The 140,067-nt window shown below is 47.4% G+C and overlaps 6 protein-coding genes and 1 long non-coding RNA gene across 17 annotated transcripts; 3 read left to right on the plus strand and 4 right to left on the minus strand.

Annotated features, from left to right (window-relative positions):
- Positions 1-5,299: 5,299 nt before the first annotated feature.
- Positions 5,300-50,159, plus strand: Naa35 (N-alpha-acetyltransferase 35, NatC auxiliary subunit). Of its 5 annotated transcripts, none has more exons than XM_048447654.3 (23): positions 5,300-5,320; positions 6,162-6,290; positions 10,945-10,978; positions 14,443-14,557; positions 15,944-16,018; positions 17,952-18,119; positions 23,567-23,633; positions 23,723-23,766; positions 24,462-24,512; positions 25,240-25,323; positions 25,937-26,051; positions 29,380-29,558; positions 34,119-34,178; positions 35,285-35,391; positions 39,505-39,571; positions 39,776-39,874; positions 40,862-41,040; positions 43,677-43,813; positions 44,502-44,569; positions 45,602-45,742; positions 46,468-46,590; positions 49,101-49,181; positions 49,797-50,159. In XM_048447654.3, exons 2-23 carry the CDS (start codon positions 6,167-6,169, stop codon positions 49,854-49,856), a joined length of 2,178 nt encoding a protein of 725 aa, XP_048303611.2. In that variant the 5' UTR covers positions 5,300-5,320; positions 6,162-6,166; the 3' UTR covers positions 49,857-50,159. The 5 variants fall into 5 exon arrangements, with proteins under 5 accessions (XP_048303611.2, XP_048303612.1, XP_048303613.1 ...); XM_048447655.3 differs by lacking the exon at positions 5,300-5,320 and adding an exon at positions 5,424-5,486; XM_048447656.3 differs by lacking the exon at positions 5,300-5,320 and adding an exon at positions 5,509-5,826.
- Golm1 (golgi membrane protein 1) lies at positions 49,300-93,230 on the minus strand. 2 transcript variants are annotated; one of them, XM_085699640.2, is made up of 10 exons: positions 93,109-93,230; positions 84,169-84,318; positions 82,992-83,171; positions 69,621-69,675; positions 68,472-68,574; positions 61,892-62,021; positions 58,576-58,720; positions 56,979-57,209; positions 55,566-55,673; positions 49,300-49,943 (listed from the first exon to the last, which is right to left on the minus strand). In XM_085699640.2, the coding sequence occupies exons 2-10, from the start codon at positions 84,295-84,297 to the stop codon at positions 49,876-49,878; spliced, it is 1,149 nt and encodes a 382-aa protein (XP_085555766.2). In that variant the 5' UTR covers positions 84,298-84,318; positions 93,109-93,230; the 3' UTR covers positions 49,300-49,875. The 2 variants fall into 2 exon arrangements, with proteins under 2 accessions (XP_085555766.2, XP_085555767.2); XM_085699641.2 differs by lacking the exon at positions 49,300-49,943 and adding an exon at positions 50,378-52,867.
- On the plus strand, positions 73,350-75,930 carry LOC148119918 (uncharacterized). Its single transcript, XR_015734912.1, has 2 exons — positions 73,350-73,517; positions 75,539-75,930. It is a non-coding gene; the product is annotated as an uncharacterized LOC148119918 (long non-coding RNA).
- A 7,745-nt stretch (positions 93,231-100,975) lies between the features above and the next one.
- On the minus strand, positions 100,976-107,589 carry C14H9orf153 (chromosome 14 C9orf153 homolog). The gene is made up of 5 exons (XM_048447653.3): positions 107,351-107,589; positions 106,873-107,015; positions 105,065-105,157; positions 104,044-104,512; positions 100,976-102,362 (listed from the first exon to the last, which is right to left on the minus strand). The coding sequence occupies exons 3-5, from the start codon at positions 105,128-105,130 to the stop codon at positions 102,121-102,123; spliced, it is 777 nt and encodes a 258-aa protein (XP_048303610.1). The 5' UTR covers positions 105,131-105,157; positions 106,873-107,015; positions 107,351-107,589; the 3' UTR covers positions 100,976-102,120.
- A 1,644-nt stretch (positions 107,590-109,233) lies between these two features.
- Positions 109,234-116,231, minus strand: LOC148119919 (spermatogenesis-associated protein 31D3-like). 5 transcript variants are annotated; one of them, XM_087896643.1, is made up of 9 exons: positions 115,981-116,231; positions 114,604-114,646; positions 113,746-113,806; positions 113,556-113,643; positions 113,426-113,454; positions 113,186-113,227; positions 112,044-112,178; positions 111,065-111,264; positions 110,265-110,374 (listed from the first exon to the last, which is right to left on the minus strand). In XM_087896643.1, the coding sequence occupies exons 1-8, from the start codon at positions 116,164-116,166 to the stop codon at positions 111,210-111,212; spliced, it is 639 nt and encodes a 212-aa protein (XP_087752769.1). In that variant the 5' UTR covers positions 116,167-116,231; the 3' UTR covers positions 110,265-110,374; positions 111,065-111,209. The 5 variants fall into 5 exon arrangements, with proteins under 5 accessions (XP_087752767.1, XP_087752766.1, XP_087752768.1 ...); XM_087896641.1 differs by lacking the exon at positions 111,065-111,264 and having other exon boundaries at positions 109,234-110,374; positions 114,604-114,643; XM_087896640.1 differs by lacking the exon at positions 111,065-111,264 and having other exon boundaries at positions 109,237-110,374.
- A 3,157-nt stretch (positions 116,232-119,388) lies between these two features.
- Spata31d1 (SPATA31 subfamily D member 1) lies at positions 119,389-125,812 on the plus strand. Of its 2 annotated transcripts, none has more exons than XM_087896646.1 (4): positions 119,389-119,670; positions 121,008-121,047; positions 121,598-121,655; positions 121,907-125,812. In XM_087896646.1, the coding sequence occupies exons 1-4, from the start codon at positions 119,485-119,487 to the stop codon at positions 125,631-125,633; spliced, it is 4,011 nt and encodes a 1,336-aa protein (XP_087752772.1). In that variant the 5' UTR covers positions 119,389-119,484; the 3' UTR covers positions 125,634-125,812. The 2 variants fall into 2 exon arrangements, with proteins under 2 accessions (XP_087752772.1, XP_087752771.1); XM_087896645.1 differs by having other exon boundaries at positions 119,391-119,670; positions 121,005-121,047.
- Positions 125,813-130,659: 4,847 nt separating this feature from the next.
- On the minus strand, positions 130,660-138,187 carry LOC125408972 (spermatogenesis-associated protein 31D4-like). The gene is made up of 7 exons (XM_048447651.3): positions 137,712-138,187; positions 137,543-137,610; positions 136,736-136,846; positions 136,326-136,585; positions 135,364-135,406; positions 134,751-134,811; positions 130,660-134,154 (listed from the first exon to the last, which is right to left on the minus strand). The coding sequence occupies exons 4-7, from the start codon at positions 136,515-136,517 to the stop codon at positions 130,713-130,715; spliced, it is 3,738 nt and encodes a 1,245-aa protein (XP_048303608.3). The 5' UTR covers positions 136,518-136,585; positions 136,736-136,846; positions 137,543-137,610; positions 137,712-138,187; the 3' UTR covers positions 130,660-130,712.
- Between the last annotated feature and the right edge of the window lie 1,880 nt (positions 138,188-140,067).

Raw genomic sequence — 140,067 nt, forward strand, 5'->3', positions numbered from 1 at the left:
TGGTTCAGTGGTTAAGAGCACTTGCTGTTGCTCTTCCTTTCAGAGGACGCAGGTTCAGTTCCCAGCACTGACATGGCAGTTCACAACCTGATGTAGGATGTCCTTCTGTTGCAGGGAAGGACCTGCTTGTTCATCCTGGTCACCCGGCTAGCTTAGCCCCCAAATAACCACACAGAAACTGTGTTCATTAAATCACTGCTTGGACCATTAGCTCTAACATTCTATAAATATAAAAATTCTCTTCCTGATTGACTACACTTTTAAAATTTGGACAGAGTTCTCCAAAGACTCAGTCAGATAGAAAAGGATTGCACAGCTTAGAGTGACCTTTCATATTTAACTTTAAAACAGTAAAATGACCCATTTATAGCTTTTAAAAGTCCTACGAAAGAACACAAAGAGGAATTTATGAGATGAGGTATTGGAGATAGAGGAAGTGAATGAAATGTTGAGTAAGCATGTGTTATAGACATGGACACAGTCATGTAGAGAACTTCAAGATCTCCAACTCATACGACCTTGTTGCAAAGATGGTCCCCTATACTGGCCAGAATAAAGAGGGTGACAAAGCTGTCCTCAGAAGTCCAGGGGTGATTGGTCAGTATGTGCAAGCACTAGCAGCTGCAACTTTCCCACTCCTGATGTTTACAGCTGGGGACTGCTGGAAGGGACTCTCGCAGGCCCAAGCAGGGCAAACACACTCTGGCAGGCCTTGCCCTTCCCCCAATCCCTCTGTCTTCCTAAAGCCTAGTCCCTCATTTGCCCACTTCCTGAGGCTGACCACCAAGGTCCACCTGTAAAAGTATTGAAGCCCAGCAATCAAAGCCCCCTTCTGGATGCCCTAATTAAGCTGCCCAAACAAAATTAAACAGCTCACCCTCACACGGGGCTTCCCCTTTCCTTTATAAACTGCCATTACCTATGGGCCACCCCTGTCTCCTCTGTCCCTCTGTGGCAAATAAATGTCCTTGGTACTGAGTACTTGGTCATGGAGTGTCTTGTGCCTTGTCCCATTCCTGTCCGCCTACAGAGCCCTCCTACCATGACTAGCTAACCTGCCCCACTGTGCTGTACCCAATAAATGCACCAAGGATTCAGGTTGCAGCACAATGAAAAACTTCCAACTTGATCCAAGCTTTAAGGTCTGTGTGTCTGTGCATCTGTTCCTGATTCATTCCCTCACAGCCTAGACAGGATTCCAGGATCCAAGCAAGTGGGTTCTCATCTGTACTGGCAATCGCTAGAAGGGTGTCCCAAGTCCTTAAGCACTAGAAGGACTCTCCTTTAGGCAACTGGAACATCTTTTTCCTCCTCTTTGCTGAATACTTGCAAAATGCAGGTGCTAAAGCACGATAATAGCTTGAAAACCTCAAGTCACTGAGTGACAGCAGCATAGTCTTCTCCTCCATACATATTTAAAGTGGGTCCCACAGCTGTCAAATATGCCCTGAATGTGACAGAGTAAAGTACTAAACCCCACTGTTGTATGGGGCCAAGTAACCCAGATAAGAAGCACTTAACAATGAAGATATCAAAACATCGGAGAGAGTGACGCCTTATGTAATTTTGCAGTTCATTAAATGCTGATTCCTACAACCCTACAGGTGACACAGTCTGTCACTTGCTAGACTTGGTGGCACAGGTCTGTGATCTTGGTTTCAGGAGAGACCAAAGCAGGAGACTCATAAGTTCAGGGCTAAGCTGGCCTACATAGCATGATCCCATCTGAAAATAAAAGACAGCTGGAGAAGTGAGTGACAGACCACTTGTCCCGCACAAGGAAGGCTGTGTGTCCCATTCACAGTATATCAAAAACATAAGCTTCTTTAAGTAAGGACATTGGGATGTAGTGTGTTCAGTCACAATCACAAAAACATTCAATGTAGGGGAGTGGAAATGTATCAATCTCCATTTTAAAAAAATCAAACAAACAAAACACACAAGGGCAAAGGGAAAGGGAATGGTTGATGAAAACGTAGAAAATAAAATTTGTTCAGTTGGAGCATCCAGTTCTCCCCACATAGTTCTGCAAACACCATTCTCTCTCTCTCTTTCTCAAATCCCCACCCACTCAGAGAATCTCCCAGCAAAGGAAAGGTGTCAAAAAGCCCAGTTCTCACTCTTGCCAGCCATTGCAGCTCCGCCCCCCGCCCCCACCCGAAGCTGCCAGAAGTCCAAGTCCCCACCTAAGCGCTCAGCTTTGGACCATACTTGGGCACAAACCCAACTTGTGGTGGACATGTCATCACCCCTTGCCTACAATCAGTAAAACCTCCCTGCTTTCGTTCTGGTGTGCAACTTCTCTGGCCTCGATCTCTGGGACGGGAGAACCGGCCTGGAAGTTGCTTTACTTAATATAAAGTCAAAGAGACAGGAAGATGGAGGGAGGCACAAATGGTTGCTCCAAAAGGACCCGGCCATTTGCAAGCAAAACCGCATTGCTGCGCATTTAGGGACTGGCAGGAGCAGCTCTCTCGAGATGAGGGTTAGGCAGAGGCTAAGACAAGGATGTATGCTCAAGCACAAGCCCTGACTGCTCCTTCCTGGTTGCATACAGTTAGTTCCCCTTCACTCCTGTTCAATCCACTTAGAAGACTTAGAAACAGAGAAACAAGCAGGGAGTGTTGTTAGCAAGAAGGAGCCGGCATGGGATGACAAAAGGGTAATCCAACAGACACAGAGGACCTCAGGCAAAAGAGGATTCAGCAAAATGTCATAATGGATGCTGAGATTTGTCCTTTCTCATGTCCTGGCTTTCTTCCTCCACTCCCAATGGCTAGTGGCTGGCAGATTTTGAGAGCAGGGATGGGTGTGATGCTCTGGGGAGCTTTTAAAGCACATATTAGAGCTGTGCAGTAGCTAGTTTGCACAGTCACATATGACGGCCCTGGATTATAAGTACTCCCTCTCTGAAACTGAACAAGCTCATGATAGATGGCCCAGACAAATCCAGTGATGTCAGCATTTGACAAGTCCCTGTGAGAAAGACGGCACTTTGATCTATCAATTGGAAGCCAGTGGTCAGGACTAGAGAAACCTGTACTATGAAAGAGTGAAACATGATTAATAAAAACCCAGAGACAGATATTGGGGTTCAACCTGAAGGTCAGAAAAGCAAAACAAGGCTGGAGAGATGGCTCAGAGATTAAGAACACTGGCAGGTCTTCCACAGGTCCTGAGTTCAATTCCCAGCAACCACATGGTGGTTCATAACCATCTATAATAAGATATGGTGTCTCTTCTGACCTGCAGGGATAAATGCAGACAGAAAACTGTATACAAATGCCCAGCTTTAGCTTGGCTTGTTTCTAGCCAGCTTTAAAAAAAGAAAAAGTAAAGCAAAACAGAGGGCTACTAGATCTTACCTCTACTTTAGTCTGAAATGGCGATCCAGCCTCCAGGAATCCTCAGAATGAGACTGACTAACAGATTATAAGACTATAATCCTCTCTAGGACTGGAATTAAAGGCATACACCACCAGCAGCGGGTTTTCTAGGGCAAACTAGTGTGGCTACTGGGATTAAAGGTGTATGTCACCACTGCCTGATCTATGTGATCAGGCTGATGATCAGTGTGCCTGTTTTTCAGGCAAGCTTTATTTACTAAAATACAAAAGAAATACCACCACAAAAGAGACAAAAACAGTCAGCACAGCATATACAGGGACTCCACAGCTATAGATCCAGCTAAAATTTTTTTTTAAGATAGTGTGTAGCTCTGGCTATCCTTGAACTTGCTCTATAGTTGGCCTTGAACTCACAAAGGCCTGTCTCTGTTTCCCGAATGCTGGAATTAAAGGCATAGGCATCACTGCCCAGCCAGAAAAAAATATTCTTAACATGCACAGAATATTGGGGTGGTTATTCCTAAACAATACAACGAATGTTCGCAAAACATTTACATTGTATTACTTAATAAATGATCTAGAGATGACAAACTACATAGCTGGGCTCTTCGGGAGCTGAATTCACAGGTGCTTGTGTGGCCTGAAGTGGGTGCTGGCAACTGAACACAAGTTCCTTGGAAGAACAAGAAGCACTCTTAACTGATGACTCATCTTTCCAGCCCCCAATGAGTCTTTATAAATTTAGTTTTGGTCACACCCTTACATACATTACTGAACAATTCAGTGGCACCCTCTTCACATTTTTCTAGATTTCTTTTGGTGTCTCAAATGACCATTAATCAGTTTCTGTAATTTATTTTCTACATTCTCATCTTCCATGTACTTTGTGAGAACTAACTACATGCCTTCAGTGCTAAGGCAGTTTTAATAAAAAGAAAGTTCCTGTCCTCGGGAAACACATTCTATGTGAGAAACAATTTTTTTAAGTTTAAATAATCTGCTGGATGCGGGGTACACGCATCCTAGCACTCAGGAGGCAGAGGCAGGTGGGTGTCTGTGAGTTCGAGGCCAGCCTGGTCTACAGAGCTAGTTCTAGGACAGCCAACGTTACACAAAGAAACCGTGTCTTGAAAACAAACAAAAATTTAAACAATCCCCACGACGACTGAAGATGTAGCTCGACAGACTGTTTGAGTGCTCTCTTACTCAGGTCTCAACCCCAGGACAAATGGCTGAGGTGCCTATTCAAGCAGACCTGGCTGCCAGGTTCTTCTAACGTCCCTCAGTCTCTGCCTATTACAAGGTATGGTGGGCCTGGGCTGCCCTTACCTATATAATGCAGATATTTTGGTTACCCGGTCCTTTTTTAACTCTCTAACCTCCCGGTCTCTTCTCTTTCTCCCCACGCTCCTCACACAGGGTTATGTTAACTCTGGACTCTGGCTATGCTCTCCCTCATATCTACAACAAACCTCCTCCATCATACTAGAAGTCATGTCTTTCTTTTTGTATTTCTTTAAAATTAATTCAAGACCTGGGTTTTTTCCAGCTACACCCACACAAAATCTACTTGACTGAGGTCTGACTTAATAAGAAAAACTTAAAACATCTGAGTTGGGAAAAAATCGCAGCTCGATACAGAAGTTCTGTTTTTCTTTCTCTTATGAAGTCCTTCCGCACTACAAAAAGACGTACATCCAATCAGTTTGCACAACCACCGGAGAGCAGCATGGCCGGTCGCTTCCTACCGGAAGCTCCGGCAAGCTCCTCCCCTTCCCCTTAGAGTCACCTTTCAGAGTCTTCCAGGATTGGATGAGGCGGGCTGCCAGTCCTCAGGCTCCGCCCCTCCCGGGTCCCTTCCACTATCAGTACGCTACCGGAGGGGAGGAATTTGGAAGGGGCTTCCGGTTTCGCGATGCGCTTTCATCCCGCGAGAAGAGAGGACGCCCGTCTATCCGGGTTCGGTGGCCTAGGTGAGGGAGGGGGCGTGGCCGGAGCGCGGAGTCCCGAGAGTATGGGGGCGGGATCGCGCGCCCGGGGTGTACGCATGCGCGCAGGCGGCCGGCCGGGCGGGGCGGGGCTGAGAGGGGAGGGGGCGGCGGCTGTGGTGGAGGTGTCGTTAGCTTCGTGGCGCGGACGGTGCGTGGTGGCGCGGGCGGTGGTGGGAAAAGCACCTGGGGTGGCGTGCGTGGGGCCGGCACGACCCCGCGACTCGCGTGGGGCCGACCCCGGGAGCCGGCGCTGGCCGGTTCCTCGCCGCGCCTCCGGCCGGAGCCGGGGGCGCGCGCCGCCAGGGAGGCCGGGCTGTGCCCGTGTCGCCCGGGCGACGAGGGCCGCGCGGAGCCGCTTCTTCCCAGCTAGGCGCCGCGTGGACGCGCGTCCTCGCCTCGGCCGCCCGCGTTTCTCCTCCACGGACCGGGGTCTGAAGGGACGCGCCTGCAAGGGCGAGGCGAGGCCCGGGTCTGGTGAAGCCCGCGCGGTAAGCGCTGCTCGGCTGCTGTCGAGCCGAGAGGGCGGTTCTGGTTTCCGGAGGCCGGTGTGGAAAGCCGGCGGTCCCTGGACTTGTTTCTTGGGCTGGGAAGGTGGAAGATCTCTGAACTAGTTAGATGAAGCTGAGTCCTGGCAGGTGGGCATGTCTGCGCGTGAGCAGCTGCAGATTTAAAGTGAGGTCTGATTGCACAGAGGATTTTTGCATTCCAGCCAATGGATCGAAGGAGCTGTGCCTACGGAGTTTAGGAAGACTTTACCCGGTACTTAGGATACTGTTTCTGCCCAAACGCTGCCCTCCGACTCACACCAGTGTTCATTTTACAGGCATAATGGTTATGAAAGCTGCGGTGGATGAGGACGATTCAGGGTGGGAGCTAAGTGTCCCTGAAAAGATGGAAAAAAGCAGCACAAGTTGGGTGGACATAACCCAGGACTTTGAAGATGCTTGTCGAGGTAAGTTTGAATTTTTGGACTATTGCTTCAAAGTCTGGGACAGGATAAAGTAAAATCATATTTGTGTTTTCTCAACTTTACCTTTTTTTGTAGAAAAAAAAAAGCGAAACAACCCTGTGGTTTTTAATTTGTGGTCGTTTTGTTTGTTTTTGAGAAAGTCCTGTAGCCCAGGCTGACAAGGAAGTCTCTGCTGTGGAGGATGACCTTGAACTTCTGCTCGTCCTGTCCTCGCTGAGATTGCACACATCTCAGGCTCAATCTTGTTGAGCTCTTTGCTCTCTGATTTTAAGTTTGGTTTAAAGCCTTTGTGTATTTGGTAAAACATTAAATACAGATGTCGAGGCATGTTTTAAAGAGATCTTGGTTTATGTGTTTGTATGTACACGTGTGTGAGGGTGCAAACACCTGTGTGCACGTGGATGCCAGGAAAAGGTATTGTTGGATCCCTTGGAGATGTGGTTACAAGTCTTTTCTGGAATCCTGGCTTATGCTGGAATTCCAAACTCTCTGATCCTCGTAATTAGCACCAAATGCTCTTAACTGCTGAGCCATCTTTCCAGCTCCAAGGAACTTTTCCCCCCTCTAAATCCTTCTAACTTTAACAGGCTAGATAATGGCCAGGTGTGGAAATGCACTCTCTCAATCCCAGCAATCCAGAGGCAGTGCAAGGCCAGCCTGGTCTGTACAGTAAGTTCCAGGCAAGCCAGGGCCACACAGTGAGAGTGAGACCCTGTCTAACCAGAGAGAAGAAGAAAAGAAAGACACCGATGTAACCATTATGTCTGGCTGTGCGAGCACTTGCTGTATTGGGCTAAAGAATTATTGCTTATGGAGGTCTAAACATGATCCCATCCTGCCACTCTCAAGATCCTCAGCTGGCTTCCTCTTGGAGTAAAGTTCAGACTCCTTTCCAGGGTTCCCTTACTTCGTGCCCAGGTTTTATTTTCTGCCTTTTCTCTATCCTTTCCCGCCACCCTCCTGTCACTCAGCGCCAGGCTGCCTTGTCAGAGCTTGGTGAGTCTTGTTTACTCCACCTTAGCTTACTTTTATCAGACCCTCACGTGTTGAGTCACTTCTGTGTTGTTTGTTACCTTATCCATGAAGAGTTCAGAAGGACAGCTGTAAGCCATTCAGCTAAGTGTATCTCAGCGGATCACCATGTTTTACTTCCTTCAGTGTTTAATCTGTCAGAAGCCATGATTGTAGTTATTTGTTGCTTATTGTCAGCCTTACCTACCATGAGGAATTTTGATAAGGGCAGAGATAATGTATAACCCTAGACTATAGAGCTGTGTATGGCATGTAGTAGCGCCTGTGTTTGGGAATAACTGGGTTTAGTGGACACACGTGTAGTCCAAGCTACTCCGATGTTCTTATCAGGAGGATCACTTGAAGCCCAGAAGCTCCCTCGGAGAAACGTAACTTCCTTCTATAACAAATAAGCACCCCTCTCAGCAGTGTCTAGAAGTAAGTGATTGTAGATATGAGCGGGTCTGTTGTTGAAGGGAGAGACTGAAGAATGAGAGGAAGGAACAAGCACCAGGGAAAGCTTGAATTTCAGGAGAAGGATGGGTTCAAGATCTTGGTAGTGAGGGAAAACGTAGGATATACTGGTGCTGGGGTAAGAAAAAGACAAAAATCTGGTTAAGGGGAAGATAAAGGAAAAGTGGTAAGCTCAGATATTAAGGAGTTCATTCCTGATCCCTCTGCTTTCTAGGGCCAGGTCTTTGGTAATAATAAGGTGTCTTTGAATACTGCTTTGAAGGAGAGGTGTGAGACTGGTGTGGCACTAGCTGTGAAGGAGACCAGCTGAGCATAGCCATCCCATTACGGTTTGAACTGCATGTCCAGTTGAAGTGTGTCTCAGGTCGTGGAGGGACCTATGTGTGCTGCTGTATGTCTACCAGGAAACCTGTATGTATGTGGTAGTCTTTATGCTCAGAGATCTGGGTGATCACATGGCTCACATGTGTCATTGGGTGCTGGTTTTGTTTTGTCTTTTAAAATAATTTGTATTAGAGAGCTGTTTTTATGAACCTAAGTAGGGAAGTTGTATCTTAAAGGAAAGGCCACATATCTGTCAGTGAAGATGAGGAAATTACCCTAGATTGAGGTAAACCATTTGAGCCAGAGTTCATTGAGAATTTTGTGTTTTGGTGATACCCAATAATTCCGCTTGGCTAGAGAACAATTTTTAGGTGAGACTCTTGAGTGCCATTCTTTTTGTTTTGTTGGTGTGAGATGGTTTTCTGGGCAGTACGGAGGGTTTTGAGCCTGAGACTGAGAAAGTAGTCTTCTTGATGTATTTTTAAATGTTTAATGCACTAACTTAACATTTAGCATTCAGAATAGCAAGTTACTTTATCACACTTGTATACATGCTTAGTTAACCTCACTACCTACCTCTCCTCCTTTCTTGTCTCTTCTGTTCTGTTGCCCCCCACACCTCCTTTTTTTAATGCCTGCTTCTGCCCTTCTGTGGCTCCGTTTCTAGTTCCATGACCTCCACGCACTTCCTCAGAAACACATTAAAATTGGAAGCTGGGATCCCCATGTGAGACAATACATGTTGTTGTTTCTGCGGAATACGAAAGAGACCACGAGGTACAAACAAACCCACGTGTAACTTTATTACAGGGAAGGGGCGTGGGGACAGTGCAGACTGGAAGCAGGAAGGGGAAAGGAGGAGGGGGGTACCACGGCTCTGCCTTTTAAAGACCAATCCAGCGTACACGTGCATCTGCATCTGTGTTGGATTGTGGGTGCATGTGTTTTTGGGAAATGAAGTCTTTTGAGTCAGGCTGACCACACTTGACTCTGCGCCTGCACATAGGGGTCTCCTGGGAAATGCAGTTCCCCAGGAGAATAACCATACATGTGGCATTTGTCTTTCTAAACCTGAATTTCCTTATATAGTTTATTTTTTGCTTTCATCCATTTTCATATAAATTTCATTTTTTCCTTCTAGAATTAACCCATCTCCATTATTTTGTATTTTACCACCAGACTTGTGGCCTACCAGCAAGGTTTCAACATCTATCTCTTGCAGCGCCATGGCTTCTCCCTGATTCCACCCTTCTTTCTCCCAGCATTCAGTTTTCCCCGCCTAGCTAGGATCTGCGCTGCTATAGGTCCAGAGCAGTTTCTTTATTCATTAATGGTAATCACAGCATACAGAGGGAAATCACACATCACCAGAAGGTTGTTGTTTAAGGGTTCTGAGAGAAAGGACCAGGGGATCAGAAAATGGAGATAGAAAAGTTGGTCTCTGAAGGTCTTGCACAAGGTAGGTCTTATGTCAAGCAAGTTTATTACAAAGTACAGCATCTTATATACAGTTTGCTGGGGGGAAATGAGACAGTCAACAGGAAAGTAACTGAGCAGTGTTACTCAGAGGAACACAGGATAGCTCAGGTGCGCCTCAGCTCCAAGGTTCCTTGAGATTGATGACCACAGCCCTTCAAAGAGTGGGAAAATGGAGTTCCCAGGATCCAAAACCATAGCTCTCCAATGGCCCTGGTCCCAGGCCATTACTGACCTTGCTTAAGCGTGTTCCCGGTTTTAGACAAGGAACTACGTTCCTTCTCATATTAGGGCTTCAGGAAAAGTCCTGGGACTGAACTCACCCTCAACATACATGGCAGGAATAGAGATAAAGTAATAGAGAATAAATAAGAAATCAAAAGGGTAATTATGGAATGGGTTTGCTGGAACAGCTGTGCTGATCTGAAAGGTGAAGTTCTTGGATCCCTCCAGCCCTAGCAGGCTCCACTTGGTGCCGTGTGAAGGAACTCTTACAGTTTCTACTGTGTTCCCTCTGGCAGCGTCCACTTCAGCCCCCCACCTCATCCCCACCCAGCATTCTTCATTGTTCACCTGTGATTTGCCAGAGCAAATAACCCAAAGTCAACCTTTAAACTTATTAACATGTTTTATCAGTAGTTCCTGTCCTATATCCAAGCATTGGCATCACTTAGGCTGCTTTAGAAGCATTGTTGGAGTCCCACTTTGGGGTTTGACTGATTTGGAGTGATAGATGAAGGTCAGGTTTAGGACGATCTCTGATTCATTTTAAAACTCAAATTTGAAGACTGCCGCCCCCCCCCCCCCCCACATACACGTCTCTGCTGCCTTCTCTCACTCCCTTCCTCTGTGCTGGGATGGAGTACTAGGTGGGAACACTGGGTGACTGCTCTACCACTCACCTTCATCTTCATCTCATGAACACCGTGTGGATTAGCAGTTTACTCAAAGTGTTTTGTACAATTAAGTAAATTTGAATCTTTAAATGTGATTTTAACATTGTTCCTCTCACAACAAAGACTAGATGATGACGTGGTCTTAAAACAACCAGAGAGGCAGCAGTTGTTTCTGTGAAAAAGTTTAGAACATGGTAAACTATATTAGTAACTTTAAAAATAATTTTTAAATTTATAATTCTTATTGGAATATTAAGAGGGTTCTTGGCTTGTTAATTTTCAGTCTTTTTTTCTTCTAGTCATCTACTTTATAATGTTCTTGAAAGCACCATTTTAACAGAGCGGACAACAGTCCTTAAAGAATGCATTTTAGTAATCAAGCTGGTTTGCTCTTAGTCTTGAAACTTGAACCTAATTGTGGTATTATTACTCAGTAATTTTTCACTTTCTTTCAGAGCTGAAGTTGGGAGAACTGCTTCATGATAAGCTGTGAGTGTCGTGTCCTTTGAAAGAGTGTAATACTTTAATTTTCTTACATAGACTAGTTCTTGAAGTCCAAGTAAAGTTATGCTTCAAAGCTGTTAAAATGAGTTATAAATACAATTTCCACTTGGGTGAGCTATCTTAAGTGGCTGACCTGGTTAAGACAGGAAACATGAGACTGTGGGATCCTTTTTATGAAGTTGAATATATTCAACATGGGATTTCTTGAAGAAAACTATCAGGTATATGTCTAGTGTGGTAGATTTATTAATGACTAAATGCTTGTGCAGAAGAAAATTGAAGATTTCCAAGTGAAACAAGAAAAGGAAGTACTGGCTTATTTATTTTTTCTGTTTATTCCCCCACTGTGCTAGAAACATGCTGTGGCCAGACTGCTTCGGGGTGAGGACTATAAAATCTTGAATTAGCAAGTAGATAAAATTAGACAGTTTTTGCTGGAGGAACAAGAAGAGACTTATTTTGTTCTTAAAACCTTAGCATGCAAAGAATCATCTAGAATCTTTACAAATACCTGCTAGATCCAAGTTGCATGTCCTAAGTCTGCTTGAGAACAGAGTATGCATTTGCAGCAGCTTCTCTTAGGTGAGATAACTTGCCAATCCACATTGAGAGCTATCCTAGTTAGGGTTTTTCTTGCTGTGAAGAGACCATCATGACCATGGCAACTCCTAGAAGGAAACCATTTAATTGGGGCTGGCTTACAGTTTCAGAGGTTCAGTCCATTATCATCATGGTGAGGAGCATGGTGGTAGGCAGACGTGGCGCTGCCTGCATCTTGCCTTACAGGCAGCAGGAAGTCGACTGAGACCTTGGGCAGTATCCTGAGCATAGGAAATCTTAAAGTCCGGTCCCACAGTGACACGCTTCCTCCAACAAGGCCGTATCCACTGCAGCTAAGCCACACGTCCTAGTAGTGCCGCTCCCTGTGAGATTATGGTGGCCAATTGCATTAAAACCACCACAAGAATTTAGAATATTCTGCAGTTGCTTTTCCTTTATAGCTTGTAGATTATCAGGGAAGAGGTTTTGTTTGCTTGTTTTGCAGGTTTAGAACTTATATCTGATTTGTTTTTCTCAAATTATATAAACATACATTTGCATTTTCCCATGTGATGATTTTTCTCAACAGTGTTGACTGGTGTTTTCACTAGTGTGAAATTCCTTCTTTTTGGTAATTTCCATAGAATGAATCTGTTATAGATACCTAGAATGTGTTCTAGATATTTTTATTTATTCTTAGTTTATAGCATTCTTCAGTAGTTGATGAAGCTAAATTGTGCTATATTGTTTTTGTTGACAAAATTCTCTTGCATTCTTGGGTGCTTTCCTTTTTAACTTCCAGTACTCTTTGAAAAGGTACTGTTTTGGCCAGTCCTTTTGGGCTTTGGTCAGCAGTCATCTAATGTGTGTGAGAGAGTTGTCTTTGCTGTACTATGAGCAAATGCCAGAGCATCTTAACCTAAGCATCACATTAAGGTCATGGCAGGACGTTTGTGCCCATGGAGTTTAATTTGTTCTTTTAGAACTGGGAATTGAACACAGGCTTTTGCCTCTGAGTTACATTACTAGTCCTTAAAAGCTCTTTTTTATGTCTTTCTGATGGGTTTCGTATATGTGTGCTGCCAAAACAAGCCCTCTATTGATTTTATTTAAGAGAAATCATTTAGAGTGATGGGGTGTTCCAAGGAGAGTCTGCTTGTTTGTCCTAACCTCTTTTAGTTTAAAAAAAATGAACTATGGATGTTCTTGGGTTTTTTTGTTGCTGTTGTTGTTGGTTTTTTTGTTTGTTTGTTTTGTTTTTTTTAAGAGGGGGAAGTAGTGTGGGACCATAGTCTGTATTCTGTCAGTTATATTTTAAATAAATGCGGACTGGCCAGTAGCCAGGCAGGAAGTAGAGGCGGGTCAAAGAGAACAGGAGAATTCTGGGAAGAGGAAAGCCCATTCCTCCACACTCCTAGCCCAGCCACAGAAGAAGCAAGATGTGACTGCCTCACTGAAAAAGGTACTGAGCCATGTGGCTGACATAGATAAGAATAATGGGCTAATATAAGTTATAAGAGTTAATAAGAAGCCTGAGCTAATGGACCAATCAGTTTATAGTTAATGTAGACCTCTGTGTGTTTTCTTTGGGACTTAACAACTGCGGGAACCGGGCAGGACAGAAACCCTGACTACAAATGACGCCCACGTGGACAACTGCATCCACAAGAAGCCTGAGAGCTTGGGAAGTTATTATAGACAGAAAAGAATAGAGTTTAAGCGTGACTTATTGGTAGTAGCATTTTCTCAAATGGGCCCACAAGGCTCCAGATGAAGGTGAAGTTACAAAACAATCCCACACCAGTTTGGAATTATAATTAATAAAAGGGTTATTTATTTAAGGGGAAAACTTACAAATCACTGTCCTAGACAACAGCCCTCTGAGCAAACAAGAACAGAGTCTAGCAGCCGGAAGCAAGAGAGTGAGAGCAGGGCTACTGCTGCTTTTTAAAGCAAAAGAGACCACGCCCAAATGGACTGGTATCTTAAAGGCCATTGACTGAAGGAGCAGAACGAACTCCCGCAGCAGTGGGGTAGTTGTCAGTAGTTTGGTCAAGTCAAGGTTTTAGTTAAGCCTCATCTTTTCCTGTCATCTTTTGAGGCATGCCTCAAATCTTTATAATCAGTTTTCAATGTATAGTTACTATTTTCCATGGTGAGCAATCGGAATTTCTGAATTGTTTTGCATTACATAAACCAAAATTTTGAACTTTGAAAATCAATTAGGTATGAAGAAAATGGAGCTACAGTTGGGGAGATGGCTCAGTTGGTAAAGTGTTTGCCTTGTAAATATGAAGAGCTGGGTTTAATCTCTAGAACCCTGTAAAAAAATCCCTTCATGAGTTTGTAATCCTAGAAATGATAAGCCAGAGACAATGGAAACACTAAGGGATTGGTGAGCTCCAGGCCAAGGAGAGCTGTCTCAAAGGATGATGATCCCTGAGCCTGTCCTCCAACTTACACACACACACACACACACACACACACACACACACACACACACACACACACATATATACGCAAACACCCACGCAAACAAAAAAGATAACTTGGAAAATAAAAAAAATCACATAATATTATTTTGAAATGAAAGGAAGTTTTTTAAGGAATGTAAAGCCATTTGACAGGAGTAGATCTCTTTCTTCCAAAAGCTGCTGGTCCGTATCCTGATGAGGGAAATGTAAAGATGCTTTTGTTCTTTCCTCCACGGAACATGTAAGATTATTCTATGGTGAATACATGAATTTTTTTCACTAAATGATGATTAATTGAAATAGAAATTTTAGCAAATTATACAGTAATACAAATAAATACATGGAATACTGTAGTCTTCAAAAGTACCATGATAATTTTTGTACTGTTTTGGAAATCTGGGTTTAAAAACAGCTTGTGGGTTCATTTGTTTGTAGATTTGGCCTTTTTGAAGCCATGTCTGCTATTGAAATGATGGATCCCAAGATGGATGCTGGTATGATTGGAAACCAAGTAAATCGGAAGGTTCTCAATTTTGAACAAGCTATCAAGGTAGTTATTGTATTTTTGTATTTCTCTGGCTTTTAAAACATACCTTTTTTTGTTAAAATGTGCTCGTTCAGGCAGTGGTAGTGCGTGCCTTTAATCCCACCACTTAAGGCAGAGGCCAGCCTGGTCTACAGAGCGATTTCCAGGACAGCCAGAGCTACTCAGAGAAATCCTGTCTTGAAAAATCAAACCAAAATAAAAAGCATGCTTAATACTGAAATCATACAAACTGTTCAACTGTATTCTTAAAAGCCTCTCAGACACAAGATTAGCAGTGCTCCAAAGCAGGCATGATGGTACTGTCCTACAGTTGTAGCACTTGGGGAGGTAGAGGCAGGAGGATCGGAAGTTTGATTGTCCTCAGCTATATAGTGGTTTCGAGATCCATCTGGGCTTAATTAAACTTTGTCTAAATATAAATATATATTAGTTATCAGTCTCAATTAAAACCTAGAAATTGATGCCCTGAGGTTCACATGAACTTGCTCTAGATTGTCCACTTGTGTATTCTTTGAATTAATCTAGAAGGCATTTGAGTATATATTCAGGATATTTGACTCACGTTACATTTCATGTTGTGATATACTGAGATGCTGGGGTAGAATTGCTGTGAGGTCCAAGCTACAGAGTACAGAGTGAGGCTTTATTTGAGAAAGAGAGAGAGAGAGAGAGAGAGAGAGAGAGAGAGAGAGAGAGAATGAGAATATGTGGGAGGAGAAACAGAAACGGGGAGGGGGAAGTAAATGAGATAAACTAATTTTGAGCCAGTAGGTAGCATATGCCTGTCATCCCAACCTGGGCTGTGTAATTTTGACTGTGCTTTAGAAATACTTAATGATTTGGCCTCTCTTCCCTCTCCTGCCTTTCCTTCCTTCCTGGAGGCACAGTCTCATCTAGTCTCATTGGCATTGAGCTCCTGTTCCTCCTGACTTCACAAGTGCTGGACTTACAGACCTGAGACACTGTGTGTAGAAAGACTTGACTTTTTATTATAAGGACCTTTATTGTTTCAAATTAGGCTTTGATTTTTATTACTCAAGATTTAAGATAAATTAATAAAGACTTATTTAAGATACGTGGTTTCTTCAATAGTGTGTTAAAGTTTGACAAAGTGCTTATGTCTCACTGGGCGTGGTCAGTCAGTTCAGCTCTTCAGAGGTTGAGGCAGGGGGATCAGGAGTCCCAGGTCTTCCATGTGTATCATAGACAGAACAAGAAGCAAAATTTTGTTCCTAAGGAAAAAAAAAATGAAGTTGGTTTCTTGCTTTTATCAGATATTAGTGTTTTCTTTGGATTATTTTTTTAATAAATACCTAATTTTAAAATTTAAAATATAAGTGTACATAATAATTTTCCTAACTTTCTGTTTATATGCTCCCTCCTTTTTAGGATGGCACCATTAAAATTAAAGATCTCACCTTGCCTGAATTGATAGGAATAATGGATACCTGTTTTTGCTGTTTGGTAAGAATTAAAACAGGATTGTTGGTTAATTAAACTGTGGTTACCTGAATCTTTGAATGTAAAGTGTGTGCACTATGTTGAATATGAAATTAAACACTGTCAGGCCTCAGAAAGTCAACTCAAGATTCACAGACTAAGTTAAACCATGGAAGCCATGGTTCATCTAACAGCTGGCACTGCTCTGGTCATGTGTGCTGTTAAACAGGTGCTTTGTTTTGGTAAAGATAAAATTACCGCCATTATCCACAGTGCTCTCTCTTCAAGTTATCAGGGAAATGTGTAATTGAGGTTCTGTGAGATGAGTCCAGTTGAAGCAGAAGGAGGTGTGGACTGGCTTTGGAGATCTGCTTTGCTGCCGAATAGATTGTCATGAGCTGGCTGTCCTATGCCACAGACATGCTCTAGGGACTTGTCTGTGCTGCGTGCATGTCTTCTGGCAGGGTGATCCAATTGTAGTAAGGCCCTGTGTTTTTGTAGCATCTGTTGATTTGTCTGTTAGGCAGTGTTGGTAATGGAATGTCTCAGAAGCACATGCACATGAGTTGTTGACATGTACTGTTTCTCACCTACATCTTGCCAATTTCAACATTTTATTATGATGCCTGAGGCTGCATTACTGAAGGGTACAGCCAGAATTCTGTCTGTCTCAAAAAGATTTCTTTATTACCTTATAGCAACACTATTCCTAAAGGAATATGGAAGCCCAGGGAGGATTGCTGGGAGTAGATGTGCAAAGACACATACTGATAACTAGTCAGTAGTTTTAGGGTGGTGGTGTAGGACAGAGGACGTCTGAGAACCCAGTAGGGACTAAGGAGTAGACAAAGAAGTCATACTGATACGGGGTTGACCAGAATGTTCACAGGCAGAGCAGAGTTGGCAGGGAGCCGAGAGTGAAGGCTGTGGCTAACTCCAGCAAGATGGAACGGGAAGCAGTGGGAGAATTGTCAGAGTTGAGCGGCACCTGTATGAGACTCTTTGGGCTATAACGAGGAATGGGTTTTCATCTGGAAAATCTTCTGCACAATCATTCTAAATTCACACCCTAATCAGAACATTTCCCATCCATTTCTTACTGTGTCTTCTAGTAACATGTTTTCAGTCACATAGTTCTTGGGTTTTAGAATAAACTTGGGGAAATTTATTTACATGTGTTGACTTTGTTCACTTACATGTAGAAGGAGGAAAATAACCTCTTCTAAAAGGACTAGAGAAACTTGAGATGAAATATATGAAAACATCTAGCATAATTTTGGGGAGAGGGCAGTTAGTACTGATTATTGTTGGCGGTCCAGCCTGTAGATTATGGAGAAATAGTGTTGGATGTTTATCTTTATTGAAGAAAGATCCTTCTTGCTGGAGTAGCAAGCCCTATATGGGAGGCAAGGATGTTTTATTTAATAATCTAAAGGAGACAGTTCTGTTGTTGAGTTAGTGTTGGATGGAGAAGCTTAAAACCTGGTCAGTTCTAAGACCGAATTCCCTAACCCATGCATTCTATTGATTGCATTGTAGAATTGTTTGCTTTTCAATGCTGTGTAGTTTCTCTACTTTGATTAGACACTAAGGTGTCACAGATTGGAATATTAGACTTAAGAATGCTTCTCATTGATGACTAGGCACTTACAGTGCAGAGGGAGTACTGTGGTTTGAAAATTGGAAATATAGACCCCTTTGAGTACTAGCTTCATGCGCAAAGCAGTTTTGTGTTCCAGAGCGTTTGGAGACCCAGTTTATGTAGACTTTGTGAAATCTCGCTGGTGAAAGCTTGTTCTCAGTCCTCTCTTCTGTGACATTCTCTTTAATTGATTATCTTTTCAATCTTATAATTAATTGTAGTGATATGTGTCTAGGACTCTCTGGCTCAGTTTAGACTTTGCAAACCCTGTGTAGCACTTGAAATGATTTATTCATCATTCTCTCTCCTTAACAGATCACATGGTTAGAAGGCCATTCCCTGGCACAGACAGTGTTTACGTGCCTTTACATTCATAATCCAGACTTCATAGAAGATCCTGCCATGAAAGCGTTTGCTCTGGGAATCTTGAAGATCTGTGACATTGCAAGGGAAAAAGTAAATAAAGCTGCTGTTTTTGAAGAGGTAAAGAAATCCAGAAGCTCATTGGCTGTCTTACCTTGCTGTAGAGGAGTGATTCTGTGACTCGTGTCTATGTCCATGTCTGTAACTAAGAGTAGTTATTAAAAAGCATTGCTGTTGCCATGTGTGAAACATGTCTGCAATGCAGACATGCAGAACACAGAGGCAGAGAAGAGTAATGAATTCAAGGCTAGCCTGGTCTATACAGTAAGATCCTGTAGGGTGAACATTGCTGCCTGTGGTGGCACATGGGAAGCTAAGGCAAGGGAATCTCAAAGCCACTCTTGTGAGTACTGATTGTGTTTCAGCTACATAGTAGAGCTTCAGTCCTGCTCACTGAGTGTCCTGTGAACAGAGCAACGTTCCCAGTATCGAGACATTCAGACAGACAGTCACTACCTTCTGGCCTTATAACATAAAAATGTAGGCAGGATTTTTTCCATTGGGATTTTTTCATCAGGATTGCTAGTTCCCCAATAAACAAGACAGAGACTTATTATTAATTTTAAATGCTCGGCCAATAGCTTAGGCTTGCTATTAACTGACTCTTACAACTTAAATTAACCCATATTTTTAAATTTACATGCTGCTGTATGGCTCATGTCTTGTTACCTCATTTCCTACAAATCCTACTCTCTCTCTGTCTGGCAACGCCACACTTCTTCCCCACCTAACTTCTCCCTGCCTAGCTATTGGCCAGTTGGATCTTTATTAAACCAATGAGAGCAACACATCTTCACAGTGTACAAAAGGATTGTTCTACAGCAAATCTCCCTTTTTTGTCTAATTTAAAAGGAAGGTTTTAACTTAACACAGTAAAATTATATGCAACAAAGACAGTTATCAAGTAAGAATTACAGTTAGAATATCTAGTCTGTTTGTATTTGGCAGATTTGGATAAAATATTCTATTATCTTTGTGAATTTGAAGTTTTATACCTAGTAATATTTTTCATAACTAACTAACTATTTTGTCTTTAACTCTTTGAAAGACTCCAGAAAGATGTAATATTACACAATGACAGGGGCATCTGGCTCCTTTGCAATGTTGGAGCATCTGTTTTCGGCTTTTAGGCCTAGTATATCTGACAGATACTTCTCAGAAGCAGGGAATTTTGAAAAACCTTATCTAGGCAAAGTTTGAGAGCCGCTTACTTTTGCATCCTGCTGGTCCATTTTGGATAGTATACTCTCAGCAGTCAGAGCAAGGGCAGTTTCTTGCCCAAATGGTTAGCTGTTGTTATAAAGTAAGAAAACTTCATGTGGAGGTTCTTTGATGCCCATCATCATCTTTTGAAGTAAATTGGTGCTGCCAGGAAGAGACATTTCTCACTGTCATGAAAATCCTCAAGTTATTAAAAACTTAAATCCATATTCTCTAGGTCTCTAAAGTGTTTGAAGACCATTTATCTATCTAACTATATCTGTTTAACTTTGAAAACATGCCTAATATGACTACACATGTGATTATTGTAGATAACTAATTACTATCCTGTATTTTGTAATTTTAGGTTACATTTTTAAATAAGCTGCATAAGCACAATACCCCAAACAAGTAAAAACGTATATACAATATAACAAAAGTAATTTTAAATTTGTATCAGTAAACCAGAATCCGTGCCAATGTAAAATATCTGAGGTTAATACTTTTTATTCTATGTTCCTATATTCCCCTAAATGATAACAAACATCCATAACCAACAAATAATCAAAGACCGTTTATCCCATCTCTTAGAAATGTGGGCATTGTTTTCTCTAGACTGCTTCCTCTTGTCTTGGGGCAAAGGGACCTTAAGGGGTCCCTGAGAAAATTGAGGTACTGGAAAGACCAGCTGTAGCCTTTGTTGATACAATCTTCTGCCAAGATTCAGGAGGTCTTCCATGATGAAACGTGATCCATATTAACCTGGAACATCCATGACCTCTTGTTTCCAAAGCGCTTTTGACTTCCGTTTGACAAAAGTAAAGTTCAGTCTTAAAATTGCTAGGCTGTTTGTTTCAGCGGTCTTCCTTTCAACTCCAGGTCTCTCAGCAGCTGTCTTGCTTATCAGCAATCAGAAAATTCAAAGTCAACACAATAATATACAGGATCCAGACTCCCTAATATTTTTCAAGCTGCATGACTAATTCCTTTCTTACAATTCCAAAATTTTATTATCTTTAGGAAATTTAAATTGCACTTCATAGATAAAGTATGGATTTTGTTTTATTTGCATATATTGAAAATTTAAAAAACCATTCCTTGCTCCTCATTATTTATATATCTATATATTACTTCATTTCTCTCTTTAAAGACTTTATTTTTAAACTACATATTTTTTAAATGACTGTCTATACACTTTCTCTTTTCTTTAAGCCTAAGCAGATTTTTAAACACACTGTACCCTGTTTAGAGGTTTTTGTTCTCTCTGAACCTGCTTTACTGCGTATCTATAATCTTTTCTGTGCTCATGAGCAAAACCTTAAATAGCCGTGCAGATTAGCCCATGGTGCACTGGCTACTCAAGTAGGCAGGCAGCTGCCAGGAGACGTGTCTGTACCGTGGCCAGCATGAGGCTAGGAAACAGTGTTTGACTCTGTTTCTGTCTGTTTTAACCCTTTTTTTTAAATGTTGTTTTATTTAAAAGATTGATTGATTGATTGTGGATGCAGCATTCTGCCTGCACGTATGCCTGCAGGCCAGAAGAGGGCGCCAGATCTCATTACAGATGGTTGTGAGCCACCATGTGGTTGCTGGGAATTGAACTCAGGACCTCTGGAAGGGCGGTCAATGCTCTTAACGTCTGAACCATCTCTCCAGCCCCACGTTTAGAACCTTTTTAAAAGCTTTCTTAGGCCTTATGTGGATGTAAGTGCCAGACCTTGGGCACCATATGGTGGCAGACTTTTCTGTCCCACCAGCCAGCTCCAAAATAACTACATAGACTTATTATTAATTATAAATGGTTGGTTTATAGCTTAGACTTGTTACTAACTAGCTGTTACAACTAAAGTTAACACATTTCTATTTATGTGCTGTCACGTGGCTTCCTACATGTCCTCACTCTGCGTCTGGCTGGGGGCTCTGCCCTTTTCCCAGCGTTCTTTCAGTCTAGCTCTCCCGTCTAACCTTTCTCTGCCTAGCTATTAGCCAGTTGGCTCTTTATTAAACTAATGAGGGTACACATCTTCACAGTGTACAGAAGGATGATTCCACATCTCCTTGTTCTATAGTTACATTGTCACAGCAATGTAAAACTGCCCTGTGAAATAGATCCCATTTCTTCTGTCATAGCCCTGGCTCAGGCTGCCTTCGGTCGCTGCCTATACAGTGGGTATAGTCAGTATCTGGCCTTCCTGGGTTGGCAGTGAGTTTTGTCCGTAGTTCCACAAAGCTTTCAGAGCAAACATTTTAGTGGCAGCAGTTTGTCTTTGTGTCTCCCCTGGAGTGGTGCTCCACTGACCCAGATCAGTTCTTGTTAGATAGCCTGACACACACGCCTAGACAAATACCTTTCCTTAGGTCTTTTGGTTAAAACTTAATAGGTTGGTTGATTGTCTTCTCACAGTTGACCTACATACTTTTTAAAGGAAGATTTGATATATAGTAAACTTAAAAACTCAGACTTTTATTTTGAAAAGATAGGAGATCTGCCCACAGGGCTCTGTACTCATTCATGGCCACCATGGAGTAAGCAGTCCCTAGCTCATTCTAAATGAAGCAGATGTTCTCTGATTTTGGACAGTTCTTGCTATTTCCCAGTGTATTTAGTAATTTGCCTTTTACATTTTGACCCCTGCTGTCCCGTAAGTCAGACTTAGTTAGGGTTTCTATGGTGATTTAAAAAAACAAAAACAAAAACCCACAGACCTGAAGAAAAGCTCCTTGGGAGGACAGGGTTTGTTTCAGTACAGTCCTCAGGCCCCACTTGGTCCTGAGAGCAGCCAGGGCAGGAAGCTGGAGGCAGCAGCTGATGCAGAATTCTTGGTGTATGCCACTTACTGGTTTGCTTCTGGCATGTTCAGCCTGCTGATGCCTTATACCCTAGGACAACCACCTGCCCTAGGTGGCAGCACCCACAGTGAGCTGGGCCTTCCCACATCAATCACTAATTAAGAAAGTATACTACAGATTTGCATATAGGCAAATCTTATGGAGGCGTTTTCTTAATTGAGGGTCCCTCTTCCCAAGTAAGTTAGTCTACTGTGTTGAGTTGACAATAAACTAGCCAACACTTAGGGAATTCAAGGACGGCAGGAACCTGGGAACAGGAAGTAAAGCAGAAGACAGGGAGAAGTGCTGCTGCTGACTCACGCAGCCTGCTTGTGCAGCCTGGGACCTCCTGCGTTGTTCACTAACCAAGACATTAAGATTCCCTCTTCCCACCCAATCCTTCTAGCTTTGTGTCAAGTTGACAAAAACCACCCAGCACAAAATCATTTATATCAGGAACAATCGTAGCAAGTGGTGGAAGTGTCTGGTATACAGAAATGAACTAGAGAGAGACGAGAAGTAATTAGGTTAACTTACAGGTCAGATCCTCAGGCTCCTCACGTGTATGAGGAGGTGGAGGCAGAGTGCCCATCTGGTAAGTGCTAGAAAGTGGACATTGGGCTCCTCTTGGGTATGTAAGACTTGAGAAGTAGAGGTCCAAGGAAATAAAGGGGGTCCACTGACCCTCTAGGGCGAGCTGACTCTGAAACCGCACCTGGGGTCTTTAGAAGACCCAGTCATGTGCATCTCACTACCTGGATCCGTGGTTTGTGCTTTGTCTCTTTCCTTACATGATACTCGGTTCTTTCTCCGAGACAGACTAACGTAAATCCAATGCTCATTGTAAGCATCCCAGAATTGTATGTATTTGTAAAAATTGTAATTCAGGGGAAATACCATACCAGATAATGTTAAATTCATTCTTCAGAGTAAACCCAGCGAATCCCATCTTAGCAGTGAAATTTGCGAGGGGAAGGGGGTGGCTGAAGAACCATGCTTTGGTTTGATTTTTATTTTTTGTTTTGTTTTGTCTTTTTGAGACAGGGTTTCTTTTTGTAGCCTTGGCTGTCTTGGAACTATGTCTGTAGGCCAGGCTGGCCTCGAACTCACATTCTCCTGTCTCTGCGTCCCAGGTTCTGGGATTAAAGGTGTGTGCCACCACTGCCCGACTTGTTTTTTATTTGTTGTTTTTATTTTTTAAAACCAAGGCCTATAAAATGTACGTTTGCTGTTTTGTTTGAGTAATGCTACTTGAGAATGCTTAACCTCTAGACCACTAACAAGCAGGTAAAGCCCAGGACAGATAACAGCATTAATGTCAAGATGTCTAGTTGTAGGCCTGCAAAGAAGGCTAGCTGTATAATGGCAATATTGAGACATGCTGAATAGCATGCGGTTTCTTTCTAAGTAACTGATCATTTTGTTAGAAAAATATGGTTGCTGCTATCCTAGAGCTTAATTAATCCTTTTTTATGTAGGAAGATTTCCAGTCAATGACATATGGATTTAAAATGGCCAACAGTGTGACAGATCTTCGAGTTACAGGTATAAACCATTTACAGAGATAATTCACAACAATAATTTGTGTGTTTTGCATTCTGATTTGTTTTAAAACTTTCTGTTTCTCATTCTAGGAATGCTGAAAGATGTGGAAGATGATATGCAAAGGAGGGTGAAAGTATGTTTTTCTTGCTTTGTTTTGGACTTGTTCTGTTTTGTTTTTGTTTTTTTGTTTTTTGGGGGTTTTTTTGGAGACAAAGTTTAACTCTAGCCTCGCCTGGAAGTCAGTATGTAGACCAGGCTGGGTTTGAACTCACTTCACCCTGCTTGCCTTTGCCTCCTTGGTGTTAGGGTTAAAGGTATGCACCATCAGGATCGGCCAGGCTCTTTTTTAAAATGATAGGATTTTTAATGGTGATAGTGATTTTTGTTGTGAATTGGTTTTGAAATCTTCAGGATTTTCTCTGTGTGTGTGTGTGTATATATGTGGGGTTTTTTGGGGTGTGTTTTTTTTTTTTTTTTTGAGTCAGGGTTTCAAATCTTACTCTATAGACCAGGCTGCCCTCGAACTCAGAGTCAGTCACTCTGCTTCTGCCTCCCACTTTAAAAAAGGTGGTCGCATTGTGGCCATGTACTTTGCTTCTGCTATATGTATTGTTTTAATACCTGCTTCTTTTCACAATCTTAATAATCTATATACAAATACCTGCATAAAACATCCATAGGAAAAAGGGAAGTACTGGACACAGCCTTTTTTCTTTCTTTCAGATATTTTTTTTGTGAGCATAGATTTTTGTGTATTCTCAGTAGATTAACTTTTTCTTGACTTCTCTAGGGTTGTATTTGTCTTAATTTATTTTTTTTTAATTTTAGAGTACTCGAAGTCGACAAGGAGAAGAGAGAGACCCGGAAGTGGAACTCGAAGTAACTGCCTTATTTTCTGTAGAGAGTGTCAGAGAGACCTGTCCTTAATGCTGCAGTTCTCTGAACTCGAAGTAACTGCCCTATTTTCTGTAGAGAGTCAGAGAGACCTGTCCTTAATGCTGCAGTTCTCTGAACTAGAAGTAACTGCCTTATTTTCTGTAGAGAGTGTCAGACAGACCTGTCCTTAAATGCTGCAGTTCTCTGAACTGCATTGGCATTGATGGAAGCCTCTTTACAGTATTTCTTTAACTGGACACCGCAGGGGACTTAATTCCTCTTACGTTTTTATGTATAGATTGGTAATACAGCTCTTTTGAATATGTTATTTCAAAACTTCAGAATTTCTGGGAAGTAGGAACTAGAATAAAAGATTACTTTTAGATGTTTCAAAACTTAGCAAAATCAAAAATTTCCATATCAAAAGTTGCTGAAACTTTCAACCCTTTTATAACTGCTAAGTTCATGTTTTTGAGATAATAGCCTCGTTCTGACTTCAGATTAAAGTCAGTCCTGTTGCTGATGAGTACAATGTAGTTTCCTGTTTCAGAGGAGGCGGCTTTGTTTATTAGTTTTTGGTGTCTTGTTTTGTATGCATTTAAAAAGCCAAGGAGAGGCCCTTTTCCTGTAATGCGGTACTGACACGGGTTAAGAGTTGGAGTGCTAAAATGCAGCCTCTGCAGCTGGGCCTTTGCAGGCCCCGCTCCTCACCATGCTTCTGTCTTCGCAGCACCAGCAGTGCTTGGCAGCGTTCAGCAGAGTGAAGTTCACGCGTGTGCTGCTGACAGTGCTCATAGCCTTTACTAAGAAAGAGGTAAGAGAATACCGTGATTGGTCAGTTTTGAACAGTGTCCTCCCTGTTCTCACAGTTCTCTGCCCTTGGTGTGTTTACACCACAGTCATAGTTTTCTTTGTTAGAAGTTATTATTACTTTACAGTTCTGTCTATCACACACTGAAATGTCTTATGGATAGATAAATATCGATTCAGGTCAGTCTTTTTTTCCTGGATTCCCTCCACCCCATATTTGTAAATGGCTGTATAATGTTGGGATTTTTTTTTCCTTTTTTTACAGTTGACTGTATCTCTGATCATAAGCCAGAAATATTTACCATTTCATTTTTAACATATCAAATAAGATACAGATTTGAGGGGAAAATGCTTTGTATCCTGTCAGAATTTGGGCATCATGCATTAAGTGAATAATTTCTGAGGATCCGTGTTCTGCAGTATGCACAGATCTCAGCACTATTGTAGGACCTCGCCTTCTGTGAGGATCCGTGTACTTCAGTGTGCACGGATCCAGCACTGTTGTAGGACCTCGCCTTCTGTGAGGATCCGTGTACTTCAGTGTGCACGGATCCAGCACTGTTGTAGGACCTCTCCTTCTCTGTGTTAAAGTGTGTTTTTGGCGATTTGTTTGCCAGACCAGTGCTGTTGCAGAGGCTCAGAAACTAATGGTCCAAGCAGCAGACCTTCTTTCTGCCATCCACACCTCACTGCATCATGGCATCCAGGCTCAGAATGGCACTACCAAAGGAGGTAATTCTCCATGTTTACTCTTGTATTTTCTTACTGCATAGCAAAACATGCAATACAGTTTGTTCTGACTTTCATTTAAGTCAGTTTGCTTCAACTTTGGGGTGTTTCCTCTGAATACTTAAAAGTGCTTTAGGTTGCTTTGTTTATTTAGTCTATATTGAAAACAGTTGGTAGAACTTGGGCCCTATCTTGTATCTTCATGTTGGACTCTATATGTACCATCTTTTGTTTGTACTATGGATGCCAGCAGTAACTTGGTTTTTCATCATCTCCTTTCTTTATTTCTTTGAGAAACCCATTACAGTTGTTACATAGTCTACCTCACCCCACATGGCAGGCCTCGTGTTCCTGAGGTTCATGGTACTCATGGGTGCCTGTCTTCACACTACACTGTACTTGTGCGTGAGACTCTGAAGAGTTTTAGGAATAGAGTGCTTGACACGTTGGTAGCATTCATATTTTGTGTGTTAAATGAGCTTTAACAAGAACAATATCTCTGCTGTAAAATTCTCTAGTGGGTCAACATTTTAGAGTATACAGCAACACTGATTATCACGGTTTTTGTATTCGTGAGATTGAGGTGTAAAATATCCGCAACTCTGAAATACCTTATGATCTAATTCTGGAAATGTTTATAAAATGACTAACATGTTAAGGTAGCTTACTTGTGTTAACAGAAATTCTGTGTTCAAATTTTCTTCATTGTTTCGAGGTGGATATATTCACTACCACAGTGGGTAGCACCCTTCCCTAGGCTGAGTCCTGAATCATGTAAGGGTGGAGGAAGGGGCCTGAGAACAAACTTGAATGCATTTTATTCTCTCTGCTCTCCGCTGTGGATATTACAGCTGCATCAGGTTTCTGCTGCCTTGAGTTCCCTGCAGTGGTGGACTGTGGCCTGCGGTTGTCAGCCAAATGAGCCTTTCTCACCTCCTCGGGTGTTGCTCTCTGTGTAGGGTCGGCCGACACTGGGACAGTATGTGTTACTCATTGAGTTGCCTGCTTGTATGAGGCCTAAACGTCTGTGTATAAAGAACTTAAGAACATTTCTTGATAATTTCAGACTTAGTTTAATGTTGTGAGAGCGATTCAGGGTACTCTCAGATTCTCCTGCCTCAGCCTTGCCAGTGCTGGGGTTGCAGGTGTCTCACCAAGTCCCAGGTTCAGTTTGGTGTGTGTTTATACTTAAGCTAAGATTGGACTCAGCACCTCATGCATGCTAGTCAAGCACTCTGCCACAGAGCTCTCTCTCTCCCTCAGTTCTTAGCTTAACTTTTTATTGTTGTTTTCTGTTTTCTCAAGATACGGTTTCTTGGTGTAGTCCTGGCTATCCTGGAACTCACTGTTTAGACCAGGCTGACCTTGAACTCATAGAGATCCACCTGCCTCTGCCTCCTGAGTGCTGGGATTAAAGGCATGCACCACCACCACCCAGAAAAATGTATATGGAATAATGACATGCCTAAGTTAATTATAAATGGGAGCAAAGCTCTTTTTTTTTCCCCACTTAAAATGATAAAGACAGTGAATGTAGTTGGGAATGGGATTTATGTATGTAATCTCCGTACATACGATGGATTTGTGGAACAGCTGTCCTAGACTGGAGAGATGGCTCAGCAGTTAGAGCACTAGTGGCTCTTCCAGGGGCTGGGTTTGACTGCTAGCACCTACATAGCAGCTCCCAGCTCCCTGTAACTCTGGTCCTGGGGATCTGATGCCCCTCTTCTGAACTCCATGGGCAATGCACACATGTAGCACACAGGCATATATGTAAACAAAACACTGATACATACTGAAACAAACAAAAAACGGCTTTCATAGAGCCAAAGAGTTATCTTTATTTTTCTGTTGAGTCTCAGGAAACCATCGAACTCTTTCCAGTGATCCCTTAGGATACTACATTGTACAGAAGGGGGAATGAGCAAAACTTGGGACAGATGGGAGATTGGAGAGATCTCAGAGGTTGAGAATGCTGACTGCTTTTGCAGAGGATCTGGGTTTGATTCCCAGCACCTATATGGTGGCTCACAACTGCCTGTAACTCCAGTTCCAGGGGTCAGTCTTTAGACTCCATGAATGCACATGATTCACATAAATTTTTGCAGGCACACATCCATCCATCCATCCATCCATACATACATACATATATACACATACACACACATACATCCTTATATTTTTTAGGCTTTTGTGATAGGAAAAGACTGTATTGCACATAGAAAATTGAGATAGCAGTGCATAGGATTAATTTAGTGAAGGAGCAGTCGTACATAGTGTCAGAGTGAAGCAAGAGAAGCAGCAGTAGGCAGTAGGAATTAGGATCCTTAAGAGTTAACTGATTAAGTGAAAACTAGGTGAAGTACTAAAGACGAAGTTCCTGCTGTCTGAGAAAGGGTATGATTTGGAGAAACACAGTGCATGAAATTGTCTTTTGAGATGTGGGATGCCAAGTAGAAATGCCCACTGAACATCTCAGAAGAAAGCTTATGGGCTAAGGTTTTCATCTGATAGTCTGCTCTTTTCTTGGTCTCATATAAGGATGATTCATGTAAGTTACTGCCAAGAAAGAGACGTTATTGTGGAGAGACAGAAAGCCCAGGCCTGAGAGCATCTGCAAAGATGAGGTAGATGTGAGGGTGGTGGACTGCTCCCTAGGTGTACAGTCAGTCTTCTTTCTCATCCTTTCAGATTCCAGCAGTGATGTCACAGGGTTCCACTCTGGAATCCTCCAGTCTGAATTCAGATGAGAGTCCCATGGTGTAGTGTGTCTTAGCACTATGAAGGTGCTAAGAGTGCACAGTGGCCAAAGTGAGGTTCGCTACTGTCTTGTATCCTTAGGCTCTTGGCTTTTCTGTGATCTCCAGAGCGGGCAACTTTCTCTTACAGGCTCTTTGTCCGGTGCAGCCATGTTTGTCAGGATGCACATCATACAGTGTTTTATTCTGGAAAGTCTCTTGTTGTTTAGAACTGGTTAGCTAGTCACTTATTGGTGGCCCTCCAGGCAGCTCTAGATGTTAGGTCTGCTCTCAGACTGGAGATCAGACTTAGCTGTCATCCCTGGCCTTTGTTGAATGCCTGCTGCTATAGTCTTTGGCTCTAACATCTATCACCTTCATGTAGCTAGGAAGTACAATTTGATGTTACTAAATCTCATACAAATTTATATATGGATACATAAATTAGTTGTAAATTATAAAATTTATTAGACTTTTGTGATTAGAATTTGGAAATGGCTTTAAAATTTGGGCTTTTTTGTTTTATGTTTAATAGTGTTCATTTTAAACTACATAAGGATACTGGAAATATTACTCTCCTCTTTCTTCTTTAGACCATCCCATTATGATGGGTTTTGAGCCCCTTGTTAACCAGAGACTACTTCCACCCACCTTCCCTCGCTATGCAAAGATAATTAAAAGAGAAGAAATGGTCAACTATTTCTCAAGATTAATAGACAGGATAAAAACAGTCTGTGAAGTTGTGACCTTACCAAATTTACATTGTATTCTGGTAAGTATAAAACTATATTCTGGAGCTTTGGTGAAGTAAGAGGATAGTTTGCCACTCTAGAGACTGACTGACAGAGCAGTAAATAGCTTTGGGGTGGAGTGTGTTTGCACTCACATAACACAATTTTCGTAAGGATTTGATACATTTTTAGAAATTAAGAAGCTAAACTTAAGACAAGACAATAGGTAAATCACCCAAATTGTAGGAATAGGATTTGGTAACTAGATTCTGCCTTCAAAATACTTTTTCTGTGTGTGTGTGTGTGTGTGTGTGTGTTGTGTGAGAGAGAGAGAGAGGGAGAGAGAGAGAGAGAGAGAGAGAGAGAGAGAGAGAGAGAGAGAATATATATAAAAGATATAAAAGAAAGTTGTTCTTAAACGTCATACATGCTAGGCTAGTCTTCCACCTCTGAGCTATGTCCCCAGCCCTTTTTAAATTCTTTACTTTGAGATAGGCTCTCACTAAATTGTTCAGGCTGACATTGACTGGCTCTGGTCCAGCCAAGCCTTGAACGTGGGACTTCAGCCCCAGTCTCCTGAATAGTGGAGACCTAGGACTTGTGTTGCCAGACCTGGAGTTTTTAGTGTTCTTGCATATGAATATGAGATCATGGTGCTTGGTAACCTGTTTGTTGTTTTGTTCTATTGAAAACTTTTGTGTTACTGATGCTTTCTTTTCTCTTTTTTTTAAATTTTGTTTGTTTGTTTTGTTTTTTGGGTTTTTTTTTTTTGTTTTTTGGGTTTTTTTTGGTTTGTTCGAGACAGGGTTTCTCTGTAGCTTTTTAGCCTGTCCTGGAACTAGCTCTTGTAGACCAGGCTGGCCTTGAACTCACAGAGATCTGCCTGCCTCTGCCTCCTGAATGCTGGGATTAAAGGTGTGCGCTACCGCCGCCTGGCTTGATGCTTCTTTTTATATCAGCAAATATGCATATTTCTACATTATTCTGAAGACATATCCCGCTGTAAGCTTATATAACATAACTAGTTTTTAGTCCATTCATAACAAATTACATTTAGGTCATTTTTATTATTTTGCTTTTATAACAGACAGTACGAAGATGAAACCTTTTTATGTAAACCTGTACAGCATGTACTGTCTTTGCTGAGTGAGAACGTCTTTCTAATTGGAAGCCCAATAAAGCTAAAATCTCGGTGGTGAGTGGCTGTAATCCCAGCACCAGAGACACCGAAGCAGAAGCAGCTTGGTTTTTGGGCTAGCCTGGGCTATGTAATAAGACCTTTGCTCAAGGCAAAACAATAAGCAAATGAAAGGTTTGTTTTGAGACTATTACATAGCAAATGCTTCCCATACATTTCTTAATACTTAGACCTAATACTCACAATTTCCTAGTTTTGCAGGTTTCCCAGTAGTTATTTATTGATCTTTTTCATACACATTAAAATAGTTACCATTAATTTAACTTTCAACCATCATTATACTGTCTGTTCTTGTATCAAGTGTGACTCATCCCTTGTGACATACTAGCACAGTAGGGTAATTCCTTAGTTTTCTTCCATCCTTAGGGACTCTGATTTGCCTTGTCAGTAGAGGGAGCTGGGGGACCCAGGCCTGGGCTGCTGGGGCTGTGTTAAGAGAGCGTAGTAAGGGAGGGCAGATGCCTCTCTGAAAGGCGTCTGGCAGTGCAGTGGTGGGCAGTGTGGAAAGGGAGAGAGGGAGGGAAAGGGCTCACAGCCTGTGTCTGACAATCTGCCATTGTCGGGTTCAGGTGAGTGTCAGGTGGCAAGGCGTAGTTACGTATAAGGAAAACAAGCCAGATTGACAGGTATAGCTCCAGGCTCAGTGAGAGACCGTATATTTCAATAAGACAGGAAGCTGTAGTGGCATTTCATTTTTATTTTAGTAAATAAAGCCTGCCTGAAGTTAGAGAGTAAAACAGCCACACTGGCCAGCCTTACAGACCAGGCCTTACTAACACACACCTTTATCCCAGTACCCATACTAGTTTGCCATAGAAACTGGGTGGTGCATACCTTTAATCCCACTGGTGCACACATTTAATCCCAGCACTAGAGAGGATTATAAAATGGGAGGAGACAGCTCTCAGTCTGAGATTCCTGGAGGCAGGATTGCCATTTTTGGACTGAATTAGAGGTAAGAGTCAGTAACTGGCTGTTTGCTTTTTGGATCTTCAGGTTGAACTGCGATTTCTCTGTCTTGAGTTTTTATTAGCTGTGCTTCAGGGAACTATCAATGAGGAAACCAGATATTGACCTCTGTCCTTCACATGCATTCACAGCTGTGTACTCACATGCACACACCTACACAGATGTGTGCTTGCATGCGCGCACACACACACAAGAGTATATTTGTTGCACTATTTATGACTTGAGAAACATGAAATATTAAATTTTTAGTGGTGACTGTCCATTCTATGAGATGAGTAAAATAAATGCCATTCAGCCACTAAACAGTTGAGACTGATTTTTTGTCCTGCCTTCCAGCTCCCAGATATCCACACAGAGACTTCTTATTAATGATGAACACTTAGACAATAGCCTAGACTTGTTTCTAACTAGTTCTTACAACTTAAATTAGCCCATTTCTATTAAATTTATTTTCTGCTTTTCTTTATTATCTCTGTATTGCCCATCCTGCTCGCTCTGCATCTCACGGCTTCTCCACCCTTCTTCCCAGCATTCTCTCTGCCCTAAAAATCCCTCCTACCTACTGACTGTTAAGGTTTTTATTAAACCAATCACAGTGACATATCTTCACATAGTGTAAAGGGATATTCCACAACAAAACAGTGTGTCTAGTGAATGTCAGTTTTACGTTTAAGGATATTTGTCCACTGTGTGCCCTCACAGACACAGATGTTAGGCTTTGGTAGCATACTCAGTGCAGCATGCAGAAATACATATGCTCACTGTGTCTGCTCGACACAAGCTGACGTCATCTGAGAAAAAGAACCTTAGCTGAGAAAATGCCTCCACAAGATCCAGCTGTAGGACACTTTAATTAGTGATTGATGGAGGAGAATCTAGCCCATTCTTCGTTGTGCCTTCCCTAAACTGGTGGTCCTGGGTTCTATAAGAAAGCAGGCTGAATAAGCCATGAGGAGCAAGCCAATAAACAGCACCCTTACATGGCCTCAGTATCAGCTCCTGCCTCCAGGTTCCTGCCCCATTTGTGTTCCTGTCCTGACTTCCTTCAGTGATGCAGAGTGAAGTGAAAGCATATGATGCCAAGTAAACCCTTTCCTACCCAAGTTGCTTTTGGTCCTGGTGTTTCATCACAAAAGTAGAAACCTAGCTAAGATGCCTGGGATATAAGTAGCTGAAGAAAAGCAAAGAGTGTCCATACTTAAAATTTAGGTTGAAGAAGCAGCCAGTAAAGGAGCTAGAGTGATTGTGAAGACAGCAGGTGTAACTGGAGAGTGCAGGTTTGGTTTTTCCTCTAAAAGGAGTTAAGGCACTGCATGAATGTTATAGCAAGGGGTCATAACCAGGGAAAATAACAGTTAAAGGAGAAAAAGAAAACTGATTAAGTAGGCAGGAGTTAGGTAAGTACGCTCCCTCCCTTTGCTGTCATGTGTTTTAGACACTTCACAGCGATCAGGGATGTCAGTCCCTGAGTACCACAGCTTTGCTCTGATGGTTTGGGCTATGATTGGCTTTTCTAATGCCATCTCTGATATAGTTGAGTGCTGTCCTTGGAAGATTCATACTCTGCTTTGGAAGCTGAATGGAGCCACAGGCTGTCTGTGATACCTGCTTTCTATGGTGACATCTTCTGGGAACACGTCTCTTCTTTTGTCCTCACCGCCAGTCTGCAGCAGTTCACAGGCGTTCCAAAGTCCACATGCCTGTCTTTAATCATTCCAGATATTAAAATTTATACATAGTAAAAATGGAAAGGTTCAGAAAATAGGATAAACTAGCCACTGTCTCTCAATTTTTGAATATTAATGTTTTGTGTATTATCTTGTCTTTTCTTTCTTCTTATGTAAACCTATATTTCTTGGTCTTCACCCTAAGTAATACCAGTTATCCGGTTACTGATAGTTCTTTTTAAGATTTATTTTTATTACTTTAAATTATGTGTATGTGTTTTCTTTGTGTGGGTATGTACACATGAATGCATGTGTCCTTGAAGGCTAGAGGTGTCAGATCCCCCTGGAATTGGAGTTGTAAGCAGTTGTGATTGTGAGCTGCCAAATGTACTGAGAACCACAGTTGGGCCCTCACAGAGACTGTGCTGTCTTGACCACTGAACCCCTCACCCCCAATACTTACTTCTTTTAAATAATAGCTAAAGTTTTATTATCACCTAGTTACTGTTGATACTGTTTTCTTGGTGTACAAATTTAATGAGGCTGTACACACAATTCTGTTTTGGTCAGACCTTGAAAAAGGGTTTGTAGACTCTGTCGTTAGCCCTTTGGTGTAATTAGACATTTTCTATAAAACTGACTTTTAATTCTTTATCTTATTTTAACACTAATAGGATATTATTTCTGAACAAAATTATATTTTATATGCAAACATCCCCAGCTTTTGTTTAATCTGTTAACAATACTGCTTTTTCTATATCTATTAGGATTTTTTCTGTGAATTTAGTGAACAGTCACCATGTGTTCTTTCAAGATCTCTGTTGCAAGTAAGTTTCACTCTTTTATTGATGAAAAAACAAATGTAGCTGCTGTTAAAGGTCCCCTAGGTGATGCTGCCTTGTTTTGTTTGTCTCGGCCTGCACTTGCTCTGTGAGTGCTGCACTGCTGTGTCCCTCCACTCACTGAAACACTGACTCAGGGCTTAGGCTGTGCTAGAAGACAAGTGAGATCACGCAAGATCACTTGCTTTCTGACCAAGTAGAGTCAAGGTAGTATTCAAGAAAAGGAAGGTGACCCGGGGAAAGTGTTCTAAATATTGTGAAACTAGAAAGGGCATCAGTAACTCACAGATCACATTTTGAGGGAGACTGGAAACATTTTGAATTGAATAAACTTGGCTAGACATGTAGCTTCTTGTTAAAGTGCTTGCTGCACAAGCTTAAAGCAGAGCATGTATCCCTGAGCCCAGAGGATTATTGGGTGGGTATGGTGGCTGCCTCTAATTCCAGCCTTGGAAGGTAGTCCCCAGAGCAAGCTGTCTGGTAACACTAGCCATAGTCAGGAACTCTGGGCTTGAATAGAGCCCCTGCCTCAGTGAGCCAGGTAGAAGAGCAACTGATCCAGGTTATCCCTGGTATCAACCTTGGGCCTCCAGTTGTATGTTCAGACATGTTCATATGTCTATTGTAATTCGATCTGTTGACTCTTTCAGCTCAACATTATTGTTCTTGACTTGAGGAATTTATACTTTTATGTGTTATTTAATCTGTTTCAAAGTACACATTAAATAAGGATTAATTTAGGGGGCCAGAGAGATGACTTGGTGGCTAAGAGGTGATTGCTTTTCCAGAGGACCTGATTTGGATTCCCAGCACCCATGAGGCAGCTCTCAACTGTCTATAACTCTTATCCTAGATCTGATGCCCTCTCTGATCTCTAGGCATGCATGCATGTGGTGCACAGACATATCCAGACACATAAAATAAAAAAAATTTTAAAGGATTTATAAACCGATTTTATAAAGTATCTACCTGTTTTTGAAATTTAATCCCCTTGTATCCTGCAGTATTGCAGGTAGTCTTTGTGTGTCTCAGTGGTGACAGCTGCGTATGGCAGCAGTAGTGACACTAATCTGTCTCATACTTGTTTCAAGACCACTTTCCTCGTGGATAACAAAAAGGTCTTTGGAACTCACCTCATGCAAGACATGGTGAAAGATGCCCTTCGGTCCTTTGTCAGTCCTCCGGTGCTCTCCCCCAAGTAAGTGTTACTAGAGGTGCTGTACTGTGTGCTTGTGAACACCAGCTTCTCTGTACTCCTTACAGCTGAGGCCTTACCTCTTAGTGCCGGTCTACCATATAGGCAGTCAGACTGCCCTCCTGTCATAGAGCCCGGGATGCGGGCATGCAGCCGTTTGAGCTGGTGCTTTGAGAGATGATAGGGCTTTCTTATTATTTTCAGCAGAAAGGGAAGAACTGAGTCATTATTTCTTACAGAGAACTCAGCATTTGTAAAAGCATGAGAATATGACTTGTATTTTCATGCATGAAATATTAATGCTTCAGCATTCTCACCATAACTTGTTAAAATAAATCAAGCCACATGCCATGTAAAACTGGTAGCTTCCTGTGTTTGGGTTTCCTGGAAGCAGACCTTGAGATCAGTGTTCAAGTAAATATATTTAGCGATATTGCCAGGATAAGCCAGCAGTGTTGTAGGCAAGAAGGACATGAAAAGGAAGTCGGGTGGTGTGCGTGCCACTGTATGTGAGTTTGTTCAGTCCCGTAGGAAGCTCTGCAGACAGTGTTGGTTACAACCTCAGCCTTTTCTCCTGGGTGACTGCAGATAACAACTATTATTCCACCTCATGGTCACCTACAGGACCTGTGTGCTCTGCAGTAGATCCATGTCCTGTCTCCTGCTCTACAGCCTCATCTTCCTGTTCTTGCTGTTCACTCTGCCCCAGACGTACTGACTTTCTTGCTGTTTGGGAGTGTGTAGGTTTTCTCTTGCTGGGATTTATAAAGGGTGAAGGGTGGGGACCCAGTGCTCTACACCTGCTCCCCTCAGTCTGTTGAGTGTCTCATTGGTGAGTGCTGTCTCAAAGCCCACCTCATTCCCCATTCCCTGTTCTCTCCTACAATGCCCTGCTGTGCTGTGCTGCTCTCTCCCTTGCCCCAGTGAGGACATAAACTGCACTCTCCGGGACAGAGGTTGTGACTGTTGTCACGGCATGCTGTGACGGATGCTAGCTGCGACACCGGAGACTAGCATGCAGTAGACACCCAGTAAATATTTGTAGACTGAGTGAAGAAATGAAGGGGAGGATAGATGGAATAGCATGACATTCGTGTGTCGTGAGTGCTTTTGTAAAGTGTGTGGTAAGTGGGAGGGAGATGGAGTGATTGGGTGTCTAGTTTAAAAGGAAGAAAACTGGTTGTATACGCAACTCAGAAAGTTGTTGATGCAGTGATTGAATAGGCTACAGAAAATCTCTTTTGGGTTGCTTTTTGGGACTCTCTTATTCTTCCCAGGTGTGGCACATGCTCTTGATCCCAGCATGGGGAAGGCTATGCAGGGTATTGAGTTTAAAGCAAGCCTGTGCCACTGAGCAAGTTTGAGGTCAGCCTGAGCTATCATACTGAGTCTATCTCAAAAGACTGAAGAAACAAAACATTTTTTCATGACTGTACCAAGTTACTCTATCTACTTTTTTAGTAGCTGCCAAACATTTCATAATTAGGAATATGCTCTAAGGAATAGAGGTGCTAAAATCCTTGTTTTTGTGTTTGTGTGTGTGCAAGCACATGTGGGTGTATGTGTGTACACTTGCATGTGTTGTATATATGTCTGCAGGTGTACAAGCCTGTGTGTGTAGAGGTAGAATGTTTTCCATTCTCTTCTGTTGTCTTGTACGCTATCCTCGTGAGATAGTTTCCCACTGAACCTGGAGCGCTCCATTTTTGTCTAGGCTAGTGGACAGCAAGCCCAGAGAGCTTCCTGTCTATTTCTCCAAACTTCAGCCCCGACACTGGGAAAGTGCCTGACTCTTTTTATATGGTGCTCTGAATCAGAACACCATGGTTCTCATGCCTGCATAGTAAGCTCTCTTACCTGCTGATCCATCTCTCCAGCCCCTCGTATAGCTTGTTTGTTTGTTTGTTTTGTTTTGTTCTGTTTTTTAAGATTTATTTATTACATATACAGTGTTCTGTTTGCATGTATACTTGCAGGCCAGAAGAAGGAACCAGATCTCATTACAGATGGTTGTGAGCCACCATGTGGTTGCTGGGAATTGAACTCTAGAAGAGCAGTCAGTGCTCTTAACTTCTGAGCCATCTCTCCAGCCACCCCCCCACCCCCCCGTATAGTTTTAAGAGTGAGATTGCATTCTAAAAACTGTTAGATTTATGTCCTACATTGCAGTACTGTGATGTAGGAAGTAATGAGAGTTCACATTGGGACATTATGACTAATAGTAGTTGTTGAATGCCCTCTTTGACAAATGATAAACCTCACATGAACCTGAGAGGATATTTATTGGCCAGATTTCCTCAGAATTGCCCATTATGTCCTTTGCTCACTGACCCTTATCAAAGTGGTTCTCCTCCACATTTAAACCACTGTGGAGTTTTGTAAATCAATCGTGCAGTGCACACTGAGGTACTTCCTCCTGAAACCGCTCTGCCACATTAAACCTGCCTTTGAGAGGAGACAGCTTGCTTTCTGCTTGTCTTTCTGGTGGTAAACAAGTCTGGCCGTCTAGAGGTTGTCTCTCCTCTCTGCTAAAACTTCTTCCACAAGTTTACACTTTGCTAAAGATTACAATGTTTCACCCCTAGGCTATTAAATCCTGTCATTGAGGGACGCCCAGCATTGCCTATTCTCCCTTCCCTCCATGGGCTCCTGTGTGTCCCTGGGACCTCCTGCTGCCACCTGTTTCCAAGTATTCATGTCAGTGATTTCATTTCATCTCTGCCTTCTGGACTTCGAAAGTTGAACAGGGACTTTTAGTATTGTATGATTAAGAGCATGACTGATTTTCATATTTATAACATACAAAAGAAATCCCTTTTTTAATGCAGTTCGTATCCATCATTTTGATTAAATTTGAATTGTTTGGTTTCTCTCTCACTTTATGTACCTGATTCGAAAGAGTATGTAAATACAAATTTATGGATGTGTCTGTATGTGTGTATGTAATAGTTTTCAGTGAGTTTCATCTACCAAATGCTTTTTACTAGATTCCCTTTGCATTGTTAATCACGCCTGCTTTATCCCATGTAACTGCTGCACTACTGAGCCATGTCAAACTAGGACAGTGATCTGTCCCACACTGTGTGTAATGCTTGTAGCTTAAGTGCCACTATTTCATTAGGGTTTCTGTAAAGCCCCATGACCAAAAGTTACCTGGGCACTAAAAGGTTTATTTCTGCTTGCAATTGTCAGGTGGCACTGCATCCTTTGAGGGAACCCTGGGCAGGAACTACTGCACAGGACAGGAGAACACTGTTTACTGGTTGCTGCGCCTGCTTTCTTAGAGCGCACAGGACCATCAGCCAACCTGGTATCGGTCATCAGCCAGTAAAGACCCACAGGCCAGCCTGGCAGGGGCGTTTTCCCAGTCAAAGTTTCCTCTTACAAAGTGACTCCAGCTTGTGCCAAGTTGACATAAACCAGCAGCAAACGCAGCTGATGCTTGGGGTCTTCCGATCACCTGTGGACACTCTGTGACCTTCATGTCCTCATCATTCTGCTCTGCTGTCAGGCAGTGCTGTCTGTCTGTCTTAAAGCTTATTTGTGAGCATCTTCCTCTCAGCTACTTAGATTTAAGCTTGATGATTATTTGTAGAACCGGAAAGGTTTTTAAATTTACTTGATAATTAAAAACACAAAAAGTCTTCTAGTCTTTCTTTTATTATCATTATTTTTTTTTTTAAATTTGAATGACCCCTTGCCTCATCCCTGATGTTCTGTTCTGCTATGCTCCCTCCTGACTGCAAGGCAGGGACAGTTAGATGAGGAGCAAGGACAGCACTTCACAAAGACAGTAAACAGGGTCAGGGAGCACAGGTGGTGTTCACAACCCCTAGTTGCAAGTGAGGTTGCAACTTGGAAATTAAGACTCTGGTTCCTAAGAGGAAGTGATGAAAGGCCAAGGAAGTATAGGACTTGACAGTACCTGTTCTCACTAGTGGATCACATCCACAATATGGAAAGCATGGTAATATGAGATTTTTAACATAGTGCTAGTTTTCTTAACTTCGTAATGTATTGGGTTGTGTTTTCTCCTCCAGTAGCATCTACAGTAATCACTGCTTCTTTTGTCTAAGATACACAGTTTGATGTTAGTATGTGACTGTTATCTTACAGGTGTTGCCTCTACAATAACCACCAGGCTAAGGACTGTATCGACTCCTTTGTTACCCACTGTGTTCGGGTAAGAACTATAGCTTGGGTTGTTTTGATATTGAATTCATTAAAAATGGACACCTGTTATGTAAGAAGTGTAAGCATTGTGATTGTGTGTATATGTCTCCACATGTGCATACCCGTTTAAACAAGATTTTAGATTTGGACATATTATTTCTTTGAAATGAAGAAATTTCACGTTGACCGTTAACAAGTTGTCTGTGTCTTACAGCCATTTTGTAGTCTTGTTCAAATCCATGGCCATAACAGGGCTCGGCAGAGAGACAAACTGGGTCACATTCTTGAGGAGTTTGCTACATTACAAGATGAGGTAAGAGCCAGAAGTCTTTTTCTGAACCACAGCAAGTCATAGACTGCATGAGTAGCATGCGTAAGAGTGCACACTTAACAGTCGCTGAACGGGGGAGTGCTTGCAGCGTGACAGAAGGGTCAAGTTCAAGGCCATCCTAGGTCACATGGAGACATACTTTTAACTTTTGAAAAGCAATTCTTCAAAAGCAATTCGAGGATTGTTTTTTCAGTATGATGTCTATTTTCCACATAAAATTTGAGTGTTATACTTCAGAGGGAAAATGTCCATGAGGAAATGGAAAATACAGTTTATAGACAGCTTGTTTGGTTTTAATTTTGGCTTGGTTTTGGGGGGATTGTTTTTTTGTTTGGTTGGTTTGGTTTTTCAAGACAGGTTTCTCTGTGTTACCCTGGCTGTCCTAGAACTCGCTCTGTAGATCAGGTTGGCCTGGAACTCAAAGATCCACCTGCCTCTGCCTTCCTAGTGCTGGGATTAAAGGAGTGCACCACCACCGCCTGGCCAGTTATAGACATCTTAAATCATGTCTTTAGTCGTGAGAATAAATTGTGGCATTTGTAGAGAACTGTGGTTTCATGGCTGGTTTACCCCACAATGGAACAGTTTAAAGCGACTTGTGGGCAACAGTGTTCCCATTACTAATACCACAAGACCTGAAATCACAAGTTGAGGCTTGTTTTCAGGCAGGGCCTGGTTGTTTTGTCAGGCTTATTTTTTAGCCATTGGGTTCATAAGATCCTCCTGTCTAGTCTCTGGCATAGGTTGATGGTACTATAGGTTTACAAGTTTACCACTTTGTCTGGATAGAATAACTTGCATGAAACTGGATGATTATTTTGGGAGTAATTTGGATAAATGTTTATTATTGTATTGTAGGATAAAAACTGTAAGCCTAACCAGAAGCATTTGAAAGCAAAGCTCTAATGGGTTGTGAGATTTGCATTTATATGTTTATATTTTCAAGTTCTCTATCTAAATAACTGACAGGCAGAGAAGGTCGATGCAGCACTTCACACTATGCTGTTGAAGCAGGAGCCCCAGAGACAGCACCTGGCGTGTTTGGGAACCTGGGTCCTCTACCATAACCTTCGAATTATGATCCAGTATCTGCTCAGTGGCTTTGAGCTGGAGCTGTACAGCATGCATGAGTACTACTATATCTACTGGTGAGGATTGTTGCAGCTAGCAGGAATGGGAGAGCCGAGGTCTAAGCATGCATCTGCAGAGTGCGGTTTGGGGTGCTCTGTGTGTTATGGCTTCCGGGAGTTGGTGCTGTACTTCCCCTTGTTGAGGCGGTGTCTCCGTGCTATGTGCATACAAGTTCTAGGTTATGCTGCTGTCTGCCATCTCACGCTGAGAAGGGCGGGCTTACAGATGGGTGGGACTACACTTGACTTTTTTAACATAGGCTGGGGATTGAAGTCAGGCTGGCAGTCTTTCTGGCCGTCTCGGACCCGCTGGGTCATCTCACTGCCCCTGCAGCATTTTCTTCCTTCAGTGAATTTTTATTGTAGTTGTGGCACAGTTGGTAAACTATTTTGAAAATAGGTCAAAGAACACATCTTTACTGTTTACAAATGTTCTTCCCCCTTTTCATATTTCTGTAGAAGGTACTAGTAAAGGTAAAAGGGCTAATTCAACATCTTCTGTTTGCAACTGTGGAGAAACGTAAGCACAGTTTGCTGTACCTTCTGCAGCAGCAGTCCATGCCATGCTGTGGACGTACTCAGTAGAAGGAGCTTTCTTGTGGGATGCCATAGCTGCACACCCATTGAGCATAATCCGTGAGGAATCGTCTGTAGAGTAGCTCTTCCCCTTCACTAGAAGGAAGATAAAGATTCCTAGGAAGGGGCTGTCTGAGGATCTTAGCCATGGAAAAGCTGTAGAAAACAGTGAAGTCAGCATAGTGAGAATTCTGAGTATCTTTATCTGTCAAAGGACTGAGGCATTTTAAACAGTTTTCTGTTCCTCAAATGCTTACGTTTGTTACACAGTGTATTTGATTTTTAATCTCATGGTTAAATTTGTTTAACTTAATCCCTACCCTGAGAAGGGAAAGATCTCCCTTCCCCACATTTGGCTGTGTTAAGAACTGCTGAGGTTCTGAGAGGCCATTCTGAGCTGTGCGAGCTGAATGTGAGAACTGACTATCCACCCCACATGGCCCTGACTGTAATTCTAATTGTGTATCCAGAAACTCCAATGGGCTGCTTGCTAAGTTCTACATGGATCGTTGGCTTTGGAATTGCAGATCAAACTCCTAACATTTTGCAGAATCATCATGCTTTGCTTATAAATGTAGTTCCTATGTCTTATAGGCCTTTATAAAATGAACAGCAGAAACAAGTGAGAATCTGTCATGGCTGTCTACTCCCTTGTCTAGGAGTCAGCCCTGAGTTTAGTAGATCTACAGAGGGAGGGAGCCAGGCATTTCCATTTCTAGCTACTTCCCAGGCAGTACTGCTGCTGGCTCTTCCAAAGTATAACTGTAGCTGCTGGTAAAGCTCTTAATAAAGATGAGAAGTACCTAGTGTTTGAAAGTCATGTCATCCCTTCCCTTCACCATCTGTCCTCAGATAATTACAGTTAAGCATCACCTGTTACTTACTGTGCAGCTTTACAGTAGACATTGCAGACCCTAAGTGTACTCTGTGCTCTGAGGAGTCATTTGTACTTTGTAAAGTGTACGTTAATATCTACTCTTTGATGAGATGTGTGTATCCCTCACCTGTGGGGACCATAGTGCTAAAGCTTGAGAATGTAAGACCTATGTAATTCCAGTCTGGACTTTCATTAGTTTCTGTTGGCTGAAAGTATTCTGTTTTGGACAACAAGGTGGCTCAGCAGGTAAAATAAATTTCCATACAGCCTGATGACCTAAGTTCAACTCAAGAACCCACATGAAATGAGGAAGGGGAGAACTGGCTGCACAGAGCTGTCCCCTAGTCTCCATGCGTGCTGTCACCGCACACACATGCACATCATCATAATGATGACATTAAAATGTTCTGCTTTGTATGTGCTTTAATATTGTAGCCTGCCTTGCATCTTTCAGTGCAGTTTTGGGAATAGGCATCCTAAAATATATATCATAAAAGACCATAAACATTTTATCGATCTTTGGTTTTTATTCATTATGAGTCCTTAATGTTTCATGTTGCTGGTTAAACTGGAAACAGTATGCAATCTCCTAGATTTGAACTGCTTTTCTGACTTAGATGCCTTGTTAGGTTAAACTTGAAAAAGGTTTTAGTAAAATAGCCAGCTTTACATTTGTTTATTGAATAAAAAGGTAAACAAACATAGATGTTTTTAAATTCTAGAGTGAGATTTAATTAGTGCCAATAATTTTGACACTTTCTGAATTTTTTTCATTTGCTTTGCACAGAAAATATTTAATTAATAGACTAGGGTGACTTGTGTCCTGATAATGAAAAAAATAAGGGTATTCTAACTTGCATGTATACAGATAATTATCCAGAAATCTTTTGAAAATTTGTAAAATGTGGAAAGGGAGAGATCACTTTCAATGCTCCCTTGTTAGATCTATGCTTATCAAACTCTCTCCCCCGTCCCCCCCCCAAAAAAAACTTGTGTTTTACAAACTTTAAAGCATTACAGAAGTTGTCTACATGGGGCTGAAGGCGTATTAGAATATGTGCTTGTGTTAGTCTCTAAGGCTGTGGCTTCAGTTCCTCTCATCAGTGTGAAATAATAAACCTTTTCATTATTATTAATAATGTATTGGTAAGGCTGTGTCATTTAGATATCTGCCATTAACTGATACTTTGTAACCCTTAAGGTACCTCTCTGAATTCCTGTATGCATGGCTGATGTCAACCCTGAGCCGTGCTGATGGCTCTCAGATGGCAGAGGAGAGGATAATGGAAGAGCAGCAGAAAGGCCGTAGCAGCAAAAAAACAAAGAAGAAAAAGAAAGGTGCAGTAGATGGTCTCATTCCTTATTCAGCGAGGGTCTCACTGTTAGCCAGGCTGACCTGAGTAAACAGCCTACTTGCTAGTCTGCCCCGTCACACCTGGCTTTGTGAACTATTTTTAAACTTGAAATAGAATGACCACCTTACCTTTGACTGACAAGTGGCTAAAGATGTCTTTGTGAGCCGAAGTAGCTGCACGTGTCTGCCGTCCTCTTTCCCCACCGTGCACAGACTAGAGGGGAGGCTGAGTCCCAGTGTCAGTGATGGCAGTGTTCAGGTCCTTTCCAGTTCCGTACACCGGAGGTCTTGGAGCAGGAGGCAGCACACAGGTTGTGCCAGCAGAATAGACGAGAGAGCAGGCAGGGGTCCACCCTGAGTTGTGCTGCTTTGTTGGTGTGGACAGGTGATCACAGAGTTAAGAACCCCAGGAATCGGATGTTTCAATGGGACTACCATTATGTCTTGCCAAAATTCTATAGTGCTAGCTAGTAAGAGAACACAGTTGTTTAACTTCAGCTCAGCTCATTATTTATAGATTTAATTTAGAGATTTATTTATATATAAAATTTAGAGAAGCAAAATGCAGTTTACATTCAGTAAATAAGTGAGGTATTTCTTACTTAGTTTTTCTTCTACAGTAATTTAGGAGAGGGGAAAAGAGTACAGAAGATTTTTTGTTTCTGATTACAGTTCGCCCATTGAGCCGAGAGATCACAATGAGCCAGGCCTATCAGAACATGTGTGCTGGGATGTTCAAAGTAAGTGGTGAAATCAAGACCTTGATGTTTCGCTCTCGTTCCTTTTTCTTTCTCGAGACAGGGTTTCTCTGTGTAGCCCTGACTGTCCTGGAACTCACTCTGTAGAACAGGCTGGCCTTGAACTCACAGAAATCTGCCCGCCTTTCTCCTAAGTGCTGGGATTAAAGACAGTGCTCCCACCGCCCGGCTTTCCCACCCCTGTTGTGTTTCCACCTGTGAGGCTCCCTCGCTCCGTTCTAGTTGTGGACTCACACAGTTGGCCCTGGCTCGTGGCCAGGTAGCGTTCCTGCAGTATGGCTGCTGTACGCAATAGCAGATAGTTTTACAAGGCTGTGGACATTAATTCTTAGATTGTACTGGCAATTCAGAAAGATCTGGGGTAACTCACCTGAGGTTCACAAAGCTAAGAGGGGACCTGGAAAAGACACTGGTCTGTGTGATTATAAGGGACTTGTTCTTCAACATTTTACTTCAGGTCTCAAGGCAACTACAGAAGCATGAGATGCGGAAGAGTGGTGTCGGGGAGGCGGGGTGGGAATGGGAGGGGAAGTGTGTGTGTTCCCACAGGGACTGGAAAAATTACTATTTTTAAATTAATGTATCATTTTCCCCTCTTCTCCCTCCAACTCCTCCCATGTATTATCACCTTTCTCTTGAAGTCATAGCCTCTTCAATTTATACACACACAAGATGTGTGTGTGTGTATTACGATATATATATATATATATATATATCCTAATATATATTCTTAAATAATTACAATCTCCCCAGTCCATATAACATTCCTTGTATGTATATGATTTCAGGGCTGACTGCTTGGTATTCGATAAACAATCAGAGGCTGGAAATTTTTTATATAAAGCATGGCATATAAATTTAAAATGGATGAGAAATCTGTTTTACTCTTCCTTTCTCTGATTTCTGAGATGACATTTTAACTATTTAAGTTGTGGCTTCTTTTTCCTGTCTAATGTAGATATTCACCTTTCACATGGACTTCTTTTTTATGTTTTCTCATTCCCTTCTCCTTAGACGATGGTAGCGTTTGACATGGATGGCAAAGTGCGCAAGCCCAAGTTTGAGCTTGATAGTGAACAGGTTCGGTATGAGCACAGGTTTGCTCCGTTCAACAGCGTGATGACCCCACCCCCAGTGCACTACCTGCAGTTCAAGGTGAGCCTGCTGGGGGGCACAGCAAGCCCTTCCGCTGGATGCCATGCTAGAGAGGTTGTGTTTACAACCAACCCATCTTGCTGGGCCAGTGGGACAAGTGCTAAAATAGCAGTCTTAATGGTGTCGGAAGTGTTTGGACTTGTTGATCACATGAGCAGTTTATGTTTACATCATTAGGATAATTGAGATCAGGTGTGTGCAGGTGAAGATCTGCATATCACTGGTGTGGGAGAATTGTCTGTATTCTGTCAATCATATTTTAATAAAACGCTGATTGGCCAGGCAGGCAGTATAGGCGGGAAAGCCAGACAGGAAGTAGGGGTGGAGCAAAGAGACTGGGAGTATTCTGGGACGCAGGAAGCTCCCTCCGCATTCCTGCGCAGACCACCGAAGAGGCAGCATGTAACTTGCCCAGCTGAGAAAGGTACGGAGCCATGTGGCTAATGTAGATAAGGATAATGGGGTAATATAAGTTATAAGAGCTAATAAGTAGCCTGACCTAATGGGCCAGTCAGCTTATTGATTTTCTTTGGGACTTGCTGGTTGTGGGGTACTGCGCGGGACAGATACCCCAAGCTAGCTGGCCCATCATGTTACATATCACGTGGGTTCAGTCTGAGATGTGCTAAGCAATTGCTTCAGAATCTGGATGGCTGGGTAGTCAATTAGTAATAACTTTAAAAGGTTTATATTAAGTATATTATGATAGTCTCTCTTCTGTTTAGGAAATGTCTGACCTCAATAAATACAACCCTCCTCCTCAGTCTCCAGAGCTGTATGTGGCAGCTAGTAAGCACTTTCAGCAAGCGAAGATGATCCTTGAAAACATCCCCAACCCAGACCGGGAGGTAAGAGTGGGTTCACTGTACTTCCAGGGGACACGCCTGCTACTAGGTGAACGTTAACTATAGTGAGTCAGCTGACAGCAAGAATTTCAGGTAAGTTTGCCAACTTAACCATTGTAAGTCTCTTCACTCCACCCGATAGGGTCTCACGCTGTAGTCCAGGCTGATCTCTGAATTCCCGGTAATCCTCTTGCCTCTGTCTTTCTAGTGTTAGGATTATTAAGTCATGATCTACCATGCCCAGCTTCTATTATAAGTCTTAAATATGAAAAATCATGTAGCCAGTTACCATAGAATATTTTACCATACTTGACCATATGAAGTAAAGGCTGTTGCATTAAAAGACAGATATACCAGAATAAACTTTGAAAGCAAACATGGTTTAGACATTTGATGATCTAATAGTTTGTACTGTCCCCAGCGTAACTGAGATCCATTTACTCTGTTAGCGCAGGAGTTACATGGTGACATGTGTTAGTCACCAGGGGAGCCCTTGATGCAACTCAGTGCAGGTGATTCAGCATTGTCTATCAGAAACAACCAGTGCTGGGCTCAGGGATGGAGTGTGCTTCCCTGTCACACGAGGCCCGGGGTCTACCCCTAGCACTGCAAATAAATTCACAGGGGGGAAATCACCTTTCAGATACATGTGACATACAGAAAGAGTGATGAGTATAGGTGAGTAATCACATAGCAGGTTTTAATTAATTGCAAATAATATAACTGCAATCCAGTCACTCACGGGGTCAAGGAGATTAAGCTAACAAGGATCTAATAGTGTGAGTGGCACACTACCATTTCATTGAAAGTTGGCAGAGGAAACTGTATTATGAAAGCAAGTCACTTCTGTTCTGCGTTAGCCTCTGAGAAACATTGAATGCCTTGGAGAAGAAAGCAGGAAGGGAGATGTAAAAATTGTATTTTAGTTAGGTATGATGCCAGAGGCAGAAGGATCTCTCTTGAGTTCAAGGCCAGCTATAGCTACATACTGAGACCCTATCTCAAAAACAAACAAAAAAGTATATACTCCAGCTAATAAAAATGGTAATTACAAAAATTTGAGGAAGGTTTGGTAATGGAAGACATTTCACTTAGTGGGAATTTCATTGTTTTACTCAAAGATTTGTCAAGTATCTCTATATTCCCAGCAGAGAACAGCTGTGATGGTGAGGGAGGGGTCATGGTGTGCACTGTACAGAGAGCTGAAGAAACACTGCCATCATGGGCAGAGAGGCAGCCCTGCTTCCCTACTGCTTGGTGTTAAACCCAGGGTCTTGAGCACTCGGTACAAACACTTCTACCACTGAGATGCTTTAAGCATTTTAAATAACTCAATTTAGTAAATTTTAGAAGGGGAAGCAAGTCACATGTCAGGGATGGACCCTTCTAGACAGGGGACCCAGATGCAGAACACTGCGCCTGAAGTGTTTGAACAGCAGTCCGGGATCCTGGGGTGGAGTTGGGAGAAGTGAGCAAAGGACAGCCAGGTCTGCCTGTGGTAGAGGAGCACTCCGATGCTCTGCTGACAGTGGTGACAGTCACAGCACAGGAGCAGTGATCCAGGTGAGGGGGGTGTGGTCAGCCTTCCCCCAGGTTTGCAGTCTTCTGGGCTGACTCACGGATATGGGAAAATCAGGGAGGACTTGAAAGGGCCTGGGCAACTGAGTTCATTGGTTTGCACGGTGGCAATATTGTTGTGGTGTGGACCAGTGTAGTTTTGGATATGTCAAATTATTATTATCGATTTATTTTTATTTTTTGAGACAAGGTCTCATCCTGTAGTTCAGGCCTGGAACTACCTGGGCTTACCTCAGACCCTGGCAGGCCTCTTATTCAGCTTCAGGTGCTGAGATTACAGCTCTGAACTTCTGTGTGCACCTTTTCCAGGAGATGTGGAAATGAAGCTGCTTCCTCAAGGCGGGTGGATATCTGTTGTGGGATTGAAGAACCCATCCTGCCCTTTGGTACTTCCAGAGGTCAATAATGCAGAAGTGGGAACTTGTGGGTTACCTGGGAGGAATCTAGCATCACTGTTACGATTCATGTGTTTCAGTGAAACTGTGTAGACTAGTAGTTGTCAGAAATAAGTTAGTGTTCCAAGAACACTCACTCCTTGTCGGGATTGTTTCTGAGCTTTAAACACAGCCATGTGCTCCAAGTGCAGAGCTAGGCTGTGCTGGTCAGTGTCTGCATCCACAGTTGGATGTGCAGCAGGAGACTGTCCGTTAACTCGGTTCTCAGCAGTTTTCATGGGGGTGAGAATCTTCACCTTCATTTCTTTGATGAAAGTGGGGAACTCACGGATGAGAGGACTTTGGGGTCCATGGTGAAGCTGCGGTATTGCTGCATGTTCTGAACACAACTGTGGTCTCTGCAGGACGTGCAGTGACTGGAGGTTCATGACTGGTAGATGGGAGGTGTGTTCAGAGAAGTGCAGTGTGCGAGTGCATGCAGCACAGCACTGGCTCCTGCAGCCCTGCCCTGCCGTGCTACTGACGTTCCTCTTGTTTCAGGTCAGTAGGATCCTCAAGGTTGCCAAGCCCAACTTCGTGGTCATGAAGCTTTTAGCAGGAGGGCACAAAAAAGAGTCAAAGGTGAGCCAACGTCCCCTTGTGCTGTTAGAGCAGAGGTCACGTCACTGTGTCAGTCATCCTAGAAGAGGTGGGCTCAGCTGCTCAGAAGCTCACCATTTTTCTTTGACACATTTTGAGATTTAGAACTTATACTCTTTTTTACTCTGGCTCTCATATAAATCATTGGCTAACTTCGGGCAGTTAAAGTATGGGCCGGAGTGTCAAGAGCTTAGAAATAGAGGCTGGCAAAATGATCGGTGTGTTAAGGTGCCTGCCATCCAGGCTGACCTTAGTGTAATAACTGGAACCTATGCTGCAGAAGGAAAGATCCAAATCCCACCCCACCCCCTACCCCTTAGTTAAGCTGTGCTGTCAGCCTGATCTAGGTGCCTTGTCTCGAAGGAACATCCATCTTCCTTTAACTTTCTCCGAAGATTAAACAGATAGCCCGGATGTTTTTCTCATGTCCTTCATGAAAGAGAAGCAGCTTCCACATTTCTCTCCATTTGACTGTTGCCCTTAGGCCAGTCTCTTTTCTGCTGCCGCATTTCTGAAACACATGATGTGCAAAGTAGGCACTGTCCACTGCCTGAACACTCGCAGATGTATTCATTGGCTTTCTGGCTTTCTTCATAGGTTCCTCCTGAATTTGATTTCTCAGTTCACAAGTACTTTCCTGTTGTGAAACTGGTGTGAAAGAGACTGCAGAGATGGACTATATCCGTGCTGGGGACATCATTCTGCCACACACAGTGACGTAAAGTGGATTTCTTGGATGACAGCCTGTTATAAGGAAGATTTTCAGTTTAATACTCTTACCTGACGGGAATGAAAACTGCTGTTTTAAAGTGGTTTATAATACTCCACGGGTGTAACTGGGCTGGAATGCATTGGTGAACGTTACATGGTTTTATTACAGACTTAATTGTAAAACTTTTTTTAATGAATGAGTGAGTGAAATAGTGTTTGTAAAGTTAATAAATTTCTTCACAAAAAGTACACTGGTGCTTCGCTAAGAACTGCGGTCTGAACATCACCACCGAGCAGTGCAGGTCACCCAAGCTGGCCATGGCGCTGTAAGCCTTACATCCCAGCACTTAGGCAGAGGCAGCAGGATCAGGCTTCACTTACCCTCAGCTGTGTACTATGTTTGAGGCCAGCCTGGGCTATGTGAGATCCTGTCTTAAACACCAAACAGCCCCAAAAACTGATCAAAAGAAGTTTCAAAACATGAATTTATTAAGCATTTAGATTCTGTTGAAATTTGAAATGGATTTTGAGGGGGTACACAGATTCGCAAGGAGCTACAATCATAAAGTTTAAGAAACCACATCCCACTGCAGTGTCTGCTGCTGGCAGCAGCAGGCGAGGTGTGTACACTGCTGAGCTTTAGGTCTGTTTGAATGCGGTACACGCCTTTGTTCCAGCTGAGCCCTCAGACTGTATTGAGATGCGGGTTCTGTTCTCAGTCCACCAGCCAGAGGCCCCATCCTTGTTTTTCTGCCCATCCCTCTGCACTAGTGTATGTTATGTGACAGCTGTCTAAGCCTGTAGGGTTTCCCTTTTGTCCTCTGTAGGAGCAGTGGTTTTAGCACAGTGAGCTACCCTGAAGTTTAGCCTTTTTGTGTGGGCCAACGCCCAAGACCATCAGCAGTTCATTTGGCTTATGGTAAAAATGGTCCTGAGATTTCAGTGTCCTAGTTCTAATTTGACACTTTTTGGTGGTGCTGAGGATACAACCAGGGCCTCGTACATACTAGGCAGATGCTCTCAGGGAGCTGTGCCCCAACCCCATGACACCTTCCTTTTATCAAAACATTTCCTAGAAATACTTGGAAACATGCCTGAGTGAACTTGCTTGCAGTGCTAGCAGAGATGGAGGTAAGGATGTTGCTGACTTCCTCGTCAGTACTGAGATGGTCTGGCTCAAGTGTCAAGCAGAGACATTAGGCAGCTTGCAGTTTTAGAGCTCAGAGACCAAAGTGGTCTCCTCACCTGTTTTACTTGTTGAAAGAAAATCAGCATACTATGTCAGCAATGTCTACACTTTAAACCACAACCAAAGCTAAAGCAGGAAATGGGCACTAGAAAATACAAAGTCCCCTTGAACACGGAACCTTGGAGTAGAATGTAGTATGCTAACAGTGCGTCCGAGGACCTTGCAGGTAACAAGTGTCCATCTAAACACAGGGTTGTATGTCAGATCGGGTGGGGTGAGCACCAAATCTGGTTATTTGGGCAGTGAGACACAACCTACATCTGCCACGGGTGACTGTATATGTTTTAAAGAGCGGAATGGCTTGACGGGAAGACTGGACCACCTGGGCATCCATTTACACTGCAGGAATTTTTCAGCCAGCCCCAAAGGCACTAGAGGTTTTCCAGTGGCCTCTAGTGGTGGTGCTTCCCAGTTAACCAGCACTGTCCACTTGAGTCAGACCCTGTGGACTGTCTCACTCTTCAGATAGCACTGGAAAGCAGTTCTGTTCTCAGGATGGCTGCTGTCAAGTTACAGTTGGTTAGAACCCAGTGATCAGAACCAAGGACCAACTAAAGTCAGGCCTAACACCATTATCATCAGGGAACTACATGAACCTTGTGGGTTTTTCAAACAATACATAACTACAGAAAAGCTGCTGCTGTTTCTCCTGCCTCTGTAGGTGTCCCAGCTGTAACCTGGGTGTCCCCAGCAGCCAGCCCTTCTTCCTGGATCGTCACAGCAGCACAGCTGTGAGTCTCTGGGCCTCTGTCCTTGCGGTGCTCTACATCCTGTCTGCTCTGACTGCCCCTGCAGCTTCTGTCCAGAGCCCAGTCCAGCCAGTGCCTTAGCACCAGAGACTTCCCTTTGCCCACTCAAACAAAAAACAAGGTAGAGACCATCGGTGCTCACATCGACTAAGTTAATAGTGTTCTGCACATCAAAAGAATAACAAAGGTTACTTGAACAAGTAGTCTTTTTTTTAAAAAGAAAAAAAAAAATCTTACCCCACAATTGGTGTTTTAAGATAGGGTCTTACTTTCTTGCCCAGTCTGACTTGGAATTCACTATGTAGCTATGGCTGGCCCAAACCTATAGCAATCTTCCTGCCTTAGTCTTCTGAGTCCTAGGGTTAGCCTGGTGTAGTGGCTGTCTTTTAATTTACTTTTGCACAGAACAACATTGTATTGAGACTTTTACACCGACGAGTGGCGTTTATGCTAACAGTAAGCTCTAGGCCATCGGTGGTGGAAATCAAGTATGTGCAGGAGAGATGAGCCACTCTCGGGTCCAGTGAACACAAACTGGCAAGCAGCGCACAGGAGGGGGCGCGGCTGTTCAGCTGTTTGCCAGCAGTTGGCCTCCTGCGGCTGCTCTGTCCTGCGGACACCGCCCTACAGGACAACTTCATTTCTCTTTTTGGTGTTACCTGACTTGCTCAAGAAATACCTATTAAGAAAGCTTGACCAATTTTGACATCCTCTGTAGATGCTTTAAAGGTCCCCAAACTGTCTTTGCTACAATGTACTGATTAAACCCCGGAATCATCTGCCGATGCGCATTTATTTTGTACATTTCAGGTTCGTACTCGGTCGCTGGAGCCTTTGCTGGATCTCTGTTCAGGCCTCCTGAGGATTCTGGACCCCTGCTTGATTTAGGATGGGCCTCTGCTTTTCACTCCCATTGGGTGCATTCAGTGGGCCTCTCTTCTGATCTTCATCATTAAAAACTGAAAACAGAAAGCAGTATTCCAATATTTGGGGAAACAGCCTGGTCAGGTCTCACTTCCTGTCAGTTCCTAGGATTTTCATAAAGAGAATCCACTTTCCACAGCACCACTGCAGCTTAGAATTGTGTTCCCATCAAGAGCAAAAGAAACCATGTGTGCAGCATGCCGCAAACAATGCCGAAAGCCCTGAAAAGACTGCAGCTATTGAGCTAATAATAGTAATACAGCCCCCAGTGCTGTACGACCTCCATAGGGTGGCGATCATAGCGCTCACTCCTTCCCAGAGCCACCTGCCTGCAGCTTCCCTCTAGGCCACCCGGGGTAGTGACTTTAGTCACAAGACTTAAAGCCAACGTAATTCATGTTTAATCCTGGTAGTGTTGAGACTACAGAGTCCCCGGGACAAGCCAGGTCTTAAGCTGTCCGTTTTATCCTTTTGTTTTGCCCTCACTCCGCTGACAGCGTTGCACAGATCAGAGTGCCCCACAGGCCTCGCATAACCGACTAAGACCACAGCTTTTCACCGCAAAGCCAGACATCTAGCAGGATAGTCAGCTGCAGGGGTGCTGCGCTGGAGCCAGAGGGCAATTCAGTAGTCATGTACACGGAAGAAAGATGGGATGTCTTGTATTTGCTTGGCATTCTTCCTGCTAATAAGTTATTTATCCCTGTGCCTCAGAAATCATTACCTCTATAGTACGTGATATAATCAAACGGAGGCTTCTGTAGAACCTCTGCAAGTGAGTTGCTGGATAAATACAGAATTGTAAGAATATACTGCTGAATCAGATACCCACATTGAAGGACTCTGTCTCCCAGATTAGGCCAGTACACTTGAAACAGGAGTATCTGAGTAAGTTGGGCCTGGTGGCATACACCATTAATCCCAGCACTCGCTTGGGAGGCAGAGGCAGGCAGTCTCGGAGTTTGAGGCCAGCCTGGTCTACAGAGTGAATTCCATATGCCCAGGACAACACACAGAAACCGTTGTCTTGAAAAACAAAACAGTGATAAATAAGGTACAGACACAGAGCAGGCAGGATAGGAAGTGTGGGGCGTGTGTGTGTCTAGATGACAGAGAGGACATCAGTTGGACAGGCATTCGCTATATTAGTGTACTATATCAACACTTCTTGTGGATGGTTGGACTGTGGTTACTTAAGGTGAGAACATTTGGGGAATGTGGAGAGAGGATGCATGGGAACCCTTTTGCTACTGTTTAAGATTTAGAAAGGATTTTATTTGTAGTTACCTGTCTGTAGATAGATACATATAACTACAGGGCCCATGGAAGCCAGAGGATCCCCTGGAACTGGAGTTCAGATGGTTATGAGCCATCTGATACTTATGTGGATACTGGGAATTGAATTTGGGTCTTTAACTACTAAACCATCTCTCCAGTCCTGAAGTTTTTTAAAAAATCCATCAAACATCAAGAATTACTCATGTGATAAGAGAAGGAGTTCTGAGTCCAAAGGTGAGGTGGGGTAATAACCAGGCAATAATTAAGATGCAAGCAGGCCAAAGGATTTCTGATGGAGCCTAAAGAGCCCGGACTTCTCCCTCTGCTTCTAAAGGTGTGAACGAAGCCTGAAACCTAAATCTGATCTCCAGATCCCGCATGATGGAAGAAGAGAACTGACTCTCACAGGTTGTCCTTTGACCTCTAGACATGCACAGTGGCACCCATGTGCCTACACATGTGTAATTTAAAAGGCCAAAACAATTCCAAAAAACACCTCAGGTTCTGAGGTAGGGAATCAAGCACAAAACTGAAACCCAGAGCCCCTGTTCCTGGTTTAGAGGTCAGCAGGAATAAACTTGCAGAGCAAGTGGGAGCAAAACGGTACAGAGCGCCAGCCACAGGACGCCGCACCCTTGCAATCCACAGTCCTTTGTGTCAGCAGAAGGACTTGCGCCTTGTGCGGCGGCGCCAGCGTGTCCCCTGGAGGACTACTTACTCATGGAGTGGCCTGTACTCCCTTACATGCCCCGTGACTCAGGTTCACGAAAACTAGTGCTCAGGGCTGCAGCATCGTCGACTGCACGGAAGCGGGAAACCACAGAGAACTGGGACAAAGAGCAGATGGCACAGAATCTGCAAATGAACGTGTGAGCTGGGTGAACACTGCACATGCTGTTTGAGTCCAGAAAGGCAGAGACAAAGGACTTAGTAGGGCAGAGCAGAGTGCTGCTGATCAGCACTCGGAGTCAGAAGGGACAAGAGCCTTGTCAGAGACGCGTTTCGTCAGCTTCTCTAGAGGGCTAGCCACAGCGGAACACTGGTTAAGAGGCAGTCAGCAGAGAATCTAATGATTGGGCCCAAACCAGGTGTGGAGTGACTCTGGGGTGCCCTGGTCATTGTTGGGAAAGCCCTAAATCTCTAACGGCACGCCCTCTGATTTCTGGGGCATCTCTGCTCTCACCCTGCCCCACTACCTCACTTGCCAGGACTTCTAAAGAAAACAGCCTCTCCAGATGGGGTGGCACTCAGGAGGCAGAGGCCGGTGGAACTCTGTGAGTGTGAGGCCAGCCTGGTGTAAAGAGCGAGTTTCAGGACTGACAAGGTTGTTATACAGAGAAACCCTGTCTTGAGAAACCAAAAAGACAAAGAGTCTCCCTGAATGACCACCACTTATCAACAGTTAAAAGAAAAGGAAGAAAACAGAAGGTGAGCCCTCCCACACACTGTTCCTACCGTTTCTATCGCCGTCGTTCCCCGCAAGGACGGCCTGCTTGTCTCTCTCAGACTCGGCTTCGTTTTCGTCTGTGTCATAGTCGTCTTTCAGCTGCTGCTGGTTCCTCTCTGTAAAACCAGCACACAGGACGTCACCACGTCACCACATGTCATTGTTGACATCACTGCAATACCAGACCCGTACCTCAGAAAACTGCCCGACTTGTGAGCTTCTGCCCAGTACAAACACCACGGAGACTACTGGAAAACATGCCCCTTCAACACTGAGTCTAGAAAATTCAGCCCTGGTGATGGAAACGCTAGTGCACAAAGGCTGTGGGCTTCATTCCTAACAAAACAAATGAACGAAAAAAAAAATCCTAGGTAAGAAGCCATGATTCAGTCAGGAAACTGAGAAACTATACACGTTTTTTGAGAAAGGCAATCAACGGATTAAGGAAAAGCAACCTGTTTCAGGAAATAATAGGTTAATGATGGGAAATGACAGTGGCTTCTCAAAATGACTCCAAGAAAGGGTACGTGTGAATACCATGGGCTTCCACATACAGGATTGGACTGTCCACAACCATGCTCTCCCCTGGATAAAGCACAGAATGCAGACTAGAGACAACAGGAGTCTCCCTGGCAGTGTGTGTACATGGGGAGGCCCAGCAGACCTTCCTTAAAAGGAACGCCTAGAAAATCTCTACTCCGCTTTTATTCTCTGATATAGAAGCAGCAAGAGCAATTCTCGATCCATGTATCCGCCAAATGAGATCGTTACCGCTGCCCGCGGAAGCCGGTGCACCACACAGGCCTGGTCACGCGTGTCTGCCTTTAGCTGTTCCACTTCAAGTCCTGTAGCTCAGCTGAGTGCCACCAGAGTGGGGTCCCTCCCTCCCCTCGTGAGCACCACGGGACTAGGTTCTGACAGTGACACTCAGCAGCAGGCTGACAAAATGCACCCTTAAGCAGAACAACAGAGGAACATGTTCTGAAGGAAAGACTGACAGAATTAGACGCATCCCTCAGGTCTGGCATTTGTTCCACTCAGGGGCACAGGTGTCATCATGAGTGCACCTGGGGCCACAGAATGGGAAGTTTCCACACCTTTAAGGCAGCAGAATACTCCTGAGATACTTGGCTGAACGAAGACTCCACTCTCTAAGGAGGGGAGGAAGGTGGGATTCAGCTGTCACGGCTCCTCAGATGCGGGGATCCCACATCCCTCCCTTCAGGCACTCTCAGTACATAACCCATAGCAGGTAGAGACAGACAGGTGGCCTACCTGCCCGGTTTCCCTCTCGATAATGGACATCAAATAAACACAAGCCATGAAGGCCAGTTGGTGAAATTCAAGACGTGTCCAGTGCTGAGAAAATGGAGAGAGCGGAGTACCTGGCAGGACGTCTGGGAACCCTCAGGGCCACCCACCTTCCTCAGCAGCACGTGGCTTCTCCTGCTCATCTTGGACGACAAGCTGGTACCGCTCGGGGTACTGAGAATCCTCAGGCTTGGCCAACAGGGCAGCTGGCCCTTGTGCGAGCTGCGGAGGTCTCCCAGCTCCTACAGGTGTGTCATTCACGGGGGCCTGGTTTTGGACTGATGCCTTCGGTGGTCCCTGGCCATGCTCCTCACTGACAATCTGAATCTTGTTGCTTTCCTCTGCACAGAACATAGTTAGATATGATAGCAAGAGCATCCTTTGTTTTGGTTTTGTTGTTGTTTTGAGACAGGGTTTCTCCGCGTAGCCCTGGCTGTCTGAAAGCTTTGTACACCAGGGTGACCTTGAACTCAAAGATCCTCCTGACCCTGAGAAACTTGAGAGTGAGTGCTAGGACTAAAGATGTGCACCACCATGCCTAGCCTTTCTGGGCGTGGAGCTGACACCTATCATCCTGTCACTCCGGAGGCAGGGGCAGGAAGATCCGGCCATCGAAAGCCAGATTTGGCTACATCAGCAGTTCTCGGGCTTGTGGGTTGCAGCCCTTTTAGCAAACCTCTGTCTCCAAAACTATTTTCATTACGATCCATAACAGCCACAAAATTACAGTTATGAAAATACTTTATGGCTGGGTCATCACAACGTGAACTATATTAAAGGGTCACAGCATTAGGAATGTAGGCTACACAGTCAATGTGGGGCCAGCCAGCCTGGGATACTCTGCCTCAGACAAAACAGAAGGAAGAAATGGTAACGTTAACTACAAAAAATGCATGCAGCACACCCATCATCCCAGGACTTGGGGAGGCGAAGGCAGCAAAGTCAGTTCCAGGCATGGCTGCCCAGTGAGTTTGTGCCCAGCCTGGGCTGCACAAGAACTTATCTCAGAAAAACAAAGAAGGATCGCCGCTTCATTCCTAGGGTGTCATCAGAAAGCATGGCTGCAGGCGAGCTGCACACTTCGGAGTAGCTGGCTAGGAGCTGGGCCTCCGACATCCTCTCCTGACCACAGGCTTCTGTCCTTCCTCATCTTCTGATTAAACAGCTAGAAGTTCAGGGCATGAGGGCCCACACCTTTAATCCTAGCACTCAACAGAGGCAAGTGGATTTCTATGAGTTCGAGACCAGGTTGGTCTATATAGCGAATTTCAGATCAGCCAGATCTACATAAATGAGATCTATCTCTAAACAAAAACAAAACAAAACCCAATGAACAAACAAAATCAGAAAATAATATGGATTCAGGTACCCCGACACCCTGAGGGCTAGGCTCTCATGGTCATTTGTTTAGGACAAGTCTGGGGGCCCAGTGTCTGCCCCTAAGTCCCACAATTCTCCAGTACCCTGAATTAAAGTGCTGTCTGTACCTGTACATAGCTGCCAAGGAACTGAGCACTCAGCTTACAAGGACGAGGTGTTAGTAAGGCAGTGTGGAAGCCTGCATCCCCCATCCAGGGACTCAAGAGAAAGGACCACCAGCTGGCTATACTGCCCAGTCTCGGCTACCTCAAGGCCCACTCTGCCCTCAGCGTCCACACCACCCTCCCAAACCATACACTGATGCTTGGATTTGCAGGACATGCTTACCATTCTGCTCGTGTGGTTTCAAATCCCGCACCTGTGAACTGGGGACTGGTGTCTGGGACTGGTTCCTGGGCACAACCCTTTCCCCTTGTGGCAGCTGACCCTTTGCCAGGACAACATCCTGAAGCTTGACTTGAGGCTTGAGGGGCTGGAATTGAAATAAGCACAGGTCTCTGAAAGTAGGTCACGGGATCCTCACTGCGTCCACCAGCAGGTAAAAACCCCTAAACTAAAACACCACCGTCTACCGTGTCACACGGCATAGAACAGTAGACTGCGGTTAAGTCCAGGTCCTCCAGAAAACACACTCAACAATGAAAGAAATAAGGGGAAATGTAACCATTTCAATACACCAAGTTACCTGACCAAATATCTATAACGCGCAGCCCACTACTAGGACATGCTCACCCTGTCCAGGGCACGTGGGCCTAACATGACTGACTCACACAGAATACATTCTCCCATCTTATGACATGGAACTCAAGAAAGTCACAGATACGTGGAATTTAGCATTCCCAGATGACCAAGAAGCTGTCCGTTTCCTTTAGTTACTCTCAGACACTAAAGGAGCTGAGGGAAGGGGACCGTCCAACGTCAGTCCCTTTCTGCCACTTGTTGGGTATACTGAGAAGCAGGACATAATCCAAAGCACAGGCTCATTCCTATATCTAGCCCTAAAGAATGTATGTCTCTGCTCCATCATCTTACAACGGGTGGTAGACAACCTATTTACAGTAGACCCCTTTACCCAGCATATCCTGTCCCATGGCCAAGTACAAGACTAGAAGGCACCCTGTAAAACAAGACCAATTTGGAGACAGGAAACATTGGAAGCACACAGTGGTACCTGACATACCAGGTCATGGATTTAGAGCAAACGTGGCTAACATACAGAGAGCCCCAGCGAATAAAGTAAACAATGAGGTGGAGACAGAAACGTTAAGGGAAGAAAAGAAATAATGAAATAAAAATGCTGTCATGTGAATGAAGTTTTGGTGGCTCATATGTACACTAGCTACAGCCAAGGGACAGTTTCCCAAGTTTAGAGAAAAAATAGAAACCTACTGAAAATGAAAAACAGCGAGAACATAGTCTGAAAACATGAAACCAATCCCAAAGACAGTAAGACAACTACAGATAGGATCCCTCTAACTCAGGGTGGGAGGCAGACGTGCATGGTCACTGTAGATCCCTCTTACTCGGGGTGGGAGGCAGACATGCATGGTCACTGTAGATCCCTAACACTCAGGGTAGGACGGCAGAAATGCATGGTCACTGTAGATCCCTCTTACTCAGGGTGGGAAGCAGACATGCATGGTCACTGTAGATCCCTCTTACTCGGGGTGGGAGGCAGACATGCATGGTCACTGTAGATCCCTCTTACTCAGGGTGGGAGGCAGACATGCATGGTCACTGTAGATCCCTAACACTCAGGGTAGGACGGCAGACATGCATGGTCACTGTAGATCCCTCTTACTCAGGGTGGGAGGCAGACATGCATGGTCACTGTAGATCCCTAACACTCAGGGTAGGACGGCAGACATGCATGGTCACTGTAGATCCCTCTTACTCGGGGTGGGAGGCAGACATGCATGGTCACTGTAGATCCCTCTTACTCAGGGTGGGAGGCAGACACGCATGGTCACTGTAGATCCCTAACACTCAGGGTAGAAGTGCGGAGACAACTTCTGAATGTCACACATACATAATGATCAGACCTGGCTAAGACAAAGAAACATCTAGAAAATCAAGATTTAAGAATTCCTCCAAATTCATGTCAAACACCAAACTAAAGATGGAAGAAGTCCAGAGAACACCAAGCAGAATAAAAACTAAGAAGGTGTGTCATGTCAAACTACAGGGTGCTGTGGGATGATGCTCTTGTACCCTGTAGAGATTTGTCACTAGTATTGGTTTAATAAAATGCTTATTGGCCAGTAGCCAGGCAGGAAGTACAGGCGAGGCAACCAGACTAGGAGAATTCTGGGAAGAGGAAAACTCAATCTGCAGTCAGCCCCCAGACACAGAGGAAGCAGCATGAGAAAGCCTCACTGAGTAAGGTACCAAGCCACATGGCTAAGATAAGAATTATGGGTTAATTTAAGTTGTAAGAGCTAATTAATGGTAAGCCTGAGCTACTGGGCTAACCAGTTTATAGTTAATATAAGCCTCTGTGTTTTGTTGGGACTGAATGGCTGAGGGACCAGGTAGAACAGAAACTTCCATTTACAGCAGGGAAATTAAAAGTTCTGAGAAGCCAAAGGAAAAGCATCCACCTCACTCACAGGGGACACTAACCAAAACAGACTACATTCTAGGCTAAAACTCCATCATAGCAAATTTAAACTTGGAACCACATCATGTCTCCCCTTCTACTACAGAAGAATTAATAAGGAATTAGAAATAGAAAGGTATCTGAAAAATGCCTAAATGTGTGGAGATTAAGGCACAGCTTTTAAATACTGCACAGATTAAAGTAAAAGTCTCAAATTTAAAAATATTTTGGTCACATCTTTAATCTCAGCACTTTGGTAGGCAGAGGCAGGTGGATCTCTCTGAGTCAGAGGCCAGCCTGGACTACAGAGTGAGTTCCAGGACAGCCTGAGCTATATAGTGAGACCCTGTCTTGAAGAAAAAGATAGATAGATAGATAGATAGATAGATAGATAGATAGATAGATAGATAGATAGATAGATAGATAGATAGATAAAATATTTTGGTCTAAATGAGAACAATTTACTAGAATTCACAGGCTGCAATAAAAACAATGCTTTTTCAAAAAAAAATATTTGTAGCACTGAATGCATACATGAGAAAGGAATCTTCAGATCTGTATCCAGGAATCAAGATTGTACCTTAAGAAGCCATGAAACAAATTAGTAAATTAAATCAAAAGTAAGTAGAATAAAAGATACACGAATTAGCTCATAAATTAATTAAAATGAAAAAAATCAGTGAAAGCAAGTTCATCCTGTGAAAAGATAAATGCTCTGCTATCAGAACTCACGAGAGAATGCTACTCTGGGCCCTGCCACGGGGCCACACTGACCCTGGCCACAGCATTTCACATCTCCACCTCAGCAGCCTCAAACAGCCAAATAGCATCGGCTTCTCCCACATGGGGTGGAGACGGTAAAGGCTAGCTCTATCTCAAGGGCCAGCATCCACAGTTGGGTCTGGGTATCCTGGTACCAGGATTTGCTCCACTGTATCACAGAGAACCACACCCATGGGGAGAACAGAGACACAGGTCAGAATAAAATGCTGAGGAGAGGAGGTGCAGCTCCTGGGCACCCAGGTCAGAACAGACCCAAATTACCTGCTGACGCTGGCTGTTTTTGTCACCTGCATCTCTGGAAACGATGGCCTCGTTTCTCTTTCTGGTGACCTCTTCTATCCGTTCTTCACACTGTTCCTTCACCTCTTTCATCTGTTTGATACACTGGTTCCTGGGGAAGGCAAACGGAAGGATGTGTGGGTGTCCCAAGCACTCCCTGCTGGACCCCGCACCCACATGCACGCACACACATGCACACACATGTACCCACATGCACGCGCGTGCGTGCGCACACACACACACACACACACACACACACACAAACACTGCCAATACAGATTCCTAAAACCCCTGTGATTTCCTAGTGTTGGGAACATCTTGCAATGACTGTCTCAGAGAGAAGCAGAATTGCTACATCCTTCAGGGAGACCATCCCCCACTGCACCCCAGCTTCAGACAGAGACTGACTTCCCAAAAAGTCAGGATACCTTTCCCTCCAGAGTTGTAACACTTGCATGCCTAGCAGAGGTGAGAGGGACTGGAAGGTTCAACCATATGGATGATGATTTCATCGATCACGCCTACATAACAAACCCCGTTACCACCTCTAGACCTTGAGGTTTCATAGCTTCTGTGCTGGTAACGACACAGATGAACCGGAAGGCTGGGCCCTGAGTCCACGGGAGGCCTAAGTCCCCTATTCCCAGACCTTGCCCTATAACTCTGCCATCTGTGGCTGCTCACCTACCGCAGCCTTTGTAATGAAGCCCTAGTGAGTAAAGCTGTCCTCAGTTCTGGGAGCTGGCTGGCAGATTACCAAGGAGTATGGCAGGTATCCCTGAATTTGTAAACCGACCCGCAGAGGGCCGGGGGACACCCAGTTCTGGTGACTGGCCTGTGGAGCAGTCTGAGGAGCTTGACTCCTTTAGCCTTGGGGGGTGGGGATGGACTCTGGGCAGCATCAGGACCGACAGCTGGTCCAGCTGTCAGCGAGCTGCACCTGACATCCACTGGAGGGAGCCTGAGTCAGCTAAAGCTAAGAGAAAGACTCAAGTCTCCAGAAGACTGCAGTGCTCTCTGTGCAGCCTTCCCTGGGCTGGAAACATTTCGGGCCTCAGACCCTAACTTGGAACACACCCTTTGGCAGATCAAAAAGCATCAATGGATCAAAACATTCCACACACAGCAGGAAACTGGGCAACAACAGGAACCTCAGACGTGAGAAAGAAGCAGAGACTTCATTGAAAAACTTCCCACAGTCAGTCCCGCTGCAAGTGGCTGACTAGCAGAAGGGGCTAGCACACAGTGATTAAGGAATGTGTAGGCAGGCCTTCTTCTACTCCTGAACTTCACCTGCCCGGACTGTGCTGAAGTAAGCAGGAAGGGCCTCCCTCCATCTCTAGCCATGCAAATGCTATCCACACCCCCACATTCCAGCTCAGAACCAGCAGGGGAAATGGGCAGACCTCTCGGGGTGAAGCTCAGATCCTGAGACACAACATAGACTGGGTAGTGTTTCTTCTCTGAGGCCTCAGGCAGGCTATTTCATACATGTGTGCTGTGGAATAATCTTTGTGTACACTGTGAAGAAACCTGAATGGCCAATCGCTAAGCAGGATTTGCGGGGCAGAGAGGACGCTGGGAAGACAAAGGGCAGCGATGGAGACAGTCGCCAACCAGGCATGGAGGAGGCAGAACAGCAACATGGGCTCTGTACAGAGTAAAAGTAATAAAGTCACAAAGCAAATTAATAGAACTGGATTAATTCAAGTTATAAGGCCTAGCTAAAAACAAGCCTAATGTTGGGACTAATTGAGTCCTGGCCTTCAGCTGCTCTTCCCTGCTAGACCCTTCTAATTGAAGTTACCAGAAGCTGTGCCTAGAGGATCAGAGGATGGGCTTTTCACCTGTTGGCCATGGACTGCAGGGTATTTAAGCCTCCATGGTGCTATTAAAGAAGGGCTTTGTACCAGCGATTGGTGGTCTGTGTGTCGGTTTGTCTCTGCATGTGTTTCCTCAACCTCCAGCCCCTTGCCCGAAGCTTGCGAATTGGATTCTAGAGCATAGAGTGCAGCCGCGGGTGCGCAGTAATTGGAGGTCCCACCCAGATATCGGGAACTAGGGAACACTGAGAGGTCGCCCTTGGAAGGTGAGGGTGGATTGGGGTATGTGTTAATCCTGACGTCCTTCGCTCGGGTTTCGGTTCCAGGCCGTGCAGGCAAGGCAATTTCAGCCAAGATAAATTGTAAGCGAACAGGGTCATTCCAGGCCAACGGAGACATATTGAGGAGTTAAGATGGGAGCTGTTGGCAGTATCTTTCCTGCCTTGTTCAGAAAAGAGTCAGTAGCTAGGGAGGAGTTTGATTTCAAGATTGTAGAAGATAGTGAGGATGCATCAGAAGAAGAGGAGGAAATCATATGTAGGGAAATAAGAAATCTCTTTAGAAAACTGAAAAAGCATAAAGTAAAAAAAGATTTACACCAAACTCCTTCGGCCCCACCGGTTTATAATGATGAAGGTTGGTGGTCTCAGTTGAGTAGGGGCTCTGGCACTGAACAAAACAAGGGAGTTTGTTTCCGTCCTGCACACATGGTTGCACCGGTAATGGAGGTGCCAGACCCCAACAACCCAGGGCAAATAATTCGCCAACATTTTGCAATACAATTTAAAGAAATGAAACAATTAAAGGAAGCTGTAGCTGTATATGGGGCTCAAGCACCCTTCACGTTATCCATGGTAGAATCTTTCTCTGCTCTGAATTTAACACCAAGTGATTGGCAGCAACTATGTCATGCTGTCTTATCTGGGGGAGATTATCTCCTATGGCGAGGGGAATATCAAGAAAATTGTAAGCAAACGGCCCAGTTAAATGCACTAGCGGGTCAAGCTCAACGTAATTTAGATATGTTAACTGGGGCTGGGACTTATGATGATTTGCAGCAACAAATTCTGTATGATCTAGAAGTATTTGCCCAAATAGCTGCAGCTGCCACTAAAGCTTGGAAGGCCCTACCTAACAAAGCAGCTGGGGATCAATTATCAAAAGTTTCACAAGGACCATCTGAACCATTCCAAGATTATGTAGATAGACTGTTACAATTAGCAGGTAGATTGTTTGGAGATGAAACAACAGCCATGCCCATAATAAAGCAACTTGTATTTGAAAATGCCAATAGATATTGTAAGGGAGCATTACGCCCTCACAAAACAGAGTTTAAATGAATATATCAGGTTATGCAGAGATACAGATGGGAGATGAGAATTTCATTCAAGCCCAGGTTATAGTGGCAGCTATTCAACCTCGGAGAAACATAAGAGGACTGGGAGAGAGGGCAGAGGCCGTAATTGTTTGAACTGCAGAACTCCTGGTCTGTGGAATGCCCACAGCTGATAATGAAGGGAAGGAGGAAACCTGGCTTGTGCCCTAGATGCAGAAGGGGAGCACATTAGGCTAAAGATTGTTTCTCTAAAACAGATATAGATGGGAAAGCTCTGCCACGTACCATTAATTAACAGCAGGGAAACTGGCAGAGGGCCCTGCTCCAGGGTCCCAAAACCTCAGTGTATGGAGCAATGACCGCGGGACCACAGGGACGGTACCCCAGCAGAGGCCATGTCCAGTTCCTTCCGCAGAGAAATCCTTTCGCATTGCAGACCTTGTTGGAGCCACATCAGGGAATGCAGGATAGGACCTCTGTGCCCTCAGCCAGAGCAGTCTTAACTCCACAAATGGGAGTGCAAGCACTCCCTACAGGAGCATATGGGCCGTTACCACCAGGTACCATGGGACTTATATTAGGCAGAAGCAGTACCCTTTTAAAGGGGATCCAGATACATCCTGGGATAGTAGATGCAGACTATAAAGATACACGAGCCCGTGGCAAGCAAGGGTTTGGATCCCCTGGAACGGCTGCCTTCTGGGTTGCACAGTTAAGTGAACGGCCCCAATTTAGAATAACTATAGAGGGAAAGGGCTTTGATGGTGTATTAGATTCTGGGGCAGATGTATCAGCTTTGTCCTTAAAATATTGGCCAAAGGGGCTGGAGAGAGGGCTCAGTGGTTGAGAGCATTGCCTGCTCTTCCAAAGGTCCGGAGTTCAGTTCCCAGCAACCACATGGTGGCTCACAACCATCTGTAATGAGGTTTAGTGCCCTCTTCTGGCCTGCAGACATACACACAGACAGACTATTGTATACATAATAAGTAAATAAATAAATAAATATTTTTTAAAAAAATTGGCCAAAGGCATGGCCCTTGGAAGAAGGTACTGTACGGCTGCAGGGAATAGGTCAAACAACTCCTCAAAAAAGTTCAAAAATATTGAAATGACATGATGAAGAAGGATATGAGGGTTTTTTCCAGCCATATGTTCTTCCTGGCCTGCCTGTCAATCTATGGGCACGTGATCTCTTAGCAGAGATGGGGGCAGTCTTAACAACACAACCTACAAAGGTGTCCCCTCCCCTCCGGAAAGCCACCTCAATGATGAAAGCTATGGATGGCTAGCCTGTGGCTAGGGTGAGACGGATAGCCAGAAAGACCGACCATCAAGGCTGCTCACCTCTTAGTACAAGTGTCTCCATGCACACACAACCCAGGATAGCACAACAGCCACTGCCCGACCTAGGACCCACATGTCTCCCTCTGGCCCATAGCTGACTTCTGATAGGCTGAAATCTTGGGTCATAACTTATCAAGCAAAACCACTGGTTTGGAGGAAATATTAGCTTCGAGGATGCAGTGCTCGGCACCTGCCCTGCCTACTGAGGATGCAGTGCTCGGCACCTGCCCTGCCTACTGAGGATGCAGTGTTCGGCACCTGCCCTGCCTACTGAGGATGCAGTGCTCGGCACCTGCCCTGGTATTTAGCAATGAATTAATGTGCTCCAGACTTCATGCTGTTTGCAGGATTGGGTTTTGAAATAATTAGGAAATCAGGCAAGTTGTTGGTATTTCCAAAGGACATGGGCATTCTGTGAGCCTGGTATATGTAAGGCAGCGATTACTCCGGGCTTCTGGGGTCTGCATACCCAGCTTACTTTTAGGAAGCAACGAGGAAGTACTGTGTAGTGATCCCAGCACTTGGGTGGGAGATGATGAGTCCCAGGCCAATCTGACCTATACAAAATTTAGGGTCACTGGGGCTACACAGGAAGACCCATTCCAAAATAAAACAAGAAAGAATGCAAGTAATTTGGCAATGTACAGCTGGTGACAAGATAAACCTATACTGAGTGTCTTGTGGAAGAATAAAATCCCAAATACCTTTAAATGATGAAATACTCTGAAGCTTGTTGGAGTCACAAACATTATATAGTAAATGTACAGTTGACGGATTCTTAGATCCACGAGTGTACAACTTACGGGGAACACATTTTGCAGGACTCCGGGAGCACCTGTCCTTTGGACAGTCACTGTCAATTCTGTAGAAACCTTGTGAAGCCGTGACCCTTCTCCCCTTCAAAAAGATAGGAAGACAGCATGCCCGCCCTTACTGACAAAAGGTCTGGGTGTCCCCAAAGCTGGTTATCACAACAGAGATTGGGGTGAGGGGAGTGGGTGAGTCCAGGGTTCAGGGACATCTAGTGATCTTGTCTAATGGTTTGGAATGTCAGGTATTTCCCCTCGGATGCTGGCCCTTCCTGGGTGGCGTCACCTTCTCCAGGTCCTACCTGTTTCCTATGACGTCTGACATGCATGTTAATGTCTGTGTGGGTTAAATAGACTGGTAAAAGATCAACGGGAGGTACAGACGCTTGTGAGCTGCCTCGTGGGTGCTGGGAACTGAACCCAGGTCCTCTGGAAGAGCAGCCAGTGCTCTTAACCACCGAGCCAACTCTCCAGTTCCACGCCTGACATTTTTTAAGTGTTGGGACTGCCAAGGTAACAGTCCTACTGTGCTTTCTATTACTGAGCTTCTGAGGTGTAAATGTGATGGTACAGTGCTAGTTCATTTCCTGCTGAGCACTACTTGCATGCGTGTGTGCACGCACGTAGGTACACACAATGCACCTGTGTGCTGTGATTTTGTGATCTAACAAATAAAGCTTGCCTGAAGATCAGAGGGTGGAGCTAAGCCACTAGCTAGCCACAGAGAACAGGCAGTGGTGGCACACACCTTTAATCCCAGCACTCGGGATCTCATGCCTTTGATCCTAGTACTTGGGAGGCACACGTCTTTAATCCCAGCACTAGACAGGTAGCGACAGGATCTCGCCTTTCTGTTTAAGAATTTTGTAGAGGTCAAAACTTTAGTGGCTGGCTGCTTTACTTCTCCAATCTTTCAGTTTTCACCCCCTAATATCGGACTCTGGGGCTTTATTGTTAAAACCAATTAGATTCATGCTCCACACCCAAGTGCACACACACGCAAGCATGCATACAAACACACCTTTCTTACTTTGTCTAATGATCCCTGCTGGTTGATACTTACCAGACAGAATGCTGATTTCTAGAGGGCATGACCCCAGAAGCCTAAGTCCCTTCTCACATGCTCCATACGACAACTCCCAGCTCTGTGCCAGGCTGAGTGAGCGGACTGGACTCTGTCCTTGGCCTCTGATGCTCAGAACCCAGACCCTCCTCCCCAGGGGGTGCGGTTCATCCCAAGCCACACTCACAGGTCATAGGAGAACCTCTTCTCCAGGCTAGTCTGGTTCCTCTGGGACTGGAAGATGTCCTCCTGCAGTCTGCCATAACTGCTCTGCAGAGCCTTCAGCTGGGCTAAGGCAAGGGGGCAAATCACTCCACTGGTCTCTGTGTGGCTGTCCTGCCACTCAGACACACAAGACACAACAGCAACACACTCAGCACAAATGACGCAGAGGGGAGCAGAATGGGAGAGAGAGAGAAGAGCCCCTCCCCTGCCATCACGATGCCAACCACCAGAAATCTCTCCCACAGAAACCTGCTCCTCGATCCTATTTGAAATCTCTATTAAAGTTTTTAATTATTAGACTTTTTACTTGTGTGTGCACCACTGCGCATGTGTGGAGGTCAAAGGTCAACTTGTGAGAATCAGTCCTCTCCTTGGGCTATGTGGCCTTGGGATCAAACTCGGGTCATCAGGCTGGGCAGCAAGTGTCTTTCCTGCTGTGCCCCCTCACCGGCCCTCATACGTGCTTTATATACGCAGCTCAAAAATAAGTTTGCATGGGCTGGAGAGACGGTTCAGAGGCTAAGAGCATTGCTTGTTCTTCCAAGGGTCCTGAGTTCAATTCCCAGCAACCACAAGGTGGCTCACAACCATCTGTAATGAGATCTGGTGCCCTCTTCTGGCCTGCAGGCATACATGCAGACAGAATATTATATACATAATAAATTTAAAAAATAATAAAAAAAATAGTAAAAACAAAACTTAAAAAAAATAACTTTGCACAAGAATTTTGTGCAGTCTGACCTTGGCCTGAGGTCAGATGTGGATCTTCCACATGGTGGTGGAGGCTCTTACATCAGGGATGCTCACATTGAGCCTTCATTACTTGTTTGGTGGTGGGGACTGAACCTAAGGACTTGTGAACACCAGGCAAGTGCCCCAAACTCAGCACACACTCCCAGTATTTCCTAAAGAGTCATAAACCAAGGGCTGAATTACATCCATCATAACTTGCAACGTCACCATAATATTTTATAAGGACAGATAAGACTACATTAGGGATGGCTCAGTTACTCCTAACATAAGATCATAGTGACAGGGCCACGGGAGGCCATTGTGAGGCATTGGGACAGGGCCAGGCAGGCAGCTGCTGGGCTGGCGGAAGGGGGCTTACCTTGCAGGTCTCTGATGAGCTTCTCGCCTGTGGTGATGTTACTCACTAAAATCGCCTGCAAGGAAGACAAACGCCAAATCAGACAGCTGATAAATGTGTGCCAAGAGATGAACACAGACAGGAACACGTGCCGGGAGAGGAATACGTGCCGGGAGAGGAACACGTGCCGAGAGATGCTTGCTTTGGGAGTAATTTGGCAATGGTAGAGGAGTCCCCAGAAGGGTACTGGTAAAACTCCTCTACCACGCAGACACTATTCTAGAGAGGGTCTCTTTTACACGGGTATGGAGGGGTGGAAAATGAGGGACTAAGAAGGCCCACTCTAGGAACAGGACTTCCCCAGCCAAACTTCCTGCTGCTCTGGACAAAAAAGTATGCATTTGCTAAACTGCATGGATGACTCTGTCCCAAACTCCACAATCTCTCTGAATATAAGTGCAAATAAAGGATTCTCAATTGCCCACATTCACTGCAATCTGCCTCACAGCCAGGAGGTGAAGTGATCTTAGAGCCCACGAGTAGACAGACAGACACATGGTGTATTACAGGTGTACTGCATAGCCTTTTAAAGGGAGATTCCAGTGCCAAGTGGTGGTGGCACATACCTTTAATCCCAGCATTTAAGAGGTAGAGGTAGGTGGATCTCAGTGAGTTTGAGGCCAGCCTGGTCTACAAAGAGAGTTCCAAAACAACCAGGACTGTTACAGAGAAACCCTGTCTCGAAAAAACAAAAAGAAAAAAAGAGAAGATTCCAACACACAACACAAATGAACCTCTAAGACTTGGGGTTAGATGAAAGAAGAGGCCAGTCACAAAAGGAAATTTTTTGTTTGTCTGTTTTTGTTTTTCAAAACTGAGTCTCTCTGTGTAGCCCTGGCTGTCCTAGAACTAACCAGGTCTATAGACCAAGCTGGCCTCGAACTCACCGAGATCTATCGCCTCTTCTTCCCCAGTGCTGGGATTAAAGGTGTGCACCACCACCACCTGGCTATAAAAAGAACTCCACTCACATGAGGAACCTCAAGTAGTGAAGCCCAGGTCAGCCAAAGGAAGGTAGCTTCCATTGCTGAGAGGGGAGGGGTCGGCCGTGTGGGAAGTGTGGCCTCTGCGGCACAGCAGTCCAAAAAAGTAAAAACAGAGCCAGCTGCTTCTGCAGGTTTTACGACCTGTATGGACTGCATGTGTTTCTCTCTCTCAGAGCTGGCGGTGAGCGGACTGTGGTACCTGCTCCTCGCAAACACAGGAGAATATGCCAGAACAGCTGAGGCAACTGCAATTTTCTTCCTCATATGGTCTTACGGACTGCAGTTAACTCAGGCCTTCAAGGAGTGAAACAGCCCCAGACACCGCGTGCAGAGACACGCTGCGGGCAGAGAGATGTGTTGCGTGTTGCGTGTAGAGAGACAGCTGACAATACTGAAGTCTGATATAAGGAACATAGCATCAATGAACCCAATCTGCCTGTGCTTTCCTGTTTACATTTTCCCACAATTTACACACACACACACGACACACACACACGACACACACCCCTGCCACCTTTATAAAAATTAAATCTTAAAAGTAGGATGTTGTGGTACATGACTTTAATCCCAGCACGGAAGGCAGAGGCAGGAAAATGTCTATGAGTTTGAGACCAGCTTGGGCTACACAGAGGTCTAGGGCAGCCAGGGCTACATAGTGAGACCCTGCTCACCTCCCATGGTTGTTTCCCAAACCTACAAACAAAGCCCCTCCCACAGCATGTCTTCCCATGTGTCTCCAGGAAATGTCAGGGGCTATCAACAGGGCTCAGCAGCTGTGGATGGGGCTCAGCAGGAAAGCAGGCACAGGAAAGGGAGAGGAAGGCCTTAGCAGCAGAGTTCTCTCCCCTCCCCCTCCTCCCTCAGGATTCAGCAGAGATGGGGATTCCTCTTTCCAGGGCACAGACACAGGAACCAGACTCATTTTCCTCAACAACAGTCACTGAACCTAATAATATCTCCCTAGCTTCCCTTGTCTGCCACGTCAGAGCTGGCCACAAACACTCTGGGCCCTATTAGCTCGCACTGCAGAGGGGCCCGGCCTCAGAACAGCAGCCGCCCAGGTGACTGGCCCACAACCTGAGTGTTTCCCTTGGCGGCTGCCAAGCATGTTCTGCCTCCCCACATGTCCACACAGTGAACATCCCACCAAGCTCACACATGAAGAGGGCCATTCACCTGGGTCTTTAGACTTCACTTCTGAAGTCCTCTTGGACTTCACGTGTTTCTTGGTGTGTTTCAGTCTCGTCAGTCTGTCTTTTATGAGAAGGATATCATGACATTCCATTTGTATTTTAATAAAGAAAGCTTGCCTGAAGTTCAGAGAGTAAAACAGCCGCACCAATCAGTTTACAGACCAGGCAGTGGTGACACACACCTCTAATCCCAGTAGCCACACTGGTTTGCCATAGAAACCAGGCGGTAGTGGTGCACATCTTTAGAACCAGCACTAGAGAGGAATATAAGACAGGAGGAGACAGCTCTCACACAGTCTCATTTTGAGATTCCTGGAGGCAGGATCGCCATTTTCGGACTGAGGTAGAGGGAAGAGCCAGTGACCGGCTGTTTTGATTTCCTGACCTTCAGGTTGAACCCCAATATCTATCTTTGGGTTTTCATTAATCGTGCTACATAGGGGACTTGATCTTTCATGGTGAGTTGTGTAGGGCTCTCTGTCACTGTGACAGAGGATCAGGGTTTCAGAGGTCGCTGGCAGGTCACTGTGGTAAGGAACATGGAGAAGGAGCTCACGCCACGGTGACCAGTACAGACACAGGAGGCAGGGACAAGGTAGTCCCAGGAACCTCTCCTTGGGGAGTCGTTAACAAACCACACACTTCCAACATAACATAAGCCTAGCAGGGCGAACTGTGGGGTTTTACTGGGTGTGGGGGGGTCATAGCATTGGGGGTGAGGGGCTACTACAGGAGCATGGCTGACTCCGAGGATCCTCACTGAAAACTCACCTTGGCACTCAGGAAATCTGCCCCTCGGAGCTCCCCGCTCAAGTTGTGGGCAGCTCTGTTAAAGACTCCCCCACAATTCCTTCTTGCTTGGGTAACCTCTGGAGGGAAAGTTTCGTGATGGTTCGAGCCTCCTTGGTGAGCTTCCTTAGTGTCTGAACACTCCGGCTCCCTCCAGGAAGGAGTGGTTCAATTGGAAAGAAACAGGCTCGTCAGATGCCCCCAGTGACCTGTTTCTACAGCCTCCCAAAATAGCACTGCCAGCTGGGGCCAACTCCATAGTGCAGGTGCCTATGCAAGGCAATCCACAGCCAAACCACCGAAGGCTGCCCTCCTTTTCCACAGCTGCAGTCCAGAGAAGTTCCTCAGGAGGCCTGTAGACCTAAGGCAGCTCTGCCTGCAAATCCACCCTCCCCATATGAAAGCCTCTGGCCTTCACGACTACCCCGATTCCTGCACTTCTATACAGTCACTGTTCTGAATAGCAAGGAGCTGAACGGTGTCTCCCTCTGGACTCTGGCCATTTTGTGAGGTGGGGGTGGGGGACAAAGTACAGGAAAAACATGGCTGCTCTCTGACAAACGGTGTATCCCCAGGCCAAGTGCACACAGGCTGGCCGCATCACACAACCAAAGCAACTCCTGCCAGGATATCCTGTGCCTTTAAGGAGAGCAACATCCTCCCACCTTCACAACTAGACTGAACAGCAAGGCCCAGCCCACAACTCAAGTGGAGGACCAGGGCATGCCACACCCAGACCTATTCTGGGATCTATTCTGCAAACTAAGGACTGTAAGGAGTCCCCTTCCCTGAGGTATAGATGGGGGGGGGGGGGCTGTGGAAAGTGAGCTCTGGCTAAAACTGGCTACTTGAAACCAAGAATCCTCAGGAAAGGGACTCTACAGATTCTGGTGAGAAGAGGGAGGGAGGAAGGAGGGGAGGGGGGAAAAGAGAGGGAGGGAGGGAGGGAGGGAGGGGGGAGAAGGGAGGGAGGGAGGGAGGAAGGGAGGGAGGGCGGGCAGGCAATGGGGTGATGGCTGTTGTCTGGGGTGGCAGAAGAGCTGAAAGGCTGAGGAAGACAGACTAAGTCTCAGAGAAAGGGAAAATGACGACTGCTTCATACGTTTAGGACAAGAGAGCCCTCAAAGTCTGCTGGACAGCTACATGGCTGGCTTGGGTGTTTTATAGGGCCCCTAGGGCCTTCCCTGTCCCTTACTGATCCTGCTCAAACACCTGCCCTGGTGCCCTCCTGATGTTTCTCTTCACAAACAAGAGGTTGGCATCTCAGGGAACCTGCCTTGGCTCTCCTGGTCCACAGTGGACCTCTAAGGCCCCTTCTCTAAGGAAGAGAGCAGGGGACCAGCTGTCATAAATGCCTCCCAGGCTCTTGGCCCACTTACATGCCACTACAGGCAACTTGGATCAAAGAGAACACCCAGGAGGCCTCAAACACGCCAGACATGGAGAACCCCAGAACCTTCACTGATGTTCCATTAGTAAGTAAACTGAAGTTAGAAGCACAGCCTCCTCTGCCTTAGCATGGAGAACCCCAGAACCTTCGCTGATGCTCCATTAGTAAGTAAACCGAGGTTAGAAGCAGAGAGAGCCTCCTCTGCCTTCGCTCTAGCTCTCTGCAGCCAGAGGACGTGGGTTGAGCCCTGAGGCAGTGCACGCCCCTCTGCACACACTCAGCTTCTCTCCAAGTTCTCACACCGGGCCCTGCTCAAGGCAGTGGCTGTGGAGGTGAAGTCGGTTCTAGAACAGTGGTTTCATCCAGCACAGTAAAGAAGAGGCTAAGACAGAGGAGCATGTGCGCCCCGGGACTGAAGCAGGGGTACCTCTGGCTCTGAAGGCGGGCATGCTAGCACCAACAGTCCTGGATTCTTCCTAGCTCGCGTTAACCGCCCAGAAGACAAACATGTGTGGGCTGGAGGCCTGCGGCTGCAGGTTTGCAGCCTCACGGGGCTTCAGAACAAGGGCACGTATGACTGGGGAAGGCCTGCATGGATCCCCTGTGGTGGCCACATTGTGTTGTTCCCAAACAGGGGTCATTCCACACTCTTCTCTCCTGTAGACGGTAACGTGTACTCATCGCAAACCGATGTACACAGACATCTGGGGGCCAAAGTGAGTCTGCCTCTTAGCCAATTACAGATGTGCTGGTGAGCTTTCCCTGTGGGCATGTGCACCAAAGCCTGCTCATCCCAGGCAGCCCAAGGACAGGCTGACTCATTTCCATCCAGGTCATGAGCCAGGGATTTTAACCAGGGTTCCTTAGGGGAACAGGGATGAGGGCTGCCTACAAGAGCACAGACAACACAAGGCAGGTATACCACTCTAGAACCCCACCCCACCCCAGTAGCTAGTAACCACCTACACAGACTCAGGGAGGGGCCAGGAGCCACCTGGGAGCTGCCAGTGGACCCTTTCCTTCTGCCCATAAGTCAATGGTGGTCAGTCCAGTGTTAAGAAGGTGTGGGTTTCAAGATGGCAGTGATCACGTCCTGCTGGAGGTCAGAGTTTCACGCCAGTGATGAACGTTCCTGATGTCTCCACTTGTGATGGTTAATACTGACCGCCATCACCTGGAGACCAACCTCCAGGCATGTCTGAGAGGGAGCTTCCCGGTGGGGCAAGGAGAGGTGGCAAAGGGAACGAGCATTTTAGGGCGAGTAGTCATTTCAGTCCCCTCAAGAACAGTGTCACACACAGGGAGAACCAGGACACTGACAGCACCTCAGGGCACCCTAGCATCTCTACCTCCCCGGTGCTCCTGTTTTGATGAGGCTGGGCTCACACCCGGGCCTCACCAGCAGCTGTGCCTCTGAGCAGCTTTCTCTGAGCACAAAGCAATGCACAGGCCTCTGTGGCTTCCTTTCCCTCCGGCTCAGATCTTTTCTTCCAGTCCTTTCTTTCCCTTGTTTCCCCTCAGGATCTCTATTTCCATCACAAAGGAAACGCACTCTAAGAATTTTCTTTGTGCCCTGCTGCGGCCGGCTAATTAGCAAGCCTGGCAAGAACACAGCAAGTATGAATGTCAAGGCGGACACACAGCGCCAGGATGCCACAGACAGACACTGACGGGGAAGCTATGTCTGACTAAGGTTTGGCAATCCACACGAGCGAATGGCGGGAAGGTCCACATTTGTCCGACAGTTCTACTCAGTAGACCGGGATCTCCGCCTCTTGCCCTGCCCCAGACTGCACCCAATACTGCAGAAGATCACCAGACCCCAAATCAGCCTTCTGACAGGAACGGAACAGAACGGACTCAGCTAGCCTTGGGAGACAACGCAGAGCCTCACACATGAATGTTACAGGTTTCTGTCAATTAAAATCTCAAGCCCGGCTGCCTCTTAAATCTTCAGAAACATGTTTCAAGCTGGGAATCTGAGGCAGGAAGATTGCTGTGAGTTTGAGACCAGCCTGGGCCATACAGTAAGTTTCAGGCCAGACTGCCTCCAGAAAATGGGACTAGAAAGATCGTTAGCAGGTGAGAGGACTTCTGTGCTATCTCAGGGACCAGAGTAGCGGTCCCAGCAGCTATGCGACAAACCCAGGCTCCCATGTGCTCTCAGCTCCAAGGTAGACAGACAGGAGGACTCCAGCCTAACTGAGGAAACACAAGCCCAGGACACAAGAGACCCTGCCTCAAAGGTATAATCAGAGGACAGCAACAGAAGACACCCCAAGGCCTCTAGTGGCATCTACTCTGCACACACATGTACACATACCCTCATACAGACAAACATATACATGCAATCTTAAAAAGAAAAAAAGAAGAAGATAAGCTCAAACTAACAAAGAAGGACCTTCGGGAAGCAGGCAAGCATTTCGGCCAAGCTCAGGCATGAAAAGCGCACTGCGGCACAGACCTGTAATCCCAGCTCCTGGGAGACAAACCGGAGGGCACCCGGGGTCTGCTGACCAGCTAGGCTAGCCAAGGTCAAGAGCCCCAAGTTCAGTGAGAGACCCTGTTTCAAAGCATAAGGTGGGGAAGGGGGGAGGGAGGCTGACATTAGCCTCCGTTCTCCACGTGAACACAAGTGTACGTGAACTCACATGTGCACACACACACAGGAACGTGCACGTGCAGAAGGAAGGACAGCATTTCCCTGGACAGCTGGAGGCCTCCCCAGTCTGCTTACAATGGGTACAGAGGGAGTGACAGTTGGCACAGCCACATCTGTAAACTTCCTATCACCTGGAAGATTCCTAAACGCGGGGTACCCACAGAACTCCTGCGGCTAATGAATGCCCCTCTCCCATGTTCCTGGTATTCACAAGAGAGAGGCAAAGACGTGGAAAGCCAGAAGGAAGAAGGCTGCATTTCGGGGGGGGAGGCGGGTAAGCTGCAGAAATGTGTCCACAGGGATCTCTGGAAGCTTGAGGACAGGGGCAAGGCTGTCCCTGGCATCTACAGGGACAGGACCCTGGTGACTTTAAGACTTTAAGACTTCTGACCTTGACAAACCTGAAAGGGTAAACTCCACATGGGCTTAAACCACCCACTCTGTGGTCATTTGTTATGGCAGGACTAGCAGGTAAGGACAAATCGGTCTTCTTGGCTGGATGTGAGCTCCTGGCACCTGGCCAGCAGGAGGTCAAACAGGTGTGTGGGGATGGGGGAAGGAGGTGATATAAAGAGGCAAGCAGAGGAGCAGAGAGAGAGAGAGAGAGAGAGAGAGAGGGAGAGGGAGAGGGAGAGGGAGAGGCAGAGGCAGAGGCAGAGGCAGAGGGAGAGGGAGAGGGGGAGGGGGAGGAAGGGAGAGGGAGGGAGAGAGGGGAGGTGGGCAAGGCCCACCTTTTGAAAGGGAGCTTAGCAAAGGTGCACAGCTGGTGTTCTTAGTGGCTGCAGCTGAGGAAGCACCTGTGAGGACCCCAAGGGCAGGCCAGCACAGATGCCTGAACACTAACACTGCCATCATGCCAAATGTAAAACTGTAATGTTCAAAAAATTAAGAGTTTTGGAGGGCTTCAGATTTTCAGTGTTCAACCAGGAAATAATGTTTTGTATATATATGTGTATTTATATAAAAATATATAATATATAAACATATATGTTCGGCTGGAGCCTCTAGCTCACTCCTGCATGATCTAAGAAAGCTCCATTCCTCTCTCTCTCCAAATCCTGCCTCTCAGAGAATCTTCAACAAAGAAAAGGCACCAAAAATCCCAGCTCCTCCCATGAAGTTTCCAGCAGTCCAAGATCCCGCCTAAAGCGGTCAGTTTTGACCATACTTGGGCACAACCCCAGCTTGTGGGGGACACGTCATCACCCCTCACCTACAGGGTATATAACCTCCCTTCCTGTTTTAGTTTGCCTGCGTGACTTCTCTGCCCCCATCTCTGGGGCTGGAAAACTCACCTGGGAGTTGTTTTACTCAAATAAACCTGTTCTTTTCCTTTTTCAGTTTGCCTTAATCTGGTTTACTATGTCAGCTGAGAAACCTATTATATCATTACAGAAAATCTATTAGTGTATGAGAGAGAGTGTGTGTGTGTGTGTGTGTGTGTGTGTGTGTGTGCGCGCGCGCGCGTGTGAAAACCGTTATCTGATTTTTTTTTATGGGGCAAAATAATTCTGGCCCTAGAACCTGCTAGGACTGGGGATTTGCTGGTTTTAAGGAAATATGTGAATGTTTGTAACACGTAGAACAAGAGAGAAGAGAGAAGGGAAAACAAGGATTGAAAGAGGAAAGAATAAAGAAACATGGACAGACGGATCCCATTGTGAGCAGACTTCTTTACCGCAGATTTTAGCTCCCCTTTAGCTTCTCATGGTGTCTTTAACTGAATCCTGAAAGGAGGTGTGAAAGGCGGGAACTTTAAGGCTCCCTTTACCCCTTTAGCCATAACTTACAAGGACAAAGTTCCCCTTGGGAGCCAGCACAAACATTTACACACGCACCCGTTTCTTTCATAAACTAAACAATAGTTTCAAAAAACCAATTTAACACGTATAACGACACTCAATTACTTTTCACTTTCTGAGTGTGGGCAGAATGTACTAAATTCCTGTCGCAGCTCGATAATGAGACCCAGACTGTACCTGGGAAAGCACTACAAGGTTCAAACTCCGAGAGCCCAGGGAGCAGGGCAGGGCAGCTCACTGCAGCCACCGATCACAGAGACAACTAAAAGCAAGGAAGGCTACTTTACTGAGGAGGTTAAGGAGGGTGTGGCCACTTTAAGGAACGAACTAGCTATGAACTCAACAAGGACCTCAAAGGAAAACTAACTCCAAGGACCTGAGCAAATACCTGAAAAACAAACATAAAAAAGCGTTACTTTTGGGTGTGAGAAAGTTCAGCAATATGAGCTAGAAGGCTAACAGTTAAAGTTCACAGAGGCAGGGGAGAATGCAGAGACGAAGAAGGGGCAGGCACACCCCAATTTTATAATTTATTATGATCCTCAAATAGTATCTGGGTGCCTTCTGAAGGCTACAGGTATGTTTTAAGTTTAAATTCCTGTGCTTAAGAGAACTAGAAAATAAAAACGCCTCTAACCTGTAAGCCCCACTTGCCCAAGGACAGATACGGGAACAACAGGGCTGTTGTTCGTGAAGGGAACAAGCCACATGTTTCCACTTTGGCAAACAAGGTTGATTGCTCCAACTGCACAGGAGGGGCTTGATCACACGCAGGCAGGAGGTACATCAGGATGTATGCTTGCCCCCAACTGGACAAAGGGAGGAAGTGTAGAGCCTTGTGGGTTCTGCCTTTATAAGCAAGGGACACAAGTAATTCACAGCCATTCAGTGGGAATCCCTGGTATGGACCTGGCCAGTGCCCATCATCATGATCAGTAGTTAATAAAGCTTGATTCAAATTTGGCTCAAAAATTGTGTGGATGATCTCATCCTTACCGGGGGGTGGGCAGTTAAAACCTGCAATCCCACCACTTGGGAAGCAGAGGCAGGAAGACAGGGAGGTCTCAGGTGGCCTGGGATACAAAGATCCTGTCTCTAAACGTATAAAATATGGGTGGAGATTACTGTTGGGTCCTGTTAAGCTTCTGGGGTAGTTGGCACCTCACACTTGCTCAACACTCCGGCCCATGTGAAGGGCTCTCGAGTAAGCTGATTTCAGTGCTAAGGACCCCAAGACCCACCCTTATTGAATTCTAGGCAAGGCAGCAACCTTGGTGAGAGATGTAATGATGAGCAGTAAGGTTCTAGTCTGGTGCAGCTTCCACCAATGCCAGCAAGTCTGAATAAACAGAGCTTAGTTCAGGGGCTAACAGAAGGCTCAGCGGTGAAGAACAGAGGAAAGGGCCTGGGTCCAGCGTCCAGCAAACACACAGTATCTCACAACCATCTGGAACTCCAGCTCCAGGGGATCTAGGGTCCTCTTTTGGTTTCTGTAGATACCAGACACATACCTGTAGCATTCACATGTAGGAAAAACACTCACACACATATAGTAAGCAAATCTTTTAAAAATGGTTTAGCTCAGCCTTGTTGTCAACTTGTTTAAGGAATCATTTGCTCATGACCCTGGCCTTTATGAACAGGGCATGGTAGTGCGCGCACCTTTGATCCCAGCACTCAGGAGGCAGAAGCAGGCAGATCTCTGAGTTCAAGTCTAGCCGGGTCTACCCAGCGAGTTCCAGGACAGTCAGGGCTACCCAGAGAAACCCTGTCTCAAAAACTAAAAGACAAACAAACAAACAAAACCATTCACTTAGGAAAATACAAAAGGCTAAAAGGAGAGTGTCTGATTATCTCCTTTTTAGCTTTGATGCCACAAAACACACGGTCTCAGACTGCAGGCTCTGGACCAGCAGCTGCGTCACAGTGACTTGGGGACCAGACAAAATGTGGGGACACAGGAACGTGTGGGCAATCCTCTAACAATGATATAGTCTTTGAGTCCTAGGCAGTCTGAGGCAGCACACACTGCTTTAAGTCTTTTCCCATGAGCTCTCAGGCTAAGGTCAAACCCCACGGAGAGGCGTAAACAGCAGCCAGCCTAATGAACCGACCAAGACCCCAGCAGCTGGACAGCAAGCAGGGAGACTCTCAGGGGAGCAGGCACCAGTCAAGGGAGATCTCACCTTCCAGGACCCTCTCCTGCAGGGGAGATGCTTGGGCCACTTGTATGTCAGAACCAGAGCTTCTCAGATTTTAGTGTCTACATCTACACAAACTTGACTTGTCCGGCACACCTCATCTGAAACAAGGCATTGGAAAAGTGCCCGAGTCCACACCTGTTTGAGTCAGGCGCTGAAAACGTCTCATAGCGTGGCACACTTCGGATATTACATAGTTAGAATTGGGTTGCCCAGTCCTGTGCATGTGTGCAACCCTCAAAGAGCAAGGACGGAAAGCTAAGAACCTCCTGAGACCTTGTGAGTCTGCTTGTCTATGGAACGTGATTCCCAAAGCCTAAGCCCAAATCAGCTTCCTTACCAATCACCCACACTTATGCCAGCCAGGACAGCCCCTGACCGTATTTGACAATGTTATTTCTGTTACTTACAATCAAATCCCACCTGTTAGTCCCTTTAGCCTCCCTTCAGGCATTCGATAGCCTCACGTGGCTAGTGGCTACCGTGCTGTAGAGAAGGGACAGACAACATTACCACCATTGAGAAAACCCCACCGCTGGGCATTGCTCCTTAGCAAGACTCCCACGAAGAGACACTGAGGAACTGGACTGGGAGCTGGGCCCGGTCACCTCAGAAGGAGAAGGCCTTTGGCCATGGAGGAAGGACTTCAATCCTGTCACACAGCCAGCTGGTCTGTCACAGTCTCCAGAAGCACAGACATGAAAGGGTGTGCTGCGAGTGTCTGTGGAGGGGGGGAACAGGCAGACAGAGCCACACCACCTACAGGTCTCCACTATCCAGTCACATAGGTGACCTTCTCACCCTGCCAGTAAAGGAAGAAGGCAGCTAGAAGCCAAGGGGAAGCTGGCCCTTGGAGCCATCCAGGGTCTAGATCTCACCCTGGGTGAGTCTGCAACAAAAGCAGGAACGCTAAGATGTTGAGGCAAAAGCACTGAGTTCAAGGCCAGCCAGAGCTACATAGTCATGTCAAGGTCATCCTGGGCTACGTAGTCAGGAGAAGGCCAGCCTGGACTACATAGTCAGGTCAAGGCCAGCCTGGATTACATAGTCAGGTCAAAGCCAGCCTGGATTACATAGTCAGCTCAAGGCCAGCCTGGGAAACTTACTGGTACCCTATTCCAAACCTTAAAAACATTTTTTTTTTTTTAAATTGGAGCAGGGAGCAGATGAGAGGGCCTAGATTCAATCTCCGCTACTATGAGGGGAACAGAAGAAGCCTGTGGAACCTGACTCTAGACGAGATTAGACTGAGGGATGCCTAGACTGGTCTGGGGTTTTAGAGTGTAGCTGGGGGCAAGGTTTGTTTCTATGGAGACTGACTAAGAGGGGGATGAACATACTGAACGGCACTGTGCCACAGGCTGGGGCTGGGGTGGAATTAATCAGAAAGGAGGCAATGCCTGATTCCTGCTACTGAGGGAGCTGCTATCCCACCTTCAGCACCAGCAGGGGAGCAGCAGAGCCCTCCCTGAACAGAGCCCCCCCAGAGACCACAGCCCTCACACTCGCCTCCTTCCAACCAAGCAGCCACGGCCAAGGAGGGAGAGAACCCCAGTGGCCATGGCTTTGATGTACTTTGGTTTGGAAGACACTAATGACTTCCACTGCCTTAGATGTGAATAAAGAGAGTTTAGTCACATAACCCTCAGAAAAACCAAGCGGGCGAAGGAAGGCCAATGAACAGGAGGCCTTTGTTCAGCTGACAGCCCATCTGTCGGTTCCCTCTTTGCATTTTTTTGGCGGGGATTAGAGAGCAATGCTTTCCCCTATGTGACATTCTTGGTTTTGTTTTGTTTGCCTAAAAGTATATTTCATATTTAATTTGCATTAGTCTCTCCCTGTAGAGCTTTTTACTTTCTCTTCTTCCAATTTTGCATTTATACCTTCCATTCAGAAATCTCTGAGGGCACTGGGTTTTTGTGTTCTGGGTTGATGGTATTTTTTAGATCTTATGGAGACTGGTTCTTGACTGGTTCAATATCCTCCTTGGTTTCTAGGCTGCCTCTAATCTGTGTATGAGATGCCTGAAGACACAAAAAATGTCTGTCTATGACAAGTATTTGGCACGGCCTGGAGAGAAGAAAGAGGGAGAACACCAGCAGGAGGAGATTCCACCCCACCTCGCTCCGCTCAGCGCCCCCCACTGCTGACGCCGCAGACATTTCAGCCGGGAACAGCAGAGCTTAGGGGCCAAAGCTGCACCAGCGAGCTCACTCCTCCATGCAATAACATAAACCTCCACCCGGAACACGGCCACATGACCAGGTGAGTGTCATTCGGAAGAGGGCGGTGGGGACAGTGGGCCTTGCCTTCTCGTCCTGGTGCAGCCTGTTGACGTTCTCCATCTGGAAGCTGTGGCTGGACTGGATCCTGTCGAGCTGCTCCCGCTGCTTCTGCAGTTCACCCTGGAACTCGTTCTTCTTCATCTCCACAGCACCTCTCTCTGCGGCAGCCCGGCGCACCCGGCCTTCCAGCTCCACGATGCGTGTCTACGAAGAAACCACAGGCCCAAAGGTCCATGTCACCGAGACACTGCCAGCTCCTCACAGTACAAAAGCTTGGAGCCCAGCAACGACCAGGGCAAGGGAAGGGGTGGTGTGTGGACGCTCACCCAGAGGACACAAGGTGGGGGGCGAGGGGACGGACTTGCTAAAATACTTTAATTAGACACTTGCCAGAGGCAGCCAATCATCAGTACATCTAGGGGAAGGTTGAGCATACCCTCTGCAGGACTAGATTGGGCAGAGCAAAAGTAACACATGTGAACTACGGAGCAGGAGGCCTCAGAGGAGCTCATCCATCAAGGAGACACGTTGTCATTGCTTAATATGTGTCTTAGGTAGGTTTCTGCTGCTATGACAAACACCATGACTACAGGCCCCTGGGGAGGACATGGTCTACTGGCTAACACGTCCCAATCACAGGCCATCACTAAGGAAGTCAGGGCAGGAGCCTGGAGGCAGGAACTGAAGCAAAGACCACAGGAGTGTTGCTTACTGGTTTGCTCCTCTTGGCTTGTCTGGCTGCTTTCTTTCTGCACAACTTTGGTCTACCTGCCCCGGGACTCCTCTCTCCTACCAGCATGTGTATCACCCCACACTGGCACGGCTCATCCGCATGAACCACTAATTAAGAAATGCCCACAGGCTTGCCTACGGACCCATCTTACAGAATGAGGTGTGAACTGTAACTCAACAGTCACAGAGTTCAGAATGCGGTGTGAACTGCAACTCAACAGTCACAAGAGTACTAATAAGGTGTGAACTGTAACTCAACAATTACAGAGTACAGAATGTGGTGTGAACTGTAACTCAACAGTCACAGAGTAAGCAGACTGGGGCTGGGGAGGGGGTTGGGACCTAAAATACCATTAGTGTGAGCTACGGGAACCCAAGGAATTGACTGACAATGAACAGGGAGCCCGTGGTGCTGTCTAGCGACTTTAAACATTACACAGCATCCATACATTCTAAATACACAAGATACCTGGAGTTCCACGCTTCTGGAGCTTGCAAGCCAGTAGTTGAAGCCCAGCACAATGACGCAGGCCACCAGGGCAGCCATGATAAGGGGCGGAGACTTCATGCTGCGACGCCCATTTCCCAATCCCATCATCTTAAAATCAGGGCTAAGGATCTGCCAAATAAAAACACATTAAGTTTCCACACTAAGATTACCATCCCCAAAGCAGACCACAGGGAGGCCACTAGCAGGGAACGCTGACTCACGTACTCTGTGACATGCGGGCCCTTTACATGCAGAACATGTACCAGTGCCCATAGTCGCGGGTCTACATGCCTGAATGGTGAGGCCAGGGCTCCGGGCTGAAGATTGGCACCATTCAGGGACCCAGGCAAAACAAGCTGGAGTCCTCAGCATGGCACCATACCTCTTGAACCCCGAATTGCTCATCTGTATAATGGGTGCAGCGCAGCCCTCAATATCTGGTATGACCTGAGATTGCTCATGTTTGTGAACAAGAATAACAAATCCTATGTCCACATCTGTGAGAAATCTGGCGTTTTCAGGCTATCCAGAGGGTGGAGGAAGCCTTGGTCATGTACCCCCACATCATATCTGCCACCCCAATAAAGCCTCCAGAAGCAAAGCAGGAACACCATGCTGGAAGTGAGTGTGAACTGTTCCGAGTTACACCATGAGCAGTGTCGCCGCTCAACAGGAAGCAGAGAGGACTTGTCCCTCCCAGGAGCAGGGATGGGAGTCATATGTGCAGTCGGACTGAGACAGGGTGGGAACCATGAGAGCCTGAAATCCCTATGAAACTGGGAGCCAAGATACACCTTTCCTTAAACGGATCCATGGCATCCATCCAGAGCTTTGGTTACGGCGACACAGATGGTTACGGCGACACAGATGTGGCTCGTCCAAAGGGGACAGCCAGCGACAGACCCCAAGTCTGCTCTCTCCTGGACCCGTCCCTCCTGCTGGCTGTCCTCCTTTGGCTCCACTGTCCACTGAGGCGGAGCTGACAAACACCACCAGTGGGCGGCCTAGTGAGTGTGATCACAGCAGACTATCTAGCCAACAACTCCAAGAGAAAGGAACGCCTCACTGTGGTCTAAGCATGACTGCCCGGGAAGACACGCCAACTGCAAAGCCAGGACGACCCAGCATGCTGCTGGGAACAAGGGTCTCAGGTGGGGAAGCAGCTGGAGAGGCAAGGCTGACCTGCAAGACCAGCACCGAGCTGAGCGACTGAGCGACCGGCAGGGCCAGCGAGCTGAGCGACTGAGGACGAGGACTGCAGGCAGGATTCCCACTTTTCCTTGACCCACTTTAGACTATAAAATCTAAACTGTCTAAACTCTGCAAACCTCCTCCTCCAGACCTCCCTGCAGTGAACATAAGAACTGTTTGTTTCTGTGTTAAGTCTACATCTTTGGTGGTGGGGTTGGGAGAACAGCTCTGCGGTGTAGACCAGGCTGGCTTTAAACTATCTGTCCTTCAGTCCCAGTTTCCCACCTGCTGGGAGGACAGACGTGTGCCACCACAGGGGGTAAACGGCTCCATGAATCAGGAAAGCCATGGAAAAAGCTGTGGATTTTCACGGCTTTACTGTGTTTTAAAGTTTTAACCAACTGGTTAAGTTAATATTTGCTTAAAAGGTAATTTTGTCTAAGACGGGGTCTCACTCTGTAGCTCAGGCTGACTTCGAGCCATTGGTGATCCTCCTGCTTCAGCCTCCCGAGTACTGGGATTGCAGGGATCAGCAGCCACTATTCTATGCCTTATTTTTCCCTTGCTTTAGAAAATAGAAAGGATCCCGAGGATGTAGCTTAATGGCAGCCTGTGTTTAGCACAAACAAGGCCCTGGGTTAGAATCTCAGCACCAAGTGGACGATGGGAATAGAGACCCTCGTTTAAAGGTGTGTGTTTGGATAGGGTCTCTGTATGTAGTGCTAGCTGTGTTGGAGCTCACTATGTAGACCAGGCTTGAACTCAAAAAGATACAATTGCCTTTCTCTTGCAAGTGCTGGGATTAAAAGTGTATGACACCACACCTGACTAAGAAAGGGAGGGAGGGAGGAAGAGAGGGAGGGAGGGAGGAAGAGAGGGAGGGAGGGACGGACGGACGGACACTGGCGCGTCCAACACTTTAAGTATTTCCCATTTTAAAAACTTTTCATTTTTAGGTCAGGTGGTGGCGCACATCTTTAATCCCAGCACTAAGGAGGCAGAGGCAGGGGGATCTCTGTGTTCTAGGCCAGTCTGGTCTACAGAGCAAGTTCCAGGACAGCCAGAGCTACACAAAGAAACCGAGTCTGAAAAAAATTTTTTTGCACAGATTGTTAATAATATAGCCAAATACATTTGAACAACTAGATGAGCAGAATCTGGATAGCCATGCTTGCCTGACAGTCAGGTTTTTTGTTTGTTTGCTGCTGTTGTTTTGTTTGTTTGTTTGTTTTTGTCAGCTTGACACAGTTCTAGTCAACTAAGAGAACCACATCCTCCAGACTGGCCTGTGGGCAAGGCTGAGGTGCATTTTCTTGGTTAGGAATTGATGTGGGAAGGCCCAGCTCTCTGTGAACAGTACCACCTCTGGGCAAGTGGTCCTGAATTGTATCAAAAAGCAAACTGACCAAGTCATGGAAAGAAAGCCAGTAAAGGGAATCCCAACATGGTCTCTGCCTCAGTTCCTGCGCCTGTGGCTTCTTCCAAGGATGAACTGGAACCCGGAAATCAAATAATCCCTTTCCTCCCCAGGATGCTTTCGGCCACAGTGTTCTCACATGAACAGAAACCTGCCTGGGGCACGAAGTCACCGAAGCAGAAATAACACAGCTTCTGCAAATAGGGCTGGGGCCACGCCTCTGTCCCTAACCACAGGCTGGGCTCCACCTAAACCCAGACAGCAAGCTGCAGAGCAGCCAGTTCAAAAATCACCTTGATGAGTACGCCACGCCCTGTACGGCAGCAGCAAGGTCTTGGAAGGCTGGGACCACCACGCTGCTTCTGAGTTTAAAAACAGTCTTGTCTCAAAACTGTTTCTGAGGCAGAGAGCAGCAAACACAGTCCCTGGCCCACAGCTGGCATTGCCTGTAAACACGGCTTGACTGACAGGGCCATCCTTTATAGCTGCTTTCCATCCAAGACGGAAGTGAGCGGTTAAATCAAGACCTCTGAATAGGACCATTGTGGGGGTTTAAACATTAACAATCTTTAAACAGCGACAAACTTCCTCTAATAGAGAAGGAAGGTCAAGTCCACCAAGTCTGGCTAACTTCCTTCATGAAGTCACCAGGAAGTCCAAAGGCTGCGTTCCTCTCACTTCTCACACCCAGCGATAAACCGCGACAGTAAACCGCGGTCCCTCCGATTCCGGACATCTACATCGTTTCTAGAAAGTGAAATGTGAAAAAAAGGACTAGGTGGGTGGGTCACACCTGGTACCCCAGCTCTCAGGAGGATGAGGCAGGAGGGCGAACTCCAGGCTAGCCTCAGCTACACAGCAAGACTCCAACGAAGCAGCCCCACCCGGTGCACATAGCAAAGTTTCAGTCGGCACAGTAATGACTTCCCTGCCCTGTGTTTGCGAGGGCTGTACCGCAAGGTAGATAACACGACCAGCAAGGAAGTTAACACTACTGTGCCATGCAGTCATCCTTAGTGCCAGCATCCTGACAGTGCTAACACTAAGTCCCCCAGGGAGCAGACTGCTCACAACATCCGCAGTGCTAACACTAAGTCCCCCAGGAGCTGCACTGCTTAGGGAAGGCCCAGAAAAGCCTGTCCTTATGAGTGCCTGGTACCCTCAGAGGTCAGAAGAGGACTTCAGGGCCCCTGGAACTGGAGTTAAGAATGGTTGTGAGCCAACATGCAGTGACGGAAACCAAACCCAGGTCCTCTGTGAAAGCAATAAGTACTCTTGACCACTGAGGCACCTCTCCCGACCCAGGTTAACAGCTGTGAAGTGTGGTCACTGGGCCAGCATTAGCAATGTTGAAAATGCAAATTTTCTGACTCACAGCAAACCCACGAGGTTTCAAGACTCTGGCCACCAGGAGCAGACATGGAGGACAGCAATACTAAGGGAGGCTGGAGGCCACACCTGTTCCCTTTAGTTGCTTCCAGACAGGACCAACATGGATCTGGTGAGTCACCAGAGAAAGTGACCCATTTATTTCTGGAGAAGAGTTTGCATTTCTCTGCCATCTGGAGATGAAGATTTTGTTCATTGCCCTTGCTCTTTGGTGGCCTCCTGGCTTTCTCCCAGTGTCTCACCCTCAACGTCCTCTACACAGAACAGCCTTTCCCCACACCCGGACCTATGAATGTCTGCCCCGTGTACGCAGCCTTCCCATTCACTTCTTGCAGAAGGGTAACATGCCATGGCTGTCTAAAGCAGCTTCCTTGTCTAAAGCTGGTCTCCGCAGTGATCAGATTCCCTGCGCAAGCGTAGGCAAGGCTAACATGTCCATCAGAATGTGCCCAGAGCAGCCCTGTCTCTGCAGGACCTGGCAAAAGTGAAGCAGGGGGTGGGGAGGGGGGGAGCACAGGTGAGTGGGTGTAGGGGCGTGGTAAGGAATAACCTGTCTGCTGCCTCAATACCAGCAACAGAGGGAAGCAGAAAACACCAGGTCTGCAGTTCTGCTGCCAGGAACATCAGACCAATCAATTATTTGACTAGAGAAATAAAACCCTGTCCCTGCTAAGCAGTCAGCAAGACAACAATGTTTTAAAACTGGTAACAGCCAACGACCCGTCTTGAAGTCTCAGCCACCCCAACTGAGTTTCCCAAGGACTACAGCCCTGGCCAAGTACTGTGCAGAGAAGAATCACCAACAAGGGGAAAATCATAGTGTTAACCTAGAAAACAAAACCACAGCATACAAACTGTAGAGTGCAAAGGTTACAGAACAGGCAGTAGAGTATGTTTCTGGTTTTGCTGGAAAATGAAAACAACTTAAGGACATCCAGGGCCTGAATATGGTTTCCTGTCCTCTGCGTGGGAAATGCATAAAAGTCAGGACACCGGTACGCTGAATGCTGCAGGACTGCTCCCCCACTGTTCTGATTTTGTTTTTCTACAAAAGCAAAATGGTGAAAAGAAGCACAATGTAAGAAAGAGATAGGACTCTGGCCAGTCTGCGAGCAGCATCTTGGGGCATGCTACACCTTCCCTGCGACTCTGGCCAGCCTGAGAGCTGCATCTCGGGGCATGCCACACCTTCCCTGTTTAAAGCCACTGTGATGCATGTCACATGGGCACCAGGAAGTGGAAACACCAGTCCCCTCCACAACAAGGGTGCCTTGGGCTGGGCACCACCACCCGAAGAACAAGGTAGTAGGGGAAGGCCTCCAAAGAGACACAGGGAAGAGTCTGCCATCTGAGTCAGGTAACTGAGAGAGCCTATTTCTAATTGGAACTTGCAGGCCACTCTGTAGGGATGACCCTGGTGCCCTGGTTTGGTTTCTACCACAACCAAAAACAGCTTGGGGAGGAAAAGGTTTGACTTATACACTTTCCACATCACGGAGGGAAGTCAGGGCAAGAACTGCTGCAGAGACCATGAGAGAACACTGCTCTCTGTCGGCTCTCCGTGGTTTGCTCGGCCTGCTTTCTAATACCATAGGGACCAGCTGCCCAAGGATGACCCATCCACAGTGGGCGTGGCCTTCCTACAGCAATCTTTAATCAAGAAAATGCACCATGGACATGCCCACAAGCCAGTCTGATGGAGGCAAATCTTCAGTTGAGGTTCCCTCTTCCCAGATGACCCTAGCTTGTACCAAACTGATTAAAAACAAAAACAAACAAACAACCCAAACTAGCTAGCTCACCTGGTGACTGCTGCCTGAGGCGGTTAAGAAACCTAAAGAGAATATCAAGGAAACCAGTCACCTTCGAGAAAATGTTTAACCACAGAACTACAGAAAGGGGAGAGTCCTCGCTCAGCCTCGTGGGGCTCAGATGTGAGAACTGTCTAGCAGAAGACCAGCTGTCTCCTTTGGGACACTGCATCCCAGAGGCTGTGGGAGGTGTAGAGAGGAAAAACACTCCTTTTCATCCAGTTGTAGCGGAACGTGGCAGTGGAGCGTGGCAGTGGAGCGTGGCAGTGGAGCGTGGCAGTGGAGCGCCGCATTTCACGAGCATGGCATACAGTGGACACGAAGAAGTCGTACTTCATTGATTCTCACCAGCTGTGTTACGAGACCATAAAACACCGACAGTATTGTACACGTGGGAGCATAAATCTACGTTCTCCCACAGGTCCCTGTCACCTTTCCCACTATCTAGCTGGCCTGTACACAGTGGGGTACAAGGGCGGACTTTAGCTACAGGAAACCTTCCGAGGAATAACACACACTTAGGATGGGCGTGAGAGGCACACGTGAAACACAAGCAATACAAAGAGGTCAGGCAAGGCACAGGCTCTGCACGTGAACCACATGCAAAGTCAAAGCCCTCAGGACAGAAGCAGACCGGACAGGAAATGGATCCTGAATTAAGTGAAAGAACTGAAGCACGGCTCTCCACCGACATTACAGCAATGGCAGCTAAAAGTGAAACCTGAGTCTTCAGAAATAACGTGAAGACAATTAGCACATGCATATTTATTTATATAGAAGTAGAAACACATACAGGGGGAGCAGGCTGTGACATAAGCTGCCAGCTCGTGTAACTGTCTTCAGGTGTGCATTTGTGTCAGGTGCTCAGATCTCAGTCAGGCAACGTCCTGTTAAAGCAACACCTGGTGAAGCATGAGAAAATCGCTCTGGGGAATTGGGAACACCTGAAAACTTCAGGCCAAGTCTCTCCCCAAATAATTACTCTTCAAAAGCCTGGAAAGCAAACTGGCCTGGGGCGCTAAGAGAAGGTTTTCAGGTATGAAACTGTCAAAGAAGTTTTAAAGTGTTTAATACCTCTTGAAGTTTCTAAGATTGAAGCTAAAGCCTGTGTATGGGCACGCGCGCTATGCATATTTATATGTCGATGTGCACGCATGTTTATGTCAATGTGCGCACATGCTCATATGTTGATGTGCACGTGGGTTTATGTGTTGGTGTGCATGCGTGTTTATATGTTGATGTGCACGCATGTTTATATGTTGGTGTGCACACACATGAGGGAGGATTCCCTTCCACATCCAGCATCTTCCTCTACGGATATCTCCTGCGTTGTTTGAGCCAGGGCCTTTCACAGATTCCCCTGGGCCCTGGTCGACCACACCAGGGCCTCTGTCCATCTACCCAGCTGGGGAATTCAGTCCTGTACTGACACTTTTTTTTACACACACCCCTAGCCATTTCCCCAGCAGGGGAGTAAAGGCATCTGAAGGCCACACCTCCTACCTTTATTTTTTTTATTCCTTTTTCCAAACAAGAAATGCTTTATTTAAAAAAAGAAATTATGGATGTTATTTTTCATGTTAGGTCCTAAAGTAAAGGAATCTTTAATTTTTTAAAAAAGAAAAAACAATGACAACCATGTAAAGAAATGCGAGGGAAAAACATAGGGCTCACGGGCTTCCTTTCCCCTCAGCACCTCAGGATTCCCAGGGGCAAGGCTGCTCCTCAGGCCCCTGCTTCCAGCAAACTCCCTTTCCCCGCCCCCCAACTGCCCCTCACAGCTCGTTCCCAGTTCTGGTCTTTACTACTTGGGCCCTTTCACAGGGCACTGGCAGGCCTTCCCTGCTGAGGTGGCCATGGGAACACACCAAAAGAGCTCACATTCCTTGTGCCCTAGGCCTAAAAACAAACAAATGTAAACCCTTCCCATCCCCCACCAATAACCAACCGAAAGTCACCAGTAATTACAAAGCAGATGGACTTCAAGGCCTAACAGCCAGAACAGGTCAAAGGGTCTCATCACCCCCCAACACACACATAGGCTCCCTGCAAGCAACATTTCTGTTATTTTTGTACAAAACTCACTCATTATATAAATGTGCAAAATGTAAAAATCATCCCCCAAGAGGGAGAATTAGGCCTAAAAACCAAAATAATTTCTTTCCGTGTTTTAAGAATTCAACTTATCATTCACTAACACTTTCAGGCGTGTCCACCCTGACAAGATCTTCTACAGCCAACAGGCTATGTTTGCGAGGGAAAATGATTCCTGCCATAGTGAGCCCACCCGCTCTCTAAGTCAGGAGCTGCACTGTGCTCAGACCCAACAGTACCGCTGGTGGCTTCCCAAGCCCCCAGCCCTCACCTTCGGAAACACAACTGTCAAATCTGACCCAAACTGACCGCCATTCATTCAGTCACGGTCACTCATTACATTACTGCTGAACAAACAGTTCATCAAACGCGTGCGTTTTACTCCGCTTCTAAAGAACCTTCCTCAGTATGGAAAGGGGGGGGGGGAGCTGAGACCCCTAACCAGACAAAGAAAGCCTCAAACCTTGAAAGTTTAACACACACACACACTTCGAATGCGACACCTGGAAATGGCTAGCCTGTAGTGACTTCCCCAACCTCACCACTTTTAAAAATGCTAGAAAGAACTCATCAAAACTGGCATTGTTTCCCAATCTTGTCTTACATCTTTAAAGTAATTGCCAACATTTTTAAATACAGCGTAGAAGGCGCATCAAAACCCCAGCGAGCGCTTCTAGAACAGAGCAGAAGTAGTTCGGTAGTTCCACCCCGGCAAAGAGCATCCCAGGCAGCCGGCTGCAGCTGCATGTGCCTGGCGACCCAGGGGCCTCGGGGGCCACTAGGGTTTGCTGGGGAGGAAGAAGAAGGGGAAAACTAAGAGAGGAGAGGAAAGACAGAGAGAGAGGAGGACAGAGAGAGAGAGAGAGAGAGAGAAGAGAAGGAGGAGGGAGAGACAGAAGAGAGGGAGGCGAAGGGGGAGGTGACCCAGAGCCGAGGAGGATGGGGCGGGGTGAGGGGCGAAGGAGATGCAAGCAGGGCGGCCCATGTTGCATCCCACGGGAGAGGCGCGGCGCTCACCTGCGGAGCTGCGGGGCTGCGGGGCTGCGAGGCTGCGGGGCGCCCGGTCCGGGCGCCGTGCGAACGAGCGAGGAAACGAGGGAGCTAGCTCGTTCTCCGCCGAGGCGCCCCCGGCGGGCGGGCACTTCCGGCCGAGGTGCAGCCCAGGCCCCAGCCCTGCGGCGCCGCCCTCCTCCGCCTGCTCCCCGCCCTGTGCGTGCGCCGGTGCGCTCAGTCCTACAGGACAAAACCATCGCCTCCCGCCCCCTACACCGCAAACGGGTGACCTCCGAGGAAGCCGCGAAGCAGTATTTTGTCTTTCAGGAGAGGTCTCACTGTGCAGTCCAGGCTGACCTGGAGCTCACTGGTGGACCATGCTGGCCTCGAACTCCTGGAGCCCCTCCTACCTCTGTCTCCTAATTCTTAACTCTGGCAGCATTTACCAGTTATTGGGGTGCACGGTTCTGAGTTCTGACTTTGAACTCTGGTATTATTCGCATGGGTTTTTTGTTGTTGTTGTTGTTGTTGTTGTTATTGTTGTCGTCATCATTTTGTTTGGGTTGTTTTGTTGTTGTTTTCTTTCTTTTCTTTTTGTGTCTCCCCGCTCCCCCCTCCACACACACACACCGGGGTTTCTCTGTGTAGTCCTGGATGTCCTGGAACTTGATTTGTAGACCAGGCTGGCCTCGAACTCACAGAGATCTGCCTACCTCTGCTTCCGGAGTGCTGGGATTCTTTTGCACGTTTTTTTGAGCCTTCGTTTCTTAATACATGAGTAGGGCTGAGAACAGTTGAAGAAGATCCCCTTTCAAGGCTTCCCAATATCCCTGTCTGGGTAAAGAAGCTGGTTCATTAAGAGCTTGTCCTTGAAACCCAACAATAATAAACAATTGAGCATTGTCCAATAACCTCACCAGTAACCCCAACCCTGACTTCGTATTTTTCCAAGAGACTGCTTGTGGTTGTTTGAATGAGAATGGCCCTCATATTTGAATGTTTATTTCCCAGCTGATGAACTGTTTAGGAACGATTAGGAGGTGTGACCTTGTTGGGGTAGGTGCATCACTGCCAATAGGTTTTGAGATTTTACAAACCCACGCCAGTTTTCCCAACCCTCTGCCTCCTCTTTGTGGGTAAGACATCAGATCTCAGCTACTGCTCCACCGCCATGGCCCCCACCTTGATGGTCATGGACTCACCCTCTGAAACAGTCAGCAAGTCCCTAGTTAAATCCTTTCTGTCATAGGTTGCCATGGTCACGGTGTCTCTTCACAGCAATGGAACAGTGACTAAGACACTAGACAGGACTCTCTACGAGCATAGGGACATGGTTCAGGACGCTCCTGCCAGAGATTCATAATTAGAAAACCAAGTCCTGTGTGGATGGAGGAGCTTTCTCTCTGAAACCATAAGGTTATTAACTCAGAATCACCTTGCCAGCGTGCGCCACCTTCCGAGGAGGGTTTGCTAGGGTGTTGTGTTCTGAGGGGGTCTTGGGGACCGAAACAATAGAGATTACTGTCCCTGCTGTGGGTTGCATGCCAGAACTAAGCTTCAAGACCCTGTTACTGAAGACGGCACAGCGTGGTTGCAGGACATAGAGAAATCACCCTGGGATTGAGCGGCAAATTCCTCCCGCTAGCTAGTCACTGTGCAGGCTGCCATGGGAAACGATCACCCTGGGTTAGGCTGGGGACTCTTTGTGCCGCGCCGTTAGCACGCCAGAAAAGACGTGCTAGGTGGTATGAGGGTGGCACAGACTATTCCAGATGCGTCCAGAAACCTGCCCCACGGCTGTAAGGTCACAGCGTTCTCATGGTTACTGTTCAACCGTGCCTTGAGGCAGCCTAGGCCCAGTTACTAATGAACAGAAAACAGATCCCTGCTAATACCTGTTAGTCTAGCAGCCTTCCTGACGCTGCTGAGCTCCCTCCCCCGCTACACACACACACACACACACACACACACACACACTACAAGTTTATAGAGTAGAAATAGCAGTAACAGCCAGGCTTGCCTGCAAGGTCATGACCTTAAAAAGCTTTAAGATGAGATGAAGGCATAGAGATGAACCATATGTGGTTTTGTTGAGTACTGAGACCCAGACTATGAAACCAGCTATCTTTAAATAGATACAGTAGCCTTGTCAAATTGCCTCGTGACTACACCTGCACAGGCAGTGTCCCCCTTCAGTGACTGTCCTCGTAGATGTTGACATCTGGTCAAGCTGCTGATGTGACTGTTGTCTGAGCACAGTGCAAACGATCAGGAAGAAATCACCTGTTGTCTACGTCAGCTGGCCCGAGCTCAGGGCGCTGTGGGAGAATGGACAGAAAGCCTGTAGAGCTTGGGGAGGGGTGGATGCAAACTGCTGTCTTAGAGCAGAGGGGTTGCTACTCTTCACCAGGGCAGCTGTGACACTACTGGTCAGTGCCCCTCCTAGAGGGGGTCAGGAGGGCTATTCACCCTCACCTGAGACACCAGCCCTACCTTCCTGCACTCCCCTGGTGGTTACATGAAATTCTGCCCAAGCTGAATGTTGCCTCAGGAGGTGCTAGAGCATGTAGACCATGGAAAGTCAACAGAGACAGGGACTTCATCTAATGCAGCTGTGGGATGTCGTCACCCATGCTGGGGTGCGGCTTTCAATAATGAACTGTTTGAGGTCACCCATGCACCTGCAAGGGAGCCTGCTAAACGGCCTTCCAAGCTGGCCTTTTCCTCCCTCACCAAGCTCTGTCAGCTGGGGATGGAACACACTCATGCACCACTCCTCCCTCCATGCTGGAATGCTGGCTGCCTTGTTCCTGTGCAGGCAACCGTAGCCCCTGTGGGTGCACAGGTGCAGTAACCCCATCATGTCCAGAAGACACTGCTTACCCTCAGCCCTCCCCAACCTTTGACCCTTAGAATCTTTCTGCCCAGTCTTAGGAGTCTCAAGGGGGGGTATGTGGTACCGGCATCCTATTTATTGCCAAGCATTCCACAGACACTCATTCTTTGCACTTTGACCAGTCATGAGTCGCTATGAAGCCTCATCTTGCCCAAAGATGGTTCAGGATGCTTCCCTACGGAGTCTAAGAAGGCTACTCTCAAGTCATTGAGCAACAGGTGTGTGTTTAGGTGCTGAGGCACTAGGCTGAGCTAACTTCCTCTTTACTGAGAATTCGCCCCCTCACTAGTTTCCCTGTTTCCTTTTTGATAATACTTAGAATATTTAAGCAGCAGAGACACTTCTGATGTATGTCTGTGCGCATCTCAGTATCTGTGAGCATTGCTCTGGGCTTCCTTCTCCAGCCCTTCTTCCTTCGTCTTCCCTAATTGTTGGGTCTCAGCATCCATGTCCAGCTCATTTCTATACCCCAAGTGTTGGCACTTGGTCTTCACAGCCCTTTCTCCTTCACTTGCTAATACCACCTGATTGCCATAGGATCCTGCCTGCTTTCCAGGATTGTGACCTTGGTAGGTCTGCCAATCAAAGCAATGTCTTCCCCCACTGGATACTGTGCTAGCTTCCTCTTTGCTGATTTAACACATTATCACAAACTTAACATCTTAAAACAACACAGTTTTTTTGTTGTTTGATTTTTGAGACAGAGTCTCACTGTGTAGTTCTGACTGACCCGGAACTCTCTATGTAGCCCTGTCTGGCCTTGACTAAAGTCCTGGGATTAAAGGTGTATGCCACAAGAGCCAGCCCCCAGTGACACAAATGTATTTAGAGTTCTGTGGGTTGGAAATGTCACTGAGCTATACACTAAAGTCCGGTTGTCTGGAGGGCTGTCTCTTCTTCTAGGCTTTGAGGAGGGTCCCAGCTTGTGAAGGCTGCACACATTCCTTGGGTCAGTAGTGCAGCATTTTTTAACCCTGCTTCCGTGGTTATTCCTCTTTCCTCATTAGAAGGGGGTTGTCACTGTTAGGACTTCCGTGCTTATGTTGACTTCCCCTGAATATTCCAGAATTACTCCCCGCCACCAACTGTGAATCCTCAACCCAACACTTGCAAAGTCCCTTCCATCTTGAGGAGGCAGGCCCAGGTTCCAGGACATGGACCGTCCTCGTGGGGCCCTTTTCTGCCGACCACAGACCCGTAACTTCATGGTCCATTGCTCTGTTCCTGAAACCCAATGATGGGCTAGCACCGACAGGTATGGCCATGTGCTCACCTCAACAACCACACTCTCTTTCGTCTCGTAGATATGTCTGTGGGTCTGATTCCTATTTACTCCAAGCAAAGCCCGGCTCTTCAACTTTGGCCTGCAAGCCAGACTTGAGAATATGCTGAAAGCAAACTTAATGCCCAGCAGAGAAACAAATGTGCAGCTCTGACCAGGATTCTTCCTGCTACCTTCCACTGTTTCTTAGAAGGTTGGGACCCTCCAACAGACCCCAGGACTTGCTAAGACTCCAAATGAAGCTTCCAGCGGGAGGGGTCTGATTTGTGTGACCATCCCCAGCCTAGCACAGACTTCTCTAGACTCTATAGAGAAAAGTGGCCACTAATTCCCATTAAGACTCCACATTACTGGGACTTTCCCTACAAGGAGCCTGGATAATCACTAAGAGAGAAAAGAAGCAGGCAGGCAAAGAAGAGCAAATAGCCTCCATCCCGTCGTGAGCGATTCGGAGAAATGATGAGGGTTCAGAGGAGGGTGAATGGGGCTGTTGAGCAGCAAAGAGACAGACAGAAACTCTAGCTGACCTGTGAAGGGGACGCCAAACAGTGTTGGCTAGGCTTAGACCTACAAACCTGCCTAGAAAGTGTTCTGAACACTGAGAAGAGAATTCGGACACTTGGGTTTGGCTCTAAAGAACCACCTGAAGAGGCCGGTGTGTCGAAGGCTTAGTACCCATGCAGCAGCGAGCAGACGTGGGGCTTCTGGGAAGTGATGGGATCATGAAGGGTCTAACTTCATCGGTGAGTTAATGCATTCAAGGGCTTTTCATTTGATGGTGTTATTGGGAGCTGATGGAGTTTTAGGAAATAGGTCACTGGGATGTGCCTTTAAAGGTTCTGTCTGGTCACTGGAATGTGCCTTTAAAGGTCTGTCTGGTCACTGGGATGTGCCTTTAAAGGTTCTATCTGGTCACTGGGATGTGCCTTTAAAGGTTCTAGCAGGTCACTGGGATGTGTCTTTAAAGGTTCTATCTGTTCACTGATTCCACCCTTCTTTTGCCTTCTGTCTGCACAGATGGGCAACTGCTCTCTACCCGGCCCTCCTCCCATAGTATTCTGCCATACCACAGGCCTCTCAACAAAGCCGCCAGACCACCACGGAGTGAAGACTGTAAAACCACGAGCCAAAACACCTTTCTTCCTTTCAATGTTTGCTCTTAGGTTTCGGTTCCAGCAATAAAAGCTCAACGCAAACACAAAGATGGGGCCAAAGAATCATTGCCATTATTTTTGGTTGATAATTTTATTGTGGTCAAGAAAGAATGTGGCCATGTTCTCTGAGGTGCACAATGAATGTATATGTATAATATTCTTACACGAGGGGCAAGATTGCATTAAAATATATCAGTAGACAACAAAATGCAGATAAAACAATGGGCTAAAATTTCATCTTAATGACTTTAAAATTTGATGTTTTGTTTGTTTGGTTGTGTGGTTTCAGTTTTGGTTTTTCTAGACAGGGTTTTTCTGTGTAATCCTGGCTGTCCTGGAATTCACTCTGTAGACCAGGCTGGCCTCGAACTCACAAAAATCCTCCTGCCTCTGCCTCCCAAGTGCTAGGATTAAAGGCCCACAACCGCCTGTCTGATGTTGGTTTTATATTATACAATTTTGTTTTTTTATGAATCTTTATTTTCATAATAAAAACAGCCAGAAAGGGGTCTGGAGTCATAGCCCAGTCAATAAGTGATTCCCGTGTGAGCATGAGTACTCCAGTTCAATCCTTAGCACCTGTGTTAAAGAAAGGAAGGGGAGGGAAGAAGGGAGGGAGGAGGGAGGGAAAACGAGTGGGTGGAGGGGAGGAGAGAGGGAGGAGAGGCTGCAAGCAATCGCAAGATTCTCTAATTCCAGCCCTGGAGAGGTAGAAACAAGAGGATCCCAGGAACCTGCGGCCAGTCAGTCTAACTGGATCAGAGAGTGCCAGGCTTAGAGAGAGACCTTGCCTCAAAACTACGGTGGATAACGGTTGGGAAAAATATTTGGTTTGACTTCTGGCTTGCACATGAGCACACACATGCACATGCATGCACACGCATGCACACACATAAAAGAATTAAATCAACAAGAAAATATCTCCAATGGGATAGTTTTTCAGATGAGCTTCTAGCTGGAATTTTATTGTTCAAAAGCTTACGGTCTTGGAAAACTTGCCAGTTCATCTCATAACCTTAGCATGACCAAAACCTCTGGAACTACAACATTCATGGAAAAAGTTGTAACTGCGAATTTTTAGCTTCAGGACATTTTGCATACTGAATACATAAGCGCACACGGATGTGTTTGTTGTTGTCACAGTGTTCTTGTGACAACCCAGAAATCATGTTTACAGACAGTAAAGCTTTCGACACTAAGATCTGTTTTAAAAATGAATGTGTGTAAAACCTGAGGCAGGAGGGGTTCACATCAAGTTTGAGCTACAGTTAGATTCTGCCTCCAAAAGTAAAAAAGAAAATCAAAGGCATGAAGGCAAAACGATGAAACAAAACAAAAATGACACAAACGTGGAAAATGAAAGATGAATTCAGCCAAGCACGGTGGCGCACACCTGTATTTCTCACAGCTGAAACTCGGAAGCAAGAGAACTGATGTAGGCTGACAGTCTGTCTGGGCCACGTAACAAATGCCAGGCCAGCCAGGGCTGCAACAGGCCTCACCAGGAAAGATAAGGAAAGAGGAAAGGGAAGGAAGGTGAGGGTAGGGCTGGGGAGTAGCAATTACACAGAGAACCCTGCTTGCTCTCATTGTCCTTGCTGACGCAGGCTCTCACTAGGTAGCTCTGGCTGTCCTGGAACTCACCACATAGACCAGGCTGACCTCGGACTCAAAAATTCAGGCTGCCTCTGTCTCTTAGTTCTGGGACTACAGTGGTGTGCAAATGCAACCCTGCTCTAAAACCCAACCTTTCACTATGCTTGTCTTGTTCCTGTGACCTTGAGTGCTGGGTGTGCAGGCGGGTGCTACCATTCTCAGCCTAAGCACATTCTAATTCGATTCTAGGATACGTACTAACAGATATGAACATAATATGTACAAAGTCATGTGTACATACAGAATGAAGTCTTCACCCATTCGTTTGTACTAACAGATATGAACATAATATGTACAAAGTCATGTGTACATACAGAATGAAGTCTTCACCCATTCGTTTGTACTAACAGATATGAACATAATATGTACAAAGTCATGTGTACATACAGAATGAAGTCTTCACCCATTCGTTTGTACTAACAGATATGAACATAATATGTACAAAGTCATGTATACATACAGAATGAAGTCTTCATCCATTTGTTTGTACTAACAGATATGAACATAATATGTACAAAGTCATGTGTACATACAGAATGAAGTCTTCACCCATTTGTTTGTACTAACAGATATGAACATAATATGTATAAAGTCATGTGTACATACAGAATGAAGTCTTCACCTATTCGTTTGCACTTCCTGCATTTCTTCTGGGCTCTTCTTGGTTTTGTTTTTTGAGACAGGGTTTCTCTGTGTAACAGTCCTGGCTGTCCTGGAACTCAGTCTGTTGGCCAGGCTGGCCTCGAACTCACAAAGATCCACCTGTCTCTGCCTCCCAAGTGCTGAGATTAAACGCTGCCGCCGCCACCTGGTTCTTCTGGGTTCTTACTATCCTTGTTTTAATAGAGTTTGTTTTGTTTTATTCTGAATGGGTTGCAGACAGTAAACACTCTAAGGCTCTCATATATTTAAATACATTTATTGAACTTCCAGCTCTTTGAAGAGTTTGGCTGCTTGGTGGTTGACTTCCCTCAGTCTTTGCAGTAGGTGACCTTTGCCCTCCAATGTTTATTGCTAGTTAAATGCCACCATCATTTACTTATTTTAGTGAAATCCCTTCTTCTTTATAAGATTCTGTTTCCTCTACTGTTTAATGTGCTGCAGTTTTGCTGCCCTGTTGCCGGGGTGGTATTTATTCCTAATTTCTTGCTAGTGACGTAACAAAGGTTTTCTATATGAAGTCTCATGTATTTCTTCACTTCTGAATAATTGTGTCCTTCTATTATTTTCACCTTTTTGCTGCTAGGGATTAAACCCTGTGCCTCATCCTTACCGGACAAGTGCCCCCTCTCCCCTGCCCACCAAGTCTCCTCTTCAAATCTTCTCTTTACATCTTAAACGAAATGCTTGATGCTGAGTTAAAGTCAGCTCTTTTCTGTTCTTGATGTCTTCTGCCTTATCTGATTGCTGTAGAGGATCTTTCATAGCTTCCATTTTGATTTATATCTAGAAGCTTCTCAGTACCGCTTTCCAGACTACTAGCCTGTCTCTTGAGACGTACCCGGGTTTGGGGGGTGGCATGGGAGTTCGTGTCACTATTTCAATGGTTTATTTTTCATTTCCAAGATTTCCAACTTGTTCCTTTTTCACATCACCCTGTTCTTGTTTTATGGGTGCCCCTTCCTCCCTACCTCTGAGTAGTAGACTTTATTTTGGAGTCCTCCTCCCGTTGATCTCCGTACCCATTTTTCACTCTTTTACTCATTGTGTTGTTCAACTCTTTTATGGGATGGAATCACCACGCACTTACCTGTGGGAGGAGTGGGATGGGGTTCAGCGTGGAGACGTGCTGTCAGGTGAACTTTGTAAAGATTGGCTCTTGCTGGAAACTTATTCTCGAATCTCCATTCCTGACTCAGATGAGTGTCATAAATGTGAACCAGGGCTATCGTTAGCAGGTCAGGTGGGCATTTTCCTCCATGTGAATAGTTGGATTTAAGCTTTGCACAGATGGTGTGTAGAAAAATGGATCCGATGAATTTCTGTCTCCTGTATAAATTTAATGTTCTCAAATTCAACAATCCACGTCCAGAAGTACTGTCAGTGTACTATGCATTCCATTTAAGAGAATAATATCCCTCTTCATGATAGTCAAGCTGAGGATAAATCACCAAAGTCTTACGAACTAGAGGAGGAAAAATCAGACCAGGCATGCCTTGGCTCTCAACAAATCTCTTCTCGGTGTTGTATTTTATGTCCATGAATGAGAACTTCCTTGGAATGCGCCCCCACTTTGCAAGTCCACTGAAATACCGCCACTCCAGGTCCACGAGGTCCAGAAACTGCTTGCCTAGAGAGAATCAAAGAATCACACATCAGCACACTCCACAGACTGAATAAATCCCTAATAAGCAACTCATATACAGAAGAACATCCCACATTACCCCAGAACTGAATGCCTCCTGTTGTACATACTATTTAGTTCCTCATGTGGTCTCTGGTATCCTACGGGAAACTAGTGAAAAAGCAGAAACAAAGTTCTTCCTGCCAGTGATCCTCTTTGAAAGAGATAAAACAATCTGGAAAGGTTTAGGGAATACACAGGCACACACACACACACACACACGCACACACACACACATACGCACTCACGCATACATGCATGCACACATGATGAAAGACCCCAAATGTCAGGGGATCTCACTTGGAGCCCTCTGTCCAAGAACCAGTCCACTGGATGCAAGAGCAAGAGGCAGTTTATTGAATACACAGGCGCCTACGGATGCTTCAGCAGCGTAGCTGACTGAGCATGCCGGGCTGAAGGCACATTATGTATTTATAGGGATTTATAGGGATTTAAGAGTTACATAAGAGGCTGCATAGCAACAAGCATTTCATTGGTTCTCAAATTGGCGGGCTTAGCTCACCCCGGGAATGGACCCATGTCTATTCTTGAATTTCCCCGAAAATCCACAAAGCTAGATAGAGAACCCTGCAGCAAGTTGACAGTCTTGATAGAATGCCTTGGGGGTGGGGTACTCCCTCTCCTCAGCCTAGTCAGTGAGTCTGCAACCCATAGATGTTTTAGCATCGGCTGGGGGAGGGGCGGGGGGGGGGGACGATTCCTTCTATGGTCCAGCAAAATTTCGCAGAGTCATTAGCTGAGCCTGGGGGCTTTTTCTTTCTATGGCTCAGTTAAGTTTCAGCAGAGTTTAACATAGTATGTGGACATGGGGGTCTTTTAAGTATGGGGGGGCCCTTCAATGCCACCAACTGTGAAAGGCAATAAAATCAAGGAAACTGTGAAGGATAAGACTCTAACAAGCCCAGGATGCAGAAAACAAGTAGTGGCAGGTGTTTCCGGAGCTGACGAGGTTCATCAGGGCTCACACATCACCCTGCTCACACCACCCCCTCTCACAGATGGATGTGAGTCTTGGCCCTAGATTCTCTTATTCTATTATTTTGTCATTCTTAGGGTTGGACTCAAAACCTTGAACATGCTAGACAAGTGTTCTGCCCTGAGTAACTGCTCCTGCTGTCTCCGTTAACCCCCAACCCCCCACCGTTTAATTTTGGCTGGATCTAGTGAAATCACCCATGTTAGCTTCAAACTAATCCTCCCACCTTAGCCCCTGTAGTAGGTGTGTACCGTTCACAGGATGGGATTTTTTAAATATATATATATTTACTTACTTGTTGTTTTTTGAGACAGAGTTTCTCTGTGTAACAGCCCTAGTTGTCCTGGAACTAGTTCTTGTAGACCTCAAACTCACAGAGACCTGCCTGTCTCTGCCTAACGAGTGCTGGAATAAAGGTGTGTGACACCACCACCCGGCACAGATGGAAGTTTTTAAAACCCTTTCCTTTATGTTATTGTCACCATAGGCAGCAACAGCATAAGCTATGAACCCTAGAATAGGCAAGATATTCACAGGTCAGTGCTTGAGCGTTTGTCTGGAAATCGACCTAGATTCTCAGCAAGATTTGTATCCTTCCCCCCACCCACCAGGTGAGCCTCTTTACATTACCCGGCTCCGAGGAGAAGAATCGCATCGATTTATCTTTAAACACCAGCCTGTCCGGGGTAACAGAAGCCAGGAGAAGTTTGCGGAACGTGTGGCTTGGAAGCCTCTTTCTAAAAGGGACCGTGGGAGTAACCATCGGCTCATCGGTCCTGAAACCGTACGGAAACGTGTGCACCGGAGGAGGGATGCCCGCCTGGATCAGTCTATGCTGGGTCCTGGATAACTGCTCCAGAGGGACGAGGGAGCCCATCAGCAGGCTGTGGTGAAGTAGATCTGCCATGGACGCGATCTTCTGCTCCTTGCTGCCAACCCGGGTCTGTGCCGCAGGGTGGGGCTCATCTTTTCTCTCGGCACTCAGTTTTTTTCCGAGGAGTCGCCGAGCTTCCTCAAAGGAGGTGGCGCAGAGTTTTTGGAAATTTGATTTCTTGCTCTCCTTATTAAAATTCTCAGCTGATGCGTACAAGTCTGGCAGCTGTGAGGGGAGAGGGCGTGGAAACCAAGAGATCAATGAAAACGTAATCACTTCTCCCCACAGAAGCATTCATCTCTGCAAGGTGTCCTTGCCTCAGTAAACCACATCAGTAGCAGAATGTGTCATTGGAAACAGACAGAATGCCAGGTTCATCATTCAAGAGATAAATTTAAGACACATCCTTAGCTAGGTGGGGATGTCTCATGCCTTTAATCTCAAAGGCATGAGCCAGCTGGAGAGGTGGCTCAGTGGTTAAGATCACTGGCCACTCTTCCAAAGGACCCATATTGGTTCCCAGCACCCACACGGTCTATAACTCCAGTTCCAGAGGATCTGATGTCCTCTTCTGGCCTCTGTGGACACCAGGCACACACATGGTGCACAGAAGGCAAAGCACGCGTGCACATAAAGTGTTGTTCTTTTTGTTCTTTTTAAATGAAGTCCCTGAAGTGAACCTCCGGCACTTCAGGTGACACCCAGGCACATCTGTGTACAGCCACGGTCTTTACTACAAGTTGCCTGTGGTCAGTCTCGGGGATGTCAAGTTCATACCGAACATTGGTGATGCGCTGGCGCCCTGCTGCCAACTGTCTGACTGGGATGTTCCGGGAGGGACATTGTGTGAGGATCTGAATCGCCAAGCCCCTGAAAAGGAAAAAAAGGGGAAGGTCAAAGTCAAAGGTCAAAGGTCGGATAGAATGACAACGGAAGTAGGGTCACTGGTGCCACTTCCAAACATCTCCTGAACTTTGTGGACGTGGTGACACTCGCAAGTTTTGCCATTTTATTCTTATGTTGTTTTTCCTATTAGTCTATATTAGCCAGGTTAACCATGTCTGAACCAACTCTTTATCTCAGCACTCCAAATTCTTTTTCACTCAAGACAAGATTTCTTTATGTAGCCCTGACTGTCCTAGAACTCCCTCTGTAGACCAGGCTGGCCTTGAACTCACAGAGATCCACTTACCTCTGCCTCCTGAGTGCTGGATTAAAAGTATGTGCCGCCACCATCTGGTACACTCCAGATTTTTATACAAATATATGTTAAGGTTTACTCTTAGTCCAAAGACTCCCGCATCAACCGCTTTAGTTTGCTGCCCAATGTTCTGATTATACCTAAGTAGAAGAATCTCTCACCTCCTTACCCAGAAAAGTATCCATTTAGGAGAACAGAAAAGCTACTAATAACAATAACAGAAAGTGGACATTTTAAAGAGAAAAGAAATTCTGACCATTTCATAGGCGGAATGAAAGCAGCCCCCGGATTCTCAGAGTTCCTCTGTGCTAAGTACATGCCCACATCTGACTCTGGCTGGCCTTCTGTGTGGCCTCCACCACTAACAAGTGGCCCTGTTTGAGTGACACGGCGTGAATGGTGGTATCTGGGCCATAGAGCCTTTGAGCTTTTCTCTACCTTGTCAGAAGCCTGTGCCTCCATGCCTCCATACAGAAGCCCACGCCAACCGGGGTACTCGTAAGGAGCCAGCTTGTTTCACTTAGCCTCGGGCCTTTCTCCAGGTGGACTACAGCTATGTGAGCCATCCAAGCTGCGCCCGAACAGATAGAGGAAACATCACCCTGCTGAGCGCTAGATTTGGATGATAGCAATAAATACAGACTCCACATGTGGAGCTGGTAGCCTCTGTCCTGGGGGACTTGGGGAGTTTGCAGACTTGAGGACAGGCTCTAACTCATGCTGAAGGGACACCCCCCGCCATAGGAAGAAATGTGCTGATGGGAAGCGGGAGAAAACCCTGCTGTGATTGCACAGTCTGAGTCTATCCTCACAGGAGATAAAGCCGGGGATGTATTTTCTACAGGGGGGAAAAATCTGTGCAGCAGGGACTCACAAGAGGCTAAAGGAGTTAGTAGACAAGTCTGCAGACACCGGCAGGGCTCAGGCTTAGGCCTGTGTGTCATCCACACACTGCAGTGTGCCTGTGAAAGCCCCGGAAGTCTGAAACATGAGCTAGTGCGTGAAGAAGAAACGAGGAAGAGAGGACATTGTCTGGAGGGTGGTAGGGTAGGCGAGGGCAGAATCAGAAGCAGTAAAAACCCCATGCAGGGAGCTTTGCAGGAGCTGGGGATGTGGTTCTGTGGTAGAAGTGTATATACCTAGCATGCATGGGGTCTTAGATTCAATGTCCAGGATACAAATGTTAATTAATTTAAAATGTCATGGCACATCTCCACAACCTCAGCATTTGGAAAGCACAGACGGACAGCTACACATTAGCCTGGGGTGCACAGGGAACCTGTCTCAAGAAAAGTAGGAGGATGGGGAGACAAGCAGGAGGAAGAGAAACAGTCTGCTTAATGCTGGGATCCCAAGCTTCATGGCTGGTCTCCAGAGCCTGTACCTGCTTAGGGACTCCTTGGTTGGGTGGATGGTGTCCTCAAGGCTGCTGTGGCAGGAAGAGGTCGTCCTCGGCAGAGCAGGCTGGAACCCAGTCTGACTTTTCACTTATTCTCATCATTCAGTTTTGGTTCGTGAGCTCCAGTTCTGAAACACACCAGAGGAAGCTCTCCAACCTTTCTCCCCCGGCTTTGTAGTTTCTCTTGTTGCTAGGCTGGAGACCCTCCATGAGGGACATGTGAAGGTGGAGGAAAGAGGACCCCAGGCAATGGGGAATGGGCCAGAGTCAGGGCTAAGTATCTATAGGAGCCTGGGATGGGACGGACTGAGGTGCAGAAGAAGACAGAGAGAGGGTAGGGCTCTTTGTGGTCGTAGAGAAGAGGCTCAGCTGTGCTAGCTGGATCCTACTTTCTGAAACAGCCTCAGAAGAGACGGAAGTGTGTCCCCACACCTAGTGGTAGGAACTACCCAAACATTGTCACCTGTCTGTCACCGTATAGCCTTGCGCTCCTTCCTCTTTCTGTATTGTCCGTCAATCAGTCTTCTTCCTGACAAGCACAACGAGGCGCATTTCCCACCGCCCCATGACAGCGCCTGTCGCTGCGCTCACCACTTGGTTTCTCAGAGTCCGCTTAAAGAACCATCTCTATCACAAATCTCTGAGGTCCCGGGGCAAAGGCTGAGTGTCATCCGCCTGGTAGACCCCAGGCCCAACTCTGAATGTGGAGGGTGCTAATGCTTTAGTGGAGGGTAAGTAACTCAGTCACTGTTCATTGTGACATTTGGAAATCCTTCAGGTCACAGAAGCGGCTGTTTGCCAGTAAGGGAGGGGGCAGTGTGGTAGAGAGTGGAAGGCAGACAAGCACTTTTCCTAGCAGAGCGTGGAATCGTTGAAGTCCCGCTGTGGACTGTTCCCAGGCTCTTGTGGTCAGCGTGCAAAGGAGAGAGTGGAGGGTTGAAGCTCAGCCGGCAGCCTGAAGAATCAGGGTGAGCCATGTAGCTGTGTTCGGGTCTCTTCATCCTTTGTAGAATTCACTGGAACGCTTGCTGAGTTTTGTGTGTGTCCCCAAATACCTATGCGGGGTGCTAGTATCCTTCCCTCACTTTCTAAGATGCGTCAACAAAAAATGTCTCCCTGAGGAGGGCCACTGGCCTGCATGATGTTTGTGCGTGAGTCTCTCTCCTTCCACAGATGGCAGCGTACAGTCCATGCTGTGGTTCCTTTACATTTTTTACCCTAATAATTCAACCTTCCAGATCATTTGGTAAAGGTCCCCCCTTTTGTGACTGCATGTATTCCCCTGAGCAAGTTTGATTTGTTCAACTGAATCTTTTGTATGAAAGGTATCTGCGTTTTCCTGTGGGCTGCAGACATAACTTACCAGTGTCCTAGACCTGGAAGCCTGGCTTACCATGCCTGCAGGAGACCCATCCCCGCACGCAGGGTTGTGTTGGATGCCCTGCTGTCTAAACACCATGGCAGAAAACCACTTGTTGGGGGGGCTTTATTTCATGTTACAGGTTATATTGTCTGTTACTGAGGGAAGTCAGGGCGTCTACTCAAGGCAGGAGCTGATGCAGAGGCCATGACGGACTCCATACTGGTTTGTTCCCCAGCCTGCCTTTTTATACCATTCAGGAGCACTTGCCCAGGACTGGCACCTCCACAGGGAGCTGGGCCCTCTCACATCAAGACACAGGCCTGTCTCGCGAAGGCATTTTCTCAGTGGAAATTCTCTCTCCCAGGATGTGTTTAGGTTTGTGTCAACTGACAAAAACCCACCAGCCCAGAGGACTACGAATCATGCTAAGTAACAGCCTGTCTGTAGTTATCTGACTGTGGAAAGTTTGCTTTCTGTGTTCTGGTTACAGCAGACAACAACATACTGGAGGCCTCCCCTGCTCCTGTGTCTGTGAGGATGTGAGCCGTCAACTGTGTGCTCCTGTGTCCGTCTGTGAGGATGTGAGCCGTCAGCCGTGTGCTCCTGTGTCCGTCTGTGAGGATGTGAGCCGTCAGCCATGTGCTCCTGTGTCTGTGAGGATGTGAGCCGTCAGCCGTGTGCTCCTGTGTCTGTCTGTGAGGATGTGAACCGTCAGCCGTGTGCTCCTGTGTCTGTGAGGATGTGAGCCACATTCCTGCCTGTGGCCTCCTCCATCATGATGGATCCCCCTCTGGAAACATGAGCCCAAATAAACTCTTTAAAAATAAATATAGAACCCGTAGTCGAAGGACTAAAACTTAACAAATACCAATACTTACAAATTTCAGAGGAAACTCAAATTTGTTGGCTTATTTATTTTATAAATTGACAAAATGAAACACAAAGTTTTGTAAATTTTAGGGGTCGTTTGTCAGACTGATTTACAGCATAAGCCCTTTGTGAACCCGTGCTACCTAAACATACACTTTTTTTTTTTTTTACATAGCAACGTCTCTCTCTCTCTCTCTCTCTCTCTCTCTCTCTCGTCTTAGGGCAGAACTCAGGCTCACATCCACGGCACAAATACTCTTCCCTGGGGCTGCATCACTATCCATATGCTCATATACTCTTTGATGCCTGCTTGGAAGTACTTGGACTTCAACTTCGGCTTCTGTGGTCTTGCTGATGAAGACAGAAACTACATTAAACAGTCAGTCACAGCCTGTGTTCCAGAGGCCCACGCCGGGCAGGTTACCATGCGGAACATTTTAAATTCCCTCCCATTCCCTGAGCTCTGTAGAGAGAAAGCCTTATCTTCACAGGTCAGCTCCTGAAGCAAGCACACACTCCCACCTTCCATGGAACTGGGATGTGTGTCCTGGTGGAGGAAGGCTGATGACTGTACTTTGACTATATGAAAGCAGCTCTGCCGAGCTGCCCCTCCTCACCTGTACTGCAGACTCATGACCATGAGCTCCCCGGGAGCCCCAGGCATTTGGGATTTCTGCTACCAGACCCAGAAGAGAAACGAGTGGAAATGAAGAGCCTCCTAATCAGGTAACTCTGAGTTTCTCACTCTCCTGAGATATATGTACCTTTCAATAATTTTGAAAACTGCTCGTTTGATGATCCCCACTACTTAATTGCTCAAATGCCTTCTGCAGCCAGGCTGATTTGTCTGTGTCTCGTCTTAGAAACCTCAGCTTCCTGATGGTTCCAATGATGACACCTTTATTTACAGTGTGGCCCTCTGTTCGCCTGTCACAAGGGGCAGTGTGGTTTGTCAGAGCTATAAACCTTAACAAAACCATCCATCTTCAGCAAAGACCTGCTTCCTAGTCTTGTCTCATTGTGAAGGGTGTTTATCTCAGAGAGACACCCGAGATGGGAAATTGAGGGGGAAGACAGATCGCCGTTCTTACAGGGAAGGAGGCTGGGCAGACTCCGAGCTGCGACAAGTTGCCCACGTCCTTTTGTGTTTCCTCAATCCAGCTAGGTACCAGGTGCGATGGATGGAGGTGTGAGGCCAGCTGAAGACACCCGACCCAGCCAGCGGCAGGCAGGCCTAGATAGAACCCATGATTCCTGGAGATAGAAGGGGGACATTTATGCATCAGGTGGTTTCTTGAGGTCTGCAACCTCCCGTGCAGGTCTGATCCTCTCCCTGGTCCACCCAGCACTGGAAGGGCTCTGACTAGGGAAGGTGGGTTGTCATTTGTGGGGTTAGGAACCTGATTGCTCCCATGACTGGGAGGCGTAGGCAGCCTTACTGTTGGAAGATTGTTCCTGGCCAGCCTCCCGTCATTCCTGCAGACCCTTGCCATGTTGATGTCACCCCAGTGATGTCACCCTAGTGAGTCAGCCTCCTGCCCATGTGCCACGTTCTCCTCTGGGGTCTTTCTAAGAGCTGACGTGAGGTTATGGGCAGCCCAAAGCCCACAGCCCAGGAGGCTCCTCTTTTCTCTGGCCTTTGTTTTTTCATTATAGGGTAGCATTTTATCATTAAGAAAAAGCACCAATAACCCTGCTCTGTGTTTTTCTGAAGTAACAGACCCCAGTGATTTCTTCCAATAAAAGGAATGGCAAGCCTATTCTAGTTTCAAGCCATCAGAATGATTTCCTTTGTCATCTCCGGATGACGTGAAATCCTCTAAAAGGAATGGAGGCTGTGGGGTATTGATGGGATCTAACCAAAAAGACAAAACTGGCACAAAGGAAGGGAAGAGGCGGTTAGATTAAGGTGCAGGAGGAAAGGGGCTTTTGAATGTTTCTTACCTGACATGTCCTGTGGGCCTTCCCCAAGGGGAAGGAAACGGGAAGGAGAACATAGTGGTTAGAGAAGCAAGTGGAAATATTGATGAGATGGAGTGGGAAGGATTTAACACATGTGGGCATACGCTGGAGGTATAGGGAGAAAGGGTCAGAGGCTGGGCTGTCCGTAAGAGGGTCCAGTGATCTCCCAGGACTGGAGCCATCTGAAAGACAGCACAGGTGACCGGCCCTTTGACCGGATGGCAAAAAAGTGGCAGCCCAGACTATTGGCTAGGTCGACCACAAGGTAACTGTGTCTTACGTGTGCTCTGAAGTTCTGGCCACTCCGGAGCTTTCACATAACTGGCACTCTTTGGAAGTTCTTCTTACTCGGAAAGAGAACATGGACAGACAAAACACTGGGTACAGTGGGCAGTGAGAGTGTTTTGGCTTTGACAACCTCAAGACAACCCAGCCCTGGAAATCCAAGTAAAGGCTAAGAATCTTGCCACACATTTGGTCTCATTCATCCCTTGAGATCCATGTGTAACCAAGGCGGGTTTCTGTGGGATTTGGGCAAAAAGAACATCCCGTGTTGATCCTTGGAATTTGTGCCCAGATATCTCTGCCCACTTCATGACAGGGACTTGAATCTGAAGTGCAGGTGCCACAGGGGAGTCCTTGTATGGCTCCATGGAGCCCATACAGATCGAGGTGGCATCGTGTGCACTGTGGTCACTAAGAGCACACTGTCATCAAACATGATTAGGAGGCATTGTATCACCTTCCGATATGTGGACTTCATGCCGGGCACAGACCAGTCTGGCCAGTGGTCCTCACTCTTGGACACCAGAAAGCTGTGTGATCTTATCAGACCCAAGAAGGTGCCAACAGGGTGGACCAGGCAGGGGGGTGTGGTGGCAGTGTTAGGTGGGGACCGTGGGATGTGCCCTTGGTGCCTGAAGCAGGCTCCTTCACCTGTCTTCCCCGGGTCACCACTCACGTGCACACTGCCTTGCTTGTGATGCTTTCCTCAACTTGTGGCTGCCTGGAGACTTCCTGGAAACAGGGTCCCAGTTTGATGTAAAGAATTATCTTCCATGCATTCTGGGGTCTATGCAAATGCACCCCACAGATCCTAAGTAGGGATAGAGGAGAAGGTGGCCAGGTTTGGATTAGGGTTTAAGGCTGGACCTCAGACTTACCATGAGAATCAGGTTTTGTCTGAGGTTGGGGTAATGTTTGTAGCCAGACCTGTTGGTCACTGTCAGACAAGGGCCGAGGTACAGGATAAGTAAAGGCAGGAGAGTCATTGTGGAAGCCTTAGCCATTTGTGGAAATGAACACATGCTGAGTAATCATTGCCTGAGGCTAGAGAAGAGAGGCACCAGGAGAGCTGGGGACCAATGAGTTCTGGCCTTCAGCTGCTCTTCCTTCCTAGAATCTTCTAATTAAAGTTACTAGAAACAGTGCCTAGTTTAGAGGATCAGAGGATGGGATTATCACCTGTTGGCCATTGGCTGCAGTGTATTTAAACCTACCTGGTGTTAATAAAAGGGGGTTTTCTGAACCAGCATTTAGAGGTCCGTGTGTCGGTCTGTCTCTGCGTGTGTATTCTCAACCCCCAGCCCCTTGCCTGAAGCTCGCGAACTGGGTTCTAGTGCACAGAGCGCAGACACGGGGGTGCGGTGCGTGGCAGGTGCCCTGGATGTCTGCCTGGTCTTCAGAGGTCTTGGGGTGAGAGGGCTGCTGGTGTAGGTGAGGGGACCCAGGATCACCTTTTCCATTATCCAAACAGGAGGAGACTTCCAAGGTCTTTGAAACAGAAATCGATGCTGAGATTTTCCCTGAAGAATTACTGACATTGGAAAAGATTCTGTCTTCTCATTCTTATGTTCAGATGTACTGAACTCAGTTTCCCTTTTCTCTTGCCTCTTGAAGAGCGCCAAGACATCAGGCCGGGAGACAAGTGGTTTCCTGACTCTACAATGTGGGTCTTTGTAAGTCTCTGACAAGAGGCTTGGGGAGCATGCAGACCTAGAAGCTGCTGGTTAATAGAGTGTGCCAGCTTAGTTAAGGACTGACCTTTGACTGCTGGGACACGGTGGGGGGGGGGGGGGAAGGACAGCTCCCGAGGGCTCTCACCAGAGGCAGGAGAGCTTCTGGTTGGAGAACTGACTGTGCTTCCTGAGTGGTATGAGGAAGAGGAAAAGAGGTAAATGGTCTGCATGGGATATGGTCCGATAACCCCACAGGCTTCAAGGGAGCATTGGCTTGTGGGACAGAGGAGCCAGGAGGGGTGCAGAAGAAGGTAAGCCATCCAGAGGAGCAGTTTGGTTGGATGAGAGGGTGCAGAGGGGGAGAAGGCGACCGTTGGAGCCGTACTTTCGGAACTGGAGGTCCTGGTTGATTTCCTGGGGAATGAGAGGACAGAGCGGTCACAGGAGCTGTAGCAGGCAAAGGGGACACCAAGGCAGCACCGTCTTCCAGGGAAGCCTGAGAGCAGGCAACTGACCTGAGCACTTGCCGAGCAACAGCCATTGTAGAGGGAATCTGGATGTGCCCATTGCTGAAAGCCTGGGGGATCAGGCTTGCCTGGGGGGCTATAAGGACACCATAGTTCAGAGCGTTAGTCATGTCCAGCAGGTGAGAAGGACAGCCTGCTGGCCAGGGTGGAGACCCAGGAAATGAGGGTAACAGATCACCTTTGCAGGGTTGTCTGCAGCCTTATTCTCTCCTCAAAGTCTCTCTGGCCCGTTCTCTGACCTGGAAAAGCAGGGTCACGTCTCAGAGAGAAGGCAAGTAGAAACAGGAATACCACATAGGAGCACCTTTGAGAAAATATTCAAAGGGCTGCAGAGATGGCTCAGTGGTTAAAGCACTTGAGATACCCCTAGAGGACCTTGGATCAGTGCTCAGCGTGCACCTGGTGGCTCACAACCCCCTGTGGGGATAATTACAGGGCAGACGATTCATGTTGCTGACCTCTGAAGTCACCAGGCATGCATGTGCTGCACAGATGTATAAGCAGGAAAAACATCCATGCAATAAAGTAAATGAATATGGAAAACTTTTAAAAAGAGAGAGAAAAAAACACTTAAGAGAACCTGTAGACAAAGTGGCCACGAGGACACTTGGAAAGGCCACACCTGTGCAGCCACATTTGTAAATCCCTCCACCTGTGGCCCCACATGAAATTCAAAACCATAGCAGGAAACGCTGGTCAGTGGCTCCCTCACAGGTCTGGGCTCTCAGGAATGAAGCACTGAACACAGCATCAGGGGACATAGCCTATGCCCCAAGCAGCAGCACGCCCTCCTCCACATCCCACAGGAGCCCCAGGGACAGTGCCCACTGCTCAAGACCGTCACTACTTCATAAGCCCAACGGGATAGAGGGGCACTCAGAGAACTATCTTGGGTCTGGCTGTCTTCATATGAGTTTCTCTTTCCTGACGAGGGGACCATGTATAGCAAGGGACATCGTCAGATCAGAGACCTCTAACTTTATGGAAAGGACATACTGGGGAGCCTGGGAAGACGAGGTCAGAGGCAGACACCTACCTTTAGGAGCCGCCCCGGTTTCCTTGGCTTTCTCCTGCAGCTGCTAACAACAAGGGTAGAATGAGCTCGTGGAACTTCCTGGCTTTGCTTCTCCTGCTAAGATGTCCAGACCCCCACTACCCAGGCACACCCCGAGGTTCTCTGCAGAGTGAGATGCTTGTCCCAGGATTAACTGTGAAGGTGACTGGTTATTCTCACTCCCCTCCATTGGGAAACTAAAGGACAGCGCGGTGTCCTCCCTGGGGACAGAGGTTACACCTGTGCTCCTACTAAAGCTCGAGTCCTGGGACCAGAGACTGGGTGCCATGTTCTCTTCAGAGACATCACCAACATTCAGCACTGGGACCCTGACCAGTTCAACGTGGAAGAAGATAGGGAAAGGACACACGATGTGGGGACGGATCATGGGATCACATGTCAGGAGAGGCTGGTCTCACTCTGAGAGCAAAAGACTGTAGCCAAGCCACTAGGACCAGTTTTGTACCTTGTCCTGGAAACTTCAGCCACACACGGATGGGTCCCAGACAGAAACCTTAGTCCTCCCTGCATCCCTCTCAAGACCTCCTAGAACAATGATCTCTTCTCCTCCCCGCACCTCCTCTCCCTCCCCTGTTTTCCTCTCTCCTCTCCTCTCCCGTCCCTTCCCCTCCCCTCCCTTCCTCTTCCTTCTCTTCCTCTCCCGTCCCCTCACCATCTTCCTCTCTCTTCCCCTCCCCTCCCTTTCTTTTCCTTCTCACCTCTCCCCTCTCCTCCCCTCCCATCTTTTTCCCTTCCCTTCCTTCCCTTCTCCTCTGCTTCCTTACCTTCCCCTCGGCTCCCTTCCCTTCTCCTCTGCTCTCTTCCCTTCTCCTCTGCTCCCTTCTCTTCTCCTCCCCTCCTCTCCCCTCCCTTTCTTCTCCTCTCCCTTCCCCTACCCTCTCTCCCTCCTCTCCCCTCCCCATCTTCCTCTCTCCTCCCCTCCTCTCCCCTCTCTTCCTCTCCCCTCCTTTCCCTTCCCCTCCCCTCCCCCTGTCTTCCTCTATCCTATCCTATCCTCCCCTCCCCTCCCTTCCCTTCCTCTCCCTTCACCTCCCTTCCCTTCCTCTCCCCTCCCTCCCTTCCCCTCCCCTCACCTCCCTTCCCCTCCCCGTCTTCTTCTCTCCTTTCCTCTCCTCCCTTCCCCTCCTTTCCCCTTCCCTCCCCTCCTTTCCCCTCTTCTCTTCTCTCCTCCCTTCCCTTCCCCTCCCCTCCCCTCCCCTCTCCCTTCCCTCCCTTCCCTTCTCCTCAGTGCTCCATCTCAGACATCCCTGACAGTCAATCTCATCCCATAGACAGAGAACAGATGTGTAGTTCACCAACAAAGACTCTGTCTCTTGGGAACCCACCCTACTTCCTTACCTTTGGGGTGTATTTCTTTTTCCACAGCGATTGTAAAGCCAGTTTCACCATCAGGTAGTAAATGTAGAGAAGCAGCAACCCCAGCCCACCTAGTAAGGTGTAGCTGAGGTCTATGTGATAGGAAGCCGAGCCAAAGGTCAGCCATGTCTCAGCGAGGCTATCCAGAGATGAGAGAATGTTCTCCATAGTGTAAACAGCATGGCTGCCTGAGGTGACTGAGTCTCAGGCTTCCTGAGTTTGACTGGAGTCCCAGGCCTGCATCACAGAGCAGGGCAGAGTCACAAGGGTTCCTGAGGGTGGGGATGAGGGTGTGTCTCCAGCCCTTCCCCCACCCAAGGAGCTCTTCAGAGCCCTCTGCCCAAGCCTGCTGCTCCCCTCCTCCATCTGCTCCTACCTCACATCTTACTCCTCCGGGGAACCTTCTGTCTGCTCCACCAGCAACCCAGGGGCTCACCCAACTCTCTTGCTGTTTGGAGAACCTGATTTGGACCTCAGCGGTTCCGGTACCACATGGTGCCTGGAACTTGGCTTTTGCTCAGACATTAACTGCCTCGGGACTGTAGTATCACAGTAGATGTTAAGTACAGACGGCCATCTCTTCCAATAGCGTAGGCCCAAGAACGTGAAGTTATTTTACACATCATCTTTTAAAATCAGTTAGTAAATTTTGTGTGTGAATCAGCCTGTAATGCCTTTAATAAGAGACACAGAATCAAATCAGAAAACTGATGGTCTCTACACAATTTGTCCTCAGTTGTGCGCATGTCTGTGTGTGGGGTACAACACATTCTCAATGTCTATTAAGTTTCATCAGCCAGAAAAAAAATGTAAGCTTATTCCCAAGAACACCAGACAGATTCGCTCAGTTTATATTTAGCTTTGTGCTTTAAATTTGGCTTCACATGGACAAGTTCACAAGAAAGTCAGAACCAAGGTATCCCCAGGAGACAGACTAGGATGACAGTGGCCAGCATACAATCTGGTGAAATAGGTTCGCGTGGGGAAAGTTAGGGAATGTGGGTGTCTTAGTTAGGGTTCACTATTGCTGTGAGGAGACCTGAGTTAGGGAATGTGGGTGTCTTAAGGTTCACTATTGCTGTGAGGAGACCTCAGTTAGACTAATGTATCTTAGTTAGGGTTCACTATTGTGAGGAGACCTGAGTTAGGCAATGTGGGTGTCTTAGATAGGACACTATTGCTGTTAACCCCATGACCACAACAGCTCTTATAAAGAAAACATTTACTTGAGGTGGCGCACAGTTTCAGAGGTACAGTGTGTTATGATTAAGATGGGGAACATGGCAGCATGCAGGCAGACATGGCGCTGGGGCTGAGAGTGCTCCATCTTGCACACAGCAGGAAGTGGACAGACAGTCACACTGAAAGAAGCTTGAGAAAAGAGACCCCAAAGTTTGCCCCCATGGTGACACACTTCCTCCAATGCAGCCACACCACCTAACAGCGCCACTCCCTTTGGGGGACATTTTCTTTCAAACCACCACAGTGGGGCTCACGGCAGTGGTGGACCAGACTGATTTAACAAACAACTATATGTATATATTGGCTTATATATGTGTGTGTGTGTATATATGTATGTATACATATATATGCATACATATTATGCCTAAAACACTTGGGGTCAGACTTCAGAAGCTTAAACCAACACAAGCTACTTTGTTCTGTTGAAATGAACTTTTTTCTCCCATGTATTCTTACTCTGCTGACTGCAGTGGTTGCAAAGAACTCTGCAAACTGGTAACGGCACACCCTTATAGGCAAGTGCCCAATTAGGTTGGTCAAGGATTGGTGCATCCTGGTTGGCTGGGCAGAGGAAGCTCAGGGTCAGCCGGTTTACAGGGAAGGCTGGTGGGACTAGCAAACTGTAGCGAGTCACAGTGCAAAAGGCTGGGCACACTCGATTGTGCTAAGGACCAACACAGGCTTCATAGACAAGGCTGCAGTGGGGGCTCTGTCACATTGGGATTAGCGCAGTCTGGGAACAGGACACTTCTGGATACAGGAGACTGCTCTGCTCAGAGACATTGGGTGAGAGAAACTGCTAAATTAAACCAGCCTATATATTTTTAAAGTGTCTTAACTTGAAAATGTAAGTGAAAAAAATGTATTATGTTAGGGAAGAGGTTAAGCTTTTATTTCCACAGGAATGAGAGGTTGTTGATTCATTTCAGGTTGATATGGATCAGGTTTGATCAGGAGGGACCCTCCGAAAATACTGGCTACAGACACAAAGAAATAAGCCTAGAATAAACTACAAAACATGTAACATGTATTTTACTTGCTCAAACATAAAATATCATCTTTGGCTGACTTGTGTATAAAACACGGTCTATACTTGTACTAGTATAGATATGTATGTTACCTTTAAAAGTTTATGTATTTTCAGAACAAGGGGACAAGACGCCAATGAAAATGGATGCCCCAGGTGATCCAGAATCTCAAAATGCCTCTGTTACAGCTTGAAGGCTGTTGGCTGGGATGATCTAACCTCAAAAAACTACTCCAGTCAAGACTTAACAATTATCCTGATTTTCTCAAGGTTCCCCCAAAGATACCAGTGCCCACAGACAGCAGGAAGTAGTCTAGAGAACGATGCCCACATACCAAAGAGACGGGATATGGGTGGGTTTTGGTTATTAAACGGATCATGGATGTTTGCCGCCTTTACAGCTTACTCTCAGCCAGGCCTGCCTGAGTGAATCACGAAACTCCGAAACAATTGCCAACACAGGGAGAGTCTCTGTCATAGGTAGAGGAGGAAGAAGTCAGAGCCGACACTAATGACGTAACTGATGGTCAGGGAGTAAAGATCGACTCTTCTTGGGCACCAAAACAGTCCCCTGGCTTGTCCAAGGGTTTATGTCTGTCTAGAGCATAATCCAAGCCATAATGCAACCGATGTTCATCAACTGCCAGAGAATAATATAACTCCTATCTAAGAATACAGGATTCAATATAACACATTTAATATTTATATCAGTTATGTGATTTGACTCTGTCTAAAGACATTAAGGCAGACTCAAATGAGAACATTTACTAGTGGACATTCACAAAGATAAATAGGCAGAGGGATTAATCATTCCTCAGGTGGTACATATGTGAGACTATCTGAGTCCCCAAGACAATCAATGTTTTGGGCAAAAGCCAAGTTCCAGGCACCATGTGGTACCGGAACCGCTGAGGTCCAAATCAGGTTCTCCAAACAGCAAGAGAGTTGGGTGAGCCCCTGGGTTGCTGGTGGAGCAGACAGAAGGTTCCCCGGAGGAGTAAGGTGTGAGGTAGGAGCAGATGGAGGAGGGGAGCAGCAGGCTTGGGCAGAGGGCTCTGAAGAGCTCCTTGGGTGGGGGAAGGGCTGGAGACACACCCTCATCCCCACCCTCAGGAACCCTTGTGACTCTGCCCTGCTCTGTGATGCAGGCCTGGGACTCCAGTCAAACTCAGGAAGCCTGAGACTCAGTCACCTCAGGCAGCCATGCTGTTTACACTATGGAGAACATTCTCTCATCTCTGGATAGCCTCGCTGAGACATGGCTGACCTTTGGCTCGGCTTCCTATCACATAGACCTCAGCTACACCTTACTAGGTGGGCTGGGGTTGCTGCTTCTCTACATTTACTACCTGATGGTGAAACTGGCTTTACAATCGCTGTGGAAAAAGAAATACACCCCAAAGGTAAGGAAGTAGGGTGGGTTCCCAAGAGACAGAGTCTTTGTTGGTGAACTACACATCTGTTCTCTGTCTATGGGATGAGATTGACTGTCAGGGATGTCTGAGATGGAGCACTGAGGAGAAGGGAAGGGAGGGAAGGGAGAGGGGAGGGGAGGGGAGGGGAAGGGAAGGGAGGAGAGAAGAGAAGAGGGGAAAGGAGGGGAGGGAAGGGGAAAGGAGGGGAAGGGAGGAGAGGAAAGGAGAGAAGAAGACGGGGAGGGGAAGGGAGGTGAGGGGAGGGGAAGGGAGGGAGGGGAGAGGAAGGGAAGGGAGGTGAAGGGAGAGGAAGGGAAGGGAGGGGAGGGGAGGATAGGATAGGATAGAGGAAGACAGGGGGAGGGGAGGGGAAGGGAAAGGAGGGGAGAGGAAGAGAGGGGAGAGGAGGGGAGGAGAGAGGAAGATGGGGAGGGGAGAGGAGGGAGAGAGGGTAGGGGAAGGGAGAGGAGAAGAAAGGGAGGGGAGAGGAGGGGAGGAGAAGAGAAGGGAGCAGAGGAGAAGGGAAGAGAGCAGAGGAGAAGGGAAGGGAGCCGAGGGGAAGGTAAGGAAGCAGAGGAGAAGGGAAGGAAGGGAAGGGAAAAAGATGGGAGGGGAGGAGAGGGGAGAGGTGAGAAGGAAAAGAAAGGGAGGGGAGGGGAAGAGAGAGGAAGATGGTGAGGGGACGGGAGAGGAAGAGAAGGAAGAGGAAGGGAGGGGAGGGGAAGGGACGGGAGAGGAGAGGAGAGAGGAAAACAGGGGAGGGAGAGGAGGTGCGGGGAGGAGAAGAGATCATTGTTCTAGGAGGTCTTGAGAGGGATGCAGGGAGGACTAAGGTTTCTGTCTGGGACCCATCCGTGTGTGGCTGAAGTTTCCAGGACAAGGTACAAAACTGGTCCTAGTGGCTTGGCTACAGTCTTTTGCTCTCAGAGTGAGACCAGCCTCTCCTGACATGTGATCCCATGATCCGTCCCCACATCGTGTGTCCTTTCCCTATCTTCTTCCACGTTGAACTGGTCAGGGTCCCAGTGCTGAATGTTGGTGATGTCTCTGAAGAGAACATGGCACCCAGTCTCTGGTCCCAGGACTCGAGCTTTAGTAGGAGCACAGGTGTAACCTCTGTCCCCAGGGAGGACACCGCGCTGTCCTTTAGTTTCCCAATGGAGGGGAGTGAGAATAACCAGTCACCTTCACAGTTAATCCTGGGACAAGCATCTCACTCTGCAGAGAACCTCGGGGTGTGCCTGGGTAGTGGGGGTCTGGACATCTTAGCAGGAGAAGCAAAGCCAGGAAGTTCCACGAGCTCATTCTACCCTTGTTGTTAGCAGCTGCAGGAGAAAGCCAAGGAAACCGGGGCGGCTCCTAAAGGTAGGTGTCTGCCTCTGACCTCGTCTTCCCAGGCTCCCCAGTATGTCCTTTCCATAAAGTTAGAGGTCTCTGATCTGACGATGTCCCTTGCTATACATGGTCCCCTCGTCAGGAAAGAGAAACTCATATGAAGACAGCCAGACCCAAGATAGTTCTCTGAGTGCCCCTCTATCCCGTTGGGCTTATGAAGTAGTGACGGTCTTGAACAGTGGGCACTGTCCCTGGGGCTCCTGTGGGATGTGGAGGAGGGCGTGCTGCTGCTTGGGGCATAGGCTATGTCCCCTGATGCTGTGTTCAGTGCTTCATTCCTGAGAGCCCAGACCTGTGAGGGAGCCACTGACCAGCGTTTCCTGCTATGGTTTTGAATTTCATGTGGGGCCACAGGTGGAGGGATTTACAAATGTGGCTGCACAGGTGTTGCCATTCTAAGTGCCCTCGTGGTTCTTAGTGCTTTCAGGAGTGACTAGCCTCGGTGTTTTCTTCTAACTCCACTCCTATGCGGTCCTCATTCCCCTCCATTCTACCTGGTTCGTGGTGTTGCTTTTTTAAGGTGATGGAACTCGCCAGAGAGCAGAGAAGAGAGGAGAGCTGCAGACAACCGGACAAAGGTGATGGATCCTTTAACGTCTCTCCTGGTCCCTTTGCCCACATATCCCACGATTCAAAGGGATCCAATGCATCCTGTCCTTGTCAGTGGAGGGGTAGACGTGGGACCAGGGCGTGGGAGGAGGGTATAGAGGACAGCCTCGGATGGGGCGATGCAAAGGGACACTCAAAGCCTGGGTGTCTGCACTCTGACTAGACGAACAGGCCCTCGTTTCCACAGGCTGATCCCAATTGAACCTCTTCTTTCCTGCAGCCCCTTGAGGGAGACGGATGATACCTTTCACCGTGAACAGCTACACCCAGATCCTCTCCTCAGTGAGTGTCTCCGAAGCGCCAGCGAGGTCAGTCATCTGCTCGCCCAGGCCACCCCCGAAGACGGCGCTGCCCCTCCATCCTGCTTGGCTTCCACAGCTCCTGTGACAGAGGGCTCATTTGTTCTGTCCCCTCAGCTCACAGTGAGCCAGCCAGCACTGGCCATTTCACATAGGCCTTCACCACCGAGCCCTTCCGTTCTCTCTCCTAACCACTTTGCCCCCTTAGAGAACTTGCTTTCTCCCACACCGCTGGGTGACTTTCTGATACTGGAGCCAAAGCCTCCCTCGAGCCCTGAATTGTTCCTGGACCCTACACCACCCTATACAGTTGCCTCTTTGACTCTTCCAACAAAAGAAGCACAGGACTCAGAAGCGGTCTCCCCACTGGAAGCCACTAGATCTCTAGTAAGCAGACCCGGTGAGGTGTCTGTTAATGTCCCAATAACCACACGCACTGGCTCTGAAAGACAGCCAGCACCAGACCTCTTGCAGCAGCGGCCTGCGGCTGACGAGCCGTTATCTTCAGATTCGGCGCAGTCCTTTAACCATCCTCTCCCTGACCCCCATGCTTCTCAAGCCCCCTTGTGGGGAGACCGTCTAGAGTCTGGAAATTTCTTGCCTCCTGACGCTGATGCCCTGGCGCAACTCAAAAGACAAGACAGAGAAGGGGGTGATTTCCGCACCGCAAACGATCAGAAGAGCAAAGAAAGTTTTATAAAATCACCCCATTCTTTGGAGAAGCTGTCCTCAGCAGAACCGTCGGCTAACCCACAGGCTTTGGCAGCCTCTCATTTGGCAAGCGGCAAAGGCAAGCACATGTACCAGCACGCCCCTCACTCCAAGACCTCTGGAGATGATGCAGAGACTAAACCCACCCAGCTCTTCTGGGGTCCCCCCTCTCTACACAGCGAGGCCTTGCGTCCTACCACTCCTGCCGAGCGTGACCGGTCCCCAACACCCGTCTACTTCAACAGTATGGCTGAAGTCTCCATGGCCATTACTTTCCCCACAGCTTCGCTGGTGACTGAAAGTCAGCCACAGACCTGGCTACAGACACAGTCCAGATCGCATTCCCAAGCTGACCCTCCCACCGAGTCTCAAGCTCAGCCTCAACCCCACATCCCAGTCTTGGTTTTGACACATTCTCCTCAGTCCCAGCTTCAAGTCTGTGGGGTGCAATTTCACAGAACTCGGGAAGCACAAGGTCTTGGTCCGTCTGAAACACAACGTCTGGAATACAACATCTTGAAAAAGGAGCAGGAGAAAGTGTGGGGTTTACCCACTGTGGTCCAAAAATCCCAGGATACTTTTTGTCCCCCACCTCCCAAGCCCTCATTGGTGAGCCGGTCCTTCAAGTCCCAAACTCCCAGGCCCATCCTTCTGGGAGACTTTCCCCTCACCAATGAGCTTCGTAAGAAACTGGAGCACCACCTCCGAAAGAGACTCATTCAGCACCGCTGGGGGCTGCCGCACAGGATCAATGAGTCCATGTCACTCATGTACCCTCAGTCAGGGTTGATGGAGCCCTTGGAGCCAGGGAAGAGCCGTGGGCTCTCCTGGATCTCTCACTTTAAGCATAGCATGAAGTCCTATGCCACAGTCCTCAGTGGATCTGGAAAGTCTCGCAATAGGACCTCAGAGAGTCATCCCCTAGCAGGGACTGAGGCCAAAGCAAAGAAATACAGTCAAGATACTGGCCAAGAAGACCATCCACAGAGTAACTTCCGGGAGGCCCCAAGGAACAGTCTGGCATCTGCTTTGAAGACAGACCAGGAGTGTCTTGCTGGGAGTCGGTCGGACCAGCTCTCAAGTCTCTCACTGGTGAGCCAGTGTCAGAAAAGGATTAAAGACGCACTGGAAAAACACTTCCACAAGAAAACTCAAGAAATCCGCGAGGGTCAGATGCCCAGCACTGTGGAGAAATCCTGGCTCTCTATCAACATGCCGCCGCCTCCACCTGAGACAACCCCTGGGCGACTGAAAGATCTGGCACCACTGGCAGGTGAGGAAGACGCACTCATAAAACACCAGCGTGGTTTGTCACTCAGTCACAGCAAAGAAAACATCTTGGAAGTACACATTAAAACCCTCAGCCGGAGAATGACATTCGGTCTTCCCCAAAGAGTCGAGGAATCCCTAGTGTCCTGCATGACACATGCCGAACAGTCTCATAATTTCTCTCAGTTCTACATTCGCCCCCACACCTTAGCTGGAGTGGATTGCGGCCAGTCCTCCAGGTTCATGCAAAGACACCCTAGCGGAGACGGAATGCGGACAATGAAAGCCATACCCACCCGAGGAGCACGTCTCTCTGCTTCCTCGCCTACGAGCAAGATAGAGCCGGTCTCTGAGAACAAGAAAGGGTTTGTAGACAGAGACCTCAGCATAGCTCAAAGTGGCAGAGAGCCGATCCAGTCCCGGACACCCTGTACGGTAGACAAAAGTAGCCTGCAACAGTCTGGCTCCGACAGCAGACCGAGCCCAGAGCTGCCTGTGAGACCAGACGGACCAACAGATGAGGCACTGGCTTCCAGCACCAAGACACGGGGGCCTCAGGGGCAAAGGACGGGCTGGAAAGATGGCCCCATGACTGAGGGGTCCACAGAGCTACTCAAGGGACAGAAGCTCCCTGGTCTTCACCCACAGTCCCCTAAAATCTTGACGGTGCCCCAAGGCATGTGCTCCCCAGGCAGCCACAGGAATCCTTGTCAAGCCATGCAGGGAATGTCAATTCTCCACAACCCGGAAACATCCGATTCTAAAAGTCAGGTGTTGCCCTCAAAGAGCAGGCTTCACATCCAGGCAACGGGCCTGCCTCACGTGTCCTCGGCCTCAGAAGAAATGACTTCCAAACGCCAGGGCCCCTCCAGTGGGGACAGGGCAGCTTCTCAGGTGATGCGGGTGCACTTGCCCACTGTGAGAGTCAGCATGGAGCTGGGACACGGTCCCTGGTTCCCCCCACATGTCTCTGGCAAGTGCCAGAGCCAGACGTGTCCCCCAGCTGCCAAGGGAGTGTCCCCACTGGCAGCCGAGTCAGGAAGACTTGGTGGAGGGGATGCAAGCTTAGGGACATCCCAAACCAGAGGGAAGAGGCTCTCTGCTCAGGCCAGGGCACCAAAGGAAACACATGGGCACACATCTTCCCTGGCACTGCCACCTGAGGGGCAGCCTCCGGAAAACCAGTTCACCAACCAGGTGAAATGCTACTGGCAGTGGAAGTCCCCTGGGAGAAAACACAAAGGTCAGGAAAGGTCCCTAACCAAGGGCAGCTCCTCATCACCATCTGTGAAGAGCAAAGGCCTCGTCAAAGAGAGATGTGAGTTTTTTGGGAACATTGAAGCTCAGAGCTGTGTGAGAGACCCCGGGGTGATCCTCAGGAAACAGCTAGGGCACAGGCATGGGGCAGTCATTCCCTGTCCCCAGGCCACTGGGCCTCCCCTCACGGGGTCTGAAGACACTCAGCAGGCCCAGACAGGACCTGTCCAGAGACATCACTCCCGCGGCCAAGCTGCCCACTCTCAAGTGCAAAGGGTTGGGTCCTGCAGCCCAGGACGAGGGCAGACAACCCCCAAGAAATGTGGCATTGCAGGAAAAGCTGAGGTGGTGGAGACTTCCCCCATACGTGCCTCACAGGGAACTCGAGTCCCGCCCAAATCATCTCTGTAGGCGTCAAGCCAGGGTGTCCCGGCTGCCCTTCTCCATGTTGAAGGCAATGTTGGGAGATCTGCTTCCGTTACCCAAACAAAATGCTTATCCAGATTTCCTGGAGACTATGTTTTCTACCCAACAATAATTTTTCCTTTGCTGACAGTATTGATTTACTCAATCAATTTGCTGAAAATGTGTGTGTGTGTTGTGTTGTATATAGCATATGTTTGTACCAGAGCTGGACTTAGGGCTTCAGCTTTTACCCTCTCTTTGTGCTTCTTCCAAAAGACTCACTATTTCCTGAGATTCCCTTTAAAGGATCTCAGGATCCTTTACCCACATACCAAGAAGAGATTCTTCATTCCCTCTTGTTCAGGGGAGGTAGCTTTGCTTTCAACCCTGTCCGTTAGCTCACAATTTTCCTCCCAGACCTTCTCTATGTTCTTGAGACCAGGGTCCCCCTAGCGTGAAGTCATCCTCGTTTGACCAGGGCAGGGAAGTTTCTCAGAGAGGCAGTTGTCAGTCCTCACATGTCATGGTGCAACCCTTCCTTCAAAGGTTCCCCCTATTGCTGCAAATGAGTCTATGTGATTAAGGAAGAAAATCTAGATTGCTTAAACTAAGCCCTGTGAGCACCTTGTTAAGGTCATTGGATTACTGGTGGGGTAAGGAGTGGAGCATGCTGCCTGGAGTTGGTTAAAAGGGATACAAGGACATTTGTGTGGACTACATCAGGGAGAACGTATGGAGGACTGGAGGGCCGGGGTGTGTACCGGGGAGAAACGAATGTGTCATGCTGCATGAACCATGGTTAGGCGGGTACCAGGGCGGCTTCACACACCACTTGGTAGTAAGTGTGGAGAAGAGAAGCATGGCTTGGTGGCAGTCTAGGGTGAGCCAGGAGATAACTTGGGCTGCCCAGTCCAGGAAGAGTTAACTTGCACGATTTGAGAAGCAGCAGACTGGGTCGACAAGCCTGGGTTGGGAGGCTGCAGGCATGAGGCGGCCCTGCCCTTCATGATGGAAGAGTTTCCACACTGTTCATTGAAAGGATATCTGAAGAGGCACAAACAGGAAAGAGGGACTAAAGCAAGCCTGGGGGCCAGTGGGACGGGTGTGATGGAGGCTTAGCTCTTCCTCAGACTCCATCTCTTAGAACAGAACAGACATCAAAATGTGGCCCTCAGTGGGGTGACTCCAAGACTTGTGGGTATGCGGAAGCTGGAGGCACGAGCAAGATGGTGTTTGAGGAGGCAGAAGGACAAATGGGAGCACCCGGGACAAGGAGGCTAGCGGCCAGACTGAAATCAAATAAGGGACCACCTTGGGCCAACAGCCTCTTCTCAAGTCCACATCCCGAGGTCACAGAGGCCTTCCTGGCCCTCACTCGAGGCTAGCCCTCTGCCCACACCCACTGCCACCACCACCTGACTGCGCACAAGTGTACTTTGAAGGCACCTCCACCTAGGATGGTACTTATTCCGCTGGGTGGGCTCAAGTCACTAGGTAAGCAGGTTCTGTCTGGAAGGGACCATGTCAGAGCCCTCAGTGGGCTCCAGAAGGGGACCAGGTCAGAGCCCCACCTCTCCAGCAAAGTGTCTGCATCGAGATCTTAGTCTTTTCTCCAGAAGAGGGTGGGCTGACAACCATTTCGGTTTTGAAAGTTATTCTAAGCTCAACTCTTCAGAGCCCCAGGTTTCCTATATAGAGCTTTGCAGGCCCATTTCTCTCTGTCTCTCTGTCTCTCTCTCTGGTTTCTTGAGGTGGGGTCTCGCAATCCTGGAACTCCTTATGTAGACCATGCTGGCCTCAAATTCACAGAGATCCGCCTGCCTCTGCCTCATGTGCTGGGATTAAAAGTGTGCACCACTATTGCCCTGCCTTCACACACCCATTTTTAGGGAAAGGATTTGGGCTCAAATCTTACAATTCTTTGCTTTTCTACCAAAATAAATGGCATTTAAGGGCACTGTAAACACAAGCTGACAAATTGTAGTGTGTGTGTATGTGTGTGTGTGTGGTTTGTGTGGTGTGTGTGGTGTGTGTGTGTGGTGTGTGTATGTATGTGTGCGGTATGTGTGTGTGTTGTGTGTGTGTGTGGTGTGTGTATGTATGTGTGTGGTATGTGTGTGTGGTGTGTGTTGTGTGTGTGTGGTGTGTGTATGTATGTGTGCGGTATGTGTGTGTGGTGTGTGTTGTGTGTGTGTGTGGTGTGTGTGTAGTATGTGTGGTGTATGTGTGTGTATGTGTGTATTACGGTGTGTGTGTGTGGTGTGTGTGTAGTGTGTGTGGTGTGTGTGTGCGTGCGCGCATGTGTTCTAAAGTGAGCTGAGCAACTGATCTGGGTGTCAGTGTATTCTATAGTCTGGCAGGCCAGGTGGCTCTGGCGTAGGGTAAGCTGGTAGCCTGTCACTATGTTGTCACTAGTGGGAGACAGGAGACTAGGCAGTCTGGTAGATCCGCTAGCCACAAATGGGGAATGTGAGATCGACCGTCAGCCGCCGTCAACCGCCGTGGACCAGAGGGAGGTTGGGGAATGGAGATGGAGGAATGATGTAGAAGGGCTGGTCACAGGGCACTGGACTGGGATGAGTCCAGAGACGAGGGAAGCCGGCCAGCCCGCCAAGTTAGGATCAACTGTGGAGCCAGACAAGTAGGCTACCTTAGGGTAAGACAGGCAGATACACTAGAGCATGTTACAGAATGGGACGTGCTTGGTGGAATAGCGTCAGGTATAGGTCAAATGAGGATGAATAGGGTAAGAAGAGGAACAGAGGGGTTGTGGGCCAGGCAACAGCAAACCGGGTGGTGGTGGTGGTGGGGAGAACTGGTGTCCATGTGGGCTAGGATGAGCTAAGGAACAGAGCAGCTAACAGGCAGAGGCGGCAAGCTGGAGAGCCTGAACTGCTGTGTGGATTAATGCAAGCCAGAAGTGGGAAAACCTCCAACTCAGGTGGAGGCAGGCTAGGAAGAGCAGGGAGAAAATGCCCATCAGCTGACCGTGATGCAGAGGGCTAGACTGAGCAGGATGCATAGGGAACAGGATAAGTAGGCATGGGAGACAAGCGGGGTGTTACCTGGGCACATTAACTGGTAGACCAGGTTACGGCAGGTCGGGAGCAGGGTCTACAGTGCACTTAATGGAGTGGGGTGATGTAAGAAGAGCAGTGTGTCCTGGGGAATACGCGCTCTCTGTGGAGTAGAGCGGCACCCAGCACCCCAGATGGCAGACAGAGCAGGGAAGCCAGGTTGGTTGCAGGCCACACTGGGTACATGTGGGATTGCAGTGATGTGGTGGTACAGCTGGGTGACTTGGGCAATCAGGCAGCCTAGCAAACAGACCATGCCGGGAAAATCTGGGGGAATGCCCAGCTGGTATACCAGCTAGTTGACCATGCAAGAGGATGCGTTGGGACACGGCTTGTGAAGCGGGCTGCAGTGAGCGGAGAGGACTGGACTAAGAGAGACTTGGAAGGCCTGCGCAGATTTCCTGGGGAGCAGGGCTAGGATCTTCTGGGGGAAGCTGCTGTGTTAGTATAAACTGGTCAGGTTGGCAGGGCAAGACAATGTGAGCGAGGGTAATTGTAGGCTGACAGACCAGGCAGACATAGTTACCAGGGTTGGTTAGAAGCCTGGAAGAACGTTGTGGAGATGTGCTGGCTGATTTTTGTCAGCCTGACACAGACGCAAGTCATCTGAGAGGAGGGACCCTCAACTAAGGAAATGCTTCCTCCATAAAATGGTCTGTAGGCGGGGCCTGTAAGGGCATTTTCTGATTTCATGACTGATGGGGGAAGAGCAAACTTTGTGGATGGGATAGTCTTGGGATGGTGGTCCTGGGTTCTATAAGAAAGCAGGCTGAACAAGTCATGAGGAGCAAGCAAGCACCCCTTCATGGCCTTGGCATCAGCTCCCGCCTCTAGATTTCCACTCGGTTTAAGTTCCTGCTTTGACTTCCCTCAGTGGACTGTAACTTGGAGTAAGTCAAATAAACCCTCTCCTCTCCAGGATGGCTTTGGTCATGTTTCATCTCACCAAGAGAAACCATCACTATGGTTAGTTGGGGGAAATGGGCATGCTGGCAGGTCAGGGGCAGCACCGATGCCGTGCAGCACTAGGCGGCATCACCATGTACTTCACAGCCCAAGCACAAGAACTCACATGCCATGAAGGAAGGCATGTCATGTCATGTCAGACAATGGCCCTACAGACAATGTCCCACATTGGTAGGACGGCCATAGGTAAATTCTGACCCTGGCAGTAATGAGCTACACAGCACCAAAATCAGCCCCTCAAGATACTGCTAGGGTGACACAGGGCAGGAAGGTACAGAAGTCTGGGGACGTTGGGGTCATTCGGTGTCATCCCTTTTGAATAGCAATGTCCTTCCTCTCTGTATCATGCATTCTTCCTCAAATACACATACATCTCCCTCACTCTTGGTTCTGAGAGGAAGGTGACAGCTCAGGAGATGTTTAGCTGACAGCAGGGTGACGATTTTCTCGGGGAACATTGTCAGTCTAGACAGTGTAAAGACAGAGGGGAACTGTTTCCCCGGGTGCTTTTCTAGTGGACACATCTCAGTGGCATGATTTCCCAGGGCCATTGAGCAGCACCTGCCAGCCTGTGTGAGCAGTGTCTACTGCGGTGGCTCCTTCCCAACCAGCCATCTGGAGCCACTGCCTCAAATGTGCTGTTTCCTGAAAGCTGTCAAAGGACCAGCCGAGAGTTAAAGGAGCCTGGCAGTGGTGGCGCACGCCTTTAATCCCAGCACTCGGAAGGCTAAGGCAGGCAGATCTCTGAGTTCAAGGCCAGCCTGCCCAGAGAAACACTGTCAAAAAAAAAAAAAAAAAAACCTGCCAAAAACTAAAAGTCCAGGGAACCAGGCCACCTCTCAGAGGAACAGGGGAGCTGGGAGCTGGGGCGGGGACTGGTTGGTGTACAGTGAACGTTGAAATAACCCAGCCCTTTCTCGAAACACAAAGCCCGTGTCACCTACAATCCACACCATGCACAGCACACACACTGTGCACACAAAAGACACTACTTCATCAGAACGTTTATTGGGGGTGATCAATACCATTAATAAGAGACAGATTATTTCTGGGGAAGAAAACCTTTTCCATTGAAATTCTGAGCCAGGATTTTCTGTTCACATAATCGGGACAAGTCTGCCAACACAGTCCCTACAGCAAAGGGCGGTGCCATCTGAGGAAGTTGCCCAGCTCTCCTTGAAATGAGGTTTTGGTGCAGCTCTGGACCCCTGTAGGGTGCAGGCGGGTTAGGCTGTAAAAACCCACTTTTCTGGGACTGGCTGACCCTGTCTTCGACCCATCTCTTTTGACCAACGACAGCAGTGGCTTGGTTGTAGGGCCTGGGGCTCGGTGCTTTAGGGTAGGTTGCTTGGCGTTGGAACGGACGCCCCTGGGCTGGCTCTGCCGGGACCCAAGACTGGCCCTTTGGCTTAGTTACCACAGGTTTGGTAAGAGGAGAGGAGGGCCCAGGAGGGCCCATGGTGTCTGCAGCACCTTGCCTGCGCCCCAGCTGCTCCTTGAAGACCTTCCCTGGGTCTCTCACGGCTTTCTGAGCTAGAGTATTCCCAGGAAAGGTAGCTCTCCCCTTAAACAGCTCTGGGTCCTGCCCTGGTGATGGTGGGGAAGAGCCTTTTTGTGGGAACGTCTCCTGCACTTTGCCTCTTCTGTCGGGAGAAAGCCACTGCAGGAAGTGTTTGACGTGCCTCCTGAACTGGTGATCAGGAGGGGTCGGCGACGTCCCCAGCAGGGGTTGGGTGGCCTTTTCCCCACGACGCCCCTGGATTGGACTGTCCTGTGCATGGCAGCTCTTCCCATTGGCCTGTAACGCCCCAGACCTGGGAACCCCTGCCCCAAGCTCCTCCTTTTTCCATGGAGCAGGCCACACTTTCTTGACAGATGGAGAGATGTCCTTGTTCTGGCCTTTGCCTAAGTTGTGAGGAGGCATCCGGGGCTCCTGTCGCTGCACCTGAGAAGCCATCATGGGGCCTCTGGAAAGGCTCTGGTCAGACGTGAGGAAATGTCTGTAAGTGAATTCATCTGAGGCAGGGAGCTTGTCACGTGGTGGCCCTAGAGCTTGGATGGGCAGCCTGCTTTCTGGTTTAAATTTCCCCTCCCTGGATGCCTGACTATTGCAGTCAGATGTCTGACTTTCCTGGGGACCTGTTATTTCTTTCAGGGCCCTTCCAGCTACCAGAGTATTTTGTGCTTTTGTTGTCTTCCCATCTGCCCCTTGAGTACTCTTGCCCTGGCTGGTGTTCAAGATCTTGGTAGGTTGTGGTTGAAGAACACTGGGCTGCCCTCCCTTGACTATGTTACTGATCTTGTCAGATACAAATATGCTTTTGCCATTCACCTTTGCTCCTTGAAACCCCAAGGCTGTTCTTCCTGAATCCAGTCGCTTACCCAATGGCGCAGGGGCAGCCTCAGTGGATATTCTGGGCACATCTGGGCTGTTTTTATTGCCCTCTGACTCTTTCATACTGGTGTTGTCTAAGACCATGGATGCCTGGTGCAGAACAGGCTTTGTCATTGTATATGTGCTCTTGGCGTGTCCGTCCTTGTTATCAGAACGTGACTGTCTCTGAGCCTCGTGTTCTTCATTATCCACACGTGAGGTACAAGGGAGAGGAGAATGCCCTGATCTGGACTCTGTGCCAGCTCTCTGACCCTTACTGGTTTCCTTGAGATGACTGACCAAAGGCTTTTGCAGCGCAGTTTTAAGTTTTTCCCGACACTGGCTCACCTGTGCCGTCCCTGAAGGTTTACCTGACAGACTGCCTGGGTGGTGCTGTAGGTTTGTCTCACAGTCAGACGGCAGGCCATTACCTGGAGCGCCCTTGGAGTTACCCCATGGATATCTTCGGACAATCTCTGAACTCTGTCCTTGTGCCTCGACCACTTTTTCCTCCAGCGAGAGACTCTCTGAGCACCTCTCTTGGGAGCTTCCAGGCTGGTTCAAGACAGTGTCCTGCCAGTCTTTGCTGTCCTGGGGCTGAAAGAAAGGGATCTGTGAGAGCCCACAGCTGCTCATAGATGATTGCGCAAGGTCAGGATGCACCCATGGCTGAGACTTGAAAATCCTCTGGGGCAGGCCCCAGCGCTGTAGGATGAGCCTCTTCCGAAGGTGGTTCTCAAGTTTTTTCCGGAATGCGTCACTCATGGGGAAGTCTTCAGGAGGAACAGACCTGGGAGTGTGGGCCTTGGAGGACTGCCTGACTAGTGAGGGCGGGGAAGGAAGGAGACAAAGTTTTGTCTGAGATGTTTGGACCTCCGTGGGTAAAGCCCACACCCTCTTCTCTTCCTCTGTCGTGATCTTCCATTCCAGGTGGCGGATCTCAGATTGCAGCAGAGCCTTTGTCTCGTCTTGGGATGTATGAAAATACACCTTACAGATCCTAAGCTGAGACTGAGAGGAAGACGGTGTCACTGGGACTGGAGGCTGAAGCAGGACGCTCTGGGATGGCGATTGGGCCAAGGCCTGGGATTGGCTCTCAGGCAGGGACAGAGGTGTGGGGAGAGTCAGGCCTGAGGAGTCTGGGGTGCTGTTGAACCAGATGCACGTTGAGGCACGAGTCGACAGCGTAGTGACAGTGTTCACGGACTCGCTGTGGAGGTAGGGGAGACCCCAGAAGTGCTGTGTAACCTTGGGTTCTAATTGTTCTTCAGATGTTTGCCTCTGAATGAGCCCCTGACGCATCACCACCTCCTGGAGCACGCCTTCGCTGCCCCTCAGAGGTAGGGAGACCCCTGAGCTCCGCAACCTGGTGACTGACTCTGAGATTTCCTTCCAAGTCTTAAGTGTCTTTTCGAATTGAAAAGTTTCTGCTTTTTCTTTCTCATCCCTCAGCATAAGGGAGTCAGACTGGCTTTGGTCTTGTCTCTCTAGCAGCGCCAGGACTTTGGGGTTGGGAAAAGAGGGTTTTCCGGGCATTGGGAAATAGACAGTGGGTTGTCCCCCCCAAAAAGCTTCAGAAGAGTGGTGGTTCTCCAAGCATGCCGACTGTGATGGGGGCATGTCACCACGAGCTTCCTTGTTTGTTGTGGTGTTGACGATCTGCTTGCTTGGGCTGCCCGCCAGGGATGGAGAGCTGTCTAGCTGTGAAGACTCTTCCGTCTGAGGAAGTGTGGGAAGTGGATGAGGTGGGATGTGGCCTGGCAGTGGGAAGTCCACGCTTGTGAGAAGAACAGGTTCTGATGGCGGGGAGTCACCTTGTGGTGTGCACAAATGTGTTGAGATAGTGGAGGGAGGAGGAGGAGGTGTAGGTGAAAGCGATGAAATCTGACATCCCAGAGGGCTTGGTGAGAGGGGAGGGGACAGAGTAAAGGAGGTCTCAGTCACAGAGGCTGTGGAAGCCACACTGGATGCAGAGGCAACGCCATCTTCAGGGGTGGGCCCTGAAAGCAGATGGCTGACCTTGGCCGTGGCTCCGTTGCAGACGTCACAGCGGGGATCTGGACAAAGCGCTCGTCGGAAGTGGGAGGCGTTGTACAGCTGTCCGAAGGGGCTGGAGACAGAGTTCAGAGCTGCGGTCAGGACCTGGGTTCTAGTTAAGCCCACCGTGAGCAGTACCATCCCTCGGCAGATGGTACGGACGTGAATAAGAAAACTAAGGGAACATAAGCGTACCTACACACTAGCTACCAAACAGCGTGGCCCACAGTAACCACTTACTTCTTGGTTATGAAGCGAGTTCCCTGGGTGCAGGCAATGAACTGGCCTGTCTTTGAAGCTCCTGCCTTGATTTCCCTCACCAGCTGACTGTGATCTGGATTTATAAGCTGAAATGAAACTTGTTCCTTAAAGGTACTTTTGGTTGTGGTGTTCATCACAGCAACGGCAACAAAATGAGGACAAGCAGTATTCATAGAAAGAGGGCACTAGGCCCCCGCGGGGTGCGGACACCGGAGCCTGTATGCCTATTCCTTTTGCTCTGTCCTTGGCTACCAGAGAGGCAGCAGCCTCTTCCCACACCTCCAGTTTACATATTTATCCCTCTGGGTGTCCCTGCCATGACAAGAGCAGGCTGTGCTAAGTTCCTGGGATGCATTGACCTTGGGGTGAGGCTGGGGATGGGCCCTGAAAGGAAGGGAAGTTTGTTACCTTTGTACAACAGACAGCAGCTTCATCCTCTCCTGGGTTTCTCTGTGGAAGATTCTAAACTCTGGAAAGCAGCGGGTGTGGGTTGGATGGAAGGAGAGACGGAGACATGAGCGTCACACAGTTCCTCTGAGGGAAACACCTAGGCTATTGCAGTCTGAAATCACCGAGAGCAGACACAGCGGAGCTGGCACCAACAATGCTGGCGGCGCTCTGCTGGGTCACTTTGTTTACAAGGTCCCTTTGTGGGCATCATCTCACTGTGTACGCCGCAGAAGCTCACAAGTCTTGCTCTCCTCAGAGACATCTGAGCCCCACGTGTGAAGTGCGCACATGATAGACACCAGGAGGCAGGAGCTGTGCCTCAGAAACAAACTGCAGCCCTCCCTGGACTCCTCCTGTGCTCACTGCAAGGGCAGCGCCCACTGCCCAGGTCAGGCATCACTGCCTTGTGCCCATGGGTGAGCAGAGCAGGGCGCATGGCTGGTTCTCAGTCTCCTCGGAGGGAGATAGTGTGTGTCTGGTGAATGATACCCTCAGATCATGAACCCGGGCTCTTGTGGAAAAGAAAGGAAGGGAAGACGGGGGTGATGCAACCCTAGAAGTAAGAGCCTACCTTTAAATGATGCTCTCCTTCTTTTCCTAGCTTCTCCCTGTTGCTGTGAACAAAAAGAAAAATAACTTTTTTTCTGTTGTTTTTCCTAGAATGCCCAAGAATTCCATTAACCAAGAATATTGTGACTTCCAATCAAGTAAGATTAATTCTAAATTTTTTTAATTTTTAATTTTTTAATTAATTAATTTATTTATGTTTTTTGAGAAGGGGTTTCTTTGTGTAGCCCTGGCTGTCCTGGAACTCACTCTGTAGTCCAGGCTGGCCTCGAACTCAGAGATCCGCCTGCCTCTGCTTCCCGAGTGCTGGGATTAAAGGAGTGCACCACCACCGCCTGGCCTAATTCCAACCTTTATAATTTACTTTCACAAGTGAGAGACGACTATCAATTTTTCCTTCTTTGAGAAACCAAAAGAGGATTTTTGTCTGCAAGAGTCGCAGCTGGGGATATCGTACGAAGTCCCATGTTGGGCAGCACAGACTGAGACCCTCTGAGATTCTTCGTCCTGGGGACAGGTCTTAGGTTCCAGGTTCTCCTCAGAGGCCACTTCCCTCCCTCTCCCGCAGCACAACTTGGAAGTGAAGGTGGAGGAGCTGAAGGGGTGCTGGACCTGAGTGCAAGTGTCAGAGGACGCTGTTCTACTTCAGAAAACCTGACATCTGGAACTAAGCCAGGAAGACCAGGATGGGTGCTTAACACTGAACCACGAACACCCAGGGAGGTAGGCTATGGATTCAGATGGAAACTTGAATTCCTTCCACCCCAGGCTCCATGCTTTCCCATGGTCGTGTCCTTTCCTTTCCAGGATCCTAGCTCAGGCCCTGCTCCGAGGAAGCCACTCTCCTTCAACAACGTGGGAGTAGAAACGGCATCGATAAAGGAAGACACTCACCTAGGAGCTCACCACACCCCCTAGGAGCTTACCACACCCCCTAGGAGCTCACCACACCGCACACCGCCTCACCTTTCTGATGGCTTGATTGCTTGGTGGGGGTAAGAATGGTTTCAGCAACAGGTACGTCAGGTACAAAAGCAGCACCCCTACTGCACTCAGAAAGATGCTCTTGGGGTAAATGTCTGCAAAGGCTGAGGGTAAATGTCCAAGCCTCAACCATGCCTCACTAGTGCTATCCAGAAAGGAGAGGACCTTCTCCATAGTCGGAATCGCACAGCCGCCCGAGGCAGCAGAGATCTGGGGCTGCCTGAGCCTCTCTGTAGTCAGGACTGCATCACAGAGCAGGGGAGAGTCATAGAAGGTTTGTGAGGGCGGGGAGTAGGGTGAGCCCTCAGCCCCACCCTGCTCCCCCGCCCACCCCGACCCCCACGAGCCCCCTGCCCCAGCCTTCTGCTCCATTCCCACCCAGCTTTCCTCACAGTTTGTTTCTTCTGTGACTAGGATGTCACCTCAGTCCCCTTTACTGTTTGTAACTCTTGAGCTGGACGCTTGCAATTCTCCTGCTTGGAGAGCAGTGACGTGGCATCTTCCTGGAAGTGTTTGCTGGGGGTTAGTCCGTCTCTCCAGGACCAATGTCCTTCAGCATATCATATCTACAGGGTCATTTTCTCTCACCAAATGAGCTACAAGATAGAATTTCCTTCCCTCACATTTACTGTATGAATGCCCAATGACCGACTTTTGGGTTTGAGTCAACCTGCAGTGTCTTCCGAGGGACAGACTAAAATCATGATGCTGTCGTAACTATAGGATGCATATAATTAAAGCTTCAAGCTTCCTTCTGTGTATGATTATACAGTTGTTTAGGTGGTGATGTAGTAAGAAAACCAGATCAGGAAGGAGTAGGGCTAGGCATAGAATGGGGGGAGGTGCTTGGTGATCTAGGGTAAAGTGGGTAACACTATCAGATGGCAGGCCGGCCAGCTGCACAGTCTTCAGGAACCCAGTAAGCTGGGTCTGTGGATGGCTGGATGGTATGTTGTGTAGACCAGGATGAGGTGGAGATCCTGGTAGGCAAGCTGAATAGAAACTGGGGAACTTGCGCGAGGTGGGGGAAAACGAAGTTTGGGCAGACAAGTGGTTTGTGGTCGGTTGCACTGCATAGAGTGGGACTGGAACTGGCTAGGTAGAGGGGAAGCTGAGGGACGGGACAGGACGTGCCAGATCCCGGGAAAGCAGACAACCGCAGGGTCGACGGGTGGGCTGGAAGGTCAGCAGCAGCATACCGGCGTGAGAGAAGGGCCAAGGCTCGCCGTCGTGGTGGGCCATTGTGAACTAAGGCTGGGTTGAGGTTCTGGATGAACAGGGTGAGAGAGAAGCCAAGGCTGCTGTCAAAAGCAGGCTACTATGTAGAACGCCAGGATAGGGATGCACGATACGTTGGTAGCGGTATACCTAGTGTGGAATAGGACCAGCTGGGAGCATAGCAGGCTGGCAGCCTCAGATGTGACTGGTGGTCAGGCGGCACAAAGGTATATGTTTAGGGGCACTGCTAGGGGGCCATAGAATAGGGCCTGCAAGCGTGCAGGGGCAGAACATGGTCTCCTAACTGGGCCAGTGAAGTATTGGCTTTGCTGGAAGGTTAGGCCTCTAGAGGCTCAGCGGGATGAATGGAGGATGGGACGCAGGTGAGGTTCTCGGTGTGAACTGGTGGGCAGATTGGGGCCAGTAGGGTAACGGGCCAGGTTAGTGCCCACTAGAGCGTGTCAGGGAACAAGGGACCACGGTGAGCTTGGGCATAGCAGGAGCCCCTTGCCCAATCAGCAGGGGCAAATACAGACAAGAGATGAGGGTGGAAAGGGGGCTGAACGTGGCCTGGCCATGGTGGGATGGGGTGGTCTGTGGAAGCAGGCGCCCTGGTGGCCCTATTGTGACACTGGGAAAGAGAAGGTTGGTGGGTCGTGTGACATCATAATGAAGGGACTTGGAGAAGAGTTCCACGGTGGACTGAGCTGAGGGGAGAAGGAGTAGGAGACAGGCTAGTTGGCAGCAGACCAGGGTGAGCTGGGGAAGCTCGCTGGTTGGCAGCTCTGGAAATGGGGAACAGCGGAGGGCTGGGTGAGATGGGGAACACAAACGGCTGGGGGCTACAGGGTGACACAGAGCAGGTTGGCTATTCTATTGTGAGGAGGTGGAGGGGACAAGGGGGCATCCTTCCCACCGATGGGATCATGTGAGCCTGGACAGTGGACAAACATCTCACAGATGAGGGGCACTGTGACACCGGCAATGGAGCCTATGGGGTGCACTGGGGTGACTGAGAGCAGTGTGCAGCTTTGGACTGAGGCGACTTAGGCTGTTGTGGGATCTGGCAGGCTAAGCAGCTGAGCTCACTGAGTTTGGGAACACAGTAGGCTGGGTGGACCAGGGAAAGATCTGTCACGGCAGGCTGGATGGCCACGAATGTCTGGTCTGTATGGTAGCACGTAGGGTCACAGCTGGGTGAGATTATTAAGGGCTTCTCTCTCCCAACAGCCTGTACAGCGCCTTCCTATTTAGAAAATCCTTCCCTATGTGTATGTCTTGTAGTGCACGTCTTTACTTTTTCTTACAGTGGTTTCAGAATTTCGGGTCTTATACTGAGATTCTGTTTCTCTCTCTCTTTCTCTCTCTCTCTCTCTCTCTCTCTCTCTCTCTCTCTCTCTCTCTTTCTTTCTTTTCTAAGACAGGGTTTCTCCATGTTGCTCTGGCTGTCCTGAAACTCATTCTGTAGACCAGGCTGGCCTCGAACTCATAGATATCCACCTTCTGCTGCCTCCCGAGTACTGGGATGAGATTAAAGGCATGCACAATCACTGTCTGGCATGTTGAGATTCTCTTATTTTTTCCTTTTCCATATTTTTTTAATTAAACAAATTTACTAGCCGGACAGTGGTGGCTCATGCCTTTAATCCCAGCACTCGGGAGGCAGAAGCAGGTGGATCTCTGTGAGTTTGAAGTGAGCCTGGTCTACAAAAGCTAGTTCCAGGACAGGCTTCAAAGCTACAGAGAAACCCTGTCTTGAAAAACCAAAAAAAAAAAAAAAAATTACTTTTCATTTTCCATACCAACCCCAGTTCCTCCTCCCCCCTTCTCCTGCCCTCCACCTCTCCCCTTCCCATCCCCCATCCACTCCTCAGAGGGAGTAAGGCCTTTCTTGGGGAGTCAACAAGGTCTGGGACACCAACTTGAGGCAGGTCCCCTCCACCCCCTGTATCAAGGCTGAGCAAGATTTTCTACCATAGGAAATGGGCTCAAAAAAGCCACTTCATTCACTGGGATAGGTCCTGGGGCAACTGCCAGCCCCTCCCCTCCCCTCCCCCACACAACAGATGAAGCTACATAATTGTCACCCATATTCAGAGGGTCTAGTTGGGTCCCATGCAGGCTCCCCATCTGTCTGTCAGAGTCCGTGAGCTCCCACAAGCTTGGGTCAGCTGACTCTGTGGTTTTCCCATCATGCTCTTGACCCCACCTTGTTCATATGGCCCCTCCTCCCTCTCTTCAACCAGACTCTGGGACTGGGGATCTCTGCATCTGCTTCCATCAGTTACTGGATGAAGGTTCTATGATGCCAACTCTTGATGCCTTTGCAGTTCAGTGGCGTGCAGGGTGACCGCTGAGGACCTAGTCTCTCTCACATGGAGAGGAGCACTGTTGGTTGACGATGCTGTCATTCTCTGAGTGTTTCTCATGCCCAGTTTTTTCCTTTGTTTTTTGTTTTGTTTTAATGTGGGCTTGGGGATTGAACTCGGGCCCTTGTGCTTGTGCA

This window comes from Myodes glareolus, chromosome 14, assembly GCF_982192425.1.
Source record: "Myodes glareolus chromosome 14, mMyoGla1.1, whole genome shotgun sequence".
NCBI lineage: Eukaryota > Metazoa > Chordata > Mammalia > Rodentia > Cricetidae > Myodes > Myodes glareolus.

Excerpts from the sequence above, each read along its gene's own strand:
- Naa35 (XM_048447654.3), top strand. The coding sequence starts at position 6,167 with ATGGTTATGAAAGCTGCGGTGGATGAGGACGATTCAGGGTGGGAGCTA. Across the intron at positions 10,979-14,442 it reads GAACTGCTTCATGATAAGCT|ATTTGGCCTTTTTGAAGCCA; the intron begins GTGAGTGTCGTG and ends ATTTGTTTGTAG. Across the intron at positions 18,120-23,566 it reads AAGCTGCTGTTTTTGAAGAG|GAAGATTTCCAGTCAATGAC; the intron begins GTAAAGAAATCC and ends TTTTTTATGTAG.
- Golm1 (XM_085699641.2), bottom strand. The coding sequence starts at position 84,297 with ATGATGGGATTGGGAAATGGGCGTCGCAGCATGAAGTCTCCGCCCCTT. Across the intron at positions 69,676-82,991 it reads GGCTGCACCAGGACGAGAAG|GCGATTTTAGTGAGTAACAT; the intron begins GCAAGGCCCACT and ends TCTTCCTTGCAG. Across the intron at positions 62,022-68,471 it reads AAGAGGTTCTCCTATGACCT|GAACCAGTGTATCAAACAGA; the intron begins GTGAGTGTGGCT and ends TGCCTTCCCCAG.
- C14H9orf153 (XM_048447653.3), bottom strand. The coding sequence starts at position 105,130 with ATGTCCCTCCCGGAACATCCCAGTCAGACAGTTGGCAGCAGGGCGCCA. Across the intron at positions 104,513-105,064 it reads CAGCGCATCACCAATGTTCG|CTGCCAGACTTGTACGCATC; the intron begins GTATGAACTTGA and ends CTCCCCTCACAG. Across the intron at positions 102,363-104,043 it reads ATTCTTCTCCTCGGAGCCGG|GCAAGCAGTTTCTGGACCTC; the intron begins GTAATGTAAAGA and ends GATTCTCTCTAG.
- LOC148119919 (XM_087896640.1), bottom strand. The coding sequence starts at position 116,166 with ATGGAGAACATTCTCTCATCTCTGGATAGCCTCGCTGAGACATGGCTG. Across the intron at positions 113,644-113,745 it reads CTGCAGACAACCCTGCAAAG|CCCCCCAGGCAAGCCTGATC; the intron begins GTGATCTGTTAC and ends GTGTCCTTATAG. Across the intron at positions 110,375-112,043 it reads ACAAGCAAGGCAGTGTGCAC|GAATCATGGGTTCTATCTAG; the intron begins GTGAGTGGTGAC and ends TTCTATCTCCAG.
- Spata31d1 (XM_087896645.1), top strand. The coding sequence starts at position 119,485 with ATGGAGAACATTCTCTCATCTCTGGATAGCCTCGCTGAGACATGGCTG. Across the intron at positions 119,671-121,004 it reads AAAAGAAATACACCCCAAAG|CAGCTGCAGGAGAAAGCCAA; the intron begins GTAAGGAAGTAG and ends CCTTGTTGTTAG. Across the intron at positions 121,048-121,597 it reads AACCGGGGCGGCTCCTAAAG|GTGATGGAACTCGCCAGAGA; the intron begins GTAGGTGTCTGC and ends TGCTTTTTTAAG.
- LOC125408972 (XM_048447651.3), bottom strand. The coding sequence starts at position 136,517 with ATGGAGAAGGTCCTCTCCTTTCTGGATAGCACTAGTGAGGCATGGTTG. Across the intron at positions 134,812-135,363 it reads AAGGAGAGCATCATTTAAAG|AGTTTAGAATCTTCCACAGA; the intron begins GTAGGCTCTTAC and ends GCTGCTTTCCAG. Across the intron at positions 134,155-134,750 it reads CTGCTGTCTGTTGTACAAAG|CCCCTTCGGACAGCTGTACA; the intron begins GTAACAAACTTC and ends CTCTGTCTCCAG.